The sequence below is a fragment of the Triturus cristatus genome, chromosome 8, assembly GCF_964204655.1.
Source record: "Triturus cristatus chromosome 8, aTriCri1.1, whole genome shotgun sequence".
In the NCBI taxonomy this organism is placed as follows: Eukaryota; Metazoa; Chordata; class Amphibia; order Caudata; family Salamandridae; genus Triturus; species Triturus cristatus.
Window position 1 is genome coordinate 56,854,214 of NC_140591.1, and position 133,111 is coordinate 56,987,324.

A 133,111-nucleotide genomic window follows, 5' to 3' on the forward strand; every position below is an offset into this window, starting at 1 on the left:
ACATATTATTTACTTTCTGTCTTCCTTTCAAACTTGCTTCCACCTCTCTTGTATTCAACTATGCCTCATTTATTTGCAACTTCTTGCTTTATTTTAAAGTAAAGCTTTGCCTGCATCAGCCTCCAATTCCCCTTATACAAAACTGTCAGTAGTCAGATGACATAGCTTGTACACCCTGGCCATATAGGTCTGTGTTTCAGAGTATAAGTCAATTCAGAGTTTAGAAAAAAAAATTCTACCTACCTTGTCCCCTAAAAAGGATATTCACTCATCAGACCAAGTTACCTGCTGAATGATACTGGACACTTTAACACATAACTATAAACGAAAATAGAATGACCAGGTTCTGTATGTATCGTCTACAATTATTAATAATACATCAGGAGGCCACAGGGACTTGTTGGCTGAAATATCTCAGTTGGGAGATCGTTAGACTGAAGAGCTTAAGGTACCTGATTCAATCCTGACTTTCAGCACAGTGCGAGGGGATCCTACATTCTTGCAAAATATTTCTTGAAATCAGCTCTAGTTTTTTTTTCTTTATTTCTCAAAATATTTTATCAACTGATCAACAACATGATAACTTCAACAAAAAGTTGTCTTTCTGTCCTCCTTCTAAACTTGCTTCCACCTCTCTTGCCATCAGCTTTGATGACGAATTTATCCCATTTTATACTTTTTTCAAAGTAAACTCTTGTCTGCATCAGCTTTCACTTCTCCTTGAACAAAGTTGTCAGTATTGAGATGACATAGCTTACCTACTCAGGCGACATACGTCTGTGTCATACAGTGCTGGTCCACTCAGAGTTTTAAAAGAAAAACGACCTAACATTTATCCCAAAAACGCTACTCACCCATTTCACCAGTTAGCTGCTGAACAATGCAGGACACATTAAAACACAGCTCTAACCTCAGATTGAAAATCCAGGTTCTGCATCTCTGTTCTGGGATTGTTCAAAAAAAGAGGCTGAATACTATAGCTGCTGGCAGGCCGAAATAGCTCAGTTGGGAGAGCGTTAGACTGAAGATCTAAAGATCCCGGGTTTCGGCACATTTTGAACTTCTGCTTTGCATGCCACAAAGACTATTTTGAGTCAACTCATATTGACTTTGTTTATATTGATCAAAACCTTTTATCAAGATAATCGACAATACAATTAATTCAACATATTATATACTTTCTGTCTTTCTTTCAAACTTGTTTCCACCTCTCTTGTATTCAACTTTGCCTCCTTTATTTCCCAATTCTTCCTTTAATTGAAAGTAAAGCTTTGCCTGCATCAGCCTCCAGTTCCCCTTATACAAAACTGTTAGTAGTCAGATGACCTAGCTTGCCGACCCTCGCCATATAGGTCTGTGTTTCTGAGTATAAGTCCATTCATAGTTTACAAACATCATCTAACTAACTTGGCTCCTAAAAAGGAAATTCACCCATCAGACCAATTTAGCTACTGAATAATACTGGACAATTTAACACATAACTGCACATGCAGATAGAGTGACCAGGTTCTGCATTTATCTTTAACAATTATAAAAAATACTACAGAAAGCCGAAATAGCTCAGTTGGGAGAGCAGTAGACTGAAGATCTAAAGGTCCCTGGTTCAATCCCGGGTTTAGGCACATTTTGAACTTCTGCTTTGCATGCCACAAATGCTATTTGGAGTCAACTCATATTGACGTTGTTTATAATGATCAAAACCTTTTATCAAGCTGATCGATAAGACAACCATTTCAACATATTTTTTCCATTCTGTCTTTCTGTCAAACTTGCTTCCACCTCTCTTGTATTCAACTTTACCTGCTTTATTTGCCAATTCTTCCTTTAATTGAAAGTAAAGCTTTGCCTGCATCAGCCTCGAGTTCCCCTTATACAAAACTGTTAGTAGTCAGATGACCTAGTTTGCCTACCCTCGCCATATAGGTCTGTGTGTCTGAGTATAAGTCCATTCATAGTTTACAAACATCTTCTAACTAACTTGGCTCCTAAAAAGGAAATTCACCCATCAGACCAATTTAGCTGCTGAATAATATTGGACAATTTAACACATAACTGCACATGCAGATAGAATGACCAGGGTCTGCATTTATCTTTAACAATTATCAAAAATACAACAGAAAGCCAAAATGGCCAGCTGGATGAAATAGCTCAGTTGGGAGAGTGTTAGATTGAAAATCTAAAAGTCCCTTGTTCAATGCTGGGTTTCGGAAAAGTCTGAGAGGTTTCTTGCTTCTCACAAAATATTTCTTGGTATCAGCTCAAGTTTTTCTTTCTTTATTTATCAAAATATTTGATCAACTGATCGACAACATGATCAATTCAACATAGAATTGTCTTTCTGTCCTCCTTCTAAATTTGCTTCCACCTCTCTTGCATTCAGCTTCGACTACAAATGTTTCCTATTTCATGCTTTTTTGTAAAGTAAACTCTTGTCTGCATCAGCTTCCACTTCTCCTTGAACACAGATTTCAGTATTCAGATGACATAGCTTACCTACTCAGGCCAAATACCTCTGTGTAATATGGTGCTAGTCCATTCAGAGTAAAAAACAAAAGCTACCTAACCTGGATCCGAAAAATGCTATTTACCTATTGCACCCGTTAACTGATGAATGATACAGGACATCTTAAAACATAGCTCTAGCATGAGGTTGAGCATCTATTTTCTTGGGCAGTTTAAAAGAAAGGATGAAGACCCAAACTACCAGCAGGCCAAAATAGCTCAGTTGGGAGAGCGTTAGACTGATGATCCAAAGGTCCCTGGTTCAATCCCGGGTTTCGGCACAATTTCAACTTCTGCTTTTCATGTCACAAAAGCTGTTTGGAGTTAAATCAACGCTCTTCTTTATCAAAACCTTTTATCAATCTGATCAACAACACAATCAATTCAACATATTATTTACTTTCTGTCTTCCTTTCAAACTTGCTTCCACCTCTCTTGTATTCAACTATGCCTCATTTATTTGCAACTTCTTGCTTTATTTTAAAGTAAAGCTTTGCCTGCATCAGCCTCCAATTCCCCTTATACAAAACTGTCAGTAGTCAGATGACATAGCTTGTACACCCTGGCCATATAGGTCTGTGTTTCAGAGTATAAGTCAATTCAGAGTTTAGAAAAAAAAATTCTACCTACCTTGTCCCCTAAAAAGGATATTCACTCATCAGACCAAGTTACCTGCTGAATGATACTGGACACTTTAACACATAACTATAAACGAAAATAGAATGACCAGGTTCTGTATGTATCGTCTACAATTATTAATAATACATCAGGAGGCCACAGGGACTTGTTGGCTGAAATATCTCAGTTGGGAGATCGTTAGACTGAAGAGCTTAAGGTACCTGATTCAATCCTGACTTTCAGCACAGTGCGAGGGATCCTACATTCTTGCAAAATATTTCTTGAAATCAGCTCTAGTTTTTTTTTTCTTTATTTCTCAAAATATTTTATCAACTGATCAACAACATGATAACTTCAACAAAAAGTTGTCTTTCTGTCCTCCTTCTAAACTTGCTTCCACCTCTCTTGCCATCAGCTTTGATGACGAATTTATCCCATTTTATACTTTTTTCAAAGTAAACTCTTGTCTGCATCAGCTTTCACTTCTCCTTGAACAAAGTTGTCAGTATTGAGATGACATAGCTTACCTACTCAGGCGACATACGTCTGTGTAATACAGTGCTGGTCCACTCAGAGTTTTAAAAGAAAAACGACCTAACATTTATCCCAAAAACGCTACTCACCCATTTCACCAGTTAGCTGCTGAACAATGCAGGACACATTAAAACACAGCTCTAACCTCAGATTGAAAATCCAGGTTCTGCATCTCTGTTCTGGGATTGTTCAAAAAAAGAGGCTGAATACTATAGCTGCTGGCAGGCCGAAATAGCTCAGTTGGGAGAGCGTTAGACTGAAGATCTAAAGGTCCCGGGTTTCGGCACATTTTGAACTTCTGCTTTGCATGCCACAAAGACTATTTTGAGTCAACTCATATTGACTTTGTTTATAATGATCAAAACCTTCTATCAAGTTAATCGACAATACAATTAATTCAACATATTATTTACTTTCTGTCTTTCTTTCAAACTTGCTTCCACCTCTCTTGTATTCAACTTTGCCTCCTTTATTTCCCAATTCTTCCTTTAATTGAAAGTAAAGCTTTGCCTGCATCAGCCTCCAGTTCCCCTTATACAAAACTGTTAGTAGTCAGATGACCTAGCTTGCCGACCCTCGCCATATAGGTCTGTGTTTCTGAGTATAAGTCCATTCATAGTTTACAAACATCATCTAACTAACTTGGCTCCTAAAAAGGAAATTCACCCATCAGACCAATTTAGCTACTGAATAATACTGGACAATTTAACACATAACTGCACATGCAGATAGAGTGACCAGGTTCTGCATTTATCTTTAACAATTATAAAAAATACTACAGAAAGCCGAAATTGCCAGCTGGATGAAATAGCTCAGTTGGGAGAGCAGTAGACTGAAGATCTAAAGGTCCCTGGTTCAATCCTGGGTTTAGGCTCATTTTGAACTTCTGCTTTGCATGCCACAAATGCTATTTGGAGTCAACTCATATTGACGTTGTTTATAATGATCGAAACCTTTTATCAAGCTGATCGATAAAACAACCATTTCAACATATTTTTTACATTCTGTCTTTCTGTCAAACTTGCTTCCACCTCTCTTGTATTCAACTTTACCTGCTTTATTTGCCAATTCTTCCTTTAATTGAAAGTAAAGCTTTGCCTGCATCAGCCTCGAGTTCCCCTTATACAAAACTGTTAGTAGTCAGATGACCTAGTTTGCCTACCCTCGCCATATAGGTCTGTGTGTCTGAGTATAAATCCATTCATAGTTTACAAACATCTTCTAACTAACTTGGCTCCTAAAAAGGAAATTCACCCATCAGACCAATTTAGCTGCTGAATAATATTGGACAATTTAACACATAACTGCACATGCAGATAGAATGACCAGGGTCTGCATTTATCTTTAACAATTATCAAAAATACAACAGAATGCCAAAATGGCCAGCTGGATGAAATAGCTCAGTTGGGAGAGTGTTAGATTGAAAATCTAAAAGTCCCTTGTTCAATGCTGGGTTTCGGAAAAGTCTGAGAGGTTTCTTGCTTCTCACAAAATATTTCTTGGTATCAGCTCAAGTTTTTCTTTCTTTATTTATCAAAATATTTGATCAACTGATCGACAACATGATCAATTCAACATAGAATTGTCTTTCTGTCCTCCTTCTAAATTTGCTTCCACCTCTCTTGCATTCAGCTTCGACTACAAATGTTTCCTATTTCATGCTTTTTTGTAAAGTAAACTCTTGTCTGCATCAGCTTCCACTTCTCCTTGAACACAGATTTCAGTATTCAGATGACATAGCTTACCTACTCAGGCCAAATACCTCTGTGTAATATGGTGCTAGTCCATTCAGAGTAAAAAACAAAAGCTACCTAACCTGGATCCGAAAAATGCTATTTACCTATTGCACCCGTTAACTGATGAATGATACAGGACATCTTAAAACATAGCTCTAGCATGAGGGTGAGCATCTATTTTCTTGGGAAGTTTAAAAGAAAGGATGAAGACCCAAACTACCAGCAGGTCGAAATAGCTCAGTTGGGAGAGCGTTAGACTGAAGATCTAAAGGTCCCTGGTTCAATCCCGGGTTTCGGCACAATTTCAACTTCTGCTTTTCATGTCACAAAAGCTGTTTGGAGTTAAATCAACGCTCTTCTTTATCAAAACCTTTTATCAATCTGATCAACAACACAATCAATTCAACATATTATTTACTTTCTGTCTTCCTTTCAAACTTGCTTCCACCTCTCTTGTATTCAACTATGCCTCATTTATTTGCAACTTCTTGCTTTATTTTAAAGTAAAGCTTTGCCTGCATCAGCCTCCAATTCCCCTTATACAAAACTGTCAGTAGTCAGATGACATAGCTTGTACACCCTGGCCATATAGGTCTGTGTTTCAGAGTATAAGTCAATTCAGAGTTTAGAAAAAAAAATTCTACCTACCTTGTCCCCTAAAAAGGATATTCACTCATCAGACCAAGTTACCTGCTGAATGATACTGGACACTTTAACACATAACTATAAACGAAAATAGAATGACCAGGTTCTGTATGTATCGTCTACAATTATTAATAATACATCAGGAGGCCACAGGGACTTGTTGGCTGAAATATCTCAGTTGGGAGATCGTTAGACTGAAGAGCTTAAGGTACCTGATTCAATCCTGACTTTCAGCACAGTGCGAGGGGATCCTACATTCTTGCAAAATATTTCTTGAAATCAGCTCTAGTTTTTTTTTCTTTATTTCTCAAAATATTTTATCAACTGATCAACAACATGATAACTTCAACAAAAAGTTGTCTTTCTGTCCTCCTTCTAAACTTGCTTCCACCTCTCTTGCCATCAGCTTTGATGACGAATTTATCCCATTTTATACTTTTTTCAAAGTAAACTCTTGTCTGCATCAGCTTTCACTTCTCCTTGAACAAAGTTGTCAGTATTGAGATGACATAGCTTACCTACTCAGGCGACATACGTCTGTGTAATACAGTGCTGGTCCACTCAGAGTTTTAAAAGAAAAACGACCTAACATTTATCCCAAAAACGCTACTCACCCATTTCACCAGTTAGCTGCTGAACAATGCAGGACACATTAAAACACAGCTCTAACCTCAGATTGAAAATCAAGGTTCTGCATCTCTGTTCTGGGATTGTTCAAAAAAAGAGGCTGAATACTATAGCTGCTGGCAGGCCGAAATAGCTCAGTTGGGAGAGCGTTAGACTGAACATCTAAAGGTCCCTGGTTCGATCCCGTGTTTCGGCACATTTTGAACTTCTGCTTTGCATGCCACAAAGACTATTTTGAGTCAACTCATATTGACTTTGTTTATAATGATCAAAACCTTTTATAAAGATAATCGACAATACAATTAATTCAACATATTATTTACTTTCTGTCTTTCTTTCAAACTTGCTTCCACCTCTCTTGTATTCAACTTTGCCTCCTTTATTTCCCAATTCTTCCTTTAATTGAAAGTAAAGCTTTGCCTGCATCAGCCTCCAGTTCCCCTTATACAAAACTGTTAGTAGTCAGATGACCTAGCTTGCCGACCCTCGCCATATAGGTCTGTGTTTCTGAGTATAAGTCCATTCATAGTTTACAAACATCATCTAACTAACTTGGCTCCTAAAAAGGAAATTCACCCATCAGACCAATTTAGCTACTGAATAATACTGGACAATTTAACACATAACTGCACATGCAGATAGAGTGACCAGGTTCTGCATTTATCTTTAACAATTATAAAAAATACTACAGAAAGCAGAAATAGCTCAGTTGGGAGAGCAGTAGACTGAAGATCTAAAGGTCCCTGGTTCAATCCCGGGTTTAGGCACATTTTGAACTTCTGCTTTGCATGCCACAAATGCTATTTGGAGTCAACTCATATTGACGTTGTTTATAATGATCAAAACCTTTTATCAAGCTGATCGATAAGACAACCATTTCAACATATTTTTTACATTCTGTCTTTCTGTCAAACTTGCTTCCACCTCTCTTGTATTCAACTTTACCTGCTTTATTTGCCAATTCTTCCTTTAATTGAAAGTAAAGCTTTGCCTGCATCAGCCTCGAGTTCCCCTTATACAAAACTGTTAGTTGTCAGATGACCTAGTTTGCCTACCCTCGCCATATAGGTCTGTGTGTCTGAGTATAAGTCCATTCATAGTTTACAAACATCTTCTAACTAACTTGGCTCCTAAAAAGGAAATTCACCCATCAGACCAATTTAGCTGCTGAATAATATTGGACAATTTAACACATAACTGCACATGCAGATAGAATGACCAGGGTCTGCATTTATCTTTAACAATTATCAAAAATACAACAGAAAGCCAAAATGGCCAGCTGGATGAAATAGCTCAGTTGGGGGAGTGTTAGATTGAAAATCTAAAAGTCCCTTGTTCAATGCTGGGTTTCGGAAAAGTCTGAGAGGTTTCTTGCTTCTCACAAAATATTTCTTGGTATCAGCTCAAGTTTTTCTTTCTTTATTTATCAAAATATTTGATCAACTGATCGACAACATGATCAATTCAACATAGAATTGTCTTTCTGTCCTCCTTCTAAATTTGCTTCCACCTCTCTTGCATTCAGCTTCGACTACAAATGTTTCCTATTTCATGCTTTTTTGTAAAGTAAACTCTTGTCTGCATCAGCTTCCACTTCTCCTTGAACACAGATTTCAGTATTCAGATGACATAGCTTACCTACTCAGGCCAAATACCTCTGTGTAATATGGTGCTAGTCCATTCAGAGTAAAAAACAAAAGCTACCTAACCTGGATCCGAAAAATGCTATTTACCTATTGCACCCGTTAACTGATGAATGATACAGGACATCTTAAAACATAGCTCTAGCATGAGGTTGAGCATCTATTTTCTTGGGCAGTTTAAAAGAAAGTATGAAGACCCAAACTACCAGCAGGCCAAAATAGCTCAGTTGGGAGAGTGTTAGACTGAAGATCCAAAGGTCCCTGGTTCAATCCCGGGTTTCGGCACAATTTCAACTTCTGCTTTTCATGTCACAAAAGCTGTTTGGAGTTAAATCAACGCTCTTCATTATCAAAACCTTTTATCAATCTGATCAACAACACAATCAATTCAACATATTATTTACTTTCTGTCTTCCTTTCAAACTTGCTTCCACCTCTCTTGTATTCAACTATGCCTCATTTATTTGGAACTTCTTGCTTTATTTTAAAGTAAAGCTTTGCCTGCATCAGCCTCCAATTCCCCTTATACAAAACTGTCAGTAGTCAGATGACATAGCTTGTACACCCTGGCCATATAGGTCTGTGTTTCAGAGTATAAGTCAATTCAGAGTTTAGAAAAAAAAATTCTACCTACCTTGTCCCCTAAAAAGGATATTCACTCATCAGACCAAGTTACCTGCTGAATGATACTGGACACTTTAACACATAACTATAAACGAAAATAGAATGACCAGGTTCTGTATGTATCGTCTACAATTATTAATAATACATCAGGAGGCCACAGGGACTTGTTGGCTGAAATATCTCAGTTGGGAGATCGTTAGACTGAAGAGCTTAAGGTACCTGATTCAATCCTGACTTTCAGCACAGTGCGAGGGATCCTACATTCTTGCAAAATATTTCTTGAAATCAGCTCTAGTTTTTTTTTCTTTATTTCTCAAAATATTTTATCAACTGATCAACAACATGATAACTTCAACAAAAAGTTGTCTTTCTGTCCTCCTTCTAAACTTGCTTCCACCTCTCTTGCCATCAGCTTTGATGACGAATTTATCCCATTTTATACTTTTTTCAAAGTAAACTCTTGTCTGCATCAGCTTTCACTTCTCCTTGAACAAAGTTGTCAGTATTGAGATGATATAGCTTACCTACTCAGGCGACATACGTCTGTGTAATACAGTGCTGGTCCACTCAGAGTTTTAAAAGAAAAACGACCTAACATTTATCCCAAAAACGCTACTCACCCATTTCACCAGTTAGCTGCTGAACAATGCAGGACACATTAAAACACAGCTCTAACCTCAGATTGAAAATCCAGGTTCTGCATCTCTGTTCTGGGATTGTTCAAAAAAAGAGGCTGAATACTATAGCTGCTGGCAGGCCGAAATAGCTCAGTTGGGAGAGCGTTAGACTGAAGATCTAAAGGTCCCTGGTTCGATCCCGGGTTTCGGCACATTTTGAACTTCTGCTTTGCATGCCACAAAGACTATTTTGAGTCAACTCATATTGACTTTGTTTATAATGATCAAAACCTTTCATCAAGATAATCGACAATACAATTAATTCAACATATTATTTACTTTCTGTCTTTCTTTCAAACTTGCTTCCACCTCTCTTGTATTCAACTTTGCCTCTTTTATTTCCCAATTCTTCCTTTAATTGAAAGTAAAGCTTTGCCTGCATCAGCCTCCAGTTCCCCTTATACAAAACTGTTAGTAGTCAGATGACCTAGCTTGCCGACCCTCGCCATATAGGTCTGTGTTTCTGAGTATAAGTCCATTCATAGTTTACAAACATCATCTAACTAACTTGGCTCCTAAAAAGGAAATTCACCCATCAGACCAATTTAGCTACTGAATAATACTGGACAATTTAACACATAACTGCACATGCAGATAGAGTGACCAGGTTCTGCATTTATCTTTAACAATTATAAAAAATACAACAGAAAGCCGAAATTGCCAGCTGGATGAAATAGCTCAGTTGGGAGAGCAGTAGACTGAAGATCTAAAGGTCCCTGGTTCAATCCCGGGTTTAGGCTCATTTTGAACTTCTGCTTTGCATGCCACAAATGCTATTTGGAGTCAACTCATATTGACGTTGTTTATAATGATCGAAACCTTTTATCAAGCTGATCGATAAAACAACCATTTCAACATATTTTTTACATTCTGTCTTTCTGTCAAACTTGCTTCCACCTCTCTTGTATTCAACTTTACCTGCTTTATTTGCCAATTCTTCCTTTAATTGAAAGTAAAGCTTTGCCTGCATCAGCCTCGAGTTCCCCTTATACAAAACTGTTAGTAGTCAGATGACCTACTTTGCCTAACCTCGCCATATAGGTCTGTGTGTCTGAGTATAAATCCATTCATAGTTTACAAACATCTTCTAACTAACTTGGCTCCTAAAAAGGAAATTCACCCATCAGACCAATTTAGCTGCTGAATAATATTGGACAATTTAACACATAACTGCACATGCAGATAGAATGACCAGGGTCTGCATTTATCTTTAACAATTATCAAAAATACAACAGAATGCCAAAATGGCCAGCTGGATGAAATAGCTCAGTTGGGAGAGTTTTAGATTGAAAATCTAAAAGTCCCTTGTTCAATGCTGGGTTTCGGAAAAGTCTGAGAGGTTTCTTGCTTCTCACAAAATATTTATTGGTATCAGCTCAAGTTTTTCTTTCTTTATTTATCAAAATATTTGATCAACTGATCGACAACATGATCAATTCAACATAGAATTGTCTTTCTGTCCTCCTTCTAAATTTGCTTCCACCTCTCTTGCATTCAGCTTCGACTACAAATGTTTCCTATTTCATGCTTTTTTGTAAAGTAAACTCTTGTCTGCATCAGCTTCCACTTCTCCTTGAACACAGATTTCAGTATTCAGATGACATAGCTTACCTACTCAGGCCAAATACCTCTGTGTAATATGGTGCTAGTCCATTCAGAGTAAAAAACAAAAGCTACCTAACCTGGATCCGAAAAATGCTATTTACCTATTGCACCCGTTAACTGATGAATGATACAGGACATCTTAAAACATAGCTCTAGCATGAGGTTGAGCATCTATTTTCTTGGGAAGTTTAAAAGAAAGGATGAAGACCCAAACTACCAGCAGGTCGAAATAGCTCAGTTGGGAGAGCGTTAGACTGAAGATCTAAAGGTCCCTGGTTCAATCCCGGGTTTCGGCACAATTTCAACTTCTGCTTTTCATGACACAAAAGCTGTTTGGAGTTAAATCAACGCTCTTCTTTATCAAAACCTTTTATCAATCTGATCAACAACACAATCAATTCAACATATTATTTACTTTCTGTCTTCCTTTCAAACTTGCTTCCACCTCTCTTGTATTCAACTATGCCTCATTTATTTGCAACTTCTTGCTTTATTTTAAAGTAAAGCTTTGCCTGCATCAGCCTCCAATTCCCCTTATACAAAACTGTCAGTAGTCAGATGACATAGCTTGCACACCCTGGCCATATAGGTCTGTGTTTCAGAGTATAAGTCAATTCAGAGTTTAGAAAAAAAAATTCTACCTACCTTGTCCCCTAAAAAGGATATTCACTCATCAGACCAAGTTACCTGCTGAATGATACTGGACACTTTAACACATAACTATAAACGAAAATAGAATGACCAGGTTCTGTATGTATCGTCTACAATTATTAATAATACATCAGGAGGCCTCAGGGACTTGTTGGCTGAAATATCTCAGTTGGGAGATCGTTAGACTGAAGAGCTTAAGGTACCTGATTCAATCCTGACTTTCAGCACAGTGCGAGGGGATCCTACATTCTTGCAAAATATTTCTTGAAATCAGCTCTAGTTTTTTTTTCTTTATTTCTCAAAATATTTTATCAACTGATCAACAACATGATAACTTCAACAAAAAGTTGTCTTTCTGTCCTCCTTCTAAACTTGCTTCCACCTCTCTTGCCATCAGCTTTGATGACGAATTTATCCCATTTTATAATTTTTTCAAAGTAAACTCTTGTCTGCATCAGCTTTCACTTCTCCTTGAACAAAGTTGTCAGTATTGAGATGACATAGCTTACCTACTCAGGCGACATACGTCTGTGTAATACAGTGCTGGTCCACTCAGAGTTTTAAAAGAAAAACGACCTAACATTTATCCCAAAAACGCTACTCACCCATTTCACCAGTTAGCTGCTGAACAATGCAGGACACATTAAAACACAGCTCTAACCTCAGATTGAAAATCCAGGTTCTGCATCTCTGTTCTGGGATTGTTCAAAAAAAGAGGCTGAATACTATAGCTGCTGGCAGGTCGAAATAGCTCAGTTGGGAGAGCGTTAGACTGAAGATCTAAAGGTCCCTGGTTCGATCCCGGGTTTCGGCACATTTTGAACTTCTGCTTTGCATGCCACAAAGACTATTTTGAGTCAACTCATATTGACTTTGTTTATAATGATCAAAACCTTTTATCAAGATAATCGACAATACAATTAATTCAACATATTATTTACTTTCTGTCTTTCTTTCAAACTTGCTTCCACCTCTCTTGTATTCAACTTTGCCTCCTTTATTTCCCAATTCTTCCTTTAACCCCTTCAGTGCCCGCCTCTTTCCCCGCCCAGTGCCGGCCGTTGCATTAGCGGGCGGGGTCTATGACGAGCTGGACTCGTCATGGGCACAGCGCCACCGCGGCCCATGACGAGTCCAGCTCGTCATGGGCACTGAAGGGGTTAATTGAAAGTAAAGCTTTGCCTGCATCAGCCTCCAGTTCCCCTTAATCAAAACTGTTAGTAGTCAGATGACCTAGCTTGCCGACCCTCGCCATATAGGTCTGTGTTTCTGAGTATAAGTCCATTCATAGTTTACAAACATCATCTAACTAACTTGGCTCCTAAAAAGGAAATTCACCCATCAGACCAATTTAGCTACTGAATAATACTGGACAATTTAACACATAACTGCACATGCAGATAGAGTGACCAGGTTCTGCATTTATCTTTAACAATTATAAAAAATACAACAGAAAGCCGAAATTGCCAGCTGGATGAAATAGCTCAGTTGGGAGAGCAGTAGACTGAAGATCTAAAGGTCCCTGGTTCAATCCCGGGTTTAGGCTCATTTTGAACTTCTGCTTTGCATGCCACAAATGCTATTTGGAGTCAACTCATATTGACGTTGTTTATAATGATCAAAACCTTTTATCAAGCTGATCGATAAGACAACCATTTCAACATATTTTTTACATTCTGTCTTTCTGTCAAACTTGCTTCCACCTCTCTTGTATTCAACTTTACCTGCTTTATTTGCCAATTCTTCCTTTAATTGAAAGTAAAGCTTTGCCTGCATCAGCCTCGAGTTCCCCTTATACAAAACTGTTAGTAGTCAGATGACCTAGTTTGCCTACCCTCGCCATATAGGTCTGTGTGTCTGAGTATAAGTCCATTCATAGTTTACAAACATCTTCTAACTAACTTGGCTCCTAAAAAGGAAATTCACCCATCAGACCAATTTAGCTGCTGAATAATATTGGACAATTTAACACATAACTGCACATGCAGATAGAATGACCAGGGTCTGCATTTATCTTTAACAATTATCAAAAATACAACAGAAAGCCAAAATGGCCAGCTGGATTAAATAGCTCAGTTGGGAGAGTGTTAGATTGAAAATCTAAAAGTCCCTTGTTCAATGCTGGGTTTCGGAAAAGTCTGAGAGGTTTCTTGCTTCTCACAAAATATTTCTTGGTATCAGCTCATGTTTTTCTTTCTTTATTTATCAAAATATTTGATCAACTGATCGACAACATGATCAATTCAACATAGAATTGTCTTTCTGTCCTCCTTCTAAATTTGCTTCCACCTCTCTTGCATTCAGCTTCGACTACAAATGTTTCCTATTTCATGCTTTTTTCTAAAGTAAACTCTTGTCTGCATCAGCTTCCACTTCTCCTTGAACACAGATTTCAGTATTCAGATGACATAGCTTACCTACTCAGGCCAAATACCTCTGTGTAATATGGTGCTAGTCCATTCAGAGTAAAAAACAAAAGCTACCTAACCTGGATCCGAAAAATGCTATTTACCTATTGCACCCGTTAACTGATGAATGATACAGGACATCTTAAAACATAGCTCTAGCATGAGGTTGAGCATCTATTTTCTTGGGAAGTTTAAAAGAAAGGATGAAGACCCAAACTACCAGCAGGCCAAAATAGCTCAGTTGGGAGAGCGTTAGACTGAAGATCCAAAGGTCCCTGGTTCAATCCCGGGTTTCGGCACAATTTCAACTTCTGCTTTTCATGTCACAAAAGCTGTTTGGAGTTAAATCAACGCTCTTCTTTATCAAAACCTTTTATCAATCTGATCAACAACACAATCAATTCAACATATTATTTACTTTCTGTCTTCCTTTCAAACTTGCTTCCACCTCTCTTGTATTCAACTATGCCTCATTTATTTGCAACTTCTTGCTTTATTTTAAAGTAAAGCTTTGCCTGCATCAGCCTCCAATTCCCCTTATACAAAACTGTCAGTAGTCAGATGACATAGCTTGTACACCCTGGCCATATAGGTCTGTGTTTCAGAGTATAAGTCAATTCAGAGTTTAGAAAAAAAAATTCTACCTACCTTGTCCCCTAAAAAGGATATTCACTCATCAGACCAAGTTACCTGCTGAATGATACTGGACACTTTAACACATAACTATAAACGAAAATAGAATGACCAGGTTCTGTATGTATCGTCTACAATTATTAATAATACATCAGGAGGCCACAGGGACTTGTTGGCTGAAATATCTCAGTTGGGAGATCGTTAGACTGAAGAGCTTAAGGTACCTGATTCAATCCTGACTTTCAGCACAGTGCGAGGGATCCTACATTCTTGCAAAATATTTCTTGAAATCAGCTCTAGTTTTTTTTTCTTTATTTCTCAAAATATTTTATCAACTGATCAACAACATGATAACTTCAACAAAAAGTTGTCTTTCTGTCCTCCTTCTAAACTTGCTTCCACCTCTCTTGCCATCAGCTTTGATGACGAATTTATCCCATTTTATACTTTTTTCAAAGTAAACTCTTGTCTGCATCAGCTTTCACTTCTCCTTGAACAAAGTTGTCAGTATTGAGATGACATAGCTTACCTACTCAGGCGACATACGTCTGTGTAATACAGTGCTGGTCCACTCAGAGTTTTAAAAGAAAAACGACCTAACATTTATCCCAAAAACGCTACTCACCCATTTCACCAGTTAGCTGCTGAACAATGCAGGACACATTAAAACACAGCTCTAACCTCAGATTGAAAATCCAGGTTCTGCATCTCTGTTCTGGGATTGTTCAAAAAAAGAGGCTGAATACTATAGCTGCTGGCAGGCCGAAATAGCTCAGTTGGGAGAGAGTTAGACTGAAGATCTAAAGGTCCCTGGTTCAATCCCGGGTTTCGGCACATTTTGAACTTCTGCTTTGCATGCCACAAAGACTATTTTGAGTCAACTCATATTGACTTTGTTTATAATGATCAAAACCTTTTATCAAGATAATCGACAATACAATTAATTCAACATATTATTTACTTTCTGTCTTTCTTTCAAACTTGCTTCCACCTCTCTTGTATTCAACTTTGCCTCTTTTATTTCCCAATTCTTCCTTTAATTGAAAGTAAAGCTTTGCCTGCATCAGCCTCCAGTTCCCCTTATACAAAACTGTTAGTAGTCAGATGACCTAGCTTGCCGACCCTCGCCATATAGGTCTGTGTTTCTGAGTATAAGTCCATTCATAGTTTACAAACATCATCTAACTAACTTGGCTCCTAAAAAGGAAATTCACCCATCAGACCAATTTAGCTACTGAATAATACTGGACAATTTAACACATAACTGCACATGCAGATAGAGTGACCAGGTTCTGCATTTATCTTTAACAATTATAAAAAATACAACAGAAAGCCGAAATTGCCAGCTGGATGAAATAGCTCAGTTGGGAGAGCAGTAGACTGAAGATCTAAAGGTCCCTGGTTCAATCCCGGGTTTAGGCTCATTTTGAACTTCTGCTTTGCATGCCACAAATGCTATTTGGAGTCAACTCATATTGACGTTGTTTATAATGATCGAAACCTTTTATCAAGCTGATCGATAAAACAACCATTTCAACATATTTTTTACATTCTGTCTTTCTGTCAAACTTGCTTCCACCTCTCTTGTATTCAACTTTACCTGCTTTATTTGCCAATTCTTCCTTTAATTGAAAGTAAAGCTTTGCCTGCATCAGCCTCGAGTTCCCCTTATACAAAACTGTTAGTAGTCAGATGACCTAGTTTGCCTACCCTCGCCATATAGGTCTGTGTGTCTGAGTATAAATCCATTCATAGTTTACAAACATCTTCTAACTAACTTGGCTCCTAAAAAGGAAATTCACCCATCAGACCAATTTAGCTGCTGAATAATATTGGACAATTTAACACATAACTGCACATGCAGATAGAATGACCAGGGTCTGCATTTATCTTTAACAATTATCAAAAATACAACAGAATGCCAAAATGGCCAGCTGGATGAAATAGCTCAGTTGGGAGAGTGTTAGATTGAAAATCTAAAAGTCCCTTGTTCAATGCTGGGTTTCGGAAAAGTCTGAGAGGTTTCTTGCTTCTCACAAAATATTTCTTGGTATCAGCTCAAGTTTTTCTTTCTTTATTTATCAAAATATTTGATCAACTGATCGACAACATGATCAATTCAACATAGAATTGTCTTTCTGTCCTCCTTCTAAATTTGCTTCCACCTCTCTTGCATTCAGCTTCGACTACAAATGTTTCCTATTTCATGCTTTTTTGTAAAGTAAACTCTTGTCTGCATCAGCTTCCACTTCTCCTTGAACACAGATTTCAGTATTCAGATGACATAGCTTACCTACTCAGGCCAAATACCTCTGTGTAATATGGTGCTAGTCCATTCAGAGTAAAAAACAAAAGCTACCTAACCTGGATCCGAAAAATGCTATTTACCTATTGCACCCGTTAACTGATGAATGATACAGGACATCTTAAAACATAGCTCTAGCATGAGGTTGAGCATCTATTTTCTTGGGAAGTTTAAAAGAAAGGATGAAGACCCAAACTGCCAGCAGGCCGAAATAGCTCAGTTGGGAGAGCGTTAGACTGAAGATCCAAAGGTCCCTGGTTCAATCCCGGGTTTCGGCACAATTTCAACTTCTGCTTTTCATGTCACAAAAGCTGTTTGGAGTTAAATCAACGCTCTTCTTTATCAAAACCTTTTATCAATCTGATCAACAACACAATCAATTCAACATATTATTTACTTTCTGTCTTCCTTTCAAACTTGCTTCCACCTCTCTTGTATTCAACTATGCCTCATTTATTTGCAACTTCTTGCTTTATTTTAAAGTAAAGCTTTGCCTGCATCAGCCTCCAATTCCCCTTATACAAAACTGTCAGTAGTCAGATGACATAGCTTGTACACCCTGGCCATATAGGTCTGTGTTTCAGAGTATAAGTCAATTCAGAGTTTAGAAAAAAAAATTCTACCTACCTTGTCCCCTAAAAAGGATATTCACTCATCAGACCAAGTTACCTGCTGAATGATACTGGACACTTTAACACATAACTATAAACGAAAATAGAATGACCAGGTTCTGTATGTATCGTCTACAATTATTAATAATACATCAGGAGGCCACAGGGACTTGTTGGCTGAAATATCTCAGTTGGGAGATCGTTAGACTGAAGAGCTTAAGGTACCTGATTCAATCCTGACTTTCAGCACAGTGCGAGGGATCCTACATTCTTGCAAAATATTTCTTGAAATCAGCTCTAGTTTTTTTTCTTTATTTCTCAAAATATTTTATCAACTGATCAACAACATGATAACTTCAACAAAAAGTTGTCTTTCTGTCCTCCTTCTAAACTTGCTTCCACCTCTCTTGCCATCAGCTTTGATGACGAATTTATCCCATTTTATACTTTTTTCAAAGTAAACTCTTGTCTGCATCAGCTTTCACTTCTCCTTGAACAAAGTTGTCAGTATTGAGATGACATAGCTTACCTACTCAGGCGACATACGTCTGTGTAATACAGTGCTGGTCCACTCAGAGTTTTAAAAGAAAAACGACCTAACATTTATCCCAAAAACGCTACTCACCCATTTCACCAGTTAGCTGCTGAACAATGCAGGACACATTAAAACACAGCTCTAACCTCAGATTGAAAATCCAGGTTCTGCATCTCTGTTCTGGGATTGTTCAAAAAAAGAGGCTGAATACTATAGCTGCTGGCAGGCCGAAATAGCTCAGTTGGGAGAGCGTTAGACTGAAGATCTAAAGGTCCCTGGTTCGATCCCGGGTTTCGGCACATTTTGAACTTCTGCTTTGCATGCCACAAAGACTATTTTGAGTCAACTCATATTGACTTTGTTTATAATGATCAAAACCTTTTATCAAGATAATCGACAATACAATTAATTCAACATATTATTTACTTTCTGTCTTTCTTTCAAACTTGCTTCCACCTCTCTTGTATTCAACTTTGCCTCCTTTATTTCCCAATTCTTCCTTTAATTGAAAGTAAAGCTTTGCCTGCATCAGCCTCCAGTTCCCCTTATACAAAACTGTTAGTAGTCAGATGACCTAGCTTGCCGACCCTCGCCATATAGGTCTGTGTTTCTGAGTATAAGTCCATTCATAGTTTACAAACATCATCTAACTAACTTGGCTCCTAAAAAGGAAATTCACCCATCAGACCAATTTAGCTACTGAATAATACTGGACAATTTAACACATAACTGCACATGCAGATAGAGTGACCAGGTTCTGCATTTATCTTTAACAATTATAAAAAATACAACAGAAAGCCGAAATTGCCAGCTGGATGAAATAGCTCAGTTGGGAGAGCAGTAGACTGAAGATCTAAAGGTCCCTGGTTCAATCCCTGGTTTAGGCTCATTTTGAACTTCTGCTTTGCATGCCACAAATGCTATTTGGAGTCAACTCATATTGACGTTGTTTATAATGATCGAAACCTTTTATCAAGCTGATCGATAAAACAACCATTTCAACATATTTTTTACATTCTGTCTTTCTGTCAAACTTGCTTCCACCTCTCTTGTATTCAACTTTACCTGCTTTATTTGCCAATTCTTCCTTTAATTGAAAGTAAAGCTTTGCCTGCATCAGCCTCGAGTTCCCCTTATACAAAACTGTTAGTAGTCAGATGACCTAGTTTGCCTACCCTCGCCATATAGGTCTGTGTGTCTGAGTATAAATCCATTCATAGTTTACAAACATCTTCTAACTAACTTGGCTCCTAAAAAGGAAATTCACCCATCAGACCAATTTAGCTGCTGAATAATATTGGACAATTTAACACATAACTGCACATGCAGATAGAATGACCAGGGTCTGCATTTATCTTTAACAATTATCAAAAATACAACAGAATGCCAAAATGGCCAGCTGGATGAAATAGCTCAGTTGGGAGAGTGTTAGATTGAAAATCTAAAAGTCCCTTGTTCAATGCTGGGTTTCGGAAAAGTCTGAGAGGTTTCTTGCTTCTCACAAAATATTTCTTGGTATCAGCTCAAGTTTTTCTTTCTTTATTTATCAAAATATTTGATCAACTGATCGACAACATGATCAATTCAACATAGAATTGTCTTTCTGTCCTCCTTCTAAATTTGCTTCCATCTCTCTTGCATTCAGCTTCGACTACAAATGTTTCCTATTTCATGCTTTTTTGTAAAGTAAACTCTTGTCTGCATCAGCTTCCACTTCTCCTTGAACACAGATTTCAGTATTCAGATGACATAGCTTACCTACTCAGGCCAAATACCTCTGTGTAATATGGTGCTAGTCCATTCAGAGTAAAAAACAAAAGCTACCTAACCTGGATCCGAAAAATGCTATTTACCTATTGCACCCGTTAACTGATTAATGATACAGGACATCTTAAAACATAGCTCTAGCATGAGGTTGAGCATCTATTTTCTTGGGAAGTTTAAAAGAAAGGATGAAGACCCAAACTACCAGCAGGTCGAAATAGCTCAGTTGGGAGAGCGTTAGACTGAAGATCTAAAGGTCCCTGGTTCAATCCCGGGTTTCGGCACAATTTCAACTTCTGCTTTTCATGTCACAAAAGCTGTTTGGAGTTAAATCAACGCTCTTCTTTATCAAAACCTTTTATCAATCTGATCAACAACACAATCAATTCAACATATTATTTACTTTCTGTCTTCCTTTCAAACTTGCTTCCACCTCTCTTGTATTCAACTATGCCTCATTTATTTGCAACTTCTTGCTTTATTTTAAAGTAAAGCTTTGCCTGCATCAGCCTCCAATTCCCCTTATACAAAACTGTCAGTAGTCAGATGACATAGCTTGCACACCCTGGCCATATAGGTCTGTGTTTCAGAGTATAAGTCAATTCAGAGTTTAGAAAAAAAAATTCTACCTACCTTGTCCCCTAAAAAGGATATTCACTCATCAGACCAAGTTACCTGCTGAATGATACTGGACACTTTAACACATAACTATAAACGAAAATAGAATGACCAGGTTCTGTATGTATCGTCTACAATTATTAATAATACATCAGGAGGCCACAGGGACTTGTTGGCTGAAATATCTCAGTTGGGAGATCGTTAGACTGAAGAGCTTAAGGTACCTGATTCAATCCTGACTTTCAGCACAGTGCGAGGGGATCCTACATTCTTGCAAAATATTTCTTGAAATCAGCTCTAGTTTTTTTTTCTTTATTTCTCAAAATATTTTATCAACTGATCAACAACATGATAACTTCAACAAAAAGTTGTCTTTCTGTCCTCCTTCTAAACTTGCTTCCACCTCTCTTGCCATCAGCTTTGATGACGAATTTATCCCATTTTATACTTTTTTCAAAGTAAACTCTTGTCTGCATCAGCTTTCACTTCTCCTTGAACAAAGTTGTCAGTATTGAGATGACATAGCTTACCTACTCAGGCGACATACTTCTGTGTAATACAGTGCTGGTCCACTCAGAGTTTTAAAAGAAAAACGACCTAACATTTATCCCAAAAACGCTACTCACCCATTTCACCAGTTAGCTGCTGAACAATGCAGGACACATTAAAACACAGCTCTAACCTCAGATTGAAAATCCAGGTTCTGCATCTCTGTTCTGGGATTGTTCAAAAAAAGAGGCTGAATACTATAGCTGCTGGCAGGCCGAAATAGCTCAGTTGGGAGAGCGTTAGACTGAAGATCTAAAAGTCCCTGGTTCAATCCCGGGTTTCGGCACATTTTGAACTTCTGCTTTGCATGCCACAAAGACTATTTTGAGTCAACTCATATTGACTTTGTTTATAATGATCAAAACCTTTTATCAAGATAATCGACAATACAATTAATTCAACATATTATTTACTTTCTGTCTTTCTTTCAAACTTGCTTCCACCTCTCTTGTATTCAACTTTGCCTCCTTTATTTCCCAATTCTTCCTTTAATTGAAAGTAAAGCTTTGCCTGCATCAGCCTCCAGTTCCCCTTATACAAAACTGTTAGAAGTCAGATGACCTAGCTTGCCGACCCTCGCCATATAGGTCTGTGTTTCTGAGTATAAGTCCATTCATAGTTTACAAACATCATCTAACTAACTTGGCTCCTAAAAAGGAAATTCACCCATCAGACCAATTTAGCTACTGAATAATACTGGACAATTTAACACATAACTGCACATGCAGATAGAGTGACCAGGTTCTGCATTTATCTTTAACAATTATAAAAAATACTACAGAAAGCCGAAATTGCCAGCTGGATGAAATAGCTCAGTTGGGAGAGCAGTAGACTGAAGATCTAAAGGTCCCTGGTTCAATCCCGGGTTTAGGCACATTTTGAACTTCTGCTTTGCATGCCACAAATGCTATTTGGAGTCAACTCATATTGACGTTGTTTATAATGATCAAAACCTTTTATCAAGCTGATCGATAAGACAACCATTTCAACATATTTTTTACATTCTGTCTTTCTGTCAAACTTGCTTCCACCTCTCTTGTATTCAACTTTACCTGCTTGATTTGCCAATTCTTCCTTTAATTGAAAGTAAAGCTTTGCCTGCATCAGCCTTGAGTTCCCCTTATACAAAACTGTTAGTATTCAGATGACCTAGTTTGCCTACCCTCGCCATATAGGTCTGTGTGTCTGAGTATAAGTCCATTCATAGTTTACAAACATCTTCTAACTAACTTGGCTCCTAAAAAGGAAATTCACCCATCAGACCAATTTAGCTGCTGAATAATATTGGACAATTTAACACATAACTGCACATGCAGATAGAATGACCAGGGTCTGCATTTATCTTTAACAATTATCAAAAATACAACAGAAAGCCAAAATGGCCAGCTGGATGAAATAGCTCAGTTGGGAGAGTGTTAGATTGAAAATCTAAAAGTCCCTTGTTCAATGCTGGGTTTCGGAAAAGTCTGAGAGGTTTCTTGCTTCTCACAAAATATTTCTTGGTATCAGCTCAAGTTTTTCTTTCTTTATTTATCAAAATATTTGATCAACTGATCGACAACATGATCAATTCAACATAGAATTGTCTTTCTGTCCTCCTTCTAAATTTGCTTCCACCTCTCTTGCATTCAGCTTCGACTACAAATGTTTCCTATTTCATGCGTTTTTCTAAAGTAAACTCTTGTCTGCATCAGCTTCCACTTCTCCTTGAACACAGATTTCAGTATTCAGATGACATAGCTTACCTACTCAGGCCAAATACCTCTGTGTAATATGGTGCTAGTCCATTCAGAGTAAAAAACAAAAGCTACCTAACCTGGATCCGAAAAATGCTATTTACCTATTGCACCCGTTAACTGATGAATGATACAGGACATCTTAAAACATAGCTCTAGCATGAGGTTGAGCATCTATTTTCTTGGGAAGTTTAAAAGAAAGGATGAAGACCGAAACTGCCAGCAGGCCGAAATAGCTCAGTTGGGAGAGCGTTAGACTGAAGATCCAAAGGTCCCTGGTTCAATCCTGGGTTTCGGCACAATTTCAACTTCTGCTTTTCATGTCACAAAAGCTGTTTGGAGTTAAATCAACGCTCTTCTTTATCAAAACCTTTTATCAATCTGATCAACAACACAATCAATTCAACATATTATTTACTTTCTGTCTTCCTTTCAAACTTGCTTCCACCTCTCTTGTATTCAACTATGCCTCATTTATTTGCAACTTCTTGCTTTATTTTAAAGTAAAGCTTTGCCTGCATCAGCCTCCAATTCCCCTTATACAAAACTGTCAGTAGTCAGATGACATAGCTTGTACACCCTGGCCATATAGGTCTGTGTTTCAGAGTATAAGTCAATTCAGAGTTTAGAAAAAAAAATTCTACCTACCTTGTCCCCTAAAAAGGATATTCACTCATCAGACCAAGTTACCTGCTGAATGATACTGGACACTTTAACACATAAATATAAACGAAAATAGAATGACCAGGTTCTGTATGTATCGTCTACAATTATTAATAATACATCAGGAGGCCACAGGGACTTGTTGGCTGAAATATCTCAGTTGGGAGATCGTTAGACTGAGGAGCTTAAGGTACCTGATTCAATCCTGACTTTCAGCACAGTGCGAGGGGATCCTACATTCTTGCAAAATATTTCTTGAAATCAGCTCTAGTTTTTTTTTCTTTATTTCTCAAAATATTTTATCAACTGATCAACAACATGATAACTTCAACAAAAAGTTGTCTTTCTGTCCTCCTTCTAAACTTGCTTCCACCTCTCTTGCCATCAGCTTTGATGACGAATTTATCCCATTTTATACTTTTTTCAAAGTAAACTCTTGTCTGCATCAGCTTTCACTTCTCCTTGAACAAAGTTGTCAGTATTGAGATGACATAGCTTACCTACTCAGGCGACATACGTCTGTGTAATACAGTGCTGGTCCACTCAGAGTTTTAAAAGAAAAACGACCTAACATTTATCCCAAAAACGCTACTCACCCATTTCACCAGTTAGCTGCTGAACAATGCAGGACACATTAAAACACAGCTCTAACCTCAGATTGAAAATCCAGGTTCTGCATCTCTGTTCTGGGATTGTTCAAAAAAAGAGGCTGAATACTATAGCTGCTGGCAGGCCGAAATAGCTCAGTTGGGAGAGCGTTAGACTGAAGATCTAAAGGTCCCTGGTTCGATCCCGGGTTTCGGCACATTTTGAACTTCTGCTTTGCATGCCACAAAGACTATTTTGAGTCAACTCATATTGACTTTGTTTATAATGATCAAAACCTTTTATCAAGATAATCGACAATACAATTAATTCAACATATTATTTACTTTCTGTCTTTCTTTCAAACTTGCTTCCACCTCTCTTGTATTCAACTTTGCCTCCTTTATTTCCCAATTCTTCCTTTAACCCCTTCAGTGCCCGCCTCTTTCCCCGCCCAGTGCCGGCCGTTGCATTAGCGGGCGGGGTCTATGACGAGCTGGACTCGTCATGGGCACAGCGCCACCGCGGCCCATGACGAGTCCAGCTCGTCATGGGCACTGAAGGGGTTAATTGAAAGTAAAGCTTTGCCTGCATCAGCCTCCAGTTCCCCTTAATCAAAACTGTTAGTAGTCAGATGACCTAGCTTGCCGACCCTCGCCATATAGGTCTGTGTTTCTGAGTATAAGTCCATTCATAGTTTACAAACATCATCTAACTAACTTGGCTCCTAAAAAGGAAATTCACCCATCAGACCAATTTAGCTACTGAATAATACTGGACAATTTAACACATAACTGCACATGCAGATAGAGTGACCAGGTTCTGCATTTATCTTTAACAATTATAAAAAATACAACAGAAAGCCGAAATTGCCAGCTGGATGAAATAGCTCAGTTGGGAGAGCAGTAGACTGAAGATCTAAAGGTCCCTGGTTCAATCCCGGGTTTAGGCTCATTTTGAACTTCTGCTTTGCATGCCACAAATGCTATTTGGAGTCAACTCATATTGACGTTGTTTATAATGATCAAAACCTTTTATCAAGCTGATCGATAAGACAACCATTTCAACATATTTTTTACATTCTGTCTTTCTGTCAAACTTGCTTCCACCTCTCTTGTATTCAACTTTACCTGCTTTATTTGCCAATTCTTCCTTTAATTGAAAGTAAAGCTTTGCCTGCATCAGCCTCGAGTTCCCCTTATACAAAACTGTTAGTAGTCAGATGACCTAGTTTGCCTACCCTCGCCATATAGGTCTGTGTGTCTGAGTATAAGTCCATTCATAGTTTACAAACATCTTCTAACTAACTTGGCTCCTAAAAAGGAAATTCACCCATCAGACCAATTTAGCTGCTGAATAATATTGGACAATTTAACACATAACTGCACATGCAGATAGAATGACCAGGGTCTGCATTTATCTTTAACAATTATCAAAAATACAACAGAAAGCCAAAATGGCCAGCTGGATGAAATAGCTCAGTTGGGAGAGTGTTAGATTGAAAATCTAAAAGTCCCTTGTTCAATGCTGGGTTTCGGAAAAGTCTGAGAGGTTTCTTGCTTCTCACAAAATATTTCTTGGTATCAGCTCAAGTTTTTCTTTCTTTATTTATCAAAATATTTGATCAACTGATCGACAACATGATCAATTCAACATAGAATTGTCTTTCTGTCCTCCTTCTAAATTTGCTTCCACCTCTCTTGCATTCAGCTTCGACTACAAATGTTTCCTATTTCATGCTTTTTTCTAAAGTAAACTCTTGTCTGCATCAGCTTCCACTTCTCCTTGAACACAGATTTCAGTATTCAGATGACATAGCTTACCTACTCAGGCCAAATACCTCTGTGTAATATGGTGCTAGTCCATTCAGAGTAAAAAACAAAAGCTACCTAACCTGGATCCGAAAAATGCTATTTACCTATTGCACCCGTTAACTGATGAATGATACAGGACATCTTAAAACATAGCTCTAGCATGAGGTTGAGCATCTATTTTCTTGGGAAGTTTAAAAGAAAGGATGAAGACCCAAACTACCAGCAGGCCAAAATAGCTCAGTTGGGAGAGCGTTAGACTGAAGATCCAAAGGTCCCTGGTTCAATCCCGGGTTTCGGCACAATTTCAACTTCTGCTTTTCATGTCACAAAAGCTGTTTGGAGTTAAATCAACGCTCTTCTTTATCAAAACCTTTTATCAATCTGATCAACAACACAATCAATTCAACATATTATTTACTTTCTGTCTTCCTTTCAAACTTGCTTCCACCTCTCTTGTATTCAACTATGCCTCATTTATTTGCAACTTCTTGCTTTATTTTAAAGTAAAGCTTTGCCTGCATCAGCCTCCAATTCCCCTTATACAAAACTGTCAGTAGTCAGATGACATAGCTTGTACACCCTGGCCATATAGGTCTGTGTTTCAGAGTATAAGTCAATTCAGAGTTTAGAAAAAAAAATTCTACCTACCTTGTCCCCTAAAAAGGATATTCACTCATCAGACCAAGTTACCTGCTGAATGATACTGGACACTTTAACACATAACTATAAACGAAAATAGAATGACCAGGTTCTGTATGTATCGTCTACAATTATTAATAATACATCAGGAGGCCACAGGGACTTGTTGGCTGAAATATCTCAGTTGGGAGATCGTTAGACTGAAGAGCTTAAGGTACCTGATTCAATCCTGACTTTCAGCACAGTGCGAGGGATCCTACATTCTTGCAAAATATTTCTTGAAATCAGCTCTAGTTTTTTTTTCTTTATTTCTCAAAATATTTTATCAACTGATCAACAACATGATAACTTCAACAAAAAGTTGTCTTTCTGTCCTCCTTCTAAACTTGCTTCCACCTCTCTTGCCATCAGCTTTGATGACGAATTTATCCCATTTTATACTTTTTTCAAAGTAAACTCTTGTCTGCATCAGCTTTCACTTCTCCTTGAACAAAGTTGTCAGTATTGAGATGACATAGCTTACCTACTCAGGCGACATACGTCTGTGTAATACAGTGCTGGTCCACTCAGAGTTTTAAAAGAAAAACGACCTAACATTTATCCCAAAAACGCTACTCACCCATTTCACCAGTTAGCTGCTGAACAATGCAGGACACATTAAAACACAGCTCTAACCTCAGATTGAAAATCCAGGTTCTGCATCTCTGTTCTGGGATTGTTCAAAAAAAGAGGCTGAATACTATAGCTGCTGGCAGGCCGAAATAGCTCAGTTGGGAGAGCGTTAGACTGAAGATCTAAAGGTCCCTGGTTCAATCCCGGGTTTCGGCACATTTTGAACTTCTGCTTTGCATGCCACAAAGACTATTTTGAGTCAACTCATATTGACTTTGTTTATAATGATCAAAACCTTTTATCAAGATAATCGACAATACAATTAATTCAACATATTATTTACTTTCTGTCTTTCTTTCAAACTTGCTTCCACCTCTCTTGTATTCAACTTTGCCTCTTTTATTTCCCAATTCTTCCTTTAATTGAAAGTAAAGCTTTGCCTGCATCAGCCTCCAGTTCCCCTTATACAAAACTGTTAGTAGTCAGATGACCTAGCTTGCCGACCCTCGCCATATAGGTCTGTGTTTCTGAGTATAAGTCCATTCATAGTTTACAAACATCATCTAACTAACTTGGCTCCTAAAAAGGAAATTCACCCATCAGACCAATTTAGCTACTGAATAATACTGGACAATTTAACACATAACTGCACATGCAGATAGAGTGACCAGGTTCTGCATTTATCTTTAACAATTATAAAAAATACAACAGAAAGCCGAAATTGCCAGCTGGATGAAATAGCTCAGTTGGGAGAGCAGTAGACTGAAGATCTAAAGGTCCCTGGTTCAATCCCGGGTTTAGGCTCATTTTGAACTTCTGCTTTGCATGCCACAAATGCTATTTGGAGTCAACTCATATTGACGTTGTTTATAATGATCGAAACCTTTTATCAAGCTGATCGATAAAACAACCATTTCAACATATTTTTTACATTCTGTCTTTCTGTCAAACTTGCTTCCACCTCTCTTGTATTCAACTTTACCTGCTTTATTTGCCAATTCTTCCTTTAATTGAAAGTAAAGCTTTGCCTGCATCAGCCTCGAGTTCCCCTTATACAAAACTGTTAGTAGTCAGATGACCTAGTTTGCCTACCCTCGCCATATAGGTCTGTGTGTCTGAGTATAAATCCATTCATAGTTTACAAACATCTTCTAACTAACTTGGCTCCTAAAAAGGAAATTCACCCATCAGACCAATTTAGCTGCTGAATAATATTGGACAATTTAACACATAACTGCACATGCAGATAGAATGACCAGGGTCTGCATTTATCTTTAACAATTATCAAAAATACAACAGAATGCCAAAATGGCCAGCTGGATGAAATAGCTCAGTTGGGAGAGTGTTAGATTGAAAATCTAAAAGTCCCTTGTTCAATGCTGGGTTTCGGAAAAGTCTGAGAGGTTTCTTGCTTCTCACAAAATATTTCTTGGTATCAGCTCAAGTTTTTCTTTCTTTATTTATCAAAATATTTGATCAACTGATCGACAACATGATCAATTCAACATAGAATTGTCTTTCTGTCCTCCTTCTAAATTTGCTTCCACCTCTCTTGCATTCAGCTTCGACTACAAATGTTTCCTATTTCATGCTTTTTTGTAAAGTAAACTCTTGTCTGCATCAGCTTCCACTTCTCCTTGAACACAGATTTCAGTATTCAGATGACATAGCTTACCTACTCAGGCCAAATACCTCTGTGTAATATGGTGCTAGTCCATTCAGAGTAAAAAACTAAAGCTACCTAACCTGGATCCGAAAAATGCTATTTACCTATTGCACCCGTTAACTGATGAATGATACAGGACATCTTAAAACATAGCTCTAGCATGAGGTTGAGCATCTATTTTCTTGGGAAGTTTAAAAGAAAGGATGAAGACCCAAACTGCCAGCAGGCCGAAATAGCTCAGTTGGGAGAGCGTTAGACTGAAGATCCAAAGATCCCTGGTTCAATCCCGGGTTTCGGCACAATTTCAACTTCTGCTTTTCATGTCACAAAAGCTGTTTGGAGTTAAATCAACGCTCTTCTTTATCAAAACCTTTTATCAATCTGATCAACAACACAATCAATTCAACATATTATTTACTTTCTGTCTTCCTTTCAAACTTGCTTCCACCTCTCTTGTATTCAACTATGCCTCATTTATTTGCAACTTCTTGCTTTATTTTAAAGTAAAGCTTTGCCTGCATCAGCCTCCAATTCCCCTTATACAAAACTGTCAGTAGTCAGATGACATAGCTTGCACACCCTGGCCATATAGGTCTGTGTTTCAGAGTATAAGTCAATTCAGAGTTTAGAAAAAAAAATTCTACCTACCTTGTCCCCTAAAAAGGATATTCACTCATCAGACCAAGTTACCTGCTGAATGATACTGGACACTTTAACACATAACTATAAACGAAAATAGAATGACCAGGTTCTGTATGTATCGTCTGCAATTATTAATAATACATCAGGAGGCCTCAGCGACTTGTTGGCTGAAATATCTCAGTTGGGAGATCGTTAGACTGAAGAGCTTAAGGTACCTGATTCAATCCTGACTTTCAGCACAGTGCGAGGGGATCCTACATTCTTGCAAAATATTTCTTGAAATCAGCTCTAGTTTTTTTTTCTTTATTTCTCAAAATATTTTATCAACTGATCAACAACATGATAACTTCAACAAAAAGTTGTCTTTCTGTCCTCCTTCTAAACTTGCTTCCACCTCTCTTGCCATCAGCTTTGATGACGAATTTATCCCATTTTATACTTTTTTCAAAGTAAACTCTTGTCTGCATCAGCTTTCACTTCTCCTTGAACAAAGTTGTCAGTATTGAGATGACATAGCTTACCTACTCAGGCGACATACGTCTGTGTAATACAGTGCTGGTCCACTCAGAGTTTTAAAAGAAAAACGACCTAACATTTATCCCAAAAACGCTACTCACCCATTTCACCAGTTAGCTGCTGAACAATGCAGGACACATTAAAACACAGCTCTAACCTCAGATTGAAAATCCAGGTTCTGCATCTCTGTTCTGGGATTGTTCAAAAAAAGAGGCTGAATACTATAGCTGCTGGCAGGCCGAAATAGCTCAGTTGGGAGAGCGTTAGACTGAAGATCTAAAGGTCCCTGGTTCAATCCCGGGTTTCGGCACATTTTGAACTTCTGCTTTGCATGCCACAAAGACTATTTTGAGTCAACTCATATTGACTTTGTTTATAATGATCAAAACCTTTTATCAAGATAATCGACAATACAATTAATTCAACATATTATTTACTTTCTGTCTTTCTTTCAAACTTGCTTCCACCTCTCTTGTATTCAACTTTGCCTCCTTTATTTCCCAATTCTTCCTTTAATTGAAAGTAAAGCTTTGCCTGCATCAGCCTCCAGTTCCCCTTATACAAAACTGTTAGAAGTCAGATGACCTAGCTTGCCGACCCTCGCCATATAGGTCTGTGTTTCTGAGTATAAGTCCATTCATAGTTTACAAACATCATCTAACTAACTTGGCTCCTAAAAAGGAAATTCACCCATCAGACCAATTTAGCTACTGAATAATACTGGACAATTTAACACATAACTGCACATGCAGATAGAGTGACCAGGTTCTGCATTTATCTTTAACAATTATAAAAAATACTACAGAAAGCCGAAATTGCCAGCTGGATGAAATAGCTCAGTTGGGAGAGCAGTAGACTGAAGATCTAAAGGTCCCTGGTTCAATCCCGGGTTTAGGCACATTTTGAACTTCTGCTTTGCATGCCACAAATGCTATTTGGAGTCAACTCATATTGACGTTGTTTATAATGATCAAAACCTTTTATCAAGCTGATCGATAAGACAACCATTTCAACATATTTTTTACATTCTGTCTTTCTGTCAAACTTGCTTCCACCTCTCTTGTATTCAACTTTACCTGCTTGATTTGCCAATTCTTCCTTTAATTGAAAGTAAAGCTTTGCCTGCATCAGCCTTGAGTTCCCCTTATACAAAACTGTTAGTATTCAGATGACCTAGTTTGCCTACCCTCGCCATATAGGTCTGTGTGTCTGAGTATAAGTCCATTCATAGTTTACAAACATCTTCTAACTAACTTGGCTCCTAAAAAGGAAATTCACCCATCAGACCAATTTAGCTGCTGAATAATATTGGACAATTTAACACATAACTGCACATGCAGATAGAATGACCAGGGTCTGCATTTATCTTTAACAATTATCAAAAATACAACAGAAAGCCAAAATGGCCAGCTGGATGAAATAGCTCAGTTGGGAGAGTGTTAGATTGAAAATCTAAAAGTCCCTTGTTCAATGCTGGGTTTCGGAAAAGTCTGAGAGGTTTCTTGCTTCTCACAAAATATTTCTTGGTATCAGCTCAAGTTTTTCTTTCTTTATTTATCAAAATATTTGATCAACTGATCGACAACATGATCAATTCAACATAGAATTGTCTTTCTGTCCTCCTTCTAAATTTGCTTCCACCTCTCTTGCATTCAGCTTCGACTACAAATGTTTCCTATTTCATGCGTTTTTGTAAAGTAAACTCTTGTCTGCATCAGCTTCCACTTCTCCTTGAACACAGATTTCAGTATTCAGATGACATAGCTTACCTACTCAGGCCAAATACCTCTGTGTAATATGGTGCTAGTCCATTCAGAGTAAAAAACAAAAGCTACCTAACCTGGATCCGAAAAATGCTATTTACCTATTGCACCCGTTAACTGATGAATGATACAGGACATCTTAAAACATAGCTCTAGCATGAGGTTGAGCATCTATTTTCTTGGGAAGTTTAAAAGAAAGGATGAAGACTGAAACTGCCAGCAGGCCGAAATAGCTCAGTTGGGAGAGCGTTAGACTGAAGATCCAAAGGTCCCTGGTTCAATCCCGGGTTTCGGCACAATTTCAACTTCTGCTTTTCATGTCACAAAAGCTGTTTGGAGTTAAATCAACGCTCTTCTTTATCAAAACCTTTTATCAATCTGATCAACAACACAATCAATTCAACATATTATTTACTTTCTGTCTTCCTTTCAAACTTGCTTCCACCTCTCTTGTATTCAACTATGCCTCATTTATTTGCAACTTCTTGCTTTATTTTAAAGTAAAGCTTTGCCTGCATCAGCCTCCAATTCCCCTTATACAAAACTGTCAGTAGTCAGATGACATAGCTTGTACACCCTGGCCATATAGGTCTGTGTTTCAGAGTATAAGTCAATTCAGAGTTTAGAAAAAAAAATTCTACCTACCTTGTCCCCTAAAAAGGATATTCACTCATCAGACCAAGTTACCTGCTGAATGATACTGGACACTTTAACACATAACTATAAACGAAAATAGAATGACCAGGTTCTGTATGTATCGTCTACAATTATTAATAATACATCAGGAGGCCACAGGGACTTGTTGGCTGAAATATCTCAGTTGGGAGATCGTTAGACTGAAGAGCTTAAGGTACCTGATTCAATCCTGACTTTCAGCACAGTGCGAGGGGATCCTACATTCTTGCAAAATATTTCTTGAAATCAGCTCTAGTTTTTTTTTCTTTATTTCTCAAAATATTTTATCAACTGATCAACAACATGATAACTTCAACAAAAAGTTGTCTTTCTGTCCTCCTTCTAAACTTGCTTCCACCTCTCTTGCCATCAGCTTTGATGACGAATTTATCCCATTTTATACTTTTTTCAAAGTAAACTCTTGTCTGCATCAGCTTTCACTTCTCCTTGAACAAAGTTGTCAGTATTGAGATGACATAGCTTACCTACTCAGGCGACATACGTCTGTGTAATACAGTGCTGGTCCACTCAGAGTTTTAAAAGAAAAACGACCTAACATTTATCCCAAAAACGCTACTCACCCATTTCACCAGTTAGCTGCTGAACAATGCAGGACACATTAAAACACAGCTCTAACCTCAGATTGAAAATCCAGGTTCTGCATCTCTGTTCTGGGATTGTTCAAAAAAAGAGGCTGAATACTATAGCTGCTGGCAGGCCGAAATAGCTCAGTTGGGAGAGCGTTAGACTGAAGATCTAAAGGTCCCTGGTTCGATCCCGGGTTTCGGCACATTTTGAACTTCTGCTTTGCATGCCACAAAGACTATTTTGAGTCAACTCATATTGACTTTGTTTATAATGATCAAAACCTTTTATCAAGATAATCGACAATACAATTAATTCAACATATTATTTACTTTCTGTCTTTCTTTCAAACTTGCTTCCACCTCTCTTGTATTCAACTTTGCCTCCTTTATTTCCCAATTCTTCCTTTAATTGAAAGTAAAGCTTTGCCTGCATCAGCCTCCAGTTCCCCTTATACAAAACTGTTAGTAGTCAGATGACCTAGCTTGTCGACCCTCGCCATATAGGTCTGTGTTTCTGAGTATAAGTCCATTCATAGTTTACAAACATCATCTAACTAACTTGGCTCCTAAAAAGGAAATTCACCCATCAGACCAATTTAGCTACTGAATAATACTGGACAATTTAACACATAACTGCACATGCAGATAGAGTGACCAGGTTCTGCATTTATCTTTAACAATTATAAAAAATACAACAGAAAGCCGAAATTGCCAGCTGGATGAAATAGCTCAGTTGGGAGAGCAGTAGACTGAAGATCTAAAGGTCCCTGGTTCAATCCCGGGTTTATGCTCATTTTGAACTTCTGCTTTGCATGCCACAAATGCTATTTGGAGTCAACTCATATTGACGTTGTTTATAATGATCAAAACCTTTTATCAAGATAATCGACAATACAATTAATTCAACATATTATTTACTTTCTGTCTTTCTTTCAAACTTGCTTCCACCTCTCTTGTATTCAACTTTGCCTCCTTTATTGCCCAATTCTTCCTTTAATTGAAAGTAAAGCTTTGCCTGCATCAGCCTCCAGTTCCCCTTATACAAAACTGTTAGTAGTCAGATGACCTAGCTTGCCGACCCTCGCCATATAGGTCTGTGTGTCTGAGTATAAGTCCGTTCATAGTTTACAAACATCTTCTAACTAACTTGGCTCCTAAAAAGGAAATTCACCCATCAGACCAATTTAGCTGCTGAATAATATTGGACAATTTAACACATAACTGCACATGCAGATAGAATGACCAGGGTCTGCATTTATCTTTAACAATTATCAAAAATACAACAGAAAGCCAAAATGGCCAGCTGGATGAAATAGCTCAGTTGGGAGAGTGTTAGATTGAAAATCTAAAAGTCCCTTGTTCAATGCTGGGTTTCGGAAAAGTCTGAGAGGTTTCTTGCTTCTCACAAAATATTTCTTGGTATCAGCTCAAGTTTTTCTTTCTTTATTTATCAAAATATTTGATCAACTGATCGACAACATGATCAATTCAACATAGAATTGTCTTTCTGTCCTCCTTCTAAATTTGCTTCCACCTCTCTTGCATTCAGCTTCGACTACAAATGTTTCCTATTTCATGCTTTTTTGTAAAGTAAACTCTTGTCTGCATCAGCTTCCACTTCTCCTTGAACACAGATTTCAGTATTCAGATGACATAGCTTACCTACTCAGGCCAAATACCTCTGTGTAATATGGTGCTAGTCCATTCAGAGTAAAAAACAAAAGCTACCTAACCTGGATCCGAAAAATGCTATTTACCTATTGCACCCGTTAACTGATGAATGATACAGGACATCTTAAAACATAGCTCTAGCATGAGGTTGAGCATCTATTTTCTTGGGAAGTTTAAAACAAAGGATGAAGACCCAAACTACCAGCAGGCCGAAATAGCTCAGTTGGGAGAGCGTTAGACTGAAGATCTAAAGGTCCCTGGTTCAATCCCGGGTTTCGGCACAATTTCAACTTCTGCTTTTCATGTCACAAAAGCTGTTTGGAGTTAAATCAACGCTCTTCTTTATCAAAACCTTTTATCAATCTGATCAACAACACAATCAATTCAACATATTATTTACTTTCTGTCTTCCTTTCAAACTTGTTTCCACCTCTCTTGTATTCAACTATGCCTCATTTATTTGCAACTTCTTGCTTTATTTTAAAGTAAAGCTTTGCCTGCATCAGCCTCCAATTCCCCTTATACAAAACTGTCAGTAGTCAGATGACATAGCTTGTACGCCCTGGCCATATAGGTCTGTGTTTCAGAGTATAAGTCAATTCAGAGTTTAGAAAAAAAAATTCTACCTACCTTGTCCCCTAAAAAGGATATTCACTCATCAGACCAAGTTACCTGCTGAATGATACTGGACACTTTAACACATAACTATAAACGTAAATAGAATGACCAGGTTCTGTATGTATCGTCTACAATTATTAATAATACATCAGGAGGCCACAGGGACTTGTTGGCTGAAATATCTCAGTTGGGAGATCGTTAGACTGAAGAGCTTAAGGTACCTGATTCAATCCTGACTTTCAGCACAGTGCGAGGGGATCCTACATTCTTGCAAAATATTTCTTGAAATCAGCACTAGTTTTTTTTTCTTTATTTCTCAAAATATTTTATCAACTGATCAACAACATGATAACTTCAACAAAAAGTTGTCTTTCTGTCCTCCTTCTAAACTTGCTTCCACCTCTCTTGCCATCAGCTTTGATGACGGATTTATCCCATTTTATACTTTTTTCAAAGTAAACTCTTGTCTGCATCAGCTTTCACTTCTCCTTGAACAAAGTTGTCAGTATTGAGATGACATAGCTTACCTACTCAGGCGACATACGTCTGTGTAATACAGTGCTGGTCCACTCAGAGTTTTCAAAGAAAAACGACCTAACATTTATCCCAAAAACGCTACTCACCCATTTCACCAGTTAGCTGCTGAACAATGCAGGACACATTAAAACACAGCTCTAACCTCAGATTGAAAATCCAGGTTCTGCATCTCTGTTCTGGGATTGTTCAAAAAAAGAGGCTGAATACTATAGCAGCTGGCAGGCCGAAATAGCTCAGTTGGGAGAGCGTTAGACTGAAGATCTAAAGATCCCGGGTTTCGGCACATTTTGAACTTCTGCTTTGCATGCCACAAAGACTATTTTGAGTCAACTCATATTGACTTTGTTTATAATGATCAAAACCTTTTATCAAGATAATCAACAATACAATTAATTCAACATATTATTTACTTTCTGTCTTTCTTTCAAACTTGCTTCCACCTCTCTTGTATTCAACTTTGCCTCCTTTATTTCCCAATTCTTCCTTTAATTGAAAGTAAAGCTTTGCCTGCATCAGCCTCCAGTTCCCCTTATACAAAACTGTTAGTAGTCAGATGACCTAGCTTGCCGACCCTCGCCAAATAGGTCTGTGTTTCTGAGTATAAGTCCATTCATAGTTTACAAACATCATCTAACTAACTTGGCTCCTAAAAAGGAAATTCACCCATCAGACCAATTTAGCTACTGAATAATACTGGACAATTTAACACATAACTGCACATGCAGATAGAGTGACCAGGTTCTGCATTTATCTTTAACAATTATAAAAAATACAACAGAAAGCCGAAATTGCCAGCTGGATGAAATAGCTCAGTTGGGAGAGCAGTAGACTGAAGATCTAAAGGTCCCTGGTTCAATCCCGGGTTTAGGCTCATTTTGAACTTCTGCTTTGCATGCCTCAAATGCTATTTGGAGTCAACTCATATTGACGTTGTTTATAATGATCGAAACCTTTTATCAAGCTGATCGATAAAACAACCATTTCAACATATTTTTTACATTCTGTCTTTCTGTCAAACTTGCTTCCACCTCTCTTGTATTCAACTTTACCTGCTTTATTTGCCAATTCTTCCTTTAATTGAAAGTAAAGCTTTGCCTGCATCAGCCTCGAGTTCCCCTTATACAAAACTGTTAGTAGTCAGATGACCTAGTTTGCCTACCCTCGCCATATAGGTCTGTGTGTCTGAGTATAAATCCATTCATAGTTTACAAACATCTTCTAACTAACTTGGCTCCTAAAAAGGAAATTCACCCATCAGACCAATTTAGCTGCTGAATAATATTGGACAATTTAACACATAACTGCACATGCAGATAGAATGACCAGGGTCTGCATTTATCTTTAACAATTATCAAAAATACAACAGAATGCCAAAATGGCCAGCTGGATGAAATAGCTCAGTTGGGAGAGTGTTAGATTGAAAATCTAAAAGTCCCTTGTTCAATGCTGGGTTTCGGAAAAGTCTGAGAGGTTTCTTGCTTCTCACAAAATATTTCTTGGTATCAGCTCAAGTTTTTCTTTCTTTATTTATCAAAATATTTGATCAACTGATCGACAACATGATCAATTCAACATAGAATTGTCTTTCTGTCCTCCTTCTAAATTTGCTTCCATCTCTCTTGCATTCAGCTTCGACTACAAATGTTTCCTATTTCATGCTTTTTTGTAAAGTAAACTCTTGTCTGCATCAGCTTCCACTTCTCCTTGAACACAGATTTCAGTATTCAGATGACATAGCTTACCTACTCAGGCCAAATACCTCTGTGTAATATGGTGCTAGTCCATTCAGAGTAAAAAACAAAAGCTACCTAACCTGGATCCGAAAAATGCTATTTACCTATTGCACCCGTTAACTGATTAATGATACAGGACATCTTAAAACATAGCTCTAGCATGAGGTTGAGCATCTATTTTCTTGGGAAGTTTAAAAGAAAGGATGAAGACCCAAACTACCAGCAGGTCGAAATAGCTCAGTTGGGAGAGCGTTAGACTGAAGATCTAAAGGTCCCTGGTTCAATCCCGGGTTTCGGCACAATTTCAACTTCTGCTTTTCATGTCACAAAAGCTGTTTGGAGTTAAATCAACGCTCTTCTTTATCAAAACCTTTTATCAATCTGATCAACAACACAATCAATTCAACATATTATTTACTTTCTGTCTTCCTTTCAAACTTGCTTCCACCTCTCTTGTATTCAACTATGCCTCATTTATTTGCAACTTCTTGCTTTATTTTAAAGTAAAGCTTTGCCTGCATCAGCCTCCAATTCCCCTTATACAAAACTGTCAGTAGTCAGATGACATAGCTTGCACACCCTGGCCATATAGGTCTGTGTTTCAGAGTATAAGTCAATTCAGAGTTTAGAAAAAAAAATTCTACCTACCTTGTCCCCTAAAAAGGATATTCACTCATCAGACCAAGTTACCTGCTGAATGATACTGGACACTTTAACACATAACTATAAACGAAAATAGAATGACCAGGTTCTGTATGTATCGTCTGCAATTATTAATAATACATCAGGAGGCCTCAGCGACTTGTTGGCTGAAATATCTCAGTTGGGAGATCGTTAGACTGAAGAGCTTAAGGTACCTGATTCAATCCTGACTTTCAGCACAGTGCGAGGGGATCCTACATTCTTGCAAAATATTTCTTGAAATCAGCTCTAGTTTTTTTTTCTTTATTTCTCAAAATATTTTATCAACTGATCAACAACATGATAACTTCAACAAAAAGTTGTCTTTCTGTCCTCCTTCTAAACTTGCTTCCACCTCTCTTGCCATCAGCTTTGATGACGAATTTATCCCATTTTATACTTTTTTCAAAGTAAACTCTTGTCTGCATCAGCTTTCACTTCTCCTTGAACAAAGTTGTCAGTATTGAGATGACATAGCTTACCTACTCAGGCGACATACGTCTGTGTAATACAGTGCTGGTCCACTCAGAGTTTTAAAAGAAAAACGACCTAACATTTATCCCAAAAACGCTACTCACCCATTTCACCAGTTAGCTGCTGAACAATGCAGGACACATTAAAACACAGCTCTAACCTCAGATTGAAAATCCAGGTTCTGCATCTCTGTTCTGGGATTGTTCAAAAAAAGAGGCTGAATACTATAGCTGCTGGCAGGCCGAAATAGCTCAGTTGGGAGAGCGTTAGACTGAAGATCTAAAGGTCCCTGGTTCAATCCCGGGTTTCGGCACATTTTGAACTTCTGCTTTGCATGCCACAAAGACTATTTTGAGTCAACTCATATTGACTTTGTTTATAATGATCAAAACCTTTTATCAAGATAATCGACAATACAATTAATTCAACATATTATTTACTTTCTGTCTTTCTTTCAAACTTGCTTCCACCTCTCTTGTATTCAACTTTGCCTCCTTTATTTCCCAATTCTTCCTTTAATTGAAAGTAAAGCTTTGCCTGCATCAGCCTCCAGTTCCCCTTATACAAAACTGTTAGAAGTCAGATGACCTAGCTTGCCGACCCTCGCCATATAGGTCTGTGTTTCTGAGTATAAGTCCATTCATAGTTTACAAACATCATCTAACTAACTTGGCTCCTAAAAAGGAAATTCACCCATCAGACCAATTTAGCTACTGAATAATACTGGACAATTTAACACATAACTGCACATGCAGATAGAGTGACCAGGTTCTGCATTTATCTTTAACAATTATAAAAAATACTACAGAAAGCCGAAATTGCCAGCTGGATGAAATAGCTCAGTTGGGAGAGCAGTAGACTGAAGATCTAAAGGTCCCTGGTTCAATCCCGGGTTTAGGCACATTTTGAACTTCTGCTTTGCATGCCACAAATGCTATTTGGAGTCAACTCATATTGACGTTGTTTATAATGATCAAAACCTTTTATCAAGCTGATCGATAAGACAACCATTTCAACATATTTTTTACATTCTGTCTTTCTGTCAAACTTGCTTCCACCTCTCTTGTATTCAACTTTACCTGCTTGATTTGCCAATTCTTCCTTTAATTGAAAGTAAAGCTTTGCCTGCATCAGCCTTGAGTTCCCCTTATACAAAACTGTTAGTATTCAGATGACCTAGTTTGCCTACCCTCGCCATATAGGTCTGTGTGTCTGAGTATAAGTCCATTCATAGTTTACAAACATCTTCTAACTAACTTGGCTCCTAAAAAGGAAATTCACCCATCAGACCAATTTAGCTGCTGAATAATATTGGACAATTTAACACATAACTGCACATGCAGATAGAATGACCAGGGTCTGCATTTATCTTTAACAATTATCAAAAATACAACAGAAAGCCAAAATGGCCAGCTGGATGAAATAGCTCAGTTGGGAGAGTGTTAGATTGAAAATCTAAAAGTCCCTTGTTCAATGCTGGGTTTCGGAAAAGTCTGAGAGGTTTCTTGCTTCTCACAAAATATTTCTTGGTATCAGCTCAAGTTTTTCTTTCTTTATTTATCAAAATATTTGATCAACTGATCGACAACATGATCAATTCAACATAGAATTGTCTTTCTGTCCTCCTTCTAAATTTGCTTCCACCTCTCTTGCATTCAGCTTCGACTACAAATGTTTCCTATTTCATGCGTTTTTCTAAAGTAAACTCTTGTCTGCATCAGCTTCCACTTCTCCTTGAACACAGATTTCAGTATTCAGATGACATAGCTTACCTACTCAGGCCAAATACCTCTGTGTAATATGGTGCTAGTCCATTCAGAGTAAAAAACAAAAGCTACCTAACCTGGATCCGAAAAATGCTATTTACCTATTGCACCCGTTAACTGATGAATGATACAGGACATCTTAAAACATAGCTCTAGCATGAGGTTGAGCATCTATTTTCTTGGGAAGTTTAAAAGAAAGGATGAAGACTGAAACTGCCAGCAGGCCGAAATAGCTCAGTTGGGAGAGCGTTAGACTGAAGATCCAAAGGTCCCTGGTTCAATCCCGGGTTTCGGCACAATTTCAACTTCTGCTTTTCATGTCACAAAAGCTGTTTGGAGTTAAATCAACGCTCTTCTTTATCAAAACCTTTTATCAATCTGATCAACAACACAATCAATTCAACATATTATTTACTTTCTGTCTTCCTTTCAAACTTGCTTCCACCTCTCTTGTATTCAACTATGCCTCATTTATTTGCAACTTCTTGCTTTATTTTAAAGTAAAGCTTTGCCTGCATCAGCCTCCAATTCCCCTTATACAAAACTGTCAGTAGTCAGATGACATAGCTTGTACACCCTGGCCATATAGGTCTGTGTTTCAGAGTATAAGTCAATTCAGAGTTTAGAAAAAAAAATTCTACCTACCTTGTCCCCTAAAAAGGATATTCACTCATCAGACCAAGTTACCTGCTGAATGATACTGGACACTTTAACACATAACTATAAACGAAAATAGAATGACCAGGTTCTGTATGTATCGTCTACAATTATTAATAATACATCAGGAGGCCACAGGGACTTGTTGGCTGAAATATCTCAGTTGGGAGATCGTTAGACTGAAGAGCTTAAGGTACCTGATTCAATCCTGACTTTCAGCACAGTGCGAGGGGATCCTACATTCTTGCAAAATATTTCTTGAAATCAGCTCTAGTTTTTTTTTCTTTATTTCTCAAAATATTTTATCAACTGATCAACAACATGATAACTTCAACAAAAAGTTGTCTTTCTGTCCTCCTTCTAAACTTGCTTCCACCTCTCTTGCCATCAGCTTTGATGACGAATTTATCCCATTTTATACTTTTTTCAAAGTAAACTCTTGTCTGCATCAGCTTTCACTTCTCCTTGAACAAAGTTGTCAGTATTGAGATGACATAGCTTACCTACTCAGGCGACATACGTCTGTGTAATACAGTGCTGGTCCACTCAGAGTTTTAAAAGAAAAACGACCTAACATTTATCCCAAAAACGCTACTCACCCATTTCACCAGTTAGCTGCTGAACACTGCAGGACACATTAAAACACAGCTCTAACCTCAGATTGAAAATCCAGGTTCTGCATCTCTGTTCTGGGATTGTTCAAAAAAAGAGGCTGAATACTATAGCTGCTGGCAGGCCGAAATAGCTCAGTTGGGAGAGCGTTAGACTGAAGATCTAAAGGTCCCTGGTTCGATCCCGGGTTTCGGCACATTTTGAACTTCTGCTTTGCATGCCACAAAGACTATTTTGAGTCAACTCATATTGACTTTGTTTATAATGATCAAAACCTTTTATCAAGATAATCGACAATACAATTAATTCAACATATTATTTACTTTCTGTCTTTCTTTCAAACTTGCTTCCACCTCTCTTGTATTCAACTTTGCCTCCTTTATTTCCCAATTCTTCCTTTAATTGAAAGTAAAGCTTTGCCTGCATCAGCCTCCAGTTCCCCTTAATCAAAACTGTTAGTAGTCAGATGACCTAGCTTGCCGACCCTCGCCATATAGGTCTGTGTTTCTGAGTATAAGTCCATTCATAGTTTACAAACATCATCTAACTAACTTGGCTCCTAAAAAGGAAATTCACCCATCAGACCAATTTAGCTACTGAATAATACTGGACAATTTAACACATAACTGCACATGCAGATAGAGTGACCAGGTTCTGCATTTATCTTTAACAATTATAAAAAATACAACAGAAAGCCGAAATTGCCAGCTGGATGAAATAGCTCAGTTGGGAGAGCAGTAGACTGAAGATCTAAAGGTCCCTGGTTCAATCCCGGGTTTATGCTCATTTTGAACTTCTGCTTTGCATGCCACAAATGCTATTTGGAGTCAACTCATATTGACGTTGTTTATAATGATCAAAACCTTTTATCAAGATAATCGACAATACAATTAATTCAACATATTATTTACTTTCTGTCTTTCTTTCAAACTTGCTTCCACCTCTCTTGTATTCAACTTTGCCTCCTTTATTGCCCAATTCTTCCTTTAATTGAAAGTAAAGCTTTGCCTGCATCAGCCTCCAGTTCCCCTTATACAAAACTGTTAGTAGTCAGATGACCTAGCTTGCCGACCCTCGCCATATAGGTCTGTGTGTCTGAGTATAAGTCCGTTCATAGTTTACAAACATCTTCTAACTAACTTGGCTCCTAAAAAGGAAATTCACCCATCAGACCAATTTAGCTGCTGAATAATATTGGACAATTTAACACATAACTACACATGCAGATAGAATGACCAGGGTCTGCATTTATCTTTAACAATTATCAAAAATACAACAGAAAGCCAAAATGGCCAGCTGGATGAAATAGCTCAGTTGGGAGAGTGTTAGATTGAAAATCTAAAAGTCCCTTGTTCAATGCTGGGTTTCGGAAAAGTCTGAGAGGTTTCTTGCTTCTCACAAAATATTTCTTGGTATCAGCTCAAGTTTTTCTTTCTTTATTTATCAAAATGTTTGATCAACTGATCGACAACATGATCAATTCAACATAGAATTGTCTTTCTGTCCTCCTTCTAAATTTGCTTCCACCTCTCTTGCATTCAGCTTCGACTACAAATGTTTCCTATTTCATGCTTTTTTGTAAAGTAAACTCTTGTCTGCATCAGCTTCCACTTCTCCTTGAACACAGATTTCAGTATTCAGATGACATAGCTTACCTACTCAGGCCAAATACCTCTGTGTAATATGGTGCTAGTCCATTCAGAGTAAAAAACAAAAGCTACCTAACCTGGATCCGAAAAATGCTATTTACCTATTGCACCCGTTAACTGATGAATGATACAGGACATCTTAAAACATAGCTCTAGCATGAGGTTGAGCATCTATTTTCTTGGGAAGTTTAAAACAAAGGATGAAGACCCAAACTACCAGCAGGCCGAAATAGCTCAGTTGGGAGAGCGTTAGACTGAAGATCTAAAGGTCCCTGGTTCAATCCCGGGTTTCGGCACAATTTCAACTTCTGCTTTTCATGTCACAAAAGCTGTTTGGAGTTAAATCAACGCTCTTCTTTATCAAAACCTTTTATCAATCTGATCAACAACACAATCAATTCAACATATTATTTACTTTCTGTCTTCCTTTCAAACTTGTTTCCACCTCTCTTGTATTCAACTATGCCTCATTTATTTGCAACTTCTTGCTTTATTTTAAAGTAAAGCTTTGCCTGCATCAGCCTCCAATTCCCCTTATACAAAACTGTCAGTAGTCAGATGACATAGCTTGTACGCCCTGGCCATATAGGTCTGTGTTTCAGAGTATAAGTCAATTCAGAGTTTAGAAAAAAAAATTCTACCTACCTTGTCCCCTAAAAAGGATATTCACTCATCAGACCAAGTTACCTGCTGAATGATACTGGACACTTTAACACATAACTATAAACGTAAATAGAATGACCAGGTTCTGTATGTATCGTCTACAATTATTAATAATACATCAGGAGGCCACAGGGACTTGTTGGCTGAAATATCTCAGTTGGGAGATCGTTAGACTGAAGAGCTTAAGGTACCTGATTCAATCCTGACTTTCAGCACAGTGCGAGGGGATCCTACATTCTTGCAAAATATTTCTTGAAATCAGCACTAGTTTTTTTTTCTTTATTTCTCAAAATATTTTATCAACTGATCAACAACATGATAACTTCAACAAAAAGTTGTCTTTCTGTCCTCCTTCTAAACTTGCTTCCACCTCTCTTGCCATCAGCTTTGATGACGGATTTATCCCATTTTATACTTTTTTCAAAGTAAACTCTTGTCTGCATCAGCTTTCACTTCTCCTTGAACAAAGTTGTCAGTATTGAGATGACATAGCTTACCTACTCAGGCGACATACGTCTGTGTAATACAGTGCTGGTCCACTCAGAGTTTTCAAAGAAAAACGACCTAACATTTATCCCAAAAACGCTACTCACCCATTTCACCAGTTAGCTGCTGAACAATGCAGGACACATTAAAACACAGCTCTAACCTCAGATTGAAAATCCAGGTTCTGCATCTCTGTTCTGGGATTGTTCAAAAAAAGAGGCTGAATACTATAGCAGCTGGCAGGCCGAAATAGCTCAGTTGGGAGAGCGTTAGACTGAAGATCTAAAGATCCCGGGTTTCGGCACATTTTGAACTTCTGCTTTGCATGCCACAAAGACTATTTTGAGTCAACTCATATTGACTTTGTTTATAATGATCAAAACCTTTTATCAAGATAATCAACAATACAATTAATTCAACATATTATTTACTTTCTGTCTTTCTTTCAAACTTGCTTCCACCTCTCTTGTATTCAACTTTGCCTCCTTTATTTCCCAATTCTTCCTTTAATTGAAAGTAAAGCTTTGCCTGCATCAGCCTCCAGTTCCCCTTATACAAAACTGTTAGTAGTCAGATGACCTAGCTTGCCGACCCTCGCCAAATAGGTCTGTGTTTCTGAGTATAAGTCCATTCATAGTTTACAAACATCATCTAACTAACTTGGCTCCTAAAAAGGAAATTCACCCATCAGACCAATTTAGCTACTGAATAATACTGGACAATTTAACACATAACTGCACATGCAGATAGAGTGACCAGGTTCTGCATTTATCTTTAACAATTATAAAAAATACAACAGAAAGCCGAAATTGCCAGCTGGATGAAATAGCTCAGTTGGGAGAGCAGTAGACTGAAGATCTAAAGGTCCCTGGTTCAATCCCGGGTTTAGGCTCATTTTGAACTTCTGCTTTGCATGCCTCAAATGCTATTTGGAGTCAACTCATATTGACGTTGTTTATAATGATCGAAACCTTTTATCAAGCTGATCGATAAAACAACCATTTCAACATATTTTTTACATTCTGTCTTTCTGTCAAACTTGCTTCCACCTCTCTTGTATTCAACTTTACCTGCTTTATTTGCCAATTCTTCCTTTAATTGAAAGTAAAGCTTTGCCTGCATCAGCCTCGAGTTCCCCTTATACAAAACTGTTAGTAGTCAGATGACCTAGTTTGCCTACCCTCGCCATATAGGTCTGTGTGTCTGAGTATAAATCCATTCATAGTTTACAAACATCTTCTAACTAACTTGGCTCCTAAAAAGGAAATTCACCCATCAGACCAATTTAGCTGCTGAATAATATTGGACAATTTAACACATAACTGCACATGCAGATAGAATGACCAGGGTCTGCATTTATCTTTAACAATTATCAAAAATACAACAGAATGCCAAAATGGCCAGCTGGATGAAATAGCTCAGTTGGGAGAGTGTTAGATTGAAAATCTAAAAGTCCCTTGTTCAATGCTGGGTTTCGGAAAAGTCTGAGAGGTTTCTTGCTTCTCACAAAATATTTCTTGGTATCAGCTCAAGTTTTTCTTTCTTTATTTATCAAAATATTTGATCAACTGATCGACAACATGATCAATTCAACATAGAATTGTCTTTCTGTCCTCCTTCTAAATTTGCTTCCATCTCTCTTGCATTCAGCTTCGACTACAAATGTTTCCTATTTCATGCTTTTTTGTAAAGTAAACTCTTGTCTGCATCAGCTTCCACTTCTCCTTGAACACAGATTTCAGTATTCAGATGACATAGCTTACCTACTCAGGCCAAATACCTCTGTGTAATATGGTGCTAGTCCATTCAGAGTAAAAAACAAAAGCTACCTAACCTGGATCCGAAAAATGCTATTTACCTATTGCACCCGTTAACTGATTAATGATACAGGACATCTTAAAACATAGCTCTAGCATGAGGTTGAGCATCTATTTTCTTGGGAAGTTTAAAAGAAAGGATGAAGACCCAAACTACCAGCAGGTCGAAATAGCTCAGTTGGGAGAGCGTTAGACTGAAGATCTAAAGGTCCCTGGTTCAATCCCGGGTTTCGGCACAATTTCAACTTCTGCTTTTCATGTCACAAAAGCTGTTTGGAGTTAAATCAACGCTCTTCTTTATCAAAACCTTTTATCAATCTGATCAACAACACAATCAATTCAACATATTATTTACTTTCTGTCTTCCTTTCAAACTTGCTTCCACCTCTCTTGTATTCAACTATGCCTCATTTATTTGCAACTTCTTGCTTTATTTTAAAGTAAAGCTTTGCCTGCATCAGCCTCCAATTCCCCTTATACAAAACTGTCAGTAGTCAGATGACATAGCTTGCACACCCTGGCCATATAGGTCTGTGTTTCAGAGTATAAGTCAATTCAGAGTTTAGAAAAAAAAATTCTACCTACCTTGTCCCCTAAAAAGGATATTCACTCATCAGACCAAGTTACCTGCTGAATGATACTGGACACTTTAACACATAACTATAAACGAAAATAGAATGACCAGGTTCTGTATGTATCGTCTGCAATTATTAATAATACATCAGGAGGCCTCAGCGACTTGTTGGCTGAAATATCTCAGTTGGGAGATCGTTAGACTGAAGAGCTTAAGGTACCTGATTCAATCCTGACTTTCAGCACAGTGCGAGGGGATCCTACATTCTTGCAAAATATTTCTTGAAATCAGCTCTAGTTTTTTTTTCTTTATTTCTCAAAATATTTTATCAACTGATCAACAACATGATAACTTCAACAAAAAGTTGTCTTTCTGTCCTCCTTCTAAACTTGCTTCCACCTCTCTTGCCATCAGCTTTGATGACGAATTTATCCCATTTTATACTTTTTTCAAAGTAAACTCTTGTCTGCATCAGCTTTCACTTCTCCTTGAACAAAGTTGTCAGTATTGAGATGACATAGCTTACCTACTCAGGCGACATACGTCTGTGTAATACAGTGCTGGTCCACTCAGAGTTTTAAAAGAAAAACGACCTAACATTTATCCCAAAAACGCTACTCACCCATTTCACCAGTTAGCTGCTGAACAATGCAGGACACATTAAAACACAGCTCTAACCTCAGATTGAAAATCCAGGTTCTGCATCTCTGTTCTGGGATTGTTCAAAAAAAGAGGCTGAATACTATAGCTGCTGGCAGGCCGAAATAGCTCAGTTGGGAGAGCGTTAGACTGAAGATCTAAAGGTCCCTGGTTCAATCCCGGGTTTCGGCACATTTTGAACTTCTGCTTTGCATGCCACAAAGACTATTTTGAGTCAACTCATATTGACTTTGTTTATAATGATCAAAACCTTTTATCAAGATAATCGACAATACAATTAATTCAACATATTATTTACTTTCTGTCTTTCTTTCAAACTTGCTTCCACCTCTCTTGTATTCAACTTTGCCTCCTTTATTTCCCAATTCTTCCTTTAATTGAAAGTAAAGCTTTGCCTGCATCAGCCTCCAGTTCCCCTTATACAAAACTGTTAGAAGTCAGATGACCTAGCTTGCCGACCCTCGCCATATAGGTCTGTGTTTCTGAGTATAAGTCCATTCATAGTTTACAAACATCATCTAACTAACTTGGCTCCTAAAAAGGAAATTCACCCATCAGACCAATTTAGCTACTGAATAATACTGGACAATTTAACACATAACTGCACATGCAGATAGAGTGACCAGGTTCTGCATTTATCTTTAACAATTATAAAAAATACTACAGAAAGCCGAAATTGCCAGCTGGATGAAATAGCTCAGTTGGGAGAGCAGTAGACTGAAGATCTAAAGGTCCCTGGTTCAATCCCGGGTTTAGGCACATTTTGAACTTCTGCTTTGCATGCCACAAATGCTATTTGGAGTCAACTCATATTGACGTTGTTTATAATGATCAAAACCTTTTATCAAGCTGATCGATAAGACAACCATTTCAACATATTTTTTACATTCTGTCTTTCTGTCAAACTTGCTTCCACCTCTCTTGTATTCAACTTTACCTGCTTGATTTGCCAATTCTTCCTTTAATTGAAAGTAAAGCTTTGCCTGCATCAGCCTTGAGTTCCCCTTATACAAAACTGTTAGTATTCAGATGACCTAGTTTGCCTACCCTCGCCATATAGGTCTGTGTGTCTGAGTATAAGTCCATTCATAGTTTACAAACATCTTCTAACTAACTTGGCTCCTAAAAAGGAAATTCACCCATCAGACCAATTTAGCTGCTGAATAATATTGGACAATTTAACACATAACTGCACATGCAGATAGAATGACCAGGGTCTGCATTTATCTTTAACAATTATCAAAAATACAACAGAAAGCCAAAATGGCCAGCTGGATGAAATAGCTCAGTTGGGAGAGTGTTAGATTGAAAATCTAAAAGTCCCTTGTTCAATGCTGGGTTTCGGAAAAGTCTGAGAGGTTTCTTGCTTCTCACAAAATATTTCTTGGTATCAGCTCAAGTTTTTCTTTCTTTATTTATCAAAATATTTGATCAACTGATCGACAACATGATCAATTCAACATAGAATTGTCTTTCTGTCCTCCTTCTAAATTTGCTTCCACCTCTCTTGCATTCAGCTTCGACTACAAATGTTTCCTATTTCATGCGTTTTTCTAAAGTAAACTCTTGTCTGCATCAGCTTCCACTTCTCCTTGAACACAGATTTCAGTATTCAGATGACATAGCTTACCTACTCAGGCCAAATACCTCTGTGTAATATGGTGCTAGTCCATTCAGAGTAAAAAACAAAAGCTACCTAACCTGGATCCGAAAAATGCTATTTACCTATTGCACCCGTTAACTGATGAATGATACAGGACATCTTAAAACATAGCTCTAGCATGAGGTTGAGCATCTATTTTCTTGGGAAGTTTAAAAGAAAGGATGAAGACTGAAACTGCCAGCAGGCCGAAATAGCTCAGTTGGGAGAGCGTTAGACTGAAGATCCAAAGGTCCCTGGTTCAATCCCGGGTTTCGGCACAATTTCAACTTCTGCTTTTCATGTCACAAAAGCTGTTTGGAGTTAAATCAACGCTCTTCTTTATCAAAACCTTTTATCAATCTGATCAACAACACAATCAATTCAACATATTATTTACTTTCTGTCTTCCTTTCAAACTTGCTTCCACCTCTCTTGTATTCAACTATGCCTCATTTATTTGCAACTTCTTGCTTTATTTTAAAGTAAAGCTTTGCCTGCATCAGCCTCCAATTCCCCTTATACAAAACTGTCAGTAGTCAGATGACATAGCTTGTACACCCTGGCCATATAGGTCTGTGTTTCAGAGTATAAGTCAATTCAGAGTTTAGAAAAAAAAATTCTACCTACCTTGTCCCCTAAAAAGGATATTCACTCATCAGACCAAGTTACCTGCTGAATGATACTGGACACTTTAACACATAACTATAAACGAAAATAGAATGACCAGGTTCTGTATGTATCGTCTACAATTATTAATAATACATCAGGAGGCCACAGGGACTTGTTGGCTGAAATATCTCAGTTGGGAGATCGTTAGACTGAAGAGCTTAAGGTACCTGATTCAATCCTGACTTTCAGCACAGTGCGAGGGGATCCTACATTCTTGCAAAATATTTCTTGAAATCAGCTCTAGTTTTTTTTTCTTTATTTCTCAAAATATTTTATCAACTGATCAACAACATGATAACTTCAACAAAAAGTTGTCTTTCTGTCCTCCTTCTAAACTTGCTTCCACCTCTCTTGCCATCAGCTTTGATGACGAATTTATCCCATTTTATACTTTTTTCAAAGTAAACTCTTGTCTGCATCAGCTTTCACTTCTCCTTGAACAAAGTTGTCAGTATTGAGATGACATAGCTTACCTACTCAGGCGACATACGTCTGTGTAATACAGTGCTGGTCCACTCAGAGTTTTAAAAGAAAAACGACCTAACATTTATCCCAAAAACGCTACTCACCCATTTCACCAGTTAGCTGCTGAACACTGCAGGACACATTAAAACACAGCTCTAACCTCAGATTGAAAATCCAGGTTCTGCATCTCTGTTCTGGGATTGTTCAAAAAAAGAGGCTGAATACTATAGCTGCTGGCAGGCCGAAATAGCTCAGTTGGGAGAGCGTTAGACTGAAGATCTAAAGGTCCCTGGTTCGATCCCGGGTTTCGGCACATTTTGAACTTCTGCTTTGCATGCCACAAAGACTATTTTGAGTCAACTCATATTGACTTTGTTTATAATGATCAAAACCTTTTATCAAGATAATCGACAATACAATTAATTCAACATATTATTTACTTTCTGTCTTTCTTTCAAACTTGCTTCCACCTCTCTTGTATTCAACTTTGCCTCCTTTATTTCCCAATTCTTCCTTTAATTGAAAGTAAAGCTTTGCCTGCATCAGCCTCCAGTTCCCCTTAATCAAAACTGTTAGTAGTCAGATGACCTAGCTTGCCGACCCTCGCCATATAGGTCTGTGTTTCTGAGTATAAGTCCATTCATAGTTTACAAACATCATCTAACTAACTTGGCTCCTAAAAAGGAAATTCACCCATCAGACCAATTTAGCTACTGAATAATACTGGACAATTTAACACATAACTGCACATGCAGATAGAGTGACCAGGTTCTGCATTTATCTTTAACAATTATAAAAAATACAACAGAAAGCCGAAATTGCCAGCTGGATGAAATAGCTCAGTTGGGAGAGCAGTAGACTGAAGATCTAAAGGTCCCTGGTTCAATCCCGGGTTTATGCTCATTTTGAACTTCTGCTTTGCATGCCACAAATGCTATTTGGAGTCAACTCATATTGACGTTGTTTATAATGATCAAAACCTTTTATCAAGATAATCGACAATACAATTAATTCAACATATTATTTACTTTCTGTCTTTCTTTCAAACTTGCTTCCACCTCTCTTGTATTCAACTTTGCCTCCTTTATTGCCCAATTCTTCCTTTAATTGAAAGTAAAGCTTTGCCTGCATCAGCCTCCAGTTCCCCTTATACAAAACTGTTAGTAGTCAGATGACCTAGCTTGCCGACCCTCGCCATATAGGTCTGTGTGTCTGAGTATAAGTCCGTTCATAGTTTACAAACATCTTCTAACTAACTTGGCTCCTAAAAAGGAAATTCACCCATCAGACCAATTTAGCTGCTGAATAATATTGGACAATTTAACACATAACTACACATGCAGATAGAATGACCAGGGTCTGCATTTATCTTTAACAATTATCAAAAATACAACAGAAAGCCAAAATGGCCAGCTGGATGAAATAGCTCAGTTGGGAGAGTGTTAGATTGAAAATCTAAAAGTCCCTTGTTCAATGCTGGGTTTCGGAAAAGTCTGAGAGGTTTCTTGCTTCTCACAAAATATTTCTTGGTATCAGCTCAAGTTTTTCTTTCTTTATTTATCAAAATGTTTGATCAACTGATCGACAACATGATCAATTCAACATAGAATTGTCTTTCTGTCCTCCTTCTAAATTTGCTTCCACCTCTCTTGCATTCAGCTTCGACTACAAATGTTTCCTATTTCATGCTTTTTTGTAAAGTAAACTCTTGTCTGCATCAGCTTCCACTTCTCCTTGAACACAGATTTCAGTATTCAGATGACATAGCTTACCTACTCAGGCCAAATACCTCTGTGTAATATGGTGCTAGTCCATTCAGAGTAAAAAACAAAAGCTACCTAACCTGGATCCGAAAAATGCTATTTACCTATTGCACCCGTTAACTGATGAATGATACAGGACATCTTAAAACATAGCTCTAGCATGAGGTTGAGCATCTATTTTCTTGGGAAGTTTAAAACAAAGGATGAAGACCCAAACTACCAGCAGGCCGAAATAGCTCAGTTGGGAGAGCGTTAGACTGAAGATCTAAAGGTCCCTGGTTCAATCCCGGGTTTCGGCACAATTTCAACTTCTGCTTTTCATGTCACAAAAGCTGTTTGGAGTTAAATCAACGCTCTTCTTTATCAAAACCTTTTATCAATCTGATCAACAACACAATCAATTCAACATATTATTTACTTTCTGTCTTCCTTTCAAACTTGTTTCCACCTCTCTTGTATTCAACTATGCCTCATTTATTTGCAACTTCTTGCTTTATTTTAAAGTAAAGCTTTGCCTGCATCAGCCTCCAATTCCCCTTATACAAAACTGTCAGTAGTCAGATGACATAGCTTGTACGCCCTGGCCATATAGGTCTGTGTTTCAGAGTATAAGTCAATTCAGAGTTTAGAAAAAAAAATTCTACCTACCTTGTCCCCTAAAAAGGATATTCACTCATCAGACCAAGTTACCTGCTGAATGATACTGGACACTTTAACACATAACTATAAACGTAAATAGAATGACCAGGTTCTGTATGTATCGTCTACAATTATTAATAATACATCAGGAGGCCACAGGGACTTGTTGGCTGAAATATCTCAGTTGGGAGATCGTTAGACTGAAGAGCTTAAGGTACCTGATTCAATCCTGACTTTCAGCACAGTGCGAGGGGATCCTACATTCTTGCAAAATATTTCTTGAAATCAGCACTAGTTTTTTTTTCTTTATTTCTCAAAATATTTTATCAACTGATCAACAACATGATAACTTCAACAAAAAGTTGTCTTTCTGTCCTCCTTCTAAACTTGCTTCCACCTCTCTTGCCATCAGCTTTGATGACGGATTTATCCCATTTTATACTTTTTTCAAAGTAAACTCTTGTCTGCATCAGCTTTCACTTCTCCTTGAACAAAGTTGTCAGTATTGAGATGACATAGCTTACCTACTCAGGCGACATACGTCTGTGTAATACAGTGCTGGTCCACTCAGAGTTTTCAAAGAAAAACGACCTAACATTTATCCCAAAAACGCTACTCACCCATTTCACCAGTTAGCTGCTGAACAATGCAGGACACATTAAAACACAGCTCTAACCTCAGATTGAAAATCCAGGTTCTGCATCTCTGTTCTGGGATTGTTCAAAAAAAGAGGCTGAATACTATAGCAGCTGGCAGGCCGAAATAGCTCAGTTGGGAGAGCGTTAGACTGAAGATCTAAAGATCCCGGGTTTCGGCACATTTTGAACTTCTGCTTTGCATGCCACAAAGACTATTTTGAGTCAACTCATATTGACTTTGTTTATAATGATCAAAACCTTTTATCAAGATAATCAACAATACAATTAATTCAACATATTATTTACTTTCTGTCTTTCTTTCAAACTTGCTTCCACCTCTCTTGTATTCAACTTTGCCTCCTTTATTTCCCAATTCTTCCTTTAATTGAAAGTAAAGCTTTGCCTGCATCAGCCTCCAGTTCCCCTTATACAAAACTGTTAGTAGTCAGATGACCTAGCTTGCCGACCCTCGCCAAATAGGTCTGTGTTTCTGAGTATAAGTCCATTCATAGTTTACAAACATCATCTAACTAACTTGGCTCCTAAAAAGGAAATTCACCCATCAGACCAATTTAGCTACTGAATAATACTGGACAATTTAACACATAACTGCACATGCAGATAGAGTGACCAGGTTCTGCATTTATCTTAAACAATTATAAAAAATACAACAGAAAGCTGAAATTGCCAGCTGTATGAAATAGCTCAGTTGGGAGAGCAGTAGACTGAAGATCTAAAGGTCCCTGGTTCAATCCCGGGTTTAGGCTCATTTTGAACTTCTGCTTTGCATGCCACAAATGCTATTTGGAGTCAACTCATATTGACGTTGTTTATAATGATCGAAACCTTTTATCAACCTGATCGATAAGACAACCATTTCAACATATTTTTTACATTCTGTCTTTCTGTCAAACTTGCTTCCACCTCTCTTGTATTCAACTTTACCTGCTTTATTTGCCAATTCTTCCTTTAATTGAAAGTAAAGCTTTGCCTGCATCAGCCTCGAGTTCCCCTTATACAAAACTGTTAGTAGTCAGATGACCTAGTTGGCCTACCCTCGCCATATAGGTCTGTGTGTCCGAGTATAAGTCCATTCATAGTTTACAAACATCTTCTAACTAACTTGGCTCCTAAAAAGGAAATTCACCCATCAGACCAATTTAGCTGCTGAATAATATTGGACAATTTAACACATAACTGCACATGCAGATAGAATGACCAGGGTCTGCATTTATCTTTAACAATTATCAAAAATGCAACAGAAAGCCAAAATGGCCAGCTGGATGAAATAGCTCAGTTGGGAGAGTGTTAGATTGAAAATCTAAAAGTCCCTTGTTCAATGCTGGGTTTCGGAAAAGTCTGAGAGGTTTCTAGCTTCTCACAAAATATTTCTTGGTATCAGCTCAAGTTTTTCTTTCTTTATTTATCAAAATATTTGATCAACTGATCGACAACATGATCAATTCAACATAGAATTGTCTTTCTGTCCTCCTTCTAAATTTGCTTCCACCTCTCTTGCATTCAGCTTCGACTACAAATGTTTCCTATTTCATGCTTTTTTGTAAAGTAAACTCTTGTCTGCATCAGCTTCCACTTCTCCTTGAACACAGATTTCAGTATTCAGATGACATAGCTTACCTACTCAGGCCAAATACCTCTGTGTAATATGGTGCTAGTCCATTCAGAGTAAAAAACAAAAGCTACCTAACCTGGATCCGAAAAATGCTATTTACCTATTGCACCCGTTAACTGATGAATGATACAGGACATCTTAAAACATAGCTCTAGCATGAGGTTGAGCATCTATTTTCTTGGGAAGTTTAAAAGAAAGGATGAAGACCCAAACTACCAGCAGGCCGAAATAGCTCAGTTGGGAGAGCGTTAGACTGAAGATCTAAAGGTCCCTGGTTCAATCCCGGGTTTCGGCACAATTTCAACTTCTGCTTTTCATGTCACAAAAGCTGTTTGGAGTTAAATCAACGCTCTTCTTTATCAAAACCTTTTATCAATCTGATCAACAACACAATCAATTCAACATATTATTTACTTTCTGTCTTCCTTTCAAACTTGCTTCCACCTCTCTTGTATTCAACTATGCCTCATTTATTTGCAACTTCTTGCTTTATTTTAAAGTAAAGCTTTGCCTGCATCAGCCTCCAATTCCCCTTATACAAAACTGTCAGTAGTCAGATGACATAGCTTGCACACCCTGGCCATATAGGTCTGTGTTTCAGAGTATAAGTCAATTCAGAGTTTAGAAAAAAAAATTCTACCTACCTTGTCCCCTAAAAAGGATATTCACTCATCAGACCAAGTTACCTGCTGAATGATACTGGACACTTTAACACATAACTATAAACGAAAATAGAATGACCAGGTTCTGTATGTATCGTATACAATTATTAATAATACATCAGGAGGCCTCAGGGACTTGTTGGCTGAAATATCTCAGTTGGGAGATCGTTAGACTGAAGAGCTTAAGGTACCTGATTCAATCCTGACTTTCAGCACAGTGCGAGGGGATCCTACATTCTTGCAAAATATTTCTTGAAATCAGCTCTAGTTTTTTTTTCTTTATTTCTCAAAATATTTTATCAACTGATCAACAACATGATAACTTCAACAAAAAGTTGACTTTCTGTCCTCCTTCTAAACTTGCTTCCACCTCTCTTGCCATCAGCTTTGATGACGAATTTATCCCATTTTATACTTTTTTCAAAGTAAACTCTTGTCTGCATCAGCTTTCACTTCACCTTGAACAAAGTTGTCAGTATTGAGATGACATAGCTTACCTACTCAGGCGACATACGTCTGTGTAATACAGTGCTGGTCCACTCAGAGTTTTAAAAGAAAAACGACCTAACATTTATCCCAAAAACGCTACTCACCCATTTCACCAGTTAGCTGCTGAACAATGCAGGACACATTAAAACACAGCTATAACCTCAGATTGAAAATCCAGGTTCTGCATCTCTCTTCTGGGATTGTTCAAAAAAAGAGGCTGAATACTATAGCTGCTGGCAGGCCGAAATTGCTCAGTTGGGAGAGCGTTAGACTGAAGATCTAAAGGTCCCTGGTTCGATCCCGGGTTTCGGTACATTTTGAACTTCTGCTTTGCATGCCACAAAGACTATTTTGAGTCAACTCATATTGACTTTGTTTATAATGATCAAAACCTTTTATCAAGATAATCGACAATACAATTAATTCAACATATTATTTACTTTCTGTCTTTCTTTCAAACTTGCTTCCACCTCTCTTGTATTCAACTTTGCCTCCTTTATTTCCCAATTCTTCCTTTAATTGAAAGTAAAGCTTTGCCTGCATCAGCCTCCAGTTCCCCTTATACAAAACTGTTAGTAGTCAGATGACCTAGCTTGCCGACCCTCGCCATATAGGTCTGTGTTTCTGAGTAGAAGTCCATTCATAGTTTACAAACATCATCTAACTAACTTGGCTCCTAAAAAGGAAATTCACCCATCAGACCAATTTAGCTACTGAATAATACTGGACAATTTAACACATAACTGCACATGCAGATAGAGTGACCAGGTTCTGCATTTATCTTTAACAATTATAAAAAATACAACAGAAAGCCGAAATTGCCAGCTGGATGAAATAGCTCAGTTGGGAGAGCAGTAGACTGAAGATCTAAGGGTCCCTGGTTCAATCCCGGGTTTAGGCACATTTTGAACTTCTGCTTTGCATGCCACAAATGCTTTTTGGAGTCAACTCATATTGACGTTGTTTATAATGATCAAAACCTTTTATCAAGCTGATCGATAAGACAACCATTTCAACATATTTTTTACATTCTGTCTTTCTGTCAAACTTGCTTCCACCTCTCTTGTATTCAACTTTACCTGCTTTATTTGCCAATTCTTCCTTTAATTGAAAGTAAAGCTTTGCCTGCATCAGCCTCAAGTTCCCCTTATACAAAACTGTTAGTAGTCAGATGACCTAGTTTGCCTACCCTCGCCATATAGGTCTGTGTGTCTGAGTATAAGTCCATTCATAGTTTACAAACATCTTCTAACTAACTTGGCTCCTAAAAAGGAAATTCACCCATCAGACCAATTTAGCTGCTGAATAATATTGGACAATTTAACACATAACTGCACATGCAGATAGAATGACCAGGGTCTGCATTTATCTTTAACAATTATCAAAAATACAACAGAAAGCCAAAATGGCCAGCTGGATAAAATAGCTCAGTTGGGAGAGTGTTAGATTGAAAATCTAAAAGTCCCTTGTTCAATGCTGGGTTTCGGAAAAGTCTGAGAGGTTTCTTGCTTCTCACAAAATATTTCTTGGTATCAGCTCAAGTTTTTCTTTCTTTATTTATCAAAATATTTGATCAACTGATCGACAACATGATCAATTCAACATAGAATTGTCTTTCTGTCCTCCTTCTAAATTTGCTTCCACCTCTCTTGCATTCAGCTTCGACTACAAATGTTTCCTATTTCATGCTTTTTTGTAAAGTAAACTCTTGTCTGCATCAGCTTCCACTTCTCCTTGAACACAGATTTCAGTATTCAGATGACATAGCTTACCTACTCAGGCCAAATACCTCTGTGTAATATGGTGCTAGTCCATTCAGAGTAAAAAACAAAAGCTACCTAACCTGGATCCGAAAAATGCTATTTACCTATTGCACCCGTTAACTGATGAATGATACAGGACATCTTAAAACATAGCTCTAGCATGAGGTTGAGCATCTATTTTCTTGGGAAGTTTAAAAGAAAGGATGAAGACCCAAACTACCAGCAGGCCGAAATAGCTCAGTTGGGAGAGCGTTAGACTGAAGATCTAAAGGTCCCTGGTTCAATCCCGGGTTTCGGCACAATTTCAACTTCTGCTTTTCATGTCACAAAAGCTGTTTGGAGTTAAATCAACGCTCTTCTTTATCAAAACCTTTTATCAATCTGATCAACAACACAATCAATTCAACATATTATTTACTTTCTGTCTTCCTTTCAAACTTGTTTCCACCTCTCTTGTATTCAACTATGCCTCATTTATTTGCAACTTCTTGCTTTATTTTAAAGTAAAGCTTTGCCTGCATCAGCCTCCAATTCCCCTTATACAAAACTGTCAGTAGTCAGATGACATAGCTTGTACACCCTGGCCATATAGGTCTGTGTTTCAGAGTATAAGTCAATTCAGAGTTTAGAAAAAAAAATTCTACCTACCTTGTCCCCTAAAAAGGATATTCACTCATCAGACCAAGTTACCTGCTGAATGATACTGGACACTTTAACACATAACTATAAACGAAAATAGAATGACCAGGTTCTGTATGTATCGTCTACAATTATTAATAATACATCAGGAGGCCACAGGGACTTGTTGGCTGAAATATCTCAGTTGGGAGATCGTTAGACTGAAGAGCTTAAGGTACCTGATTCAATCCTGACTTTCAGCACAGTGCGAGGGGATCCTACATTCTTGCAAAATATTTCTTGAAATCAGCTCTAGTTTTTTTTTCTTTATTTCTCAAAATATTTTATCAACTGATCAACAACATGATAACTTCAACAAAAAGTTGTCTTTCTGTCCTCCTTCTAAACTTGCTTCCACCTCTCTTGCCATCAGCTTTGATGACGAATTTATCCCATTTTATACTTTTTTCAAAGTAAACTCTTGTCTGCATCAGCTTTCACTTCTCCTTGAACAAAGTTGTCAGTATTGAGATGACATAGCTTACCTACTCAGGCGACATACGTCTGTGTAATACAGTGCTGGTCCACTCAGAGTTTTAAAAGAAAAACGACCTAACATTTATCCCAAAAACGCTACTCACCCATTTCACCAGTTAGCTGCTGAACAATGCAGGACACATTAAAACACAGCTCTAACCTCAGATTGAAAATCCAGGTTCTGCATCTCTGTTCTGGGATTGTTCAAAAAAAGAGGCTGAATACTATAGCTGCTGGCAGGCCGAAATAGCTCAGTTGGGAGAGCGTTAGACTGAAGATCTAAAGGTCCCTGGTTCGATCCCGGGTTTCGGCACATTTTGAACTTCTGCTTTGCATGCCACAAAGACTATTTTGAGTCAACTCATATTGACTTTGTTTATAATGATCAAAACCTTTTATCAAGATAATCAACAATACAATTAATTCAACATATTATTTACTTTCTGTCTTTCTTTCAAACTTGCTTCCACCTCTCTTGTATTCAACTTTGCCTCCTTTATTTCCCAATTCTTCCTTTAATTGAAAGTAAAGCTTTGCCTGCATCAGCCTCCAGTTTCCCTTATACAAAACTGTTAGTAGTCAGATGACCTAGCTTGCCGACCCTCGCCAAATAGGTCTGTGTTTCTGAGTATAAGTCCATTCATAGTTTACAAACATCATCTAACTAACTTGGCTCCTAAAAAGGAAATTCACCCATCAGACCAATTTAGCTACTGAATAATACTGGACAATTTAACACATAACTGCACATGCAGATAGAGTGACCAGGTTCTGCATTTATCTTTAACAATTATAAAAAATACAACAGAAAGCCAAAATTGCCAGCTGTATGAAATAGCTCAGTTGGGAGAGCAGTAGACTGAAGATCTAAAGGTCCCTGGTTCAATCCCGGGTTTAGGCTCATTTGGAACTTCTGCTTTGCATGCCACAAATGCTATTTGGAGTCAACTCATATTGACGTTGTTTATAATGATCGAAACCTTTTATCAACCTGATCGATAAGACAACCATTTCAACATATTTTTTACATTCTGTCTTTCTGTCAAACTTGCTTCCACCTCTCTTGTATTCAACTTTACCTGCTTTATTTGCCAATTCTTCCTTTAATTGAAAGTAAAGCTTTGCCTGCATCAGCCTCGAGTTCCCCTTATACAAAACTGTTAGTAGTCAGATGACCTAGTTTGCCTACCCTCGCCATATAGGTCTGTGTGTCTGAGTATAAGTCCATTCATAGTTTACAAACATCTTCTAACTAACTTGGCTCCTAAAAAGGAAATTCACCCATCAGACCAATTTAGCTGCTGAATAATATTGGACAATTTAACACATAACTGCACATGCAGATAGAATGACCAGGGTCTGCATTTATCTTTAACAATTATCAAAAATACAACAGAAAGCCAAAATGGCCAGCTGGATGAAATAGCTCAGTTGGGAGAGTGTTAGATTGAAAATCTAAAAGTCCCTTGTTCAATGCTGGGTTTCGGAAAAGTCTGAGAGGTTTCTTGCTTCTCACAAAATATTTCTTGGTATCAGCTCAAGTTTTTCTTTCTTTATTTATCAAAATATTTGATCAACTGATCGACAACATGATCAATTCAACATAGAATTGTCTTTCTGTCCTCCTTCTAAATTTGCTTCCACCTCTCTTGCATTCAGCTTCGACTACAAATGTTTCCTATTTCATGCTTTTTTCTAAAGTAAACTCTTGTCTGCATCAGCTTCCACTTCTCCTTGAACACAGATTTCAGTATTCAGATGACATAGCTTACCTACTCAGGCCAAATACCTCTGTGTAATATGGTGCTAGTCCATTCAGAGTAAAAAACAAAAGCTACCTAACCTGGATCCGAAAAATGCTATTTACCTATTGCACCCGTTAACTGATGAATGATACAGGACATCTTAAAACATAGCTCTAGCATGAGGTTGAGCATCTATTTTCTTGGGAAGTTTAAAAGAAAGGATGAAGACCCAAACTACCAGCAGGCCGAAATAGCTCAGTTGGGAGAGCGTTAGACTGAAGATCTAAAGGTCCCTGGTTCAATCCCGGGTTTCGGCACAATTTCAACTTCTGCTTTTCATGTCACAAAAGCTGTTTGGAGTTAAATCAACGCTCTTCTTTATCAAAACCTTTTATCAATCTGATCAACAACACAATCAATTCAACATATTATTTACTTTCTGTCTTCCTTTCAAACTTGCTTCCACCTCTCTTGTATTCAACTATGCCTCATTTATTTGCAACTTCTTGCTTTATTTTAAAGTAAAGCTTTGCCTGCATCAGCCTCCAATTCCCCTTATACAAAACTGTCAGTAGTCAGATGACATAGCTTGCACACCCTGGCCATATAGGTCTGTGTTTCAGAGTATAAGTCAATTCAGAGTTTAGAAAAAAAAATTCTACCTACCTTGTCCCCTAAAAAGGATATTCACTCATCAGACCAAGTTACCTGCTGAATGATACTGGACACTTTAACACATAACTATAAACGAAAATAGAATGACCAGGTTCTGTATGTATCGTCTGCAATTATTAATAATACATCAGGAGGCCTCAGCGACTTGTTGGCTGAAATATCTCAGTTGGGAGATCGTTAGACTGAAGAGCTTAAGGTACCTGATTCAATCCTGACTTTCAGCACAGTGCGAGGGGATCCTACATTCTTGCAAAATATTTCTTGAAATCAGCTCTAGTTTTTTTTTCTTTATTTCTCAAAATATTTTATCAACTGATCAACAACATGATAACTTCAACAAAAAGTTGTCTTTCTGTCCTCCTTCTAAACTTGCTTCCACCTCTCTTGCCATCAGCTTTGATGACGAATTTATCCCATTTTATACTTTTTTCAAAGTAAACTCTTGTCTGCATCAGCTTTCACTTCTCCTTGAACAAAGTTGTCAGTATTGAGATGACATAGCTTACCTACTCAGGCGACATACGTCTGTGTAATACAGTGCTGGTCCACTCAGAGTTTTAAAAGAAAAACGACCTAACATTTATCCCAAAAACGCTACTCACCCATTTCACCAGTTAGCTGCTGAACAATGCAGGACACATTAAAACACAGCTCTAACCTCAGATTGAAAATCCAGGTTCTGCATCTCTGTTCTGGGATTGTTCAAAAAAAGAGGCTGAATACTATAGCTGCTGGCAGGCCGAAATAGCTCAGTTGGGAGAGCGTTAGACTGAAGATCTAAAGGTCCCTGGTTCAATCCCGGGTTTCGGCACATTTTGAACTTCTGCTTTGCATGCCACAAAGACTATTTTGAGTCAACTCATATTGACTTTGTTTATAATGATCAAAACCTTTTATCAAGATAATCGACAATACAATTAATTCAACATATTATTTACTTTCTGTCTTTCTTTCAAACTTGCTTCCACCTCTCTTGTATTCAACTTTGCCTCCTTTATTTCCCAATTCTTCCTTTAATTGAAAGTAAAGCTTTGCCTGCATCAGCCTCCAGTTCCCCTTATACAAAACTGTTAGAAGTCAGATGACCTAGCTTGCCGACCCTCGCCATATAGGTCTGTGTTTCTGAGTATAAGTCCATTCATAGTTTACAAACATCATCTAACTAACTTGGCTCCTAAAAAGGAAATTCACCCATCAGACCAATTTAGCTACTGAATAATACTGGACAATTTAACACATAACTGCACATGCAGATAGAGTGACCAGGTTCTGCATTTATCTTTAACAATTATAAAAAATACTACAGAAAGCCGAAATTGCCAGCTGGATGAAATAGCTCAGTTGGGAGAGCAGTAGACTGAAGATCTAAAGGTCCCTGGTTCAATCCCGGGTTTAGGCACATTTTGAACTTCTGCTTTGCATGCCACAAATGCTATTTGGAGTCAACTCATATTGACGTTGTTTATAATGATCAAAACCTTTTATCAAGCTGATCGATAAGACAACCATTTCAACATATTTTTTACATTCTGTCTTTCTGTCAAACTTGCTTCCACCTCTCTTGTATTCAACTTTACCTGCTTGATTTGCCAATTCTTCCTTTAATTGAAAGTAAAGCTTTGCCTGCATCAGCCTTGAGTTCCCCTTATACAAAACTGTTAGTATTCAGATGACCTAGTTTGCCTACCCTCGCCATATAGGTCTGTGTGTCTGAGTATAAGTCCATTCATAGTTTACAAACATCTTCTAACTAACTTGGCTCCTAAAAAGGAAATTCACCCATCAGACCAATTTAGCTGCTGAATAATATTGGACAATTTAACACATAACTGCACATGCAGATAGAATGACCAGGGTCTGCATTTATCTTTAACAATTATCAAAAATACAACAGAAAGCCAAAATGGCCAGCTGGATGAAATAGCTCAGTTGGGAGAGTGTTAGATTGAAAATCTAAAAGTCCCTTGTTCAATGCTGGGTTTCGGAAAAGTCTGAGAGGTTTCTTGCTTCTCACAAAATATTTCTTGGTATCAGCTCAAGTTTTTCTTTCTTTATTTATCAAAATATTTGATCAACTGATCGACAACATGATCAATTCAACATAGAATTGTCTTTCTGTCCTCCTTCTAAATTTGCTTCCACCTCTCTTGCATTCAGCTTCGACTACAAATGTTTCCTATTTCATGCGTTTTTCTAAAGTAAACTCTTGTCTGCATCAGCTTCCACTTCTCCTTGAACACAGATTTCAGTATTCAGATGACATAGCTTACCTACTCAGGCCAAATACCTCTGTGTAATATGGTGCTAGTCCATTCAGAGTAAAAAACAAAAGCTACCTAACCTGGATCCGAAAAATGCTATTTACCTATTGCACCCGTTAACTGATGAATGATACAGGACATCTTAAAACATAGCTCTAGCATGAGGTTGAGCATCTATTTTCTTGGGAAGTTTAAAAGAAAGGATGAAGACTGAAACTGCCAGCAGGCCGAAATAGCTCAGTTGGGAGAGCGTTAGACTGAAGATCCAAAGGTCCCTGGTTCAATCCCGGGTTTCGGCACAATTTCAACTTCTGCTTTTCATGTCACAAAAGCTGTTTGGAGTTAAATCAACGCTCTTCTTTATCAAAACCTTTTATCAATCTGATCAACAACACAATCAATTCAACATATTATTTACTTTCTGTCTTCCTTTCAAACTTGCTTCCACCTCTCTTGTATTCAACTATGCCTCATTTATTTGCAACTTCTTGCTTTATTTTAAAGTAAAGCTTTGCCTGCATCAGCCTCCAATTCCCCTTATACAAAACTGTCAGTAGTCAGATGACATAGCTTGTACACCCTGGCCATATAGGTCTGTGTTTCAGAGTATAAGTCAATTCAGAGTTTAGAAAAAAAAATTCTACCTACCTTGTCCCCTAAAAAGGATATTCACTCATCAGACCAAGTTACCTGCTGAATGATACTGGACACTTTAACACATAACTATAAACGAAAATAGAATGACCAGGTTCTGTATGTATCGTCTACAATTATTAATAATACATCAGGAGGCCACAGGGACTTGTTGGCTGAAATATCTCAGTTGGGAGATCGTTAGACTGAAGAGCTTAAGGTACCTGATTCAATCCTGACTTTCAGCACAGTGCGAGGGGATCCTACATTCTTGCAAAATATTTCTTGAAATCAGCTCTAGTTTTTTTTTCTTTATTTCTCAAAATATTTTATCAACTGATCAACAACATGATAACTTCAACAAAAAGTTGTCTTTCTGTCCTCCTTCTAAACTTGCTTCCACCTCTCTTGCCATCAGCTTTGATGACGAATTTATCCCATTTTATACTTTTTTCAAAGTAAACTCTTGTCTGCATCAGCTTTCACTTCTCCTTGAACAAAGTTGTCAGTATTGAGATGACATAGCTTACCTACTCAGGCGACATACGTCTGTGTAATACAGTGCTGGTCCACTCAGAGTTTTAAAAGAAAAACGACCTAACATTTATCCCAAAAACGCTACTCACCCATTTCACCAGTTAGCTGCTGAACACTGCAGGACACATTAAAACACAGCTCTAACCTCAGATTGAAAATCCAGGTTCTGCATCTCTGTTCTGGGATTGTTCAAAAAAAGAGGCTGAATACTATAGCTGCTGGCAGGCCGAAATAGCTCAGTTGGGAGAGCGTTAGACTGAAGATCTAAAGGTCCCTGGTTCGATCCCGGGTTTCGGCACATTTTGAACTTCTGCTTTGCATGCCACAAAGACTATTTTGAGTCAACTCATATTGACTTTGTTTATAATGATCAAAACCTTTTATCAAGATAATCGACAATACAATTAATTCAACATATTATTTACTTTCTGTCTTTCTTTCAAACTTGCTTCCACCTCTCTTGTATTCAACTTTGCCTCCTTTATTTCCCAATTCTTCCTTTAATTGAAAGTAAAGCTTTGCCTGCATCAGCCTCCAGTTCCCCTTAATCAAAACTGTTAGTAGTCAGATGACCTAGCTTGCCGACCCTCGCCATATAGGTCTGTGTTTCTGAGTATAAGTCCATTCATAGTTTACAAACATCATCTAACTAACTTGGCTCCTAAAAAGGAAATTCACCCATCAGACCAATTTAGCTACTGAATAATACTGGACAATTTAACACATAACTGCACATGCAGATAGAGTGACCAGGTTCTGCATTTATCTTTAACAATTATAAAAAATACAACAGAAAGCCGAAATTGCCAGCTGGATGAAATAGCTCAGTTGGGAGAGCAGTAGACTGAAGATCTAAAGGTCCCTGGTTCAATCCCGGGTTTATGCTCATTTTGAACTTCTGCTTTGCATGCCACAAATGCTATTTGGAGTCAACTCATATTGACGTTGTTTATAATGATCAAAACCTTTTATCAAGATAATCGACAATACAATTAATTCAACATATTATTTACTTTCTGTCTTTCTTTCAAACTTGCTTCCACCTCTCTTGTATTCAACTTTGCCTCCTTTATTGCCCAATTCTTCCTTTAATTGAAAGTAAAGCTTTGCCTGCATCAGCCTCCAGTTCCCCTTATACAAAACTGTTAGTAGTCAGATGACCTAGCTTGCCGACCCTCGCCATATAGGTCTGTGTGTCTGAGTATAAGTCCGTTCATAGTTTACAAACATCTTCTAACTAACTTGGCTCCTAAAAAGGAAATTCACCCATCAGACCAATTTAGCTGCTGAATAATATTGGACAATTTAACACATAACTGCACATGCAGATAGAATGACCAGGGTCTGCATTTATCTTTAACAATTATCAAAAATACAACAGAAAGCCAAAATGGCCAGCTGGATGAAATAGCTCAGTTGGGAGAGTGTTAGATTGAAAATCTAAAAGTCCCTTGTTCAATGCTGGGTTTCGGAAAAGTCTGAGAGGTTTCTTGCTTCTCACAAAATATTTCTTGGTATCAGCTCAAGTTTTTCTTTCTTTATTTATCAAAATATTTGATCAACTGATCGACAACATGATCAATTCAACATAGAATTGTCTTTCTGTCCTCCTTCTAAATTTGCTTCCACCTCTCTTGCATTCAGCTTCGACTACAAATGTTTCCTATTTCATGCTTTTTTGTAAAGTAAACTCTTGTCTGCATCAGCTTCCACTTCTCCTTGAACACAGATTTCAGTATTCAGATGACATAGCTTACCTACTCAGGCCAAATACATCTGTGTAATATGGTGCTAGTCCATTCAGAGTAAAAAACAAAAGCTACCTAACCTGGATCCGAAAAATGCTATTTACCTATTGCACCCGTTAACTGATGAATGATACAGGACATCTTAAAACATAGCTCTAGCATGAGGTTGAGCATCTATTTTCTTGGGAAGTTTAAAACAAAGGATGAAGACCCAAACTACCAGCAGGCCGAAATAGCTCAGTTGGGAGAGCGTTAGACTGAAGATCTAAAGGTCCCTGGTTCAATCCCGGGTTTCGGCACAATTTCAACTTCTGCTTTTCATGTCACAAAAGCTGTTTGGAGTTAAATCAACGCTCTTCTTTATCAAAACCTTTTATCAATCTGATCAACAACACAATCAATTCAACATATTATTTACTTTCTGTCTTCCTTTCAAACTTGTTTCCACCTCTCTTGTATTCAACTATGCCTCATTTATTTGCAACTTCTTGCTTTATTTTAAAGTAAAGCTTTGCCTGCATCAGCCTCCAATTCCCCTTATACAAAACTGTCAGTAGTCAGATGACATAGCTTGTACGCCCTGGCCATATAGGTCTGTGTTTCAGAGTATAAGTCAATTCAGAGTTTAGAAAAAAAAATTCTACCTACCTTGTCCCCTAAAAAGGATATTCACTCATCAGACCAAGTTACCTGCTGAATGATACTGGACACTTTAACACATAACTATAAACGTAAATAGAATGACCAGGTTCTGTATGTATCGTCTACAATTATTAATAATACATCAGGAGGCCACAGGGACTTGTTGGCTGAAATATCTCAGTTGGGAGATCGTTAGACTGAAGAGCTTAAGGTACCTGATTCAATCCTGACTTTCAGCACAGTGCGAGGGGATCCTACATTCTTGCAAAATATTTCTTGAAATCAGCACTAGTTTTTTTTTCTTTATTTCTCAAAATATTTTATCAACTGATCAACAACATGATAACTTCAACAAAAAGTTGTCTTTCTGTCCTCCTTCTAAACTTGCTTCCACCTCTCTTGCCATCAGCTTTGATGACGGATTTATCCCATTTTATACTTTTTTCAAAGTAAACTCTTGTCTGCATCAGCTTTCACTTCTCCTTGAACAAAGTTGTCAGTATTGAGATGACATAGCTTACCTACTCAGGCGACATACGTCTGTGTAATACAGTGCTGGTCCACTCAGAGTTTTCAAAGAAAAACGACCTAACATTTATCCCAAAAACGCTACTCACCCATTTCACCAGTTAGCTGCTGAACAATGCAGGACACATTAAAACACAGCTCTAACCTCAGATTGAAAATCCAGGTTCTGCATCTCTGTTCTGGGATTGTTCAAAAAAAGAGGCTGAATACTATAGCAGCTGGCAGGCCGAAATAGCTCAGTTGGGAGAGCGTTAGACTGAAGATCTAAAGATCCCGGGTTTCGGCACATTTTGAACTTCTGCTTTGCATGCCACAAAGACTATTTTGAGTCAACTCATATTGACTTTGTTTATAATGATCAAAACCTTTTATCAAGATAATCAACAATACAATTAATTCAACATATTATTTACTTTCTGTCTTTCTTTCAAACTTGCTTCCACCTCTCTTGTATTCAACTTTGCCTCCTTTATTTCCCAATTCTTCCTTTAATTGAAAGTAAAGCTTTGCCTGCATCAGCCTCCAGTTCCCCTTATACAAAACTGTTAGTAGTCAGATGACCTAGCTTGCCGACCCTCGCCAAATAGGTCTGTGTTTCTGAGTATAAGTCCATTCATAGTTTACAAACATCATCTAACTAACTTGGCTCCTAAAAAGGAAATTCACCCATCAGACCAATTTAGCTACTGAATAATACTGGACAATTTAACACATAACTGCACATGCAGATAGAGTGACCAGGTTCTGCATTTATCTTAAACAATTATAAAAAATACAACAGAAAGCCGAAATTGCCAGCTGTATGAAATAGCTCAGTTGGGAGAGCAGTAGACTGAAGATCTAAAGGTCCCTGGTTCAATCCCGGGTTTAGGCTCATTTTGAACTTCTGCTTTGCATGCCACAAATGCTATTTGGAGTCAACTCATATTGACGTTGTTTATAATGATCGAAACCTTTTATCAACCTGATCGATAAGACAACCATTTCAACATATTTTTTACATTCTGTCTTTCTGTCAAACTTGCTTCCACCTCTCTTGTATTCAACTTTACCTGCTTTATTTGCCAATTCTTCCTTTAATTGAAAGTAAAGCTTTGCCTGCATCAGCCTCGAGTTCCCCTTATACAAAACTGTTAGTAGTCAGATGACCTAGTTGGCCTACCCTCGCCATATAGGTCTGTGTGTCTGAGTATAAGTCCATTCATAGTTTACAAACATCTTCTAACTAACTTGGCTCCTAAAAAGGAAATTCACCCATCAGACCAATTTAGCTGCTGAATAATATTGGACAATTTAACACATAACTGCACATGCAGATAGAATGACCAGGGTCTGCATTTATCTTTAACAATTATCAAAAATACAACAGAAAGCCAAAATGGCCAGCTGGATGAAATAGCTCAGTTGGGAGAGTGTTAGATTGAAAATCTAAAAGTCCCTTGTTCAATGCTGGGTTTCGGAAAAGTCTGAGAGGTTTCTAGCTTCTCACAAAATATTTCTTGGTATCAGCTCAAGTTTTTCTTTCTTTATTTATCAAAATATTTGATCAACTGATCGACAACATGATCAATTCAACATAGAATTGTTTTTCTGTCCTCCTTCTAAATTTGCTTCCACCTCTCTTGCATTCAGCTTCGACTACAAATGTTTCCTATTTCATGCTTTTTTGTAAAGTAAACTCTTGTCTGCATCAGCTTCCACTTCTCCTTGAACACAGATTTCAGTATTCAGATGACATAGCTTACCTACTCAGGCCAAATACCTCTGTGTAATATGGTGCTAGTCCATTCAGAGTAAAAAACAAAAGCTACCTAACCTGGATCCGAAAAATGCTATTTACCTATTGCACCCGTTAACTGATGAATGATACAGGACATCTTAAAACATAGCTCTAGCATGAGGTTGAGCATCTATTTTCTTGGGAAGTTTAAAAGAAAGGATGAAGACCCAAACTACCAGCAGGCCGAAATAGCTCAGTTGGGAGAGCGTTAGACTGAAGATCTAAAGGTCCCTGGTTCAATCCCGGGTTTCGGCACAATTTCAACTTCTGCTTTTCATGTCACAAAAGCTGTTTGGAGTTAAATCAACGCTCTTCTTTATCAAAACCTTTTATCAATCTGATCAACAACACAATCAATTCAACATATTATTTACTTTCTGTCTTCCTTTCAAACTTGCTTCCACCTCTCTTGTATTCAACTATGCCTCATTTATTTGCAACTTCTTGCTTTATTTTAAAGTAAAGCTTTGCCTGCATCAGCCTCCAATTCCCCTTATACAAAACTGTCAGTAGTCAGATGACATAGCTTGCACACCCTGGCCATATAGGTCTGTGCTTCAGAGTATAAGTCAATTCAGAGTTTAGAAAAAAAAATTCTACCTACCTTGTCCCCTAAAAAGGATATTCACTCATCAGACCAAGTTACCTGCTGAATGATACTGGACACTTTAACACATAACTATAAACGAAAATAGAATGACCAGGTTCTGTATGTATCGTATACAATTATTAATAATACATCAGGAGGCCTCAGGGACTTGTTGGCTGAAATATCTCAGTTGGGAGATCGTTAGACTGAAGAGCTTAAGGTACCTGATTCAATCCTGACTTTCAGCACAGTGCGAGGGGATCCTACATTCTTGCAAAATATTTCTTGAAATCAGCTCTAGTTTTTTTTTCTTTATTTCTCAAAATATTTTATCAACTGATCAACAACATGATAACTTCAACAAAAAGTTGACTTTCTGTCCTCCTTCTAAACTTGCTTCCACCTCTCTTGCCATCAGCTTTGATGACGAATTTATCCCATTTTATACTTTTTTCAAAGTAAACTCTTGTCTGCATCAGCTTTCACTTCACCTTGAACAAAGTTGTCAGTATTGAGATGACATAGCTTACCTACTCAGGCGACATACGTCTGTGTAATACAGTGCTGGTCCACTCAGAGTTTTAAAAGAAAAACGACCTAACATTTATCCCAAAAACGCTACTCACCCATTTCACCAGTTAGCTGCTGAACAATGCAGGACACATTAAAACACAGCTATAACCTCAGATTGAAAATCCAGGTTCTGCATCTCTCTTCTGGGATTGTTCAAAAAAAGAGGCTGAATACTATAGCTGCTGGCAGGCCGAAATTGCTCAGTTGGGAGAGCGTTAGACTGAAGATCTAAAGGTCCCTGGTTCGATCCCGGGTTTCGGTACATTTTGAACTTCTGCTTTGCATGCCACAAAGACTATTTTGAGTCAACTCATATTGACTTTGTTTATAATGATCAAAACCTTTTATCAAGATAATCGACAATACAATTAATTCAACATATTATTTACTTTCTGTCTTTCTTTCAAACTTGCTTCCACCTCTCTTGTATTCAACTTTGCCTCCTTTATTTCCCAATTCTTCCTTTAATTGAAAGTAAAGCTTTGCCTGCATCAGCCTCCAGTTCCCCTTATACAAAACTGTTAGTAGTCAGATGACCTAGCTTGCCGACCCTCGCCATATAGGTCTGTGTTTCTGAGTATAAGTCCATTCATAGTTTACAAACATCATCTAACTAACTTGGCTCCTAAAAAGGAAATTCACCCATCAGACCAATTTAGCTACTGAATAATACTGGACAATTTAACACATAACTGCACATGCAGATAGAGTGACCAGGTTCTGCATTTATCTTTAACAATTATAAAAAATACAACAGAAAGCCGAAATTGCCAGCTGGATGAAATAGCTCAGTTGGGAGAGCAGTAGACTGAAGATCTAAGGGTCCCTGGTTCAATCCCGGGTTTAGGCACATTTTGAACTTCTGCTTTGCATGCCACAAATGCTTTTTGGAGTCAACTCATATTGACGTTGTTTATAATGATCAAAACCTTTTATCAAGCTGATCGATAAGACAACCATTTCAACATATTTTTTACATTCTGTCTTTCTGTCAAACTTGCTTCCACCTCTCTTGTATTCAACTTTACCTGCTTTATTTGCCAATTCTTCCTTTAATTGAAAGTAAAGCTTTGCCTGCATCAGCCTCAAGTTCCCCTTATACAAAACTGTTAGTAGTCAGATGACCTAGTTTGCCTACCCTCGCCATATAGGTCTGTGTGTCTGAGTATAAGTCCATTCATAGTTTACAAACATCTTCTAACTAACTTGGCTCCTAAAAAGGAAATTCACCCATCAGACCAATTTAGCTGCTGAATAATATTGGACAATTTAACACATAACTGCACATGCAGATAGAATGACCAGGGTCTGCATTTATCTTTAACAATTATCAAAAATACAACAGAAAGCCAAAATGGCCAGCTGGATAAAATAGCTCAGTTGGGAGAGTGTTAGATTGAAAATCTAAAAGTCCCTTGTTCAATGCTGGGTTTCGGAAAAGTCTGAGAGGTTTCTTGCTTCTCACAAAATATTTCTTGGTATCAGCTCAAGTTTTTCTTTCTTTATTTATCAAAATATTTGATCAACTGATCGACAACATGATCAATTCAACATAGAATTGTCTTTCTGTCCTCCTTCTAAATTTGCTTCCACCTCTCTTGCATTCAGCTTCGACTACAAATGTTTCCTATTTCATGCTTTTTTGTAAAGTAAACTCTTGTCTGCATCAGCTTCCACTTCTCCTTGAACACAGATTTCAGTATTCAGATGACATAGCTTACCTACTCAGGCCAAATACCTCTGTGTAATATGGTGCTAGTCCATTCAGAGTAAAAAACAAAAGCTACCTAACCTGGATCCGAAAAATGCTATTTACCTATTGCACCCGTTAACTGATGAATGATACAGGACATCTTAAAACATAGCTCTAGCATGAGGTTGAGCATCTATTTTCTTGGGAAGTTTAAAAGAAAGGATGAAGACCCAAACTACCAGCAGGCCGAAATAGCTCAGTTGGGAGAGCGTTAGACTGAAGATCTAAAGGTCCCTGGTTCAATCCCGGGTTTCGGCACAATTTCAACTTCTGCTTTTCATGTCACAAAAGCTGTTTGGAGTTAAATCAACGCTCTTCTTTATCAAAACCTTTTATCAATCTGATCAACAACACAATCAATTCAACATATTATTTACTTTCTGTCTTCCTTTCAAACTTGTTTCCACCTCTCTTGTATTCAACTATGCCTCATTTATTTGCAACTTCTTGCTTTATTTTAAAGTAAAGCTTTGCCTGCATCAGCCTCCAATTCCCCTTATACAAAACTGTCAGTAGTCAGATGACATAGCTTGTACACCCTGGCCATATAGGTCTGTGTTTCAGAGTATAAGTCAATTCAGAGTTTAGAAAAAAAAATTCTACCTACCTTGTCCCCTAAAAAGGATATTCACTCATCAGACCAAGTTACCTGCTGAATGATACTGGACACTTTAACACATAACTATAAACGAAAATAGAATGACCAGGTTCTGTATGTATCGTCTACAATTATTAATAATACATCAGGAGGCCACAGGGACTTGTTGGCTGAAATATCTCAGTTGGGAGATCGTTAGACTGAAGAGCTTAAGGTACCTGATTCAATCCTGACTTTCAGCACAGTGCGAGGGGATCCTACATTCTTGCAAAATATTTCTTGAAATCAGCTCTAGTTTTTTTTTCTTTATTTCTCAAAATATTTTATCAACTGATCAACAACATGATAACTTCAACAAAAAGTTGTCTTTCTGTCCTCCTTCTAAACTTGCTTCCACCTCTCTTGCCATCAGCTTTGATGACGAATTTATCCCATTTTATACTTTTTTCAAAGTAAACTCTTGTCTGCATCAGCTTTCACTTCTCCTTGAACAAAGTTGTCAGTATTGAGATGACATAGCTTACCTACTCAGGCGACATACGTCTGTGTAATACAGTGCTGGTCCACTCAGAGTTTTAAAAGAAAAACGACCTAACATTTATCCCAAAAACGCTACTCACCCATTTCACCAGTTAGCTGCTGAACAATGCAGGACACATTAAAACACAGCTCTAACCTCAGATTGAAAATCCAGGTTCTGCATCTCTGTTCTGGGATTGTTCAAAAAAAGAGGCTGAATACTATAGCTGCTGGCAGGCCGAAATAGCTCAGTTGGGAGAGCGTTAGACTGAAGATCTAAAGGTCCCTGGTTCGATCCCGGGTTTCGGCACATTTTGAACTTCTGCTTTGCATGCCACAAAGACTATTTTGAGTCAACTCATATTGACTTTGTTTATAATGATCAAAACCTTTTATCAAGATAATCAACAATACAATTAATTCAACATATTATTTACTTTCTGTCTTTCTTTCAAACTTGCTTCCACCTCTCTTGTATTCAACTTTGCCTCCTTTATTTCCCAATTCTTCCTTTAATTGAAAGTAAAGCTTTGCCTGCATCAGCCTCCAGTTTCCCTTATACAAAACTGTTAGTAGTCAGATGACCTAGCTTGCCGACCCTCGCCAAATAGGTCTGTGTTTCTGAGTATAAGTCCATTCATAGTTTACAAACATCATCTAACTAACTTGGCTCCTAAAAAGGAAATTCACCCATCAGACCAATTTAGCTACTGAATAATACTGGACAATTTAACACATAACTGCACATGCAGATAGAGTGACCAGGTTCTGCATTTATCTTTAACAATTATAAAAAATACAACAGAAAGCCAAAATTGCCAGCTGTATGAAATAGCTCAGTTGGGAGAGCAGTAGACTGAAGATCTAAAGGTCCCTGGTTCAATCCCGGGTTTAGGCTCATTTTGAACTTCTGCTTTGCATGCCACAAATGCTATTTGGAGTCAACTCATATTGACGTTGTTTATAATGATCGAAACCTTTTATCAACCTGATCGATAAGACAACCATTTCAACATATTTTTTACATTCTGTCTTTCTGTCAAACTTGCTTCCACCTCTCTTGTATTCAACTTTACCTGCTTTATTTGCCAATTCTTCCTTTAATTGAAAGTAAAGCTTTGCCTGCATCAGCCTCGAGTTCCCCTTATACAAAACTGTTAGTAGTCAGATGACCTAGTTTGCCTACCCTCGCCATATAGGTCTGTGTGTCTGAGTATAAGTCCATTCATAGTTTACAAACATCTTCTAACTAACTTGGCTCCTAAAAAGGAAATTCACCCATCAGACCAATTTAGCTGCTGAATAATATTGGACAATTTAACACATAACTGCACATGCAGATAGAATGACCAGGGTCTGCAATTATCTTTAACAATTATCAAAACTACAACAGAAAGCCAAAATGGCCAGCTGGATGAAATAGCTCAGTTGGGAGAGTGTTAGATTGAAAATCTAAAAGTCCCTTGTTCAATGCTGGGTTTCGGAAAAGTCTGAGAGGTTTCTTGCTTCTCACAAAATATTTCTTGGTATCAGCTCAAGTTTTTCTTTCTTTATTTATCAAAATATTTGATCAACTGATCGACAACATGATCAATTCAACATAGAATTGTCTTTCTGTCCTCCTTCTAAATTTGCTTCCACCTCTCTTGCATTCAGCTTCGACTACAAATGTTTCCTATTTCATGCTTTTTTCTAAAGTAAACTCTTGTCTGCATCAGCTTCCACTTCTCCTTGAACACAGATTTCAGTATTCAGATGACATAGCTTACCTACTCAGGCCAAATACCTCTGTGTAATATGGTGCTAGTCCATTCAGAGTAAAAAACAAAAGCTACCTAACCTGGATCCGAAAAATGCTATTTACCTATTGCACCCGTTAACTGATGAATGATACAGGACATCTTAAAACATAGCTCTAGCATGAGGTTGAGCATCTATTTTCTTGGGAAGTTTAAAAGAAAGGATGAAGACCCAAACTACCAGCAGGCCGAAATAGCTCAGTTGGGAGAGCGTTAGACTGAAGATCTAAAGGTCCCTGGTTCAATCCCGGGTTTCGGCACAATTTCAACTTCTGCTTTTCATGTCACAAAAGCTGTTTGGAGTTAAATCAACGCTCTTCTTTATCAAAACCTTTTATCAATCTGATCAACAACACAATCAATTCAACATATTATTTACTTTCTGTCTTCCTTTCAAACTTGCTTCCACCTCTCTTGTATTCAACTATGCCTCATTTATTTGCAACTTCTTGCTTTATTTTAAAGTAAAGCTTTGCCTGCATCAGCCTCCAATTCCCCTTATACAAAACTGTCAGTAGTCAGATGACATAGCTTGCACACCCTGGCCATATAGGTCTGTGTTTCAGAGTATAAGTCAATTCAGAGTTTAGAAAAAAAAATTCTACCTACCTTGTCCCCTAAAAAGGATATTCACTCATCAGACCAAGTTACCTGCTGAATGATACTGGACACTTTAACACATAACTATAAACGAAAATAGAATGACCAGGTTCTGTATGTATCGTATACAATTATTAATAATACATCAGGAGGCCTCAGGGACTTGTTGGCTGAAATATCTCAGTTGGGAGATCGTTAGACTGAAGAGCTTAAGGTACCTGATTCAATCCTGACTTTCAGCACAGTGCGAGGGGATCCTACATTCTTGCAAAATATTTCTTGAAATCAGCTCTAGTTTTTTTTTCTTTATTTCTCAAAATATTTTATCAACTGATCAACAACATGATAACTTCAACAAAAAGTTGTCTTTCTGTCCTCCTTCTAAACTTGCTTCCACCTCTCTTGCCATCAGCTTTGATGACGAATTTATCCCATTTTATACTTTTTTCAAAGTAAACTCTTGTCTGCATCAGCTTTCACTTCACCTTGAACAAAGTTGTCAGTATTGAGATGACATAGCTTACCTACTCAGGCGACATACGTCTGTGTAATACAGTGCTGGTCCACTCAGAGTTTTAAAAGAAAAACGACCTAACATTTATCCCAAAAACGCTACTCACCCATTTCACCAGTTAGCTGCTGAACAATGCAGGACACATTAAAACACAGCTCTAACCTCAGATTGAAAATCCAGGTTCTGCATCTCTCTTCTCGGATTGTTCAAAAAAAGAGGCTGAATACTATAGCTGCTGGCAGGCCGAAATAGCTCAGTTGGGAGAGCGTTAGACTGAAGATCTAAAGGTCCCTGGTTCGATCCCGGGTTTCGGTACATTTTGAACTTCTGCTTTGCATGCCACAAAGACTATTTTGAGTCAACTCATATTGACTTTGTTTATAATGATCAAAACCTTTTATCAAGATAATCGACAATACAATTAATTCAACATATTATTTACTTTCTGTCTTTCTTTCAAACTTGCTTCCACCTCTCTTGTATTCAACTTTGCCTCCTTTATTTCCCAATTCTTCCTTTAATTGAAAGTAAAGCTTTGCCTGCATCAGCCTCCAGTTCCCCTTATACAAAACTGTTAGTAGTCAGATGACCTAGCTTGCCGACCCTCGCCATATAGGTCTGTGTTTCTGAGTATAAGTCCATTCATAGTTTACAAACATCATCTAACTAACTTGGCTCCTAAAAAGGAAATTCACCCATCAGACCAATTTAGCTACTGAATAATACTGGACAATTTAACACATAACTGCACATGCAGATAGAGTGACCAGGTTCTGCATTTATCTTTAACAATTATAAAAAATACAACAGAAAGCCGAAATTGCCAGCTGGATGAAATAGCTCAGTTGGGAGAGCAGTAGACTGAAGATCTAAGGGTCCCTGGTTCAATCCCGGGTTTAGGCACATTTTGAACTTCTGCTTTGCATGCCACAAATGCTATTTGGAGTCAACTCATATTGACGTTGTTTATAATGATCAAAACCTTTTATCAAGCTGATCGATAAGACAACCATTTCAACATATTTTTTACATTCTGTCTTTCTGTCAAACTTGCTTCCACCTCTCTTGTATTCAACTTTACCTGCTTTATTTGCCAATTCTTCCTTTAATTGAAAGTAAAGCTTTGCCTGCATCAGCCTCAAGTTCCCCTTATACAAAACTGTTAGTAGTCAGATGACCTAGTTTGCCTACCCTCGCCATATAGGTCTGTGTGTCTGAGTATAAGTCCATTCATAGTTTACAAACATCTTCTAACTAACTTGGCTCCTAAAAAGGAAATTCACCCATCAGACCAATTTAGCTGCTGAATAATTTAACACATAACTGTACATGCAGATAGAATGACCAGGGTCTGCATTTATCTTTAACAATTATCAAAAATACAACAGAAAGCCAAAATGGCCAGCTGGATAAAATAGCTCAGTTGGGAGAGTGTTAGATTGAAAATCTAAAAGTCCCTTGTTCAATGCTGGGTTTCGGAAAAGTCTGAGAGGTTTCTTGCTTCTCACAAAATATTTCTTGGTATCAGCTCAAGTTTTTCTTTCTTTATTTATCAAAATATTTGATCAACTGATCGACAACATGATCAATTCAACATAGAATTGTCTTTCTGTCCTCCTTCTAAATTTGCTTCCACCTCTCTTGCATTCAGCTTCGACTACAAATGTTTCCTATTTCATGCTTTTTTCTAAAGTAAACTCTTGTCTGCATCAGCTTCCACTTCTCCTTGAACACAGATTTCAGTATTCAGATGACATAGCTTACCTACTCAGGCCAAATACCTCTGTGTAATATGGTGCTAGTCCATTCAGAGGAAAAAACAAAAGCTACCTAACCTGGATCCGAAAAATGCTATTTACCTATTGCACCCGTTAACTGATGAATGATACAGGACATCTTAAAACATAGCTCTAGCATGAGGTTGAGCATCTATTTTCTTGGGAAGTTTAAAAGAAAGGATGAAGACCCAATCTGCCAGCAGGCCGAAATAGCTCAGTTGGGAGAGCGTTAGACTGAAGATCCAAAGGTCCATGGTTCAATCCCGGGTTTCGGCACAGTTTCAACTTCTGCTTTTCATGTCACAAAAGCTGTTTGGAGTTAAATCAACGCTCTTCTTTATCAAAACCTTTTATCAATCTGATCAACAACACAATCAATTCAACATATTATTTACTTTCTGTCTTCCTTTCAAACTTGCTTCCACCTCTCTTGTATTCAACTATGCCTCATTTATTTGCAACTTCTTGCTTTATTTTAAAGTAAAGCTTTGCCTGCATCAGCCTCCAATTCCCCTTATACAAAACTGTCAGTAGTCAGATGACATAGCTTGTACACCCTGGCCATATAGGTCCGTGTTTCAGAGTATAAGTGAATTCAGAGTTTAGAAAAAAAAATTCTACCTACCTTGTCCCCTAAAAAGGATATTCACTCATCAGACCAAGTTACCTGCTGAATGATACTGGACACTTTAACACATAACTATAAACGAAAATAGAATGACCAGGTTCTGTATGTATCGTCTACAATTATTAATAATACATCAGGAGGCCACAGGGACTTGTTGGCTGAAATATCTCAGTTGGGAGATCGTTAGACTGAAGAGCTTAAGGTACCTGATTCAATCCTGACTTTCAGCACAGTGCGAGGGGATCCTACATTCTTGCAAAATATTTCTTGAAATCAGCTCTAGTTTTTTTTTCTTTATTTCTCAAAATATTTTATCAACTGATCAACAACATGATAACTTCAACAAAAAGTTGTCTTTCTGTCCTCCTTCTAAACTTGCTTCCACCTCTCTTGCCATCAGCTTTGATGACGAATTTATCCCATTTTATACTTTTTTCAAAGTAAACTCTTGTCTGCATCAGCTTTCACTTCACCTTGAACAAAGTTGTCAGTATTGAGATGACATAGCTTACCTACTCAGGCGACATACGTCTGTGTAATACAGTGCTGGTCCACTCAGAGTTTTAAAAGAAAAACGACCTAACATTTATCCCAAAAACGCTACTCACCCATTTCACCAGTTAGCTGCTGAACAATGCAGGACACATTAAAACACAGCTCTAACCTCAGATTGAAAATCCAGGTTCTGCATCTCTGTTCTGGGATTGTTCAAAAAAAGAGGCTGAATACTATAGCAGCTGGCAGGCCGAAATAGCTCAGTTGGGAGAGCGTTAGACTGAAGATCTAAAGATCCCGGGTTTCGGCACATTTTGAACTTCTGCTTTTCATGCCACAAAGACTATTTTGAGTCAACTCATATTGACTTTGTTTATAATGATCAAAACCTTTTATCAAGATAATCGACAATACAATTAATTCAACATATTATTTACTTTCTGTCTTTCTTTCAAACTTGCTTCCACCTCTCTTGTATTCAACTTTGCCTCCTTTATTTCCCAATTCTTCCTTTAATTGAAAGTAAAGCTTTGCCTGCATCAGCCTCCAGTTCCCCTTATACAAAACTGTTAGTAGTCAGATGACCTAGCTTGCCGACCCTCCCCATATAGGTCTGTGTTTCTGAGTATAAGTCCATTCATAGTTTACAAACATCATCTAACTAACTTTGCTCCTAAAAAAGGAAATTCACCCATCAGACCAATTTAGCTACTGAATAATACTGGACAATTTAACACATAACTGCACATGCAGATAGAGTGACCAGGTTCTGCATTTATCTTTAACAATTATAAAAAATACAACAGAAAGCCGAAATCGCCAGCTGTATGAAATAGCTCAGTTGGGAGAACAGTAGACTGAAGATCTAAAGGTCCCTGGTTCAATCCCGGGTTTAGGCTCATTTTGAACTTCTGCTATGCATGCCACAAATGCTATTTGGAGTCAACTCATATTGACGTTGTTTATAATGATCGAAACCTTTTATCAAGCTGATCGATAAGACAACCATTTCAACATATTTTTTACATTCTGTCTTTCTGTCAAACTTGCTTCCACCTCTCTTGTATTCAACTTTACCTGCTTTATTTGCCAATTCTTCCTTTAATTGAAAGTAAAGCTTTGCCTGCATCAGCCTCGAGTTCCCCTTATACAAAACTGTTAGTAGTCAGATGACCTAGTTTGCCTACCCTCGCCATATAGGTCTGTGTGTCTGAGTATAAGTCCATTCATAGTTTACAAACATCTTCTAACTAACTTGGCTCCTAAAAAGGAAATTCACCCATCAGACCAATTTAGCTGCTGAATAATATTGGACAATTTAACACATAACTGCACATGCAGATAGAATGACCAGGGTCTGCATTTATCTTTAACAATTATCAAAAATACAACAGAAAGCCAAAATGGCCAGCTGGATGAAATAGCTCAGTTGGGAGAGTGTTAGATTGAAAATCTAAAAGTCCCTTGTTCAATGCTGGGTTTCGGAAAAGTCTGAGAGGTTTCTTGCTTCTCACAAAATATTTCTTGGTATCAGCTCAAGTTTTTCTTTCTTTATTTATCAAAATATTTGATCAACTGATCGACAACATGATCAATTCAACATAGAATTATCTTTCTGTCCTCCTTCTAAATTTGCTTCCACCTCTCTTGCATTCAGCTTCGACTACAAATGTTTCCTATTTCATGCTTTATTGTAAAGTAAACTCTTGTCTGCATCAGCTTCCACTTCTCCTTGAACACAGATTTCAGTATTCAGATGACATAGCTTACCTACTCAGGCCAAATACCTCTGTGTAATATGGTGCTAGTCCATTCAGAGTAAAAAACAAAAGCTACCTAACCTGGATCCGAAAAATGCTATTTACCTATTGCACCCGTTAACTGATGAATGATACAGGACATCTTAAAACATAGCTCTAGCATGAGGTTGAGCATCTATTTTCTTGGAAAGTTTAAAAGAAAGGATGAAGACCCAAACTACCAGCAGGCCGAAATAGCTCAGTTGGGAGAGCGTTAGACTGAAGATCTAAAAGTCCCTGGTTCAATCCCAGGTTTCGGCACAATTTCAACTTCTGCTTTTCATGTCACAAAAGCTGTTTGGAGTTAAATCAACGCTCTTCTTTATCAAAACCTTTTATCAATCTGATCAACAACACAATCAATTCAACATATTATTTACTTTCTGTCTTCCTTTCAAACTTGCTTCCACCTCTCTTGTATTCAACTATGCCTCATTTATTTGCAACTTCTTGCTTTATTTTAAAGTAAAGCTTTGCCTGCATCAGCCTCCAATTCCCCTTATACAAAACTGTCAGTAGTCAGATGACATAGCTTGCACACCCTGGCCATATAGGTCTGTGTTTCAGAGTATAAGTCAATTCAGAGTTTAGAAAAAAAAATTCTACCTACCTTGTCCCCTAAAAAGGATATTCACTCATCAGACCAAGTTACCTGCTGAATGATACTGGACACTTTAACACATAACTATAAACGAAAATAGAATGACCAGGTTCTGTATGTATCGTCTACAATTATTAATAATACATCAGGAGGCCTCAGGGACTTGTTGGCTGAAATATCTCAGTTGGGAGATCGTTAGACTGAAGAGCTTAAGGTACCTGATTCAATCCTGACTTCCAGCACAGTGCGAGGGGATCCTACATTCTTGCAAAATATTTCTTGAAATCAGCTCTAGTTTTTTTTTCTTTATTTCTCAAAATATTTTATCAACTGATCAACAACATGATAACTTCAACAAAAAGTTGTCTTTCTGTCCTCCTTCTAAACTTGCTTCCACCTCTCTTGCCATCAGCTTTGATGACGAATTTATCCCATTTTATACTTTTTTCAAAGTAAACTCTTGTCTGCATCAGCTTTCACTTCTCCTTGAACAAAGTTGTCAGTATTGAGATGACATAGCTTACCTACTCAGGCGACATACGTCTGTGTAATACAGTGCTGGTCCACTCAGAGTTTTAAAAGAAAAACGACCTAACATTTATCCCAAAAACGCTACTCACCCATTTCACCAGTTAGCTGCTGAACAATGCAGGACACATTAAAACACAGCTCTAACCTCAGATTGAAAATCCAGGTTCTGCATCTCTGTTCTGGGATTGTTCAAAAAAAGAGGCTGAATACTATAGCAGCTGGCAGGCCGAAATAGCTCAGTTGGGAGAGCGTTAGACTGAAGATCTAAAGATCCCGGGTTTCGGCACATTTTGAACTTCTGCTTTGCATGCCACAAAGACTATTTTGAGTCAACTCATATTGACTTTGTTTATAATGATCAAAACCTTTTATCAAGATAATCAACAATACAATTAATTCAACATATTATTTACTTTCTGTCTTTCTTTCAAACTTGCTTCCACCTCTCTTGTATTCAACTTTGCCTCCTTTATTTCCCAATTCTTCCTTTAATTGAAAGTAAAGCTTTGCCTGCATCAGCCTCCAGTTCCCCTTATACAAAACTGTTAGTAGTCAGATGACCTAGCTTGCCGACCCTCGCCATATAGGTCTGTGTTTCTGAGTATAAGTCCATTCATAGTTTACAAACATCATCTAACTAACTTGGCTCCTAAAAAGGAAATTCACCCATCAGACCAATTTAGCTACTGAATAATACTGGACAATTTAACACATAACTGCACATGCAGATAGAGTGACCAGGTTCTGCATTTATCTTTAACAATTATAAAAAATACAACAGAAAGCCGAAATTGCCAGCTGTATGAAATAGCTCAGTTGGGAGAGCAGTAGACTGAAGATCTAAAGGTCCCTGGTTCAATCCCGGGTTTAGGCTCATTTTGAACTTCTGCTTTGCATGCCACAAATGCTATTTGGAGTCAACTCATATTGACGTTGTTTATAATGATCGAAACCTTTTATCAAGCTGATCGATAAGACAACCATTTCAACATATTTTTTACATTCTGTCTTTCTGTCAAACTTGCTTCCACCTCTCTTGTATTCAACTTTACCTGCTTTATTTGCCAATTCTTCCTTTAATTGAAAGTAAAGCTTTGCCTGCATCAGCCTCGAGTTCCCCTTATACAAAACTGTTAGTAGTCAGATGACCTAGTTTGCCTACCCTCGCCATATAGGTCTGTGTGTCTGAGTATAAGTCCATTCATAGTTCACAAACATCTTCTAACTAACTTGGCTCCTAAAAAGGAAATTCACCCATCAGACCAATTTAGCTGCTGAATAATATTGGACAATTTAACACATAACTGCACATGCAGATAGAATGACCAGGGTCTGCATTTATCTTTAACAATTATCAAAAATACAACAGAAAGCCAAAATGGCCAGCTGGATGAAATAGCTCAGTTGGGAGAGTGTTAGATTGAAAATCTAAAAGTCCCTTGTTCAATGCCGGGTTTCGGAAAAGTCTGAGAGGTTTCTTGCTTCTCACTAAATATTTCTTGGTATCAGCTCAAGTTTTTCTTTCTTTATTTATCAAAATATTTGATCAACTGATCGACAACATGATCAATTCAACATAGAATTGTCTTTCTGTCCTCCTTCTAAATTTGCTTCCACCTCTCTTGCATTCAGCTTCGACTACAAATGTTTCCTATTTCATGCTTTTTTGTAAAGTAAACTCTTGTCTGCATTAGCTTCCACTTCTCCTTGAACACAGATTTCAGTATTCAGATGACATAGCTTACCTACTCAGGCCAAATACCTCTGTGTAATATGGTGCTAGTCCATTCAGAGTAAAAAACAAAAGCTACCTAACCTGGATCCGAAAAATGCTATTTACCTATTGCACCCGTTAACTGATGAATGATACAGGACATCTTAAAACATAGCTCTAGCATGAGGTTGAGCATCTATTTTCTTGGGAAGTTTAAAAGAAAGGATGAAGACCCAAACCACCAGCAGGCCGAAATAGCTCAGTTGGGAGAGCGTTAGACTGAAGATCTAAAGGTCCCTGGTTCAATCCCGGGTTTCGGCACAATTTCAACTTCTGCTTTTCATGTCACAAAAGCTGTTTGGAGTTAAATCAACGCTCTTCTTTATCAAAACCTTTTATCAATCTGATCAACAACACAATCAATTCAACATATTATTTACTTTCTGTCTTCCTTTCAAACTTGCTTCCACCTCTCTTGTATTCAACTATGCCTCATTTATTTGCAACTTCTTGCTTTATTTTAAAGTAAAGCTTTGCCTGCATCAGCCTCCAATTCCCCTTATACAAAACTGTCAGTAGTCAGATGACATAGCTTGCACACCCTGGCCATATAGGTCTGTGTTTCAGAGTATAAGTCAATTCAGAGTTTAGAAAAAAAAATTCTACCTACCTTGTCCCCTAAAAAGGATATTCACTCATCAGACCAAGTTACCTGCTGAATGATACTGGACACTTTAACACATAACTATAAACGAAAATAGAATGACCAGGTTCTGTATGTATCGTCTACAATTATTAATAATACATCAGGAGGCCACAGGGACTTGTTGGCTGAAATATCTCAGTTGGGAGATCGTTAGACTGAAGAGCTTAAGGTACCTGATTCAATCCTGACTTTCAGCACAGTGCGAGGGGATCCTACATTCTTGCAAAATATTTCTTGAAATCAGCTCTAGTTTTTTTTTCTTTATTTCTCAAAATATTTTATCAACTGATCAACAACATGATAACTTCAACAAAAAGTTGTCTTTCTGTCCTCCTTCTAAACTTGCTTCCACCTCTCTTGCCATCAGCTTTGATGACGAATTTATCCCATTTTATACTTTTTTCAAAGTAAACTCTTGTCTGCATCAGCTTTCACTTCTCCTTGAACAAAGTTGTCAGTATTGAGATGACATAGCTTACCTACTCAGGCGACATACGTCTGTGTAATACAGTGCTGGTCCACTCAGAGTTTTAAAAGAAAAACGACCTAACATTTATCCCAAAAACGCTACTCACCCATTTCACCAGTTAGCTGCTGAACAATGCAGGACACATTAAAACACAGCTCTAACCTCAGATTGAAAATCCAGGTTCTGCATCTCTGTTCTGGGATTGTTCAAAAAAAGAGGCTGAATACTATAGCAGCTGGCAGGCCGAAATAGCTCAGTTGGGAGAGCGTTAGACTGAAGATCTAAAGATCCCGGGTTTCGGCACATTTTGAACTTCTGCTTTGCATGCCACAAAGACTATTTTGAGTCAACTCATATTGACTTTGTTTATAATGATCAAAACCTTTTATCAAGATAATCAACAATACAATTAATTCAACATATTATTTACTTTCTGTCTTTCTTTCAAACTTGTTTCCACCTCTCTTGTATTCAACTTTGCCTCCTTTATTTCCCAATTCTTCCTTTAATTGAAAGTAAAGCTTTGCCTGCATCAGCCTCCAGTTCCCCTTATACAAAACTGTTAGTAGTCAGATGACCTAGCTTGCCGACCCTCGCCATATAGGTCTGTGTTTCTGAGTATAAGTCCATTCATAGTTTACAAACATCATCTAACTAACTTGGCTCCTAAAAAGGAAATTCACCCATCAGACCAATTTAGCTACTAAATAATACTGGACAATTTAACACATAACTGCACATGCAGATAGAGTGACCAGGTTCTGCATTTATCTTTAACAATTATAAAAAATACAACAGAAAGCCTAAATTGCCAGCTGGATGAAATAGCTCAGTTGGGAGAGCAGTAGACTGAACATCTAAGGGTCCCTGGTTCAATCCCGGGTTTAGGCACATTTTGAACTTCTGCTTTGCATGCCACAAATGCTATTTGGAGTCAACTCATATTGACGTTGTTTATAATGATCAAAACCTTTTATCAAGCTGATCGATAAGACAACCATTTCAACATATTTTTTACATTCTGTCTTTCTGTCAAACTTGCTTCCACCTCTCTTGTATTCAACTTTACCTGCTTTATTTGCCAATTCTTCCTTTAATTGAAAGTAAAGCTTTGCCTGCATCAGCCTCGAGTTCCCCTTATACAAAACTGTTAGTAGTCAGATGACCTAGTTTGCCTACCCTCGCCATATAGGTCTGTGTGTCTGAGTATAAGTCCATTCATAGTTTACAAACATCTTCTAACTAACTTGGCTCCTAAAAAGGAAATTCACCCATCAGACCAATTTAGCTGCTGAATAATTTAACACATAACTGTACATGCAGATAGAATGACCAGGGTCTGCATTTATCTTTAACAATTATCAAAAATACAACAGAAAGCCAAAATGGCCAGCTGGATAAAATAGCTCAGTTGGGAGAGTGTTAGATTGAAAATCTAAAAGTCCCTTGTTCAATGCTGGGTTTCGGAAAAGTCTGAGAGGTTTCTTGCTTCTCACAAAATATTTCTTGGTATCAGCTCAAGTTTTTCTTTCTTTATTTATCAAAATATTTGATCAACTGATCGACAACATGATCAATTCAACATAGAATTGTCTTTCTGTCCTCCTTCTAAATTTGCTTCCACCTCTCTTGCATTCAGCTTCGACTACAAATGTTTCCTATTTCATGCTTTTTTCTAAAGTAAACTCTTGTCTGCATCAGCTTCCACTTCTCCTTGAACACAGATTTCAGTATTCAGATGACATAGCTTACCTACTCAGGCCAAATACCTCTGTGTAATATGGTGCTAGTCCATTCAGAGGAAAAAACAAAAGCTACCTAACCTGGATCCGAAAAATGCTATTTACCTATTGCACCCGTTAACTGATGAATGATACAGGACATCTTAAAACATAGCTCTAGCATGAGGTTGAGCATCTATTTTCTTGGGAAGTTTAAAAGAAAGGATGAAGACCCAATCTGCCAGCAGGCCGAAATAGCTCAGTTGGGAGAGCGTTAGACTGAAGATCCAAAGGTCCCTGGTTCAATCCCGGGTTTCGGCACAATTTCAACTTCTGCTTTTCATGTCACAAAAGCTGTTTGGAGTTAAATCAACGCTCTTCTTTATCAAAACCTTTTATCAATCTGATCAACAACACAATCAATTCAACATATTATTTACTTTCTGTCTTCCTTTCAAACTTGCTTCCACCTCTCTTGTATTCAACTATGCCTCATTTATTTGCAACTTCTTGCTTTATTTTAAAGTAAAGCTTTGCCTGCATCAGCCTCCAATTCCCCTTATACAAAACTGTCAGTAGTCAGATGACATAGCTTGTACACCCTGGCCATATAGGTCCGTGTTTCAGAGTATAAGTGAATTCAGAGTTTAGAAAAAAAAATTCTACCTACCTTGTCCCCTAAAAAGGATATTCACTCATCAGACCAAGTTACCTGCTGAATGATACTGGACACTTTAACACATAACTATAAACGAAAATAGAATGACCAGGTTCTGTATGTATCGTCTACAATTATTAATAATACATCAGGAGGCCACAGGGACTTGTTGGCTGAAATATCTCAGTTGGGAGATCGTTAGACTGAAGAGCTTAAGGTACCTGATTCAATCCTGACTTTCAGCACAGTGCGAGGGGATCCTACATTCTTGCAAAATATTTCTTGAAATCAGCTCTAGTTTTTTTTTCTTTATTTCTCAAAATATTTTATCAACTGATCAACAACATGATAACTTCAACAAAAAGTTGTCTTTCTGTCCTCCTTCTAAACTTGCTTCCACCTCTCTTGCCATCAGCTTTGATGACGAATTTATCCCATTTTATACTTTTTTCAAAGTAAACTCTTGTCTGCATCAGCTTTCACTTCACCTTGAACAAAGTTGTCAGTATTGAGATGACATAGCTTACCTACTCAGGCGACATACGTCTGTGTAATACAGTGCTGGTCCACTCAGAGTTTTAAAAGAAAAACGACCTAACATTTATCCCAAAAACGCTACTCACCCATTTCACCAGTTAGCTGCTGAACAATGCAGGACACATTAAAACACAGCTCTAACCTCAGATTGAAAATCCAGGTTCTGCATCTCTCTTCTGGGATTGTTCAAAAAAAGAGGCTGAATACTATAGCTGCTGGCAGGCCGAAATAGCTCAGTTGGGAGAGCGTTAGACTGAAGATCTAAAGGTCCCTGGTTCGATCCCGGGTTTCGGCACATTTTGAACTTCTGCTTTGCATGCCACAAAGACTATTTTGAGTCAACTCATATTGACTTTGTTTATAATGATCAAAACCTTTTATCAAGATAATCGAGAATACAATTAATTCAACATATTATTTACTTTCTGTCTTTCTTTCAAACTTGCTTCCACCTCTCTTGTATTCAACTTTGCCTCCTTTATTTCCCAATTCTTCCTTTAATTGAAAGTAAAGCTTTGCCTGCATCAGCCTCCTTTTCCCCTTATACAAAACTGTTAGTAGTCAGATGACCTAGCTTGCCGACCCTCGCCATATAGGTCTGTGTTTCTGATTATAAGTCCATTCATAGTTTACAAACATCATCTAACTAACTTGGCTCCTAAAAAGGAAATTCACCCATCAGACCAATTTAGCTACTGAATAATACTGGACAATTTAACACATAACTGCACATGCAGATAGAGTGACCAGGTTCTGCATTTATCTTTAACAATTATAAAAAATACAACAGAAAGCCGAAATTGCCAGCTGGATGAAATAGCTCAGTTGGGAGAGCAGTAGACTGAACATCTAAGGGTCCCTGGTTCAATCCCGGGTTTAGGCACATTTTGAACTTCTGCTTTGCATGCCACAAATGCTATTTGGAGTCAACTCATATTGACGTTGTTTATAATGATCAAAACCTTTTATCAAGCTGATCGATAAGACAACCATTTCAACATATTTTTTACATTCTGTCTTTCTGTCAAACTTGCTTCCACCTCTCTTGTATTCAACTTTACCTGCTTTATTTGCCAATCCTTCCTTTAATTGAAAGTAAAGCTTTGCCTGCATCAGCCTCGAGTTCCCCTGTGGAAATGTGGATTTTCCTGATCAGTTATGTCCCCTATCTTGGACCCCAACGGTTCTATATGCATGTTACAAGTACATGTATGTTCCCTCCAGTTCCAGTTTCTAAGACGCAAACATATGTGTGTCTACCGTCGACATGTTCTCTGTCAGATCCGCCATCGATGGGCTGGATATTCGATTCCTAAGTATGAAAGGCCACCGACTTTATATGGCTAAGTTACTACATTTTTACAGTTCAGGCAAGTAGGCCCGATTCTGTCCTCAAAGCCTTTCCCTGCTCTCTGTCTCTGACAGCTCCAGCTTGAGCTCGTATCTGTATCCATGAACTTTGTCCTACTCCCTGTGCAGCTAACGGTGCCTGCCTCGGCCAGTTTTCGCCTGCCTGCCAAGAAGCTGTATTTCACCTTCGAATTATCTATTTTGCTCTCTAGCCGATGCATTCCTGTCTAGTGATTTAGGTAAACATTTCCTTTAGCTCACAAGCAAAGGACTCAGCCTTTCCGTCCTCCTGCAAGTGATTCATAGCCCTGCTGCCATGGAAAGTTTTCTGCCTCTCGCATCTCATATAGACACTTAGGCGTTTGTGCACGCACACAGTCAGTATAGACTAGATTCTGTCCGAGAGTCCTTCCTTGTGGATAACATAGTTCTTTAAACATAGGATGTTAGATATGATTTGGGATTAGGTTGACTTGACCCCCCAGACTTCTCGTCTCCACATGTAGAGCTAAATGTCAAGTCCCTTCACCCCCTAGTTGCACGTCACTCACACGTCATGCTGCTGCGCGCGCATCTATGCCAAGTATTATCTTATAGATCCACCTATGTCTGATAATCCTAACCAATCATGTTTCTTTTATTCCTTATTACGCCTAGTTTCGATTACGTACCTGTTATGTCACTTTTCTTATCAAATGTTACGCCTTCTACATTCGTTTCATTGTAATGTACTTATTATAAAAATGCATGTCTGTCAATAAAGTATTGTACTTCACTTCCTGAACCCTCGTGGTGACGGAACCTGAAGGCCGCGACTCGAGTCGGCCATTTTTGATGGAATAAAGCCCATTTAGAAAACCTCTTATACCACGGATTCTGCCTCTTGTTATTTTGAGCTATTTTACTTTATTTTAAGATTCCGTATGAAATTCAGTCCGGTAAAGAAGATTTTATTTACCACATAATGGCGCCCGAATAGGGACACTTTCTCATCTCACGCGCCGGCGGTGCGTTGCAGGCCCGGTCTCCTGCCACAGCTGGACGGACCATAAACGCGTACCAGCAGGATTTCCTGTAAGCTCCCTCCGGTCAAGCGGGGGCGACTGAGGCTGCGATCAACCCAGACGAGGCGGTGAGAAGTGCGAAGTATCCCGACCAGAGCCTAGCTGAGAGAGCAAGATCCGAGGTATACAGAGGCCCACCAGATATTTCGAAATCCCGATGTCCAGAGGGTCCGCTGTCCGCAGTCATCGAGTCCTGTCCTTTCTCTGAGGCCTTCCGTTTCAAGGAGCTACTCGGTGAGTACCATCGCCGGGGAGGCGTGTTGACGCGCACATAGGTTGTGCCGGTCAAGACGGATTTGGGTACACAAATCCGGTCTGCACTGTTTAGCAGTGTATATGTACTGTTTAGCAGTATATCAAGTATTCCGAAGTATGCAGTTATTGTCAAGAATTCAGCGTGGTGATTAGTTAGGCAGACTGTCATCATTGTCGGTCATTGTTAAATGTTTAATGTTTAATGTTTTCAGAAATGTCTTGCATATCGTGGTATGAATGATTGTTCATTGTACACTGTTCATTATTGGGGTTTTTTTCGTATTAAGTAAGTTCAAGAGTAAGTATCAGATCAGTTGTCAATATGCCGCTTTTCTCGAAGTTAAGACAGATTACTACCAGAAAAGGGGTGCTTGAAGAAGCAGTTCCTATTCCTCCTAGGGACACTCCAGGGCATTTTATGTACCATAAGCATGGCTTAGATGCCATATTGTTTCTTGATCTATGGGTAGATTATACCAAGGGATTGCCGGAAAGTCAAAGGTGGCCCGCAGCGGGAACCTGGGATGCAGAGTGCATCATGAAAGTAGAGGAAGAGTTATGGAAAAGAAAGGTCAGACAGTCACAGAAAGACGCTGTTGAGTTATGGCGTAAAGAATCTCATAGACGTACAGAAAAAGCACGTAGACAAGAAGAGAGGAGTAAAGAAAGTTCAAATAAAGTTCAAGAAAATCTATTAATTGAGGAAGGTATCCGAGTGAAATCAGAACAAGTAAATAGACAAAGAAATGCTCTTATGAATGGTATGTATCCCCTTCTAGCCGAAGGACTACCTAAGGCTGTTACAGAGATGCCAAAAGACTTGCCACCCCCATTATTTCCAATTAAGGTACATCAAAAAGGGCATCCCAGAACCGCAGAAGATGTTTTTCTTTCCTCATATCTAGACGATGCAGCTCCCGAGTATGCTAACGCCACACCACATAGACCGTCTGGCGGAGGGGTTCAACGTCAGGATCAGGTATCTGTACCCGTGCAACAGCAAGTCCCGACGCAAGCGTCGGCAAGCACATCTGTTTCCGCATCTGTCTCCGCAGTCGATTCTACAGGGGTGTCGACGCCCATAGTTGCTGTGTCACGTTCAACGAACCCATTCACACCCGACGCCCCAGATGGGGCCACGGGAGGTGCTAGCAGTACCTTTACACCACCCAGAATAAATAAACTTGTTTTTCAAGAGTCAGCGCATTCTCGTACACCTAAATTCGTAAGTGAACGTACGCTTAAAGAACTCCTTGTAAATTGTAGATATGACCCGGTGGTTGGTAAAGAGGATGAAATGGTCCTGGCATCATTACGTATCAGGCGAGCCGCAGAGTATTTAGCGAGGTTACCAGGGATGATTACGCATCTAGATAACATATACCATTTTGTTCAAACAGGACGAGATCCAGGATGTATTAACAGAGCTATGGAATTCCAGAAAGTAGAGATACAGGGGGAACTGTTACGTTTCCTCATAAACTGTGTGATCAGAAATCAAGACCGTCCGGGGGTAGACCCGAATGCAATGCTTATTCTTACAAGATGGAGTCAGAATATATCAGAAGGGAGACACGATAAGCAAAATTGTATAATAGCCATGTGCCGAAAAATCCGTAAAGAAATAGAGCGTATTCATGAAGAAAGATTGGGAACAGACGAGTTCGAGCAAGATGAAGTGTCCGAATCAGGGAATTCGGCAAGACAGTCAGAGACCATAGCCTATGTAGGCAGAGGAGGATCCTGTGATAATGCTAGATGTTTTTCTGATCCCATACACTCAGTATGCCCAAATAATAGCAGAACGTATCCGACGCCTATAATAAATCTGAAGTCTCCTGAACATTCGTTTCAAGCCGCAGATAAAATACTACGAGAACGAAGGGGTTACCACCTCCTCGATTCCATGGATGAGCAAGAATTAGCCAGATCAGCCGTTCACTGGATTGACAGTCCTGAAAAATACGGTGATGAGACCGTAGCACACACGTTTTTTAATCTCAGTACAGATGAACAACGTTTAGCTGGAATCTATATGATTCAGCAACTCCTCATATTATATAAGAGCCAACATGCTGACCCTGGTCCTTTACCTGATATATTAACGGAACTACTCACGAACAGATGGGGAGGTTCTAGTAACAAGCTAATTAAAGAGATATTAGTGTCACGTAAGCAATATGTCCTTTTTGTAAGTCCGGATTCTCTCTCGCTGCCCCGCAGAGAAAGAGCGCCGTACTATATGGATAGACAAAATCCCTTACGAGAAGTGCACCCAATAAAAGGCGAAGACAATGAGTTTCACCGTGTATTTGTTTACACACCCATATCAAAAATGGAATTATTAGAAATGAAGAAAGTAGTACCTAGTCATGATAAAGACCCAGCGGGTTTCCACCGAGAAATTAAAGACATGTTACTAATGGGAGAGTACACCTTTCCTGATATTATGACGATATTAAAGGTGCTTTTGCCTGCTGGCATTTATGAAAAACTGAAAGAAAAAGAGTGGGAAGTGGGAGACCAAAAGATAGACTGGACAGCATTAGCAGAGGAAGAAAGGGCCCGAACTGCAGGTTCAGGGCTCGGGGATAAAGTTAAACTGTTACCAGGTTTACTAGTACAGGTACTGCCACGTTTATTAACTACAAAAAAGGAGGATTGGGGTGCAATCACAGCCTGCAAACAAAAGCAAGATGAAGACACAAGCGATTATTATGCTCGATTTGAAAAATGTTTTGGTATAAATAGTGGTATAAAAGCAAGTAGTGACTCATATCCACATCTATTTGTGACAAAATTAGTGGAAAATGCATTGCCCCCAGTGAAGAATAGAATATTGAAATTCGAGAGTACCTGGCAAAGTAACACTCCGTCGCAAATGCTACAAATGTTACAGTATCATCACAATAGAATTAGGGATGAACAAGAACACGAGCATAGACGCATGAAGGATACAAAAATGAAAATGCTAGTTTCTCAGACAGTACCAGCAGATGGTCACAAAAAGGGTGTGACACATTCTGGTGATTCTGCAGTTCCTGTAAAAGGAACCTGCAATTACTGTAAACAACTAGGCCATTATGTACACGATTGTCCAGTCCTGAAACGTAATATAGCTACAGGCATTGCAAAGGAGAGACCACGATTAGTTAGACAAGATCAGAATGAACAAGGAGCTATGCAGCATGGACAGTCCATGCCAGTTCAGCAACAGTCCATGCCAGCCTCACAGCAACCCATACAGTTTGTGCCAGCTGCACCACCGTTGCCTGCTACTGCCACACAAACCACAACACGACAAATGTATCAGACTGCACAGTATGAATATCCTGAGTATCAGCGTTACGCATGAACAAGCCTAGAGAGGGAAGTTGACTTACCGCTTATCGAGATTCCTGTAGATCAAGAAGGACCTTATGTACATAGTGAATTATTAGGTCAAGATAGAAAATTCTTACTCGATACAGGGGCAAGTCGAACAACTATAAAACGTAGTGAAGTTCCAGGGGCACCCCTCTCAGGCTCTCAAAATGTTTCCCTTGGTTTTTCGGGAAAACCTATTGTTAATGAAGTATCACAGCCTCTACCACTTACGATAGGACCTTTGACACGAACTACAGATTTATTGCTTACTAAATCATGCCCAGAAAATCTGTTAGGAATTAAAACTCTGAAAGCACTAGGAGCCATAATATGTTGTTCTCCGGAAGGAGTAAGGTTGTTTTTGCGTGATTTTAAAGGTCACTATGTGTCTAGAGACATGGATCCCCGACTACAGACTTTACCAGTACATCTATGGGCACAAGGCCCTACGGATGTTGGCTGCATGAACATTACACCCTATCGAGTCACACTGAAAGCAGGAGTGGTACTACCACGAATGCGACAATACAAGTTACCGCATGATGCTGTAGTGGCTTTGCTGAAAATCATTGATGAGCTGATTGCCCAGGGAGTAGTTGTAGAAACAGACTCCAATGTATGTAATTCACCGATAATTCCGATTCTTAAACGAACTGATCCTACTGCCCCACCAGTGTACCGATTGGTTATTGATTTGCGTGAACTAAACAAGTGTATTGTACCACAATTCCCTGTGGTCCCTGATATATCATCATTGTTGACAGCAATTGATTCCGAAGCAACATTCTTTACTGTAATCGATCTCAAGAATGCCTTTTTCAGCGTCCCAATAGATCCGGAAAGCCAATATTTGTTCGGATTCAGTTTAAATGGGCGCAGTTTTAAATTCTCACGCGCTCCCCAAGGATTCACAGAAAGCCCCAGCATTTACAGCCAAGCACTGAAACGAGAACTTGACAGTATCCACATGCCAGTAAATACTGCACTGCTTCAATATGTCGATGATCTGCTGATCACCGCGAGAAGCGGACCTGAATGTGAAAAGGCTTCTCTGACAGTTTTACATTTTCTAGCCGACAAGGGGCACAAGGTGTCTCCTTCTAAGCTGCAATTCTGTGTCCAGCGAGTTATTTATCTTGGTCACTCGCTGTCCAAGGAGGGAAGGCAGCTTACACCAGATCGCATCCAGTTAATTGCTAACATGTCAATACCCCAGACACAAAAGGAGGTGCGGGCTTTCATAGGCCTCACTTCATATTGTAGGCAGTGGATCCCTCAGTACGCATTTCTAGCAAAACCACTCATTCAGTTAACCACACAGGAGGCAGCCACATCGACTGTTCTCCCTTGGACTCAGGAACATACACAAGCTTTTGAAAGCCTAAAGGAAGCTTTATGTCAAGCACCTGTTTTAGCAACACCATGTTATAGCAAACATTTTACACTCTTTGTCACAGAACGCGAAGGTACTGCCTTGTCAGTACTCACTCAGGATCAAGCAGGATCACGCAAGCCATGTGCTTATTTTTCCAGTACATTAGATCCCGTAGCTCAGGCTTTGCCTGCATGCCTGAAATCAGTGGCAGCGACAGCTTTAGCAATCAGACAAAGCGATGCCATAGTGTTAGGACATCCATTGACAGTACAAGTACCACATGCAGTAGAGGTTCTTGTGAACCGAACACAAACACAACACTTGACCATAGCAAGACTTACCGGTTATGAACTGACATTGTTTCAACCACACATAGAGATCCGACGGTGTAATACATTGAATCCTGCTACACTATTACCTGTAATTGGAACAGACCCACTAGCTCATGATTGTGTTGAAATCATTGAAATAAAGACGAAACCTAGACAAGACTTGACAGACGTTCCATTGTTAGATCCAGACCTGACGTTGTATGTAGACGGATCGTGCATGAGAACAAGTACAGGAGATTTAGTGGCCGCGTATGCAGTCACAACAGACACTAAAGTTATTGAGACAAATTGTATAGATACTTTGTCAGCCCAAGCAGCAGAACTTATTGCTCTAACGCAAGCCTGTATTCAAGCCACAAATAAGAAAGTTAATGTATACACTGATTCACGTTATGCATTCGGAGTTGTACACGACTTCGGCGTGCTGTGGCGAGAGAGAGGTTATTTAACCTCCCATGGTGCCCACATTCAGCACGGACCCCTCATTCATGCTTTGTTAGACGCAATACATCTACCCACTGCTATATCGATTATGAAATGTAAAGCACACACGAAGGTTACTGATATCATTTCTCAAGGCAATGATTTAGCTGACAGAACAGCTAAACAGACTGCTCAGAATCGCACATTAGACATGACAAAGCCAATAGTTCAGACACCAACACAGTGTATGACAATTAAGGATCCCGCGCTTGACGTAATTGACATACAGACACATGCCACAGCAGAAGAAATAAAGAAGTGGACTGAACTAGGAGGGATCCAGACAGATCAAGGATGGATGACGAAGGAGAAATCTGTATGGTTTCTCCCTGATTCCATGGTTCAAGCCATTATAGCTACAGTTCACAGTCCAGCACATTTAGGAGAGAAGGCTATGCTAGACAGCATTCAGCACATTTGGTTCAACAAACATTTACGAGCAGCAGCTAAACAAAAAGTTCGTACCTGTATGATATGTTGTCAGTTTAATCCAGGAAAGGGTGTTCCCGTAGAGCAGGGTGGATTTCAGCCTCCTGACCATCCTTTTGAAGTCCTCCAGATGGATTATATTCAGATGGAACGTTGTCGAGGATTCAAATATGTTCTCGTAGTTGTCTGCGCTCTCTCCCGTTGGACAGAGGCGTATCCCGTATCAGATTACACTGCCCCGACTACTGCCAAGCAGCTAGTTCGAGAATTCTTCCCACGGTACGGTTTACCACGTGTTGTATATTCAGATAACGGCCAGCCTTTCTCATCCGAATTAATGAAACATGTCTCACTTTTGTTGGGATATCAGTGGAAATTCCACTGTGTCCGACACCCCGAGGCAGCAGGTCTCGTGGAACGACATAATCAACTTTTAAAAATCAGATTGTCTAAAATATGTCAGGAAAAAGGTGTGGACTGGATAGTAGCCTTACCAGTTGCGCTATTTTACATGAGAATGGTAGCACACTCTCGAACAGGGCTATCCCCTTATGAGGTGATCTTTGGTAGACCACCGAATATGTGGGGGACGCCTATACCGCGTAAAATAACTGATGTTGACTGTAATATGCTGACAGATTACCTGGCTTCCTTGATGTCTGCACTACAATCTTGTCGTTCACAGGTAGTCGCAGCTTTTCCCGACAACACCGAGGTGAAACCTCATGATGTAATTCCCGGCGATTATGTTCTCGTCAGGAATTTCGATCGGAAAACCCAACTGGAGCCAAGGTGGAGGCTTCCTAAGTTGGTCCTGCTGACGACCAGAACAGCTGTGAAGATCGAAGGGAGAAAAGGCTGGGTGCATTCCAGCCATATCAAGAAATTTCATGGACTTCCTCCTGACACAAACAGTACTCCCCGTGTGTCTTCCCCCATTGATTCAAAACTACCCTTGGCTGAGGCCAGTAGCACTGAATTCTATAAGCAGAAACTCAGGTCCAGATCCAAACTGTCGGACGATTTGATTGTTTAAGTCCTCTCCAAGGTGAAGCGGTTGAATCTGTCCCGACATGTATCCCTTAGGTCTGAATGATGTAGAGTCCAGAATCATAATGAAACGACATGCTTATTGTAAATTACTGCGTAGCCACTGTATTGTGACTTTATTAATTTTGTTTTCCTTGAGTTTTTTAATAGTTACTGCAAGTATATTGTTGCATATGTATTATCCTGTTTCTAAACGTGCTTTCAATATAACTGATGAACATTCTTTTAGTGACCTACCCCCACATGAGTTGTCCTATAGACTTGCGCTGCGCAATAACACATTCATTAGTATGTTACATCATTCCCATCAGACTAGTAATGCCACCAATTGTTGGGTGTGTGGCCGACTCCCTCCCTATCAGAATAACAAAGGAGTTCTGCCTTTCTTTCCACATCCGTTCACACACAATGGCTCCTGTGGAGCATGGTTTAGTTTATTAAATTCCATAGACCCAGACACAGCAGTTTATCAACAACATTGGATATGGGGAAATCTGAATCTAGTTTTATTCAAAGTCTGTCACCCTAATAAGGAGGGTCACCCCAGTAGAACAGGAACTGATTTAGAAAATGAAGTGTATAAATTAGGTAATTTTACGCCTAATCTTATGATTTTGAATGTCAAAACCGAAGTTGAACTAATTCTGCCCACTATGTCAGTATTTCCAGTTAAGGGTGAATTATGTGTAAGAAAAGTTGGTTCCATACACATGGGCCATAGCCAATGCGTTACTACAGTAGAATATAGTGATCAAGGTAAATCTTCATTTAGAGCTTCTCGCCATTCTTACTTTATATGTGGTCAGACTGCATATATGCGTCTGCCTCTAGATTGGGATGGTACCTGTTACATAGCATTCCTTTTGCCACCTGTTTTTCTAGCTCCCCCTGATTATTATCGAAATGTTCATTTAGTACACAATAGAGAGCGAAGAGATCTCCCAGTTGTCGATTATACTGAGACGGCATGGGACAAGTATGTAGATTTCAATAAAGGTATCTTTCCCTATATACGTACCATATCAAATAGTAAGCTGATACGCAGACTCACCAAGACTCTTGAAGCTGTAGTAAACGAGACTATAGCCGCCCTAGGCAATCTGACAGAGGAACAATCAGTGATGAGAATTGTTGTTCTCCAGAATCGTCTTGTCCTTGACGTCATCCTGGCCGATAGGGGCGGAGCTTGCAGGGTCATCGGATCCAGCTGCTGCATATTCATACCAGAAAATTCGCCATCTGTATATAAAGCTATAACACGCCTTCATAAGATTGTAAGCCAGATACACGAAAATCCAGGCACTTGGACGTGGTCCGGGTGGTTTTGGAGTGTGATATCAGCCTGGGGATGGAGAGTTCTATCCTTCCTAGGTATTGGCCTTCTTATGCTCTTCAGTTGTTGTTTATGCCTGCAATGTGGACCAGCGATTTGTGGTCTGTGTGCCACATCATGCATTCCATATCACAGTTCTCGTTCAAAATACCGGAAGAAGAAGGAAGAAGAAATGATGCTCCATGAGCAAATCGATGGAATGATGAAGATTGATATCTCTTGAAGGGCAAGTAGGGGACAAGGAGGGAATGTGGAAATGTGGATTTTCCTGATCAGTTATGTCCCCTATCTTGGACCCCAACGGTTCTATATGCATGTTACAAGTACATGTATGTTCCCTCCAGTTCCAGTTTCTAAGACGCAAACATATGTGTGTCTACCGTCGACATGTTCTCTGTCAGATCCGCCATCGATGGGCTGGATATTCGATTCCTAAGTATGAAAGGCCACCGACTTTATATGGCTAAGTTACTACATTTTTACAGTTCAGGCAAGTAGGCCCGATTCTGTCCTCAAAGCCTTTCCCTGCTCTCTGTCTCTGACAGCTCCAGCTTGAGCTCGTATCTGTATCCATGAACTTTGTCCTACTCCCTGTGCAGCTAACGGTGCCTGCCTCGGCCAGTTTTCGCCTGCCTGCCAAGAAGCTGTATTTCACCTTCGAATTATCTATTTTGCTCTCTAGCCGATGCATTCCTGTCTAGTGATTTAGGTAAACATTTCCTTTAGCTCACAAGCAAAGGACTCAGCCTTTCCGTCCTCCTGCAAGTGATTCATAGCCCTGCTGCCATGGAAAGTTTTCTGCCTCTCGCATCTCATATAGACACTTAGGCGTTTGTGCACGCACACAGTCAGTATAGACTAGATTCTGTCCGAGAGTCCTTCCTTGTGGATAACATAGTTCTTTAAACATAGGATGTTAGATATGATTTGGGATTAGGTTGACTTGACCCCCCAGACTTCTCGTCTCCACATGTAGAGCTAAATGTCAAGTCCCTTCACCCCCTAGTTGCACGTCACTCACACGTCATGCTGCTGCGCGCGCATCTATGCCAAGTATTATCTTATAGATCCACCTATGTCTGATAATCCTAACCAATCATGTTTCTTTTATTCCTTATTACGCCTAGTTTCGATTACGTACCTGTTATGTCACTTTTCTTATCAAATGTTACGCCTTCTACATTCGTTTCATTGTAATGTACTTATTATAAAAATGCATGTCTGTCAATAAAGTATTGTACTTCACTTCCTGAACCCTCGTGGTGACGGAACCTGAAGGCCGCGACTCGAGTCGGCCATTTTTGATGGAATAAAGCCCATTTAGAAAACCTCTTATACCACGGATTCTGCTTCTTGATATTTAGAGCTATTTTACTTTATTTTAAGATTCCGTATGAAATTCAGTCCGGTAAAGAAGATTTTATTTACCACACCCCTTATACAAAACTGTTAGTAGTCAGATGACCTAGTTTGCCTACCCTCGCCATATAGGTCTGTGTGTCTGAGTATAAGTCCATTCATAGTTTACAAACATCTTCTAACTAACTTGGCTCCTAAAAAGGAAATTCACCCATCAGACCAATTTAGCTGCTGAATAATATTGGACAATTTAACACATAACTGCACATGCAGATAGAATGACCAGGGTCTGCATTTATCTTTAACAATTATCAAAAATACAACAGAAAGCCAAAATGGCCAGCTGGATAAAATAGCTCAGTTGGGAGAGTGTTAGATTGAAAATCTAAAAGTCCCTTGTTCAATGCTGGGTTTCGGAAAAGTCTGAGAGGTTTCTTGCTTCTCACAAAATATTTCTTGGTATCAGCTCAAGTTTTTCTTTCTTTATTTATCAAAATATTTGATCAACTGATCGACAACATGATCAATTCAACATAGAATTGTCTTTCTGTCCTCCTTCTAAATTTGCTTCCACCTCTCTTGCATTCAGCTTCGACTACAAATGTTTCCTATTTCATGCTTTTTTCTAAAGTAAACTCTTGTCTGCATCAGCTTCCACTTCTCCTTGAACACAGATTTCAGTATTCAGATGACATAGCTTACCTACTCAGGCCAAATACCTCTGTGTAATATGGTGCTAGTCCATTCAGAGGAAAAAACAAAAGCTACCTAACCTGGATCCGAAAAATGCTATTTACCTATTGCACCCGTTAACTGATGAATGATACAGGACATCTTAAAACATAGCTCTAGCATGAGGTTGAGCATCTATTTTCTTGGGAAGTTTAAAAGAAAGGATGAAGACCCAATCTGCCAGCAGGCCGAAATAGCTCAGTTGGGAGAGCGTTAGACTGAAGATCCAAAGGTCCCTGGTTCAATCCCGGGTTTCGGCACAATTTCAACTTCTGCTTTTCATGTCACAAAAGCTGTTTGGAGTTAAATCAACGCTCTTCTTTATCAAAACCTTTTATCAATCTGATCAACAACACAATCAATTCAACATATTATTTACTTTCTGTCTTCCTTTCAAACTTGCTTCCACCTCTCTTGTATTCAACTATGCCTCATTTATTTGCAACTTCTTGCTTTATTTTAAAGTAAAGCTTTGCCTGCATCAGCCTCCAATTCCCCTTATACAAAACTGTCAGTAGTCAGATGACATAGCTTGTACACCCTGGCCATATAGGTCTGTGTTTCAGAGTATAAGTGAATTCAGAGTTTAGAAAAAAAAATTCTACCTACCTTGTCCCCTAAAAAGGATATTCACTCATCAGACCAAGTTACCTGCTGAATGATACTGGACACTTTAACACATAACTATAAACGAAAATAGAATGACCAGGTTCTGTATGTATCGTCTACAATTATTAATAATACATCAGGAGGCCACAGGGACTTGTTGGCTGAAATATCTCAGTTGGGAGATCGTTAGACTGAAGAGCTTAAGGTACCTGATTCAATCCTGACTTTCAGCACAGTGCGAGGGGATCCTACATTCTTGCAAAATATTTCTTGAAATCAGCTCTAGTTTTTTTTTCTTTATTTCTCAAAATATTTTATCAACTGATCAACAACATGATAACTTCAACAAAAAGTTGTCTTTCTGTCCTCCTTCTAAACTTGCTTCCACCTCTCTTGCCATCAGCTTTGATGACGAATTTATCCCATTTTATACTTTTTTCAAAGTAAACTCTTGTCTGCATCAGCTTTCACTTCTCCTTGAACAAAGTTGTCAGTATTGAGATGACATAGCTTACCTACTCAGGCGACATACGTCTGTGTAATACAGTGCTGGTCCACTCAGAGTTTTAAAAGAAAAACGACCTAACATTTATCCCAAAAACGCTACTCACCCATTTCACCAGTTAGCTGCTGAACAATGCAGGACACATTAAAACACAGCTCTAACCTCAGATTGAAAATCCAGGTTCTGCATCTCTGTTCTGGGATTGTTCAAAAAAAGAGGCTGAATACTATAGCAGCTGGCAGGCCGAAATAGCTCAGTTGGGAGAGCGTTAGACTGAAGATCTAAAGATCCCGGGTTTCGGCACATTTTGAACTTCTGCTTTGCATGCCACAAAGACTATTTTGAGTCAACTCATATTGACTTTGTTTATAATGATCAAAACCTTTTATCAAGATAATCAACAATACAATTAATTCAACATATTATTTACTTTCTGTCTTTCTTTCAAACTTGCTTCCACCTCTCTTGTATTCAACTTTGCCTCCTTTATTTCCCAATTCTTCCTTTAATTGAAAGTAAAGCTTTGCCTGCATCAGCCTCCAGTTCCCCTTATACAAAACTGTTAGTAGTCAGATGACCTAGCTTGCCGACCCTCCCCATATAGGTCTGTGTTTCTGAGTATAAGTCCATTCATAGTTTACAAACATCATCTAACTAACTTGGCTCCTAAAAAGGAAATTCACCCATCAGACCAATTTAGCTACTGAATAATACTGGACAATTTAACACATAACTGCACATGCAGATAGAGTGACCAGGTTCTGCATTTATCTTTAACAATTATAAAAAATACAACAGAAAGCCGAAATTGCCAGCTGTATGAAATAGCTCAGTTGGGAGATCAGTAGACTGAAGATCTAAAGGTCCCTGGTTCAATCCCGGGTTTAGGCTCATTTTGAACTTCTGCTTTGCATGCCACAAATGCTATTTGGAGTCAACTCATATTGACGTTGTTTATAATGATCGAAACCTTTTATCAAGCTGATCGATAAGACAACCATTTCAACATATTTTTTACATTCTGTCTTTCTGTCAAACTTGCTTCCACCTCTCTTGTATTCAACTTTACCTGCTTTATTTGCCAATTCTTCCTTTAATTGAAAGTAAAGCTTTGCCTGCATCAGCCTCGAGTTCCCCTTATACAAAACTGTTAGTAGTCAGATGACCTAGTTTGCCTACCCTCGCCATATAGGTCTGTGTGTCTGAGTATAAGTCCATTCATAGTTTACAAACATCTTCTAACTAACTTGGCTCCTAAAAAGGAAATTCACCCATCAGACCAATTTAGCTGCTGAATAATATTGGACAATTTAACACATAACTGCACATGCAGATAGAATGACCAGGGTCTGCATTTATCTTTAACAATTATCAAAAATACAACAGAAAGCCAAAATGGCCAGCTGGATGAAATAGCTCAGTTGGGAGAGTGTTAGATTGAAAATCTAAAAGTACCTTGTTCAATGCTGGGTTTCGGAAAAGTCTGAGAGGTTTCTTGCTTCTCACAAAATATTTCTTGGTATCAGCTCAAGTTTTTCTTTCTTTATTTATCAAAATATTTGATCAACTGATCGACAACATGATCAATTCAACATAGAATTATCTTTCTGTCCTCCTTCTAAATTTGCTTCCACCTCTCTTGCATTCAGCTTCGACTACAAATGTTTCCTATTTCATGCTTATTTGTAAAGTAAACTCTTGTCTGCATCAGCTTCCACTTCTCCTTGAACACAGATTTCAGTATTCAGATGACATAGCTTACCTACTCAGGCCAAATACCTCTGTGTAATATGGTGCTAGTCCATTCAGAGTAAAAAACAAAAGCTACCTAACCTGGATCCGAAAAATGCTATTTACCTATTGCACCCGTTAACTGATGAATGATACAGGACATCTTAAAACATAGCTCTAGCATGAGGTTGAGCATCTATTTTCTTGGGAAGTTTAAAAGAAAGGATGAAGACCCAAACTACCAGCAGGCCGAAATAGCTCAGTTGGGAGAGCGTTAGACTGAAGATCGAAAAGTCCCTGGTTCAATCCCAGATTTCGGCACAATTTCAACTTCTGCTTTTCATGTCACAAAAGCTGTTTGGAGTTAAATCAACGCTCTTCTTTATCAAAACCTTTTATCAATCTGATCAACAACACAATCAATTCAACATATTATTTACTTTCTGTCTTCCTTTCAAACTTGCTTCCACCTCTCTTGTATTCAACTATGCCTCATTTATTTGCAACTTCTTGCTTTATTTTAAAGTAAAGCTTTGCCTGCATCAGCCTCCAATTCCCCTTATACAAAACTGTCAGTAGTCAGATGACATAGCTTGCACACCCTGGCCATATAGGTCTGTGTTTCAGAGTATAAGTCAATTCAGAGTTTAGAAAAAAAAATTCTACCTACCTTGTCCCCTAAAAAGGATATTCACTCATCAGACCAAGTTACCTGCTGAATGATACTGGACACTTTAACACATAACTATAAACGAAAATAGAATGACCAGGTTCTGTATGTATCGTATACAATTATTAATAATACATCAGGAAGCCTCAGGGACTTGTTGGCTGAAATATCTCAGTTGGGAGATCGTTAGACTGAAGAGCTTAAGGTACCTGATTCAATCCTGACTTTCAGCACAGTGCGAGGGGATCCTACATTCTTGCAAAATATTTCTTGAAATCAGCTCTAGTTTTTTTTTCTTTATTTCTCAAAATATTTTATCAACTGATCAACAACATGATAACTTCAACAAAAAGTTGTCTTTCTGTCCTCCTTCTAAACTTGCTTCCACCTCTCTTGCCATCAGCTTTGATGACGAATTTATCCCATTTTATACTTTTTTCAAAGTAAACTCTTGTCTGCATCAGCTTTCACTTCACCTTGAACAAAGTTGTCAGTATTGAGATGACATAGCTTACCTACTCAGGCGACATACGTCTGTGTAATACAGTGCTGGTCCACTCAGAGTTTTAAAAGAAAAACGACCTAACATTTATCCCAAAAACGCTACTCACCCATTTCACCAGTTAGCTGCTGAACAATGCAGGACACATTAAAACACAGCTCTAACCTCAGATTGAAAATCCAGGTTCTGCATCTCTCTTCTGGGATTGTTCAAAAAAAGAGGCTGAATACTGTAGCTGCTGGCAGGCCGAAATAGCTCAGTTGGGAGAGCGTTAGACTGAAGATCTAAAGGTCCCTGGTTCGATCCCGGTTTTCGGTACATTTTGAACTTCTGCTTTGCATGCCACAAAGACTATTTTGAGTCAACTCATATTGACTTTGTTTATAATGATCAAAACCTTTTATCAAGATAATCGACAATACAATTAATTCAACATATTATTTACTTTCTGTCTTTCTTTCAAACTTGCTTCCACCTCTCTTGTATTCAACTTTGCCTCCTTTATTTCCCAATTCTTCCTTTAATTGAAAGTAAAGCTTTGCCTGCATCAGCCTCCAGTTCCCCTTATACAAAACTGTTAGTAGTCAGATGACCTAGCTTGCCGACCCTCGCCATATAGGTCTGTGTTTCTGAGTATAAGTCCATTCATAGTTTACAAACATCATCTAACTAACTTGGCTCCTAAAAAGGAAATTCACCCATCAGACCAATTTAGCTACTGAATAATACTGGACAATTTAACACATAACTGCACATGCAGATAGAGTGACCAGGTTCTGCATTTATCTTTAACAATTATAAAAAATACAACAGAAAGCCGAAATTGCCAGCTGGATGAAATAGCTCAGTTGGGAGAGCAGTAGACTGAAGATCTAAGGGTCCCTGGTTCAATCCCGGGTTTAGGCACATTTTGAACTTCTGCTTTGCATGCCACAAATGCTATTTGGAGTCAACTCATATTGACGTTGTTTATAATGATCAAAACCTTTTATCAAGCTGATCGATAAGACAACCATTTCAACATATTTTTTACATTCTGTCTTTCTGTCAAACTTGCTTCCACCTCTCTTGTATTCAACTTTACCTGCTTTATTTGCCAATTCTTCCTTTAATTGAAAGTAAAGCTTTGCCTGCATCAGCCTCAAGTTCCCCTTATACAAAACTGTTAGTAGTCAGATGACCTAGTTTGCCTACCCTCGCCATATAGGTCTGTGTGTCTGAGTATAAGACCATTCATAGTTTACAAACATCTTCTAACTAACTTGGCTCCTAAAAAGGAAATTCACCCATCAGACCAATTTAGCTGCTGAATAATATTGGACAATTTAACACATAACTGCACATGCAGATAGAATGACCAGGGTCTGCATTTATCTTTAACAATTATCAAAAATACAACAGAAAGCCAAAATGGCCAGCTGGATAAAATAGCTCAGTTGGGAGAGTGTTAGATTGAAAATCTAAAAGTCCCTTGTTCAATGCTGGGTTTCGGAAAAGTCTGAGAGGTTTCTTGCTTCTCACAAAATATTTCTTGGTATCAGCTCAAGTTTTTTTTTCTTTATTTATCAAAATATTTGATCAATTGATCGACAACATGATCAATTCAACATAGAATTGTCTTTCTGTCCTCCTTCTAAATTTGCTTCCACCTCTCTTGCATTCAGCTTCGACTACAAATGTTTCCTATTTCATGCTTTTTTCTAAAGTAAACTCTTGTCTGCATCAGCTTCCACTTCTCCTTGAACACAGATTTCAGTATTCAGATGACATAGCTTACCTACTCAGGCCAAATACCTCTGTGTAATATGGTGCTAGTCCATTCAGAGGAAAAAACAAAAGCTACCTAACCTGGATCCGAAAAATGCTATTTACCTATTGCACCCGTTAACTGATGAATGATACAGGACATCTTAAAACATAGCTCTAGCATGAGGTTGAGCATCTATTTTCTTGGGAAGTTTAAAAGAAAGGATGAAGACCCAAACTGCCAGCAGGCCGAAATAGCTCAGTTGGGAGAGCGTTAGACTGAAGATCCAAAGGTCCCTGGTTCAATCCCGGGTTTCGGCACAATTTCAACTTCTGCTTTTCATGTCACAAAAGCTGTTTGGAGTTAAATCAACGCTCTTCTTTATCAAAACCTTTTATCAATCTGATCAACAACACAATCAATTCAACATATTATTTACTTTCTGTCTTCCTTTCAAACTTGCTTCCACCTCTCTTGTATTCAACTATGCCTCATTTATTTGCAACTTCTTGCTTTATTTTAAAGTAAAGCTTTGCCTGCATCAGCCTCCAATTCCCCTTATACAAAACTGTCAGTAGTCAGATGACATAGCTTGTACACCCTGGCCATAGAGGTCTGTGTTTCAGAGTATAAGTCAATTCAGAGTTTAGAAAAAAAAATTCTACCTACCTTGTCCCCTAAAAAGGATATTCACTCATCAGACCAAGTTACCTGCTGAATGATACTGGACACTTTAACACATAACTATAAACGAAAATAGAATGACCAGGTTCTGTATGTATCGTCTACAATTATTAATAATACATCAGGAGGCCACAGGGACTTGTTGGCTGAAATATCTCAGTTGGGAGATCGTTAGACTGAAGAGCTTAAGGTACCTGATTCAATCCTGACTTTCAGCACAGTGCGAGGGGATCCTACATTCTTGCAAAATATTTCTTGAAATCAGCTCTAGTTTTTTTTTCTTTATTTCTCAAAATATTTTATCAACTGATCAACAACATGATAACTTCAACAAAAAGTTGTCTTTCTGTCCTCCTTCTAAACTTGCTTCCACCTCTCTTGCCATCAGCTTTGATGACGAATTTATCCCATTTTATACTTTTTTCAAAGTAAACTCTTGTCTGCATCAGCTTTCACTTCTCCTTGAACAAAGTTGTCAGTATTGAGATGACATAGCTTACCTACTCAGGCGACATACGTCTGTGTAATACAGTGCTGGTCCACTCAGAGTTTTAAAAGAAAAACGACCTAAGATTTATCCCAAAAACGCTACTCACCCATTTCACCAGTTAGCTGCTGAACAATGCAGGACACATTAAAACACAGCTCTAACCTCAGATTGAAAATCCAGGTTCTGCATCTCTGTTCTGGGATTGTTCAAAAAAAGAGGCTGAATACTATAGCAGCTGGCAGGCCGAAATAGCTCAGTTGGGAGAGCGTTAGACTGAAGATCTAAAGATCCCGGGTTTCGGCACATTTTGAACTTCTGCTTTGCATGCCACAAAGACTATTTTGAGTCAACTCATATTGACTTTGTTTATAATGATCAAAACCTTTTATCAAGATAATCAACAATACAATTAATTCAACATATTATTTACTTTCTGTCTTTCTTTCAAACTTGCTTCCACCTCTCTTGTATTCAACTTTGCCTCCTTTATTTCCCAATTCTTCCTTTAATTGAAAGTAAAGCTTTGCCTGCATCAGCCTCCAGTTCCCCTTATACAAAACTGTTAGTAGTCAGATGACCTAGCTTGCCGACCCTCCCCATATAGGTCTGTGTTTCTGAGTATAAGTCCATTCATAGTTTACAAACATCATCTAACTAACTTGGCTCCTAAAAAGGAAATTCACCCATCAGACCAATTTAGCTACTGAATAATACTGGACAATTTAACACATAACTGCACATGCAGATAGAGTGACCAGGTTCTGCATTTATCTTTAACAATTATAAAAATACAACAGAAAGCCGAAATTGCCAGCTGTATGAAATAGCTCAGTTGGGAGAACAGTAGACTGAAGATCTAAAGGTCCCTGGTTCAATCCCGGGTTTAGGCTCATTTTGAACTTCTGCTTTGCATGCCACAAATGCTATTTGGAGTCAACTCATATTGACGTTGTTTATAATGATCGAAACCTTTTATCAAGCTGATCGATAAGACAACCATTTCAACATATTTTTTACATTCTGTCTTTCTGTCAAACTTGCTTCCACCTCTCTTGTGTGGAAATATGGATTTTTCTGGTCAGTTATGTCCCCTATCTTGGACCCCAACGGTTCTATGTGCATGTCACAAGTACATGTATGTTCCCTCCAGTTCCAGTTATGAAGACGCAAATACATGTGCGTCCACCGTCAACATGTCCTCTGTCAGATCCGCCATGAATAGACCGGATATTCCATTCCTAAGTACGAAAGGCCACCGGCTTTATATGGTTCACTTATGCCATTTTACAGTCCAGGCAAGTAGGCCCAGATTCTGTCATCAAACTCTTCTTGCTTTCTGCCTCTGAAAAACTCCAGTTCGAGCCTGCATCTGTGACCATGAACTTTGTCTCATTCTCTGCGCGGCTCACGAAGCCTGACATCAGCCTATTCTCTGCCAAGAATTGTATTTCACCTTCGAATTATCTGCTTTCCCCTCAGCCGATGCATTCCTGCCTAGTAGTTTAAGTAAACATTCTCCCAGTTACCAAGCAAAGGCCCGGCTTCTCTGTCCTCATGCAAGTAATTCATAGTCCTGTTACCATGGAATATTTCTACCCCCTCGCATTTAGTGTAGACACTTAGACGCTTGTACACGCACACACAGTCAGTATAGAACAGATTCTGTCCGAGAGTCCTTCTTTTATGGATAACATAGTTCTTTAAACATAGGATGTTAGATATGATTTGGGACTAGGTTGACTTGACCCCCCAGACTTCTTGTCTCCACATGTAGAGCTAAATGTCAAGTCCCCTTCACCCCCTAGTTACACGTCAATTACACGTCATGCTGCTGCGCGCGCATCTATGCCAAGTATTATCTTATAGATCCACCTATAGGTGACATCATAACCAATTATGTTCCTTTTTACTCCTTGTTCCACCCATTTTCGGTTACGCAGACAACTCGTCATTTTCCTTATCAATTGTTACGCCTATTGCATTCGCTTCATTGTAATGTATGTACTATAAAAGTCATTTCATGTCAATAATGTATGTACTTCACTTCCTGAACCCCCGTGGTGATGGAACTTGGAGCATCCGATTATAATCGATTATTGGAATAAAGCCCATTCCGAACCTCTAATACCACGGATTCTGCCTCTCATTTTACTGAGCTATTTTATTATGTTTCTGTATCAAATTCAGTCCTGGTAAAGGAAAATTATTTACCACAAGAATGGCGCCCGAATAGGGACACTTTCTCATCTCACGCGCCGGCGGTGAGTTGCAGGCCCGGTCTCCTGCCACAGCTGGACGGACAATAACGCGTACCAGCAGGATTTCCTGTATCTCCCTCCGGTCAAGCGGGGGCGACTGAGACTGCGATCAACACCCAGACGAGGCGGTGAGAAGTGCGAAGTATCCCGACCAGAGCCTAGCTGAGAGAGCAAGATCCGAGGTATACAGAGACCCACCAGTTCGAAGTCAAGTCCAGTGTCCGACGAGTCGAGTCGAGTCCAGTCCGGTTCAAGTTCAAGTTACCGAGGCCTTCCGTTTCCGAAGCTACCCGGTGAGTACCATTGCTGGGGAGGCATTTCTGACGTGCACATAGGTTGTGCCGGTCAAGACGGGTTTGGGTACACAAATCCGGTCTGCACTGTTTTAGCAGTGTATCTGTACTGTTTAGCAGTATATCAAGTATTCCGAAGTATCTAGTTATTGTCAAGAACTAAGCTTGGTGATTAGTTATGCAGACGATCATCATTGTTGTTTCAGTTAAAGGTTTAATGTTTAATGTTTAATGTGTTTAAAAAAACGTCCTGCATATTGTGGTATGAATGATTGTTCATTATCGTGTTTATTGTATTAAGTCTGTTCAAATTCAAGTATCAGGTCAGTTGGTCAAAATCAAGTATAAGGTCAGTTCTCAATATGCCGCTCTTTTCGAAATTAAGACAGATCACTACTAGAAAAGGGGTTCTCGAAGAAGCCGTTCCTATTCCTCCTAGGGACACTCCAGGGCACTTTATGTATCACAAACATGGCTTAGACGCTATATTATTTCTTGATTTATGGGTAGACTACACCAAGGGATTACCAGAAAGTCAGAGGTGGCCCACAGCGGGAACCTGGGATGCAGAGTGCATCATGAAAGTTGAGGAAGAGTTATGGAAAAGGAAGGTCAGACAGTCACAGAAAGACGCCGTTGAGTTATGGCGTAAAGAATCTCATAGACGCACAGAAAAAGCACGTAGACAGGAAGAAAAGAATAAAGAAAGTTCAAATAAAGTTCGAGAGAATCTATTAATTGAGGAAGGTATCCGAGTGAAATCAGAACAAGTAGATAGGCAAAGAAATGCCCTTATGAATGGTATGTATCCCCTTCTAGCCGAAGGATTACCTAAGGCTACTCCAGAAATACCGAAAGACTTGCCACCCCATTGTTCCCAATAAAGGTACATCCTAAGGGGCATCCTAGAACCGCAGAAGATGTTTTTCTTTCCTCATATTTAGATGACGCAGCTCCCGAGAATGCAAATTCCGCCCCACATAGACCGCATATCAGGGAGGTTCAACGCCAAGATCCAGTGCCCGTATCCCTACAGCAACAAATCGAGTCACAAGTTCCGGCAAGCACATCTGTTTCTGCATCCGCTCCTACAGCTACTTCTATAGCTGTGTCCACACCTGTAGTTGCTGTGTCACGTTCGACGAATCCTTTCACGCCCGACACCCCAGATGGGGCTACGGGAGGTGCTAGCAACATTTTTTCTACGCCACCCAGAATAAATAAACTTACTTTTCAAGAGTCAGCACATCCACGTACACCGAAACTCATAAGTGCCCGTACGCTGAAGGAACTTCTTATAGATTGCAGATATGACCCTGTGCCCGGTAAAGAGGACGAAATGACCCTGGCATCATTGCGTATCAGACGAGCCGCAGTGTATTTAGGAAAGTTACCAGGAATGACTGAGCATCTAGATAAAATATATCATTTTGTCCAAACAGGGCGAGATCCAGAATGTATTAACAGAGCTATGGAATACCAGAAAGTAGAGATACAGGGGGAACTGTTACGTTTCCTCATAAACTGTGTGATCAGAAATCAAGACCGACCGGGGGTAGACCCGGAAGCAATGAAAATTCTTACAAGATGGAGCCAGAATATATCAGAAGGGAGACATGATAAACAGAATTGTATAATAGCCATGTGCCGAAAGATCCGTAAAGAAATAGAACGCCTACACGAAGAGAGATTAGAGGTAGACGAGTTCGAACAAAGCGAGGAAGAAGGGTCAGGACTGCCCACAGGACAGTCGGACACCATAGCCTATGTAGGTAGAGGAAGATCTTGTAATAATAATAGATGTCTTACTGACTCGATACGTCCGATATGTCCAGATAATAACAGGAATTTCCAAATACCTATAATTAATATAAGGTCTAACGAGCATTCGTTCCAAACCGCCGACAAACTACTCCAAGAACGAAGGGGTTATCATTTTCTCGATTCTATGGATGAACAAGATTTAGCCAGGGCAGCTGTCCATTGGGTGGACAGTCCCGAAAAATATAGTGATGATACAGTAGCACTCACATTTTTGAATCTCACCCCAGACGAACAGAGGTTAGCTGGGATTTATATGATTCAACAACTCATTATACTATATCGGAGTCAGCATTCGGACCCTGGTCCCTTACCTGACATACTGACTGAATTGCTTATGAATAAATGGAGAGGTGCAGGTACTAAATTAATTAAAGAAATTCTAGAATCAAGAAAGCAGTATATTCTTTTTGTATGCGCAGAGCATGTCTCATTGCCCGTCAAGGAAAGAACCACGTATCACATGGATAGACAGAATCCCTTACGAGAAGTGCACCCAATAAAAGGCGAGGACAACGAGTTCAAGCGCGTATTTGTATATACGCCCATATCGAAAATAGAATTGTTACAAATGAAGAAAGTGGTACCCAGTCATGACAAAGATCCAGCGGGTTTTCACCGAGAAATTAAAGACATGTTACTCATGGGAGAGTATATCTATCCCGACATTATGACAATATTAAAGGTATTGATGCCTGCTGGTATTTATGAGAAACTCAAGGAAAAAGAGTGGGAGGTAGGAGACCAAAAGATAGAATGGTCAGTGTTAGAAGCAGAAGAAAAAGCCCGAACTGCAGGAGCAGGACTTGGGGATAAAACTAAAGCACTGCCAGGTTTATTAGTACAGGTACTGCCACGTTTATTAACTACGAAAAAGGAAGATTGGGGTACAATTTCAGCCTGTAAACAGAAGCAAGATGAAGACACTAGTGATTACTATGCCCGATTTGAAAAATGTTTTGGTATAAATAGTGGCATAAAAGCAAGTAGCGAATCATACCCACATCTGTTTGTAACAAAATTAGTAGAAAATGCCCTGCCACCAGTAAAGAATAGAGTATTAAAATTCGAGAGTACCTGGCAAGGTAACACTCCATCACAAATGTTACAAATGTTACAGTACCATCACAATAGAATTAGAGAGGAACAAGAACATGAACACAGACGCATGAAAGACACAAAAATGAAAATGCTAGTTTCCCAGACAGTTCCAGCTGAAGGACATAAAAAGGGTATGACACATTCCGATTCAGCAGGACCTGTAAAAGGGACATGCAATTATTGTAAAAAGCCAGGTCATTACGTACACGATTGTCCAGTTTTGAAACATAATATCAGCATAGGTAAAACACAAGAAAGATCACGGCCATTTAGACAAGATCAGAATGAACAAGGAGCTCTGCAGCATGCCCAGGCCATGCCAGCCGCACAACAGCCAATACAGTTTGTGCCAGCTGCACCACCGTTGCCTGTTGCTGCCACACAGACAACAACACGACAAATGTATCAGACCGCACAGTATGAATATCCTGAGTATCAGCGTTACGCATGAACTAGCCTAGAGAGGGAAGTTGACTTACCCCTTATTGAAATCCCAGTAGACCAAGAAGGACCTTATGTACATAGTGAATTATTAGGCCAAGATAGAAAATTTCTACTCGATACAGGGGCAAGTCGAACGACCATAAAACGTAGTGAAGTTCCAGGGGCACCCCTCTCAGGCTCACAGAATATTTCCCTTGGTTTTTCAGGAAAACCTATTGTTAATGAAGTATCACAGCCACTTCCACTTACGATAGGACCTCTGACCCGAACTACAGATTTATTGCTTACTAAATCATGTCCAGAAAACTTGCTAGGAATAAAAACATTAAAAGCTCTAGGAGCCATAATATGTTGTTCTCCGGAAGGAGTAAGGTTGTTTTTACGAGATTTTAAAGGTCACTATGTGTCTAGAGACATGGATCCCCGACTGCAAACTTTACCTACACGTCTATGGGCACAAGGCCCTACTGATGTTGGTTGCATGAATATTACACCATATAGAGTCACGTTAAGGGCAGGAGTGGTGCTACCACGAATGCGACAATACAAGTTACCACCAGATGCTGTAGTGGCTTTACTACAAATCATTGACGAGCTCATTGCCCAAGGAGTAGTCGTGGAAACGGACTCCAATGTATGTAATTCACCGATAATCCCGATTCTTAAACGAACAGATCCTAAGGCCCCGCCAGTATATCGATTGGTTATCGATCTGCGCGAGTTAAACAAATGCATTGTGCCACAATTCCCTGTGGTCCCAGATATCTCGTCACTACTGACAGCCATTGATTCCGAAGCAACATTCTTTACTGTAATTGATCTCAAGAATGCTTTTTTCAGCGTCCCAATAGATCCGGAAAGCCAATATTTGTTCGGATTTAGTTTAAATGGGCGTAGCTTTAAATTCTCACGCGCACCTCAAGGATTTACAGAAAGCCCCAGCATCTATAGCCAAGCACTGAAACGAGAACTAGATAGTATCCACATGCCAGTTAACACTGCTCTGCTCCAATATGTCGATGATTTGCTGATCACCGCAAGAAGCGAACCAGAATGTGTAAAAGCATCACTGACAGTTTTAAAATTTCTAGCCGAAAAGGGGCACAAGGTGTCCCCTTCTAAGCTGCAATTCTGTGTCCAGCGAGTTGTTTATCTTGGACACTCGCTGTCCAAGGAGGGAAGACAGCTTACACCCGACCGCATTCAGTTAATAGCTAACATGCCAATGCCCAAGACACAAAAGGAAGTACGGGCTTTCATAGGCCTCACTTCATACTGTAGACAGTGGATCCCTCAGTATGCATTTCTAGCAAAACCACTCATTCAGTTGACAACACAGGAGGCAGCCACATCGACTGTTCTCCCTTGGACTCAGGAACATACACAAGCTTTTGAAAGCCTAAAGAAAGCTTTATGTCAAGCACCTGTTTTAGCAACACCATGTTACAGAAAACAGTTTACACTTTTTGTTACAGAACGCGAAGGTACTGCCTTGTCAGTACTCACACAGGAACAAGCAGGAGCACACAAACCATGTGCTTATTTTTCTAGTACATTAGATCCCGTAGCTCAGGCTTTGCCAGCATGCCTGAAATCAGTAGCAGCGACAGCTTTAGCAATCAGACAAAGCGATGCCATAGTGTTAGGACATCCATTGACAGTTCAAGTACCGCACGCAGTAGAGGTTCTTGTAAATAGAACGCAAACACAACACTTGACTATAGCGCGACTTACAGGGTATGAACTTACATTGTTTCAGCCACATATAGAAATCAGACGCTGTAACACATTGAATCCTGCCACACTTTTGCCAGTAACCGGAACAGACCCACTAGCTCATGACTGTATTGAAGTTATTACTATAACGACAAAACCCAGACAAGACTTGACAGATGTCCCATTGTCAGATCCAGACCTGACGTTGTATGTAGATGGTTCATGTATGAGAACAAGTACAGGAGAGTTAGTGGCCGCTTACGCAGTCACAACAGATACTGAAGTCATTGAAACTAATCGTATAAATACTTTGTCAGCTCAAGCCGCAGAGCTCATCGCTCTGACACAAGCCTGTATTCAAGCCACGAATAAAAAAGTCAACATATACACTGATTCACGTTATGCATTCGGAGTTGTACATGACTTCGGCGTGCTGTGGCGAGAGAGAGGTTATTTAACTTCCCACGGTGCCCACATTCAGCACGGACCCCTCATTCATGCCTTATTAGATGCAATACATCTACCCACTGCAATATCAATTATGAAATGTAAGGCTCATACGAAGGTTACTGATATCATTTCCCAAGGCAACGATCTAGCCGACAGAACAGCTAAACAGACTGCTCAAACTCAAACCCCCGACATGACAAAGACAACAGTCCCGACACCGACACAGTGTATGACAGTTAAAGATCCTACTCTTGACGTAATTGACATACAGATACATGCTACACAAGACGAAATAAAGAAATGGACTGAATTAGGAGGGATCCAAACGGACCAAGGATGGATGATGAAGGAAAAGTCTGTATGGTTCCTTCCTGATTCAATGGTCCAAGTTATAATTAACACTACACATAGTCCAGCACATCTCGGAGAAAAAGCTATGCTAGACAGCATTCAACACATTTGGTTCAATAAACATTTACGAGCAGCCGCAAAGCAAAAAGTCCGTACCTGTATGATCTGTTGTCAGTTTAACCCAGGAAAAAGCGTTCCCGTAGAACAGGGTGGATTTCATCCTCCTGATCACCCTTTTGAAGTGCTCCAGATGGATTATATCCAGATGGAACGATGTCGAGGATTCAAATATGTTCTCGTAGTCGTCTGCGCTCTGTCCCGTTGGACGGAGGCATACCCGGTTTCAGATTACACTGCCCCGACTACTGCCAAACAGTTGGTTCGAGAATTCTTCCCACGATACGGTTTACCACGTGTTGTCTACTCAGATAACGGCCAGCCGTTCTCATCCGAATTAATGAAACATGTTTCACTTCTGTTAGGATATCAGTGGAAATTCCACTGTGTCCGACACCCCGAGGCAGCAGGTCTCGTAGAAAGACATAACCAGATACTGAAAATCAGATTGTCCAAAATATGCAGAGAGAAAGGTGTCGACTGGGTAGTAGCATTACCAGTTGCACTCTTTTACATGAGAATGGTAGCACACTCTCGAACAGGGCTATCCCCGTATGAGGTGATCTTCGGCAGACCACCAAATATGTGGGGGACGCCCATACCACGCAAAATAACTGATGTTGACTGTAATATGCTGACAGATTACTTGGCTTCCTTGATGTCTGCACTACAATCTTGTCGTTCACAGGTAGCTGCAGCCTTTCCCGACAACACTGAGGTGAAACCCCATGACGTAGTTCCGGGTGATATTGTATTTGTGAGAAATTTCGACTGAAAGACTCAGCTGGAGCCCAGGTGGAAGACACCCAAGTTGGTTCTGCTAACCACAAGGACAGCCGTGAAGATCGAGGGCCGCAAGGGCTGGATTCATTCAAGTCATATCAAGAAATTTCATGGACAATACTCGGATATAGACATTGTGCCCTGCACTCCCTCACAGACTGATTCAAAACTTCCTTTGGTTGAAAAAACTGAAAATGAACTCTATAAAGCTAAATTGAGGCCTAGAACGTCAGACGGTTTGATTGTTTAAGTCCTCTCCTAGGTGAAGCGGTTGAATCTGTCTCTGACATGTATCCTCTAGACCTGAATCATGGACAGTCGCGAAAAATGATGAAACGACAGGCGTATTGTAAATCACTGCGTAGCCATTGCATAGTGACATTAATAATCTTGTTTTTCTTGAGTCTTTTAATAATTACTGCAAGCATATTGTTGCACATATATTACCCTATTTCTAGACATGTTTATAATGTTACTGCTGAACATTCTTTTAGTGACTTACCTCCGCATGAATTGTCTTATAGACTTGCGCTGCGCAATAACACTTTCATTAGTATGTTACATCATTCCCATCAGACTAGTAATGCCACTAATTGTTGGGTGTGTGGTCGGCTCCCTCCCTATCAGAATTATGAAGGAGTCCTGCCATTCTTTCCACACCCATTTACACATAACGGCTCCTGTGGAGCATGGTTTAGTTTAATAAATTCCATAGACTCAGACACAGCTGTTTACCAAGATCAATGGGTATGGGGAAATCTGAACCTAGTTTTACTCAAGGTCTGCTACCCTGACAAGGAGGGTCGCCCCAAAAGAACAGGAACTAATCTAGAAAATGAAGTATATGGATTAGGTAATTTTACACCTAATCCCATGATTTTAAATGTCATATCCGAAGTTGAACTAGTCTTACCCACCATGTCAGTATTCCCAGCAAAAGGGGAATTATGTGTAAGAAAGGTTGGTTCCATACATATGGGCCATAGTAAATGCACTACTATAGTAGAATTCAGTGATCAAGGCAAATCTTCATTTAGAGCTTACCACCACTCCTACTTTATATGTGGTCAGACTGCATATATGCGTCTGCCTCTAGACTGGGACGGTACCTGCTACATTGCATTCCTTTTGCCACCTGTTTTTCTAGCTCCTCCGGATTATTACAGAAATATTCATTTAGTACACAACAGAGAGCGGAGAGATCTCCCAATTGTCGATTATACTGAAACAGCATGGGAGAAATACACAGATTTCAATAAAGGCATCTTTCCCTATATAGGTACTGTTACTAATAGTAAACTGATACGTAGATTAACTAGAACCCTTGAAGCAGTAGTGAATGAAACTATTTCCGCCCTAGGCAATTTAACAGAAGAGCAGTCTGCTATGCGGATTGTTGTGCTTCAAAATCGTCTTGTCCTTGACGTCATCCTGGCTGATAGGGGCGGAGCTTGTAGGGTCATCGGATCAAGCTGCTGCGTATTCATACCAGAAAATTCGCCATCTGTATATAAAGCCATAACTCGCCTTCATAAGATTGTAAACCAGATACACCAGAACCCAGGCACTTGGACTTGGTCCAGTTGGTTTTGGAGTGTGATATCAGCCTGGGGATGGAGAGTTCTATCCTTCCTAGGTATTGGCCTTCTCATACTATTCAGTTGCTGTCTATGTCTACAATGTGGACCAGCGATCTGTGGTCTGTGTGCCACATCATGTATTCCACCACCAAGATTCCATTCGTCACGGAAGAAGAAAGAAGAACAAATGATGTTATATTAACAGATCAATGGATTGATGAAGATTGATATCTCTTAACGGGCAAGTAGGGGACAAGGAGGGAATGTGGAAATATGGATTTTTCTGGTCAGTTATGTCCCCTATCTTGGACCCCAACGGTTCCAGTTATGAAGACGCAAATACATGTGCGTCCACCGTCAACATGTCCTCTGTCAGATCCGCCATGAATAGGCCGGATATTCCATTCCTAAGTACGAAAGGCCACCGGCTTTATATGGTTCACTTATGCCATTTTACAGTCCAGGCAAGTAGGCCCAGATTCTGTCATCAAACTCTTCTTGCTTTCTGCCTCTGAAAAACTCCAGTTCGAGCCTGCATCTGTGACCATGAACTTTGTCTCATTCTCTGCGCGGCTCACGAAGCCTGACATCAGCCTATTCTCTGCCAAGAACTGTATTTCACCTTCGAATTATCTGCTTTCCCCTCAGCCGATGCATTCCTGCCTAGTAGTTTAAGTAAACATTCTCCCAGTTACCAAGCAAAGGCCCGGCTTCTCTGTCCTCATGCAAGTAATTCATAGTCCTGTTACCATGGAATATTTCTACCCCCTCGCATTTAGTGTAGACACTTAGACGCTTGTACACGCACACACAGTCAGTATAGAACAGATTCTGTCCGAGAGTCCTTCTTTTATGGATAACATAGTTCTTTAAACATAGGATGTTAGATATGATTTGGGACTAGGTTGACTTGACCCCCCAGACTTCTTGTCTCCACATGTAGAGCTAAATGTCAAGTCCCCTTCACCCCCTAGTTACACGTCAATTACACGTCATGCTGCTGCGCGCGCATCTATGCCAAGTATTATCTTATAGATCCACCTATAGGTGACATCATAACCAATTATGTTCCTTTTTACTCCTTGTTCCACCCATTTTCGGTTACGCAGACAACTCATCATTTTCCTTATCAATTGTTACGCCTATTGCATTCGCTTCATTGTAATGTATGTACTATAAAAGTCATTTCATGTCAATAATGTATGTACTTCACTTCCTGAACCCCCGTGGTGATGGAACTTGGAGCATCCGATTATAATCGATTATTGGAATAAAGCCCATTCCGAACCTCTAATACCACGGATTCTGCCTCTCATTTTACTGAGCTATTTTAATATGTTTCTGTATCAAATTCAGGCCTGGTAAAGGAAAATTATTTACCACACTTGTATTCAACTTTACCTGCTTTATTTGCCAATTCTTCCTTTAATTGAAAGTAAAGCTTTGCCTGCATCAGCCTCGAGTTCCCCTTATACAAAACTGTTAGTAGTCAGATGACCTAGTTTGCCTACCCTCGCCATATAGGTCTGTGTGTCTGAGTATAAGTCCATTCATAGTTCACAAACATCTTCTAACTAACTTGGCTCCTAAAAAGGAAATTCACCCATCAGACCAATTTAGCTGCTGAATAATATTGGACAATTTAACACATAACTGCACATGCAGATAGAATGACCAGGGTCTGCATTTATCTTTAACAATTATCAAAAATACAACAGAAAGCCAAAATGGCCAGCTGGATGAAATAGCTCAGTTGGGAGAGTGTTAGATTGAAAATCTAAAAGTCCCTTGTTCAATGCCGGGTTTCGGAAAAGTCTGAGAGGTTTCTTGCTTCTCACAAAATATTTCTTGGTATCAGCTCAAGTTTTTCTTTCTTTATTTATCAAAATATTTGATCAACTGATCGACAACATGATCAATTCAACATAGAATTGTCTTTCTGTCCTCCTTCTAAATTTGCTTCCACCTCTCTTGCATTCAGCTTCGACTACAAATGTTTCCTATTTCATGCTTTTTTGTAAAGTAAACTCTTGTCTGCATCAGCTTCCACTTCTCCTTGAACACAGATTTCAGTATTCAGATGACATAGCTTACCTACTCAGGCCAAATACCTCTGTGTAATATGGTGCTAGTCCATTCAGAGTAAAAAACAAAAGCTACCTAACCTGGATCCGAAAAATGCTATTTACCTATTGCACCCGTTAACTGATGAATGATACAGGACATCTTAAAACATAGCTCTAGCATGAGGTTGAGCATCTATTTTCTTGGGAAGTTTAAAAGAAAGGATGAAGACCCAAACCACCAGCAGGCCGAAATAGCTCAGTTGGGAGAGCGTTAGACTGAAGATCTAAAGGTCCCTGGTTCAATCCCAGGTTTCGGCACAATTTCAACTTCTGCTTTTCATGTCACAAAAGCTGTTTGGAGTTAAATCAACGCTCTTCTTTATCAAAACCTTTTATCAATCTGATCAACAACACAATCAATTCAACATATTATTTACTTTCTGTCTTCCTTTCAAACTTGCTTCCACCTCTCTTGTATTCAACTATGCCTCATTTATTTGCAACTTCTTGCTTTATTTTAAAGTAAAGCTTTGCCTGCATCAGCCTCCAATTCCCCTTATACAAAACTGTCAGTAGTCAGATGACATAGCTTGCACACCCTGGCCATATAGGTCTGTGTTTCAGAGTATAAGTCAATTCAGAGTTTAGAAAAAAAAATTCTACCTACCTTGTCCCCTAAAAAGGATATTCACTCATCAGACCAAGTTACCTGCTGAATGATACTGGACACTTTAACACATAACTATAAACGAAAATAGAATGACCAGGTTCTGTATGTATCGTCTACAATTATTAATAATACATCAGGAGGCCTCAGGGACTTGTTGGCTGAAATATCTCAGTTGGGAGATCGTTAGACTGAAGAGCTTAAGGTACCTGATTCAATCCTGACTTCCAGCACAGTGCGAGGGGATCCTACATTCTTGCAAAATATTTCTTGAAATCAGCTCTAGTTTTTTTTTCTTTATTTCTCAAAATATTTTATCAACTGATCAACAACATGATAACTTCAACAAAAAGTTGTCTTTCTGTCCTCCTTCTAAACTTGCTTCCACCTCTCTTGCCATCAGCTTTGATGACGAATTTATCCCATTTTATACTTTTTTCAAAGTAAACTCTTGTCTGCATCAGCTTTCACTTCACCTTGAACAAAGTTGTCAGTATTGAGATGACATAGCTTACCTACTCAGGCGACATACGTCTGTGTAATACAGTGCTGGTCCACTCAGAGTTTTAAAAGAAAAACGACCTAACATTTATCCCAAAAACGCTACTCACCCATTTCACCAGTTAGCTGCTGAACAATGCAGGACACATTAAAACACAGCTCTAACCTCAGATTGAAAATCCAGGTTCTGCATCTCTGTTCTGGGATTGTTCAAAAAAAGAGGCTGAATACTATAGCAGCTGGCAGGCCGAAATAGCTCAGTTGGGAGAGCGTTAGACTGAAGATCTAAAGATCCCGGGTTTCGGCACATTTTGAACTTCTGCTTTGCATGCCACAAAGACTATTTTGAGTCAACTCATATTGACTTTGTTTATAATGATCAAAACCTTTTATCAAGATAATCAACAATACAATTAATTCAACATATTATTTACTTTCTGTCTTTCTTTCAAACTTGCTTCCACCTCTCTTGTATTCAACTTTGCCTCCTTTATTTCCCAATTCTTCCTTTAATTGAAAGTAAAGCTTTGCCTGCATCAGCCTCCAGTTCCCCTTATACAAAACTGTTAGTAGTCAGATGACCTAGCTTGCCGACCCTCCCCATATAGGTCTGTGTTTCTGAGTATAAGTCCATTCATAGTTTACAAACATCATCTAACTAACTTTGCTCCTAAAAAGGAAATTCACCCATCAGACCAATTTAGCTACTGAATAATACTGGACAATTTAACACATATCTGCACATGCAGATAGAGTGACCAGGTTCTGCATTTATCTTTAACAATTATAAAAAATACAACAGAATGCCGAAATTGCCAGCTGTATGAAATAGCTCAGTTGGGAGAACAGTAGACTGAAGATCTAAAGGTCCCTGGTTCAATCCCGGGTTTAGGCTCATTTTGAACTTCTGCTTTGCATGCCACAAATGCTATTTGGAGTCAACTCATATTGACGTTGTTTATAATGATCGAAACCTTTTATCAAGCTGATCGATAAGACAACCATTTCAACATATTTTTTACATTCTGTCTTTCTGTCAAACTTGCTTCCACCTCTCTTGTATTCAACTTTACCTGCTTTATTTGCCAATTCTTCCTTTAATTGAAAGTAAAGCTTTGCCTGCATCAGCCTCGAGTTCCCCTTATACAAAACTGTTAGTAGTCAGATGACCTAGTTTGCCTACCCTCGCCATATAGGTCTGTGTGTCTGAGTATAAGTCCATTCATAGTTTACAAACATCTTGTAACTAACTTGGCTCCTAAAAAGGAAATTCACCCATCAGACCAATTTAGCTGCTGAATAATATTGGACAATTTAACACATAACTGCACATGCAGATAGAATGACCAGGGTCTGCATTTATCTTTAACAATTATCAAAAATACAACAGAAAGCCAAAATGGCCAGCTGGATGAAATAGCTCAGTTGGGAGAGTGTTAGATTGAAAATCTAAAAGTCCCTTGTTCAATGCTGGGTTTCGGAAAAGTCTGAGAGGTTTCTTGCTTCTCACAAAATATTTCTTGGTATCAGCTCAAGTTTTTCTTTCTTTATTTATCAAAATATTTGATCAACTGATCGACAACATGATCAATTCAACATAGAATTATCTTTCTGTCCTCCTTCTAAATTTGCTTCCACCTCTCTTGCATTCAGCTTCGACTACAAATGTTTCCTATTTCATGCTTTATTGTAAAGTAAACTCTTGTCTGCATCAGCTTCCACTTCTCCTTGAACACAGATTTCAGTATTCAGATGACATAGCTTACCTACTCAGGCCAAATACCTCTGTGTAATATGGTGCTAGTCCATTCAGAGTAAAAAACAAAAGCTACCTAACCTGGATCCGAAAAATGCTATTTACCTATTGCACCCGTTAACTGATGAATGATACAGGACATCTTAAAACATAGCTCTAGCATGAGGTTGAGCATCTATTTTCTTGGAAAGTTTAAAAGAAAAGATGAAGACCCAAACTACCAGCAGGCCGAAATAGCTCGGTTGGGAGAGCGTTAGACTGAAGATCCAAAAGTCCCTGGTTCAATCCCAGGTTTCGGCACAATTTCAACTTCTGCTTTTCATGTCACAAAAGCTGTTTGGAGTTAAATCAACGCTCTTCTTTATCAAAACCTTTTATCAATCTGATCAACAACACAATCAATTCAACATATTATTTACTTTCTGTCTTCCTTTCAAACTTGCTTCCACCTCTCTTGTATTCAACTATGCCTCATTTATTTGCAACTTCTTGCTTTATTTTAAAGTAAAGCTTTGCCTGCATCAGCCTCCAATTCCCCTTATACAAAACTGTCAGTAGTCAGATGACATAGCTTGCACACCCTGGCCATATAGGTCTGTGTTTCAGAGTATAAGTCAATTCAGAGTTTAGAAAAAAAAATTCTACCTACCTTGTCCCCTAAAAAGGATATTCACTCATCAGACCAAGTTACCTGCTGAATGATACTGGACACTTTAACACATAACTATAAACGAAAATAGAATGACCAGGTTCTGTATGTATCGTCTACAATTATTAATAATACATCAGGAGGCCTCAGGGACTTGTTGGCTGAAATATCTCAGTTGGGAGATCGTTAGACTGAAGAGCTTAAGGTACCTGATTCAATCCTGACTTCCAGCACAGTGCGAGGGGATCCTACATTCTTGCAAAATATTTCTTGAAATCAGCTCTAGTTTTTTTTTCTTTATTTCTCAAAATATTTTATCAACTGATCAACAACATGATAACTTCAACAAAAAGTTGTCTTTCTGTCCTCCTTCTAAACTTGCTTCCACCTCTCTTGCCATCAGCTTTGATGACGAATTTATCCCATTTTATACTTTTTTCAAAGTAAACTCTTGTCTGCATCAGCTTTCACTTCTCCTTGAACAAAGTTGTCAGTATTGAGATGACATAGCTTACCTACTCAGGCGACATACGTCTGTGTAATACAGTGCTGGTCCACTCAGAGTTTTAAAAGAAAAACGACCTAACATTTATCCCAAAAACGCTACTCACCCATTTCACCAGTTAGCTGCTGAACAATGCAGGACACATTAAAACACAGCTCTAACCTCAGATTGAAAATCCAGGTTCTGCATCTCTGTTCTGGGATTCTTCAAAAAAAGAGGCTGAATACTATAGCAGCTGGCAGGCCGAAATAGCTCAGTTGGGAGAGCGTTAGACTGAAGATCTAAAGATCCCGGGTTTCGGCACATTTTGAACTTCTGCTTTGCATGCCACAAAGACTATTTTGAGTCAACTCATATTGACTTTGTTTATAATGATCAAAACCTTTTATCAAGATAATCAACAATACAATTAATTCAACATATTATTTACTTTCTGTCTTTCTTTCAAACTTGCTTCCACCTCTCTTGTATTCAACTTTGCCTCCTTTATTTCCCAATTCTTCCTTTAATTGAAAGTAAAGCTTTGCCTGCATCAGCCTCCAGTTCCCCTTATACAAAACTGTTAGTAGTCAGATGACCTAGCTTGCCGACCCTCGCCATATAGGTCTGTGTTTCTGAGTATAAGTCCATTCATAGTTTACAAACATCATCTAACTAACTTGGCTCCTAAAAAGGAAATTCACCCATCAGACCAATTTAGCTACTGAATAATACTGGACAATTTAACACATAACTGCACATGCAGATAGAGTGACCAGGTTCTGCATTTATCTTTAACAATTATAAAAAATACAACAGAAAGCCGAAATTGCCAGCTGTATGAAATAGCTCAGTTGGGAGAGCAGTAGACTGAAGATCTAAAGGTCCCTGGTTCAATCCCGGGTTTAGGCTCATTTTGAACTTCTGCTTTGCATGCCACAAATGCTATTTGGAGTCAACTCATATTGACGTTGTTTATAATCATCGAAACCTTTTATCAAGCTGATCGATAAGACAACCATTTCAACATATTTTTTACATTCTGTATTTCTGTCAAACTTGCTTCCACCTCTCTTGTATTCAACTTTACCTGCTTTATTTGCCAATTCTTCCTTTAATTGAAAGTAAAGCTTTGCCTGCATCAGCCTCGAGTTCCCCTTATACAAAACTGTTAGTAGTCAGATGACCTAGTTTGCCTACCCTCGCCATATAGGTCTGTGTGTCTGAGTATAAGTCCATTCATAGTTTACAAACATCTTCTAACTAACTTGGCTCCTAAAAAGGAAATTCACCCATCAGACCAATTTAGCTGCTGAATAATATTGGACAATTTAACACATAACTGCACATGCAGATAGAATGACCAGGGTCTGCATTTATCTTTAACAATTATCAAAAATACAACAGAAAGCCAAAATGGCCAGCTGGATGAAATAGCTCAGTTGGGAGAGTGTTAGATTGAAAATCTAAAAGTCCCTTGTTCAATGCTGGGTTTCGGAAAAGTCTGAGAGGTTTCTTGCTTCTCACAAAATATTTCTTGGTATCAGCTCAAGTTTTTCTTTCTTTATTTATCAAAATATTTGATCAACTGATCGACAACATGATCAATTCAACATAGAATTATCTTTCTGTCCTCCTTCTAAATTTGCTTCCACCTCTCTTGCATTCAGCTTCGACTACAAATGTTTCCTATTTCATGCTTTTTTGTAAAGTAAACTCTTGTCTGCATCAGCTTCCACTTCTCCTTGAACACAGATTTCAGTATTCAGATGACATAGCTTACCTACTCAGGCCAAATACCTCTGTGTAATATGGTGCTAGTCCATTCAGAGTAAAAAACAAAAGCTACCTAACCTGGATCCGAAAAATGCTATTTACCTATTGCACCCGTTAACTGATGAATGATACAGGACATCTTAAAACATAGCTCTAGCATGAGGTTGAGCATCTATTTTCTTGGGAAGTTTAAAAGAAAGGATGAAGACCCAAACTACCAGCAGGCCGAAATAGCTCAGTTGGGAGAGCGTTAGACTGAAGATCTAAAAGTCCCTGGTTCAATCCCAGATTTCGGCACAATTTCAACTTCTGCTTTTCATGTCACAAAAGCTGTTTGGAGTTAAATCAACGCTCTTCTTTATCAAAACCTTTTATCAATCTGATCAACAACACAATCAATTCAACATATTATTTACTTTCTGTCTTCCTTTCAAACTTGCTTCCACCTCTCTTGTATTCAACTATGCCTCATTTATTTGCAACTTCTTGCTTTATTTTAAAGTAAAGCTTTGCCTGCATCAGCCTCCAATTCCCCTTATACAAAACTGTCAGTAGTCAGATGACATAGCTTGCACACCCTGGCCATATAGGTCTGTGTTTCAGAGTATAAGTCAATTCAGAGTTTAGAAAAAAAAATTCTACCTACCTTGTCCCCTAAAAAGGATATTCACTCATCAGACCAAGTTACCTGCTGAATGATACTGGACACTTTAACACATAACTATAAACGAAAATAGAATGACCAGGTTCTGTATGTATCGTATACAATTATTAATAATACATCAGGAGGCCTCAGGGACTTGTTGGCTGAAATATCTCAGTTGGGAGATCGTTAGACTGAAGAGCTTAAGGTACCTGATTCAATCCTGACTTTCAGCACAGTGCGAGGGGATCCTACATTCTTGCAAAATATTTCTTGAAATCAGCTCTAGTTTTTTTTTCTTTATTTCTCAAAATATTTTATCAACTGATCAACAACATGATAACTTCAACAAAAAGTTGTCTTTCTGTCCTCCTTCTAAACTTGCTTCCACCTCTCTTGCCATCAGCTTTGATGACGAATTTATCCCATTTTATACTTTTTTCAAAGTAAACTCTTGTCTGCATCAGCTTTCACTTCACCTTGAACAAAGTTGTCAGTATTGAGATGACATAGCTTACCTACTCAGGCGACATACGTCTGTGTAATACAGTGCTGGTCCACTCAGAGTTTTAAAAGAAAAACGACCTAACATTTATCCCAAAAACGCTACTCACCCATTTCACCAGTTAGCTGCTGAACAATGCAGGACACATTAAAACACAGCTCTAACCTCAGATTGAAAATCCAGGTTCTGCATCTCTCTTCTGGGATTGTTCAAAAAAAGAGGCTGAATACTATAGCTGCTGGCAGGCCGAAATAGCTCAGTTGGGAGAGCGTTAGACTGAAGATCTAAAGGTCCCTGGTTCGATCCCGGGTTTCGGTACATTTTGAACTTCTGCTTTGCATGCCACAAAGACTATTTTGAGTCAACTCATATTGACTTTGTTTATAATGATCAAAACCTTTTATCAAGATAATCGACAATACAATTAATTCAACATATTATTTACTTTCTGTCTTTCTTTCAAACTTGCTTCCACCTCTCTTGTATTCAACTTTGCCTCCTTTATTTCCCAATTCTTCCTTTAATTGAAAGTAAAGCTTTGCCTGCATCAGCCTCCAGTTCCCCTTATACAAAACTGTTAGTAGTCAGATGACCTAGCTTGCCGACCCTCGCCATATAGGTCTGTGTTTCTGAGTATAAGTCCATTCATAGTTTACAAACATCATCTAACTAACTTGGCTCCTAAAAAGGAAATTCACCCATCAGACCAATTTAGCTACTGAATAATACTGGACAATTTAACACATAACTGCACATGCAGATAGAGTGACCAGGTTCTGCATTTATCTTTAACAATTATAAAAAATACAACAGAAAGCCGAAATTGCCAGCTGGATGAAATAGCTCAGTTGGGAGAGCAGTAGACTGAAGATCTAAGGGTCCCTGGTTCAATCCCGGGTTTAGGCACATTTTGAACTTCTGCTTTGCATGCCACAAATGCTATTTGGAGTCAACTCATATTGACGTTGTTTATAATGATCAAAACCTTTTATCAAGCTGATCGATAAGACAACCATTTCAACATATTTTTTACATTCTGTCTTTCTGTCAAACTTGCTTCCACCTCTCCTGTATTCAACTTTACCTGCTTTATTTGCCAATTCTTCCTTTAATTGAAAGTAAAGCTTTGCCTGCATCAGCCTCAAGTTCCCCTTATACAAAACTGTTAGTAGTCAGATGACCTAGTTTGCCTACCCTCGCCATATAGGTCTGTGTGTCTGAGTATAAGACCATTCATAGTTTACAAACATCTTCTAACTAACTTGGCTCCTAAAAAGGAAATTCACCCATCAGACCAATTTAGCTGCTGAATAATATTGGACAATTTAACACATAACTGCACATGCAGATAGAATGACCAGGGTCTGCATTTATCTTTAACAATTATCAAAAATACAACAGAAAGCCAAAATGGCCAGCTGGATAAAATAGCTCAGTTGGGAGAGTGTTAGATTGAAAATCTAAAAGTCCCTTGTTCAATGCTGGGTTTCGGAAAAGTCTGAGAGGTTTCTTGCTTCTCACAAAATATTTCTTGGTATCAGCTCAAGTTTTTTTTTCTTTATTTATCAAAATATTTGATCAATTGATCGACAACATGATCAATTCAACATAGAATTGTCTTTCTGTCCTCCTTCTAAATTTGCTTCCACCTCTCTTGCATTCAGCTTCGACTACAAATGTTTCCTATTTCATGCTTTTTTCTAAAGTAAACTCTTGTCTGCATCAGCTTCCACTTCTCCTTGAACACAGATTTCAGTATTCAGATGACATAGCTTACCTACTCAGGCCAAATACCTCTGTGTAATATGGTGCTAGTCCATTCAGAGGAAAAAACAAAAGCTACCTAACCTGGATCCGAAAAATGCTATTTACCTATTGCACCCGTTAACTGATGAATGATACAGGACATCTTAAAACATAGCTCTAGCATGAGGTTGAGCATCTATTTTCTTGGGAAGTTTAAAAGAAAGGATGAAGACCCAATCTGCCAGCAGGCCGAAATAGCTCAGTTGGGAGAGCGTTAGACTGAAAATCCAAAGGTCCCTGGTTCAATCCCGGGTTTCGGCACAATTTCAACTTCTGCTTTTCATGTCACAAAAGCTGTTTGGAGTTAAATCAACGCTCTTCTTTATCAAAACCTTTTATCAATCTGATCAACAACACAATCAATTCAACATATTATTTACTTTCTGTCTTCCTTTCAAACTTGCTTCCACCTCTCTTGTATTCAACTATGCCTCATTTATTTGCAACTTCTTGCTTTATTTTAAAGTAAAGCTTTGCCTGCATCAGCCTCCAATTCCCCTTATACAAAACTGTCAGTAGTCAGATGACATAGCTTGTACACCCTGGCCATATAGGTCTGTGTTTCAGAGTATAAGTGAATTCAGAGTTTAGAAAAAAAAATTCTACCTACCTTGTCCCCTAAAAAGGATATTCACTCATCAGACCAAGTTACCTGCTGAATGATACTGGACACTTTAACACATAACTATAAACGAAAATAGAATGACCAGGTTCTGTATGTATCGTCTACAATTATTAATAATACATCAGGAGGCCACAGGGACTTGTTGGCTGAAATATCTCAGTTGGGAGATCGTTAGACTGAAGAGCTTAAGGTACCTGATTCAATCCTGACTTTCAGCACAGTGCGAGGGGATCCTACATTCTTGCAAAATATTTCTTGAAATCAGCTCTAGTTTTTTTTTCTTTATTTCTCAAAATATTTTATCAACTGATCAACAACATGATAACTTCAACAAAAAGTTGTCTTTCTGTCCTCCTTCTAAACTTGCTTCCACCTCTCTTGCCATCAGCTTTGATGACGAATTTATCCCATTTTATACTTTTTTCAAAGTAAACTCTTGTCTGCATCAGCTTTCACTTCTCCTTGAACAAAGTTGTCAGTATTGAGATGACATAGCTTACCTACTCAGGCGACATACGTCTGTGTAATACAGTGCTGGTCCACTCAGAGTTTTAAAAGAAAAACGACCTAACATTTATCCCAAAAACGCTACTCACCCATTTCACCAGTTAGCTGCTGAACAATGCAGGACACATTAAAACACAGCTCTAACCTCAGATTGAAAATCCAGGTTCTGCATCTCTGTTCTGGGATTGTTCAAAAAAAGAGGCTGAATACTATAGCAGCTGGCAGGCCGAAATAGCTCAGTTGGGAGAGCGTTAGACTGAAGATCTAAAGATCCCGGGTTTCGGCACATTTTGAACTTCTGCTTTGCATGCCACAAAGACTATTTTGAGTCAACTCATATTGACTTTGTTTATAATGATCAAAACCTTTTATCAAGATAATCAACAATACAATTAATTCAACATATTATTTACTTTCTGTCTTTCTTTCAAACTTGCTTCCACCTCTCTTGTATTCAACTTTGCCTCCTTTATTTCCCAATTCTTCCTTTAATTGAAAGTAAAGCTTTGCCTGCATCAGCCTCCAGTTCCCCTTATACAAAACTGTTAGTAGTCAGATGACCTAGCTTGCCGACCCTCCCCATATAGGTCTGTGTTTCTGAGTATAAGTCCATTCATAGTTTACAAACATCATCTAACTAACTTGGCTCCTAAAAAGGAAATTCACCCATCAGACCAATTTAGCTACTGAATAATACTGGACAATTTAACACATAACTGCACATGCAGATAGAGTGACCAGGTTCTGCATTTATCTTTAACAATTATAAAAAATACAACAGAAAGCCGAAATTGCCAGCTGTATGAAATAGCTCAGTTGGGAGATCAGTAGACTGAAGATCTAAAGGTCCCTGGTTCAATCCCGGGTTTAGGCTCATTTTGAACTTCTGCTTTGCATGCCACAAATGCTATTTGGAGTCAACTCATATTGACGTTGTTTATAATCATCGAAACCTTTTATCAAGCTGATCGATAAGACAACCATTTCAACATATTTTTTACATTCTGTATTTCTGTCAAACTTGCTTCCACCTCTCTTGTATTCAACTTTACCTGCTTTATTTGCCAATTCTTCCTTTAATTGAAAGTAAAGCTTTGCCTGCATCAGCCTCGAGTTCCCCTTATACAAAACTGTTAGTAGTCAGATGACCTAGTTTGCCTACCCTCGCCATATAGGTCTGTGTGTCTGAGTATAAGTCCATTCATAGTTTACAAACATCTTCTAACTAACTTGGCTCCTAAAAAGGAAATTCACCCATCAGACCAATTTAGCTGCTGAATAATATTGGACAATTTAACACATAACTGCACATGCAGATAGAATGACCAGGGTCTGCATTTATCTTTAACAATTATCAAAAATACAACAGAAAGCCAAAATGGCCAGCTGGATGAAATAGCTCAGTTGGGAGAGTGTTAGATTGAAAATCTTAAAGTCCCTTTTTCAATGCTGGGTTTCGGAAAAGTCTGAGAGGTTTCTTGCTTCTCACAAAATATTTCTTGGTATCAGCTCAAGTTTTTCTTTCTTTATTTATCAAAATATTTGATCAACTGATCGACAACATGATCAATTCAACATAGAATTATCTTTCTGTCCTCCTTCTAAATTTGCTTCCACCTCTCTTGCATTCAGCTTCGACTACAAATGTTTCCTATTTCATGCTTTTTTGTAAAGTAAACTCTTGTCTGCATCAGCTTCCACTTCTCCTTGAACACA

The 133,111-nt window shown here is 38.7% G+C and overlaps 30 non-coding genes across 30 annotated transcripts; all 30 read left to right on the plus strand.

Annotated features, from left to right (window-relative positions):
- Positions 1–2,710: 2,710 nt before the first annotated feature.
- Positions 2,711–2,783, plus strand: TRNAI-GAU (transfer RNA isoleucine (anticodon GAU)). Its single transcript has one exon. It is a non-coding gene; the product is annotated as a tRNA-Ile (tRNA).
- Positions 2,784–9,685: 6,902 nt separating this feature from the next.
- Positions 9,686–9,758, plus strand: TRNAF-GAA (transfer RNA phenylalanine (anticodon GAA)). The gene has a single exon. It is a non-coding gene; the product is annotated as a tRNA-Phe (tRNA).
- An 8,822-nt stretch (positions 9,759–18,580) lies between these two features.
- Positions 18,581–18,653, plus strand: TRNAF-GAA (transfer RNA phenylalanine (anticodon GAA)). The gene has a single exon. It is a non-coding gene; the product is annotated as a tRNA-Phe (tRNA).
- A 5,763-nt stretch (positions 18,654–24,416) lies between these two features.
- Positions 24,417–24,489, plus strand: TRNAF-GAA (transfer RNA phenylalanine (anticodon GAA)). Its single transcript has one exon. It is a non-coding gene; the product is annotated as a tRNA-Phe (tRNA).
- Positions 24,490–27,477: 2,988 nt separating this feature from the next.
- On the plus strand, positions 27,478–27,550 carry TRNAF-GAA (transfer RNA phenylalanine (anticodon GAA)). Its single transcript has one exon. It is a non-coding gene; the product is annotated as a tRNA-Phe (tRNA).
- Positions 27,551–30,395: 2,845 nt separating this feature from the next.
- On the plus strand, positions 30,396–30,468 carry TRNAF-GAA (transfer RNA phenylalanine (anticodon GAA)). Its single transcript has one exon. It is a non-coding gene; the product is annotated as a tRNA-Phe (tRNA).
- Positions 30,469–33,313: 2,845 nt separating this feature from the next.
- Positions 33,314–33,386, plus strand: TRNAF-GAA (transfer RNA phenylalanine (anticodon GAA)). Its single transcript has one exon. It is a non-coding gene; the product is annotated as a tRNA-Phe (tRNA).
- Positions 33,387–35,062: 1,676 nt separating this feature from the next.
- TRNAF-GAA (transfer RNA phenylalanine (anticodon GAA)) lies at positions 35,063–35,135 on the plus strand. The gene has a single exon. It is a non-coding gene; the product is annotated as a tRNA-Phe (tRNA).
- Positions 35,136–39,137: 4,002 nt separating this feature from the next.
- On the plus strand, positions 39,138–39,210 carry TRNAF-GAA (transfer RNA phenylalanine (anticodon GAA)). Its single transcript has one exon. It is a non-coding gene; the product is annotated as a tRNA-Phe (tRNA).
- Positions 39,211–42,055: 2,845 nt separating this feature from the next.
- On the plus strand, positions 42,056–42,128 carry TRNAF-GAA (transfer RNA phenylalanine (anticodon GAA)). The gene has a single exon. It is a non-coding gene; the product is annotated as a tRNA-Phe (tRNA).
- Positions 42,129–43,804: 1,676 nt separating this feature from the next.
- On the plus strand, positions 43,805–43,877 carry TRNAF-GAA (transfer RNA phenylalanine (anticodon GAA)). Its single transcript has one exon. It is a non-coding gene; the product is annotated as a tRNA-Phe (tRNA).
- A 4,002-nt stretch (positions 43,878–47,879) lies between these two features.
- Positions 47,880–47,952, plus strand: TRNAF-GAA (transfer RNA phenylalanine (anticodon GAA)). Its single transcript has one exon. It is a non-coding gene; the product is annotated as a tRNA-Phe (tRNA).
- A 2,845-nt stretch (positions 47,953–50,797) lies between these two features.
- Positions 50,798–50,870, plus strand: TRNAF-GAA (transfer RNA phenylalanine (anticodon GAA)). Its single transcript has one exon. It is a non-coding gene; the product is annotated as a tRNA-Phe (tRNA).
- Positions 50,871–52,546: 1,676 nt separating this feature from the next.
- TRNAF-GAA (transfer RNA phenylalanine (anticodon GAA)) lies at positions 52,547–52,619 on the plus strand. The gene has a single exon. It is a non-coding gene; the product is annotated as a tRNA-Phe (tRNA).
- A 2,833-nt stretch (positions 52,620–55,452) lies between these two features.
- TRNAF-GAA (transfer RNA phenylalanine (anticodon GAA)) lies at positions 55,453–55,525 on the plus strand. Its single transcript has one exon. It is a non-coding gene; the product is annotated as a tRNA-Phe (tRNA).
- Positions 55,526–58,370: 2,845 nt separating this feature from the next.
- TRNAF-GAA (transfer RNA phenylalanine (anticodon GAA)) lies at positions 58,371–58,443 on the plus strand. Its single transcript has one exon. It is a non-coding gene; the product is annotated as a tRNA-Phe (tRNA).
- A 1,096-nt stretch (positions 58,444–59,539) lies between these two features.
- TRNAF-GAA (transfer RNA phenylalanine (anticodon GAA)) lies at positions 59,540–59,612 on the plus strand. Its single transcript has one exon. It is a non-coding gene; the product is annotated as a tRNA-Phe (tRNA).
- A 1,676-nt stretch (positions 59,613–61,288) lies between these two features.
- TRNAF-GAA (transfer RNA phenylalanine (anticodon GAA)) lies at positions 61,289–61,361 on the plus strand. Its single transcript has one exon. It is a non-coding gene; the product is annotated as a tRNA-Phe (tRNA).
- Positions 61,362–62,457: 1,096 nt separating this feature from the next.
- TRNAF-GAA (transfer RNA phenylalanine (anticodon GAA)) lies at positions 62,458–62,530 on the plus strand. Its single transcript has one exon. It is a non-coding gene; the product is annotated as a tRNA-Phe (tRNA).
- A 2,845-nt stretch (positions 62,531–65,375) lies between these two features.
- Positions 65,376–65,448, plus strand: TRNAF-GAA (transfer RNA phenylalanine (anticodon GAA)). The gene has a single exon. It is a non-coding gene; the product is annotated as a tRNA-Phe (tRNA).
- A 1,676-nt stretch (positions 65,449–67,124) lies between these two features.
- TRNAF-GAA (transfer RNA phenylalanine (anticodon GAA)) lies at positions 67,125–67,197 on the plus strand. Its single transcript has one exon. It is a non-coding gene; the product is annotated as a tRNA-Phe (tRNA).
- Positions 67,198–70,030: 2,833 nt separating this feature from the next.
- TRNAF-GAA (transfer RNA phenylalanine (anticodon GAA)) lies at positions 70,031–70,103 on the plus strand. The gene has a single exon. It is a non-coding gene; the product is annotated as a tRNA-Phe (tRNA).
- Positions 70,104–72,948: 2,845 nt separating this feature from the next.
- TRNAF-GAA (transfer RNA phenylalanine (anticodon GAA)) lies at positions 72,949–73,021 on the plus strand. Its single transcript has one exon. It is a non-coding gene; the product is annotated as a tRNA-Phe (tRNA).
- Positions 73,022–74,117: 1,096 nt separating this feature from the next.
- On the plus strand, positions 74,118–74,190 carry TRNAF-GAA (transfer RNA phenylalanine (anticodon GAA)). The gene has a single exon. It is a non-coding gene; the product is annotated as a tRNA-Phe (tRNA).
- A 1,676-nt stretch (positions 74,191–75,866) lies between these two features.
- TRNAF-GAA (transfer RNA phenylalanine (anticodon GAA)) lies at positions 75,867–75,939 on the plus strand. The gene has a single exon. It is a non-coding gene; the product is annotated as a tRNA-Phe (tRNA).
- A 1,096-nt stretch (positions 75,940–77,035) lies between these two features.
- Positions 77,036–77,108, plus strand: TRNAF-GAA (transfer RNA phenylalanine (anticodon GAA)). Its single transcript has one exon. It is a non-coding gene; the product is annotated as a tRNA-Phe (tRNA).
- Positions 77,109–84,587: 7,479 nt separating this feature from the next.
- Positions 84,588–84,660, plus strand: TRNAF-GAA (transfer RNA phenylalanine (anticodon GAA)). Its single transcript has one exon. It is a non-coding gene; the product is annotated as a tRNA-Phe (tRNA).
- Positions 84,661–88,652: 3,992 nt separating this feature from the next.
- On the plus strand, positions 88,653–88,725 carry TRNAF-GAA (transfer RNA phenylalanine (anticodon GAA)). The gene has a single exon. It is a non-coding gene; the product is annotated as a tRNA-Phe (tRNA).
- Positions 88,726–121,721: 32,996 nt separating this feature from the next.
- TRNAF-GAA (transfer RNA phenylalanine (anticodon GAA)) lies at positions 121,722–121,794 on the plus strand. The gene has a single exon. It is a non-coding gene; the product is annotated as a tRNA-Phe (tRNA).
- Positions 121,795–128,702: 6,908 nt separating this feature from the next.
- TRNAF-GAA (transfer RNA phenylalanine (anticodon GAA)) lies at positions 128,703–128,775 on the plus strand. Its single transcript has one exon. It is a non-coding gene; the product is annotated as a tRNA-Phe (tRNA).
- The last annotated feature ends 4,336 nt before the right edge of the window (positions 128,776–133,111 follow it).